Source organism: Typopeltis vanoorti, chromosome 14 (assembly GCF_054136105.1).
Source record: "Typopeltis vanoorti isolate ZY-2024b chromosome 14, IOZ_Tvanoo_1.0, whole genome shotgun sequence".
Classification (NCBI taxonomy): domain Eukaryota; kingdom Metazoa; phylum Arthropoda; class Arachnida; order Uropygi; family Thelyphonidae; genus Typopeltis; species Typopeltis vanoorti.
Window position 1 is genome coordinate 49,828,242 of NC_143562.1, and position 144,179 is coordinate 49,972,420.

Sequence of the window (144,179 nt, forward strand, 5' to 3'; positions counted from 1 at the left end):
CATTCACAAAGCCATGCTACATCCCCGTACAACAGCCCATCCCTGTCAGCCCACTTTTGAATTTTGTCTTTAACTAACTTTGTCGATACTTTGACTACCACTTCTAAGATGCTGATTGGTCTATAATTATCTACATCGGTCTTGGGACCACGTTTATGCAATGGAACGTTTTTTACCTCCTTCCATTCCCTTGGGACTCTACCCGAGGAGACTGACAGTAAACAATCCAGTCCAAAAAACCAGATACCTAGAACATTCTCATAATACACGGCTGATATCCGCCCAAACACATGGCTACACCGTACAACTGTTGGACTTCGCTAAAACATTTGATATGATACCACATGAAATTCTGATATATAAGCTACATCAAACATATATGAACCTGGTGTTGTAGATAAGAGAGTGACTGATGGAGAGATAGCAGACACTAGTTTATGCCGGCGCACGGTCCTCTAGAAGATTTGTGACTAGTAGAGTGCCACAAGGCTCTATACTTTATTTACATCCAGATTCAGTAATATTTTATGTTCTTTAACTTATCGTATCCTTACTTCCATATTAATCCCCCGTTCTGTCTATTATTAAAACATCTTTACCTGGATAATACACTAGTAAAGTGATTACTCAATAATTCAACTTCCCTGCCATCTACATTCTTGAAATTCATTTTAATGTGGTCTTTCCTTCGTTCGGTTTGCCAAATATTGAAAGAACTCTTTCGGATTAACTTTGCCTCGTTCGGGTTAATCTCTTGTCATACTCTCCTATTTTCCCTTCCTTACCACACTGTAACTCTTCTGACTGCTCATGGAAAACTTACATTTAGGAAACTATTTATATATATATATATATATATATATATATATATATGGTTTCCTAAATAAATGTAGATCCTATTACATATACTAATATTCTGTTTGTCAAAGGAATATTACTTATATATATATATATATATATATATATATATTTTTTTTTATGAAAAAAATTGAATGACTAGAACCGAGATTTAATTAAAAAGGTTTTTAATATAAACACACTACTAGTTTCGGCCTGTAACAGCCTTATTCAGGTGACATTATTAAAGAAAAAACCAACAGATATCTGCACAGTCAATCCCATCATTTCCCTCCTCATAAGCTTGGAATAATTTCCACCTTGGGACATAGAGCTCGTTCTCTTCTTGATGATCCAAATGAACTGCTTACAGAAATAAACCATCTGAAAACTTCTTTCGAAGTTAATGGATATTCCAAGAAAATCATTAACAAATTCCTTCTTAATCCTCCTAGACATCACTCAGAAGAAACAAATAGATTCAAAAGCAATATATCTATTCCTTACATAAGTACTGTTTCACATAAATTAGCAAAAGTTCTAAAAAAATACAATATCAGAACCTTGTTCACTCCACTTCCAAAGATCCGTTCCTTAATTAGCCACCCAAAACCTTGTCATCATCAACTCAAATACCCTGGCGTATATAAAATATTATGTGACTACGATATTCCTTATTTCGGGCAGACAGACAAATCTGTCGAAATGCGTATGGAAGAACACATGAGAGACATTACTTACAAGAGACAGCGAGCAAGTGCATTATCAAGTCATATCCTCTTCTCGGCTAATCCTAATGATGATAACCAAAGTCACAAAGTCTGCTGGGAAAAATCTACAAACATCTTCCGTTGCAGTGACGAAATAGAGAGAAAAATTGTGGAATCGAGAGAAATCATCTTCAATCCTGTTCATCTAAATAACAACTTAAGCTACAACCTCCCGGATAGTCATTCAGCTGTAATCATGTACTGGCGTTCACGTGATGCAGCAAGCACGCACTCTCCCAACAATGCAACAAACAAAAGAACAGTATCAAATACAACTACAACGTTTTAATGCTAATTATGTATAAAGACTGTCTATGTTGTTCATAGTCTTTTAATCCTCAATGTTTAGTGTTTTTTCTTTCATAATGTTACCTGAAGAAGGCTGTTACAGGCCGAAACTAGTAGTGTGTTTATATTAAAAACCTTTTTAATTAAATCTCGGTTCTAGTCATTCAATTTTTTTCATAAAACTGTGTATGTTAACCGAGTCAATGATCATTCTGTCATATATATATATATATATATATATATATATATATATATATATATATATATATATATATATATATATATATATATATATATATATATATATATATATATATATATATATATATATATATATATAATATATATATATATAAGTAATATTCCTTTGACAAACAGAATATTAGTATATGTAATAGGATCTACATTTATCCAACTTCTCCATGAGCTTCTCGATTTACTTTGGAGTAATGTTTGTTTGATATGTTGTAGACTACTTTCTCAGGATGAAAACCAGTTAATCAGATCTAGTTATTGCACATGACTTATTTCAAAACATAGAGACTGTTTTTGAAAGTGGTTCAAATTCTACATAAGCTTCATAACTGCAACAAAAATGACACTACATATGTTTTGGAACACATCCATATCTTTGATTCAGTAGAAAGTATAGAAATTATTAAGTGGTTATCTTTATTGTCGAGATTACTTCTCTGAGTGTGTATCATTAAAGTGCCTTTGGTTATGCCAGTTTTAATCGAGGAAATTTCGGTCTGTAAATATTTAATTTAGCTGGTAATTCCGAACAGTTCCAGAATCAGTCTTCTCTACCAGTCTTTTCTTATAGAAAATCAATACGAGTTTTGAATTCTTGTTTGAGAGCTTCCACGTCTGAACGAAATTTCTTTACAACTTTTAGCTTCTGCATGAATGTAGTTTTTAAATCACAGGAAACGGTTCGATACAAAGTTAACCCACTACAGTATATTTCATCATCTTGCTGGACATTATCATCAAAGTATAAGTGATTGTCGCTAAGTTGTGGTGGCTGAGGTCGTCTGTGTCTACCATCATCAAAGGGTGAAAAGGGGCTGATAACGAACAAAAAACGAGGATTTTTTGTACATCTCTACGTTCTCTAACTAGAGATGTACAGATTTCTCTAACTAGAGATCGTATCCAGTTATGGAAAGAATTTAGAGAGTGTTTACGGTTCAACATTTAATTCAGAGAACGTATAATATGAGGCTCAGTATTAGATGTAACGAGATGTGCATACATCCATGAGGATTTTAAGATTCCATCCATTGTATTGCAGTTCTTCTGAACAGCAAAACTCATCTTCGCATGACAATCGAGTATAATCTGGCGAAAGCTTGATTATACTCGATTGTATAATCAAGCATTTTACCTCGGCATCAGCCCATCGTTAAACGATGGACTGATGCCGAGGTAAAATTCTTTTGCTTTTTCAATAAAAGGGAATTAAAATACATTTTAATGTTGTTAATAAATATTTATATCGAAAAAGACAATGTTAAATGTGTTTATTAATAAATGATATGTGAGAAGAGTTTTGCTGATTTATACTCCTTTGAGTGATTGTAGGTTGTGTAGTTACATCCATTTTCTGATATCAGAGGTGTTTCGGTGACTTTCAGCAGATTATTTGATATATTTCTTGTTCATGATCACGTGTTTTGTGAAACGTTAGGTGGTAATTCGACTCGTTTTCTGTACAGCAATGGAGATAAATGGAGGGGGGGAATGAAACGTTTGACGCCAGTATTTTATTCCAGCGTATTAGAAGGATTCTTGTCAATTATGAATGAACAATCGTCCATCTTCTTTAAACAGATGAACTTAAAAATTAAGGACGAGTGGATCGATATCGTTCCTGCAGTGAAATTATTCGGTTTGGATGTTATATGTGACAAATATGCTTTCTATCTGTCCTAAATTCATGTGAGTTTGAATTTGGTCGCCTTTTCTCGTTGCTATAAATGATTATTGGATTTTAACGGCCATTGGGATTCTTGGTTTCTTTACCGGATATTTTCATATTTGCGCATGAATTCGTGACTATCATTCAAGAGAAATTTCTACATTAATCTCCACACTTCTTGACATTAAGAAAGAAGACATTCCAGTGTACATATAAAAAATGTTGAGTTTGTTTAATGCTTTATTTTAGAAATATCATTCCTAAAACAGATAAATATGACACCTGTTCAAGGGAGTTAACCTTATGCAGATCCGGATGTTCATAACTATGTACAGAGAACGTATGGTCGCCATGAAGGTATAAGTAATACAATTTTATGTTCTTCTTCTTCTTGTTATTTCTTCATTAATCGCTGTGTTTATATCATCTGGGAAACCTATTTGTTTGTGTGGCTAAAGCATGTATTTCTTGGTAGATTTGTACAGAATTTCTTCACTACTATCATGATTTAGGTTTCAGAATATTTGATCCCTTTCTGACCCACAAAACATATAAAAACTATCTTCGGAACGTAAGTTTATAAAATAATAGAAATATATTGCTTTTTATTTTATTTCTTCTGCTTAAGAAACATTATTATTATGTTCTATTCATGCTCAGATATTAATGCTCAGTCTAGTGAGAACAGATATGTCAAAACAGAGAAAAGTGTCAAAACTGATATGTCAAAACAGTGAAATAAATCTACTTATGTTAAATTAAAATGGAATCTCAGTTAAACAATCATTTTTATATAAATACTTCAGTCGTACTTCAAAAATATTTTCGTGAAATCAGTTTTGTTGCGTAAAATTTCCAGTTTTCCGTCAAATAAGGCAACTAGCTAGAGGACAAGTTAACCATAAAAAACACTATTATTTTCAAACAGCAATGACTAAAACATATCATTAGTAATATTAATAAACAGAAAAATCATAAGTAGTGATAACAATCCTTACTACTTAGTCATTTATTTATTCTTATGAGTTTTCTCCCCCGTCCCTATTGGGGCGAGTTTATCCCCCTCATGGGTTGTTAAGTATTTATGGCTGTAGATCCGTGTGTGTTCACGGGGCCGGTTTGCCTGCTTGCGGGATGAAAAACCCCAGATAAACTGGGAGAGAAAATCCTGCTGTCCACTCCCAAGACCGGCTAACTTGGCTATGGCTGAGGAAAATCCTTAAGCCCCTCACGTCGGCGACGGGAATCGGACCAGGACACTCCTTTCCTCAGGCATATGGTTGCGAAGCGGAAAGCCACTAGATTAACCACGCGGACACTTAGTCATTAGTACAACAATACGATGATTTGGCGTGCGTGCGTGCGTATGTATGTATATGCTTCAAAGCAAGAGAGATGGAGAGAGAGAAGCTTCGCCTTTCTTTCTAATATCGAACACTTTCTCCTTTATCATGAAGACAGCAAGAAGCCTTTATGGATTTTTTTTTCTGAAGAATTTTATACTTCTCCCAGGCACATAAAGTTTCTTCTCTAACTCTAAGATTTCTTGTTTAGTGTTTTAAGATTTCTTCATCAAGAAAGTGAAATTCATGACAATACGACGACCCATAATGTATTAAACTTATTGGTTTAAAATTAATGAGAAAATAATTTGGTCTTCATTTTGGTAAAGTGGAATTTATTATAGTTATATGTTACAACAATGAAAAGTATTTGAAAATTTTTCGTCTCAAAATCTGAACTATGAAGGTTTATCGGAATCAATTATCTGTTCGTGAGTTGTTTCATATAGATGCACAGATAGTATTATGAATTCGATGAGTTGACGTCACTAATAATTCGCCTAGATATAATATTGGAGGTTTAATGGATTTTTTACAACACTAAGAAAGGATTAAAAAGAATTTAGTACTTCCTATATTTCGTCCTAGTCACTAGGACATCTACGGGGATTACAAAAATAACTAATGCAACATAACACAAATATCATACAATACTAAGCCCAACCACGTGGGTGACACTAAAGTCCTATTTAGGTGGAGAGCCCTCTAAGGGCGGTTGTAGGTGGCCTGGAATATAAAGTAGGATCTCTGGTGATGAGTGTTTCCCAAATTTTCGGAAGTTTAATGCAACCGTATTTATTAAGATTTGGTTGATTTCTAAGACCTGCTGTGCTTCTAAGAATAGTCTCTCTTTCTTGAATTTGCTGTGATGGAGCATGGTGGTTTTCTTCCATGATACTCTGTGGGTGGTGTCCAAGACATGGTCAGCCAAGCCTGAATCACCATAGTTGTGTTTATCCATTAAACCTCCAACATTATGTCTTCACAGCACTTAAGCCTCTATACACGAATTCGCCTAGAATGTGAGCACAAGCGCACTCCCTCTCTCTTTCTCTCTCAAACATATATACACACACATTTAATGCCTTAGTTGATGAGTCACTTCCCGTTGCAATATATATACATTGCAACGTACTAGAAAACAAATTATGCATTTTTTCTTTTCATATTATTATAATTTTCTTCGGCAATATTGTTATAATTATATAATCCATAATAAATGCAATAATAAAACATTGCAATCATTGAAATATAATGATGCATTCATATACATTGTATAGTAATTACATGAATAAAAATTAATTCCTCACCAGGAGGGCTAAACCAGCGCTAAGAGGCAGATATTCTTACGAAATAGATAATCTATAAGAAAAACAGAGAAAAGGTGGATAAAATACAATGAAAACAAGTTACAGACTAGCATTGAAGTGTCTAGTAAAAAATAAGGATTATCGAAAATGATAGGAAATTTGTGAACCGTTTGTTTGATCGATTACAGCCGAAATAGCGAATGACATGGAGGCTATTTAATTACTGGTAATTATGTCTGTCAAAGGAACATGTTTATCTGGCTGGTTGTTCTCATTATTGTAGATGGAAAAAGAAAACAGACTTTCCGATGCAGAACTCTGCCGTAAGTATATGAGAAGTGCTAACTCACCAGTTGAAAATCCCTTACAAAGGTTCTTAGAATCATTAATGGAAATCAAACCTAGATCATTCCAGTCAAAGGGCATTGTCAAAAAAATCTGAACTAAAATGGACGCTTCATTGAATAAGAAGACAAATTTGACAAATCTAAAACAGAGAATATGAGAGAAACGTACGTGTTATTGAAGGGTTATTGTTTTGACACAACTAAGGCCGACACGTGTGCACTATGTCCGTTAAATGAGTGTTTATGCGTAAAGGAAACGTACGGGATAGATACAGAGGAGATTTTTCAAATTGTCTTGAGAAGTAAAAGAAAGAGGTGGGATCCGTGGAAGTTATAAGTGTAAACTCAGGATGTTAGAGAAAGGCAAAAGGTAACGTAATATGTTACTTAAGGAAGGTAAAGCATTTCATCCACTCCTCGGCTTCCATATATATCGAAATATTTCTCATTTGATAATATTTTATAGACCTCTAATGTATCATCCCGCTTTCTCCTATTTATCAGTGTCTGCAGTCCGCATACCAGGAATCTATATTCCATAATTCCAATAGCATCTGTGCACTTTCAAACAGCTACTTGATCTTATCCGAACCTAGCAGAAGAGATCTGCCAAATGTGCCGTTTTCCACGTGCGATATTTTACTAAATTAATGTATGTTAAATAACATCTAAACATTAATTTACATACAAGAGAAATAAACATAAACGTTGAGAGAACATTGTCATGAGAATCAGCTTATTAAAAGTAATATTACTTCTGCAGATTTTTCTAAGAATTTACCGACATACCAAAATCCTACATATTCGTTATTCCAAATATTTGTTTAACGAATTGAATTTACAGACTTTTAATATAATTTCTATCTTGTCTTATCGCTGTAGTTTAACCTTTTAAGGAAGTCTAGCATTCCTACCGGCAAACCTCTTCTGTTGTTGTTGTTGTTGTTGTTGAAGTGATTTATAAGCCGAGTTGATTCAGTATAAACCTCGCCAATGGCAGAGTAGCATTTGCCCCGAGTCATTCCTTCAGGCACAAAATTCAACAGTATGCTCGCAGTCCATCCTTCAGGTACTTAACCTGCAATGACTTCGTTATAGTTATAAGCTAATATAATAAAGTTAATAATAATCTCAAATGAAGCCAACATCTCACTCATTTGGACGAAAATGAGTGAGATATTGACTTCATTTGAGATTTCATCACACCCTTTGACGGTACCTTTTTTCAGTATGCTCTTTGACTAAATATTGTTCATTCGTATCTATGAAAATTCGTTAGAAAATTATTTCCTTAAATGCTTGAACTTTAATGAATAATTAAATACAAGTGTCGTTCTCTTTGGTATAATTCACAAAATATCTCATTCCTATCCGTATTTTCCTTAAACTTAATTTTGCACTGAGATTATAGATTAAAAATGAGACTGGAAGAGATTGTAGGAGATCATCTGCATTTTGTGTTATAGTGATGATATTCTGACATGTATAAATAAAGCAATAAAATTTGATTTCCATAATACGTCATTTCCTGGAAAAAGTATGAACAAGTTTATTTAATAAAAGCCGAAAATGAAGTCTAAGTGACTGAGAAAAAACAGAGAAAAAAGAGTAGGGGATTATTTCTTGTTATTTTAATAATCATCAAGAGTGCCTGTTCCAATTTGAAGAAAACACAGTAGCTCATGTTTGGTATATATAGCAGTTATTCAAGTATGTAACTAAGTCATTCACTATGTTGAAACTAGTCATTTCAGCCAAAAAGATTTGAAAGCAAAAATAAAAAAAAATAAATTAGAACAAAAGTTATAGACAGTTAAGCTGACTCATAGTGGGATAGACCAAGTATAACATCTTCGAGTGAAGTGCGATTTAATCGTTAATAAATGGAAAATATAACAGAAATATATACTCTTTATACATGTGAATTATCATAGTTAAATTAAAAACCACTAGAAACTGTTTAGTTATTATAGGAATCTATGCCTCTGAAGAAGTCAGGAAAACGAAGAATTCTGGACAATTATACAAGGAACTTCAAAATTAAGTGTAATAAAAATGACTTTATATTAGTAGGAGATCTCTATGAGAATTAGAAGTAATCTATTCCCCTAAGGTTTAATTATGTAGGAAACAAACTGTTAATAATAACGGTAAAAAAAAACATTCGACGTTTGCAATTCCAATGATTTTAAAATGACTACGACATTATCCCGAATAAGAAAAAAAAAAGAATAAAAAAAAATCGTCGAGGAGAAAGATCTGTAATTAATTATATAATTATTCATCAGAAACTATTCCACGTGTAAGAGATGAACATGTTTACGAAGAAATGAATTTGTTTTCTAATCAGTATTTAGTAGCCTCTATCTGTACTGTATCTATATTTAAAAAGGCAGATTGATCGGATACGGATAAAACAGAAGAATAATTTCTCTATTAAATACAGGTTACAAATAAATTTTCAATAACATACTTGGAAACTATTCCAGTCTACGCTCAAAAGACAGTGTACATCTTCACGTTTATCATACACGTACTTAGAATATTATTTTAATGTCGGCTGCAGTTGAAATTTATACAGCTTGAGGTCTTAGGTGAGAAGTAGCATCGCGAGGACAATAGCAAATGAAGAGGTAGCTGTTAATGCAACACACATGAATCAGTGTTAATGAGAGTGATAATATCTCATTATTATCAAAGTTACTTCAAAATCGAAGTAACTTCGAATTCGCCATGACTTTGATCAGATACTCTGGCGAGACGAAAGGCACGACACTGCCCTGGTATTACTAGCGTCCACAAGGACGCTAGTAGTGCCAGGGAACCTACCTTACTGTAGATACGGCAAGGACCAGTATTGAAGGCAATCAGCCATGGAAAATACTGAAGCCTTGAAGGCTTGAGCAATATTACGAAAATGTCCGGCACAGATTTTACCTCCAAATAGTTTAAACCTGTAAGTTTTAAACAATGATACATTGCTTATTATTATTATTATTATTACTGCTACTACTACTACAAATCTAGTCGCCGACTGGAGGAATTTTTTTTCTAAGCCTATTCTAGACCGGTTCCCGAGTTAGTTAGTCGCATGGGCGAGCGGTTTTTTTACTCCCCCCAAACTCGGGTTTTTCGCCCTGGAAACTCAAGAAAATCGACCGCAGTACCCACATTATTTCAGACAGTAACATATCCTCTTAGGGTTAGATACCAAGAGATGGCAGCACATGTTTGTCAGCCTCTTGATCGGGAGCTGCATATAATTAGTGATAGACATGGGCCAGCTATCTCTGATTGGCTACCGGTAGAGATTGAGCTGCCTCCTCAGTCTCCAAAAGCTAAATAGGGTATAAAGTCCTCGCCTACTCACTATGAGGGGAATAAAAGGCGTTAGCTGATTTATTATTATTAATCATCATGGGATTTTTATTAAAATCTAAGCATATTAAGCGACACGAAGTACCTTAGGCTCTATCCTACTAAAATTAATAAACAAAATATTTAAAACAGGACAGATACCATGTATGTTAAAGACTGCCATAATCACACTCATATACAAACATGAAAATAGAAAGTTAATCAGCAGGCCCATAGCAACACTACAAATTATCAATCAAATTATGGAGCGAATGGTACTAAAGAAACTCACAACATATACAGAGAACTTTCGTATTATCTCCAAAACACAATACGGTTTTCAGAAAATTAAGGGAACACCATCTGTCTTAGAAAACTTTATGGACATAATTGATACCTCTTTAGACAAAAACAAAATTGTCATGGTAGTCTTTATCGATTTAACTAAAGCATTTAAGACACACATGCGCGTGCGCGCACACACACACACACACACACAAATAAGCACCCATCAAATCTTATTAGAAAAGTTGAGACATGTTGGAATAAACGGCCTCTGCACTGGTGATTTACAAACTACCTACAAAATAGAAAGCATATCACACGTATAGGGTAAAACCGAAACAGAGACCTACCAGTAACCTGTGGAGTGCCACAGGGAGATGTACTCCCCTGAACTCTATTCAACATTTACACGCACGATATTATCAGCTACCTCTCAAAGGTAAGAATATTCCAATACGCAGACGATACAGCTTTAATATCCATCCATAATAACGCAAGCATAGCCCAAACAAATATGCAACATGACATAAATCTGATCATAGACCGGCTCACAAAAAACTTCATACACCTAAACTCAGAAAAGACAAAATTAATAATATTCAGAAATCCACTGACTCGACCAGTTGATAACAAGTATATAACCATCCAATATCCACTTTCCAACATAAAAAACACACAGAACAGCAAAACCACTACAATCACTCAGGTTGAAACAAGACGATACCTTCGAATTTACTTCGATGCAGATATGAACTAGAATAGCAATAGCCACTTGAACCATCTACACAACAAACTGCGAACAATTGCTGGCAAACTACCGGTTAAAAGACATAGTTCCCACACACCTAAAAATATACAATTCAATATGCCAAAATATACTAAGATACGCTATGACAACGTATGCTTTCTGGGGACCCTACAAACTAAAGAGATTAATATCGTTACATTACGAAATGATAAAACTGATCTTTTGGGAACAAAGAGAAAATAACGACCTTATATACACTGCAATCTCAGAACATAAAATACTAATAACAAAACACTTAAGTCACTATGCAGCTTTGATAAAACATTTCTTCGATGCCAACTATAAGACATACATACCGTATAACAAGACCATAGACAACTAATTATATCATAATCACTACGGAAAGGCCACACGAAGCGTGTGCATCTCAGACATGCTAAATAAATAAACTTTTAAATACTAGTACATTGCAAACTACAACAGCCTGAAAAGAGCTTTAAGGACATACTATGAGCAGGAAACACGCAACCTACACACGACTTACAAACTTAATGAAACACAATATTTCAGGCTTTTCAGATGGAAATGAGACCTATAAAACGTCATCCTACTTCACAAGCGACAGAGCAACCAAACAAATAAATAATAATTAACCTGTGTCATTCTCAGATAAGCATAATACATAAGCTTCGAGGATTAAAGCTGAGAAATTACATCTCACCCAAGATCAACGGAAAAAAAAGAGAAAAAAAATTCATATATTACATTTAAGTCCTGCAGTTACATCGCTGAAATACATTATATCAAAATTGTAAATATATATATAACTCATCGTTAAATGTAAAAATGCTGTAAAAAGAGTAATAGTATTCTCCGAAACAAAAATTGCCAACTACTATTAATGCATTATACAGAAAGAAAAAGAAAATATGTTCGAATTTCATTGTTACAAAAAAAAACAAAAAAAAAACAGAAGACTTACTTGTCTGTTTTATCCTTACTTGAGAAAAGGATTAAAACCTAGCATATAAAATTGCTTGGTATCTGTAACATAGCATATATCCAAGGTAAAAAAGTTTTTACATCTTACGCTCATCCTGAGATTTTTATTTAATAAGGTCAAAGCACCTTGAGGCAATTTGTTCAGATAAAATTTATAAGCTCTATATTACTTCAACCTTGGCATTTTTTGGGTCTCGCTCCCACTTACGAGACCTCAATAAAGGTCGAAACCGATCTGTGTAGTGGCTCTTGCCTTTAATGCATAGCATCATACATCTCCGCAAGGGGATGTGCTGTGCATTAGAGGAAAATACAAAGGAAAATGATATCAGAAAAATTTGGCTCAGACTTGAACTACGTTCAGGCGCAAACTTGACTTGCTTATTTGTGAAAAAGGATTAAAACCTAGCTCATATAATTGCTTGGTATTTTTAACAGAAGTAAACCTGTTGTAAATATGCAATCATATGTGTTGTAAATATATAATCACAATATGTAATCATAATTTTAATAATAAAAAAGCATTGGATTTAAAAAAAATTGTAGTCAATGTATGTATGTGTGCAATATATGTATGACATGTAATTTAAATATATCATAACAATATGTAATCATAATTTTAATAAAAAAATATTATTAAAAAAATCAGACCACCATGGAGACAAAGATTTTTCTCATACACACGATTCATCACACCGTGAGTTAAATACATTCGCATTTTCTTCAGACACTACACTCTCAGGCAATGCATTAATTCCAGTTATTCACCAAACTCGGTGCTTAAAAAAAAAACATATCCTTGCTCTCATGCTCACTTCCTCCCTATATAGCTTACAGGAATGATCACTTGTTATTCCTCCTTTTTCCCGCTATACTGTGTAAAACCTCATTCACATTAATATATATAATACCTTGGCATAATCATATTCCGCTCGTTCTTCTCTAATTTACCACTGGATAGGAGGACAACCAAACTGAACCAAATTCAAGGAGGACGAGATGCTGTAGAGGGTTCAGCAACTATTGAATAAGTTGGTTTCTGGTCGCTGAAATGTGGAATATGAAACAGATTGAGAGAATACAAATTGCACAGCCTGCAATTTGGTTAAAAGAAATAGAAAAACTTCTGGTCAAGAAATAGTAGTTTCCATTTCAGAATGTACAATTAGCAATCCGATTGACCAGTTCGAAGGAAAGAACATTTTAAGAAAGTTAGTAAAGGTAACAGTCCGATATAGAAATTTCAGTGATGGATGTATATATAGTCTGCTCTCTCTCTCTCTCTCTCTCTCTCTCTCTCTCTCTCTCTCTCTGTTTCTAGGCATGTGATAGTGAAATATTAACTGAAAAGAATTTAAAAAAAGGAAAGAACCAGGAGGAAGAAATTAATGAAAACAAATATGACAATGTAGGAAACACTGCTCTATCAAGAAACAGTTGCAGACCATTAGACATTCACCAGCAAACTTCAATTTAGGAAGGTTGCAACAAAGAATCTAATATATAAGATTTTAAATAAGTTGACATTGGATTTTATTAGACCATATTGCAGATGATTATACGTCTAATTCGCTACATATGTTAGTGGCTGCTTCTAGGTTAGGAAGAACAAAACATAATACAGTAAAGGGGTAAACGTGAATCATTACATAACTAAAAACAGAACATGTAGAAATGATGGTTGGCAGAAAAGTTAAAGTCTGATGTGTGGAAAATCCAATAAGTGGATAACCATGATTGGATAACAATCATAGTTTCTTTAAAGTTATGAGCATTTGTCCCCCTACTGTACGTACGGCATGGAGCTCTTGTCACAATAAATATTGTGGTGACTGTGGTAGAAGGAGAGAGTTAAGCCTGAGCAGTCTTTTCTGTTCCAATTAACGTCTCCAATATGTTCTCCTTTTTTGTCTTTTTTCCAAACTTCCTGAAATTTGCACTGTATAAGAAAGGCCACATGGACATCGAATATTATAAACTACAGGCCGTTTGTATGAAGGTTTTGGTCATTAGATATTAAAGCTCATCTAGTCCCAATGGGTTTGAGAGTCACTCTTAATCATGGACGGAAGCTGAGGTTCTACAGCGAAGGCAGGAATTTGCTGTGCAGCAGGAGTGCAGATTAATATCTTTATGCCATTTCCATACAATATTCATCGCTTACCTGTAGTTGGAGTAGATATTGTAATTCTTCTTTCATTTTTCCTTCATCTCTTTTAATAGAGATCGTTCTTTTCTTGAGTGTAGGCATAATACCTAATTTTTGTAATGAAAATGGTACAATGAGGAGGAAGATAGATAAAGATGTGTTTGAGTGACTAGGCTTATGGCATACGCTAAGAGAGAGGCCTCCCTTTGTTTTTTTTGTTTTTTTTTTTCGCAATCAAAACATCAGGAAAAGGTAATTTTTTTTTCATTTTCAAGTTCCACTGTGAGTTTAATTTTATAATGGAAAACGGATGAAGGGCGAAAGAAATTTATGAAACTCAGCAACACTATATTTTCGGGTAATAAAAAGTGAATGTTATTATTTTTTTTTCTTTCTAACCTACGAAAAAGAAGTTACTACCAAATGTGGCGAAACTATTCAGTACACTCATGTGTAATATAACGGCCTAATAAAACCAATATGAGTTATTTAATATCACATTGTTTTTTTGTCGAAAACTTTATATATTCATCATAATCTAACATAATGCACAAACTCGAGTTCCAGTTAGACAATCAAGCTAATGCTTTACATCAATGAGATTAAAAAAAAAAAAAATTCAGCTGCCGATTGCTTGTCACGAGAAAACAGTTAGAAACGTTGGCAAGTTCGCTGTTATTCTCGGTTTATTTCCATCTTGAGTCTTCGTAAGACTGACCTGGTAAGTTTCCAGTTTGAACAGAAATATTTTTATTCATGTTGTAATCTATCATTCTGATAATTATTAGCGCAAAGAAATGCTGAAATATGCACAAAAAGGCCAGCAAATTGCGCTTGGTGATCACGTGACTTCCATAAAATGTGTAATGATATTTCTGGATGAAGACTACAGTGCTGATATATACCTCTAGTGTGGATTTATTGCTTTGAAGAATAAGTGAATTTTTCAGAGAAATTCGCCTAAGGCTGACGAGATTACCCTCCCTGAATTTTTTTTTTCGCTGATTTCCTTGATGATATCGGTGAAAGGCGTCTGGTGAAACAAGGGATATGCATGTTGTTTCCATGCAATGGGAAATCTTTACTTTGTCTCATCTTTGATGTAACCCTGTACTTTAATCATTAACAGGAAACTGAATAACCTGAGGTTAGGTAGGCTGATAGAATGAGTAGATAAGGAATGATGTTGAAAGAAATGTTTCATAAGGAAAGAGATGAAAACTTGGAATTCAGGTTGATATAAATGATTGATAGGGCAAGACAGACGTACTAATGAAAGGAAATTTAATAAAGAGAATGATAAGAAGTCACGCTCTATGGTAGATTAGAACATTAAAATTTACGGAGATACGATGAACAGGGAAGTTACAAGGATGAAACTGAATTGACAAATAAGAATGGTGCTCGACTTGTTTTGCCTGGCAGGTAGATGAGACAAAACATACTAAAAGAAAAGACAGGTAAGCGAAATGATTCATAGAAGTAGCAATTAGGATAAGAGTTGATCCGGTGAGAGTTGTGTAAACCTGAAATTAGTTTCCACCCAGTAGCAACATTCTTTGGTATATCGATCAGTCGTCTTCAAGTTGGTTCTGTTGTGTAATAATTGAAGCCCAGTTTCTTAAAACTTGTTTGCTAAATAGCCATTAAATGTGTTTTTATACAACTACCCTGCTTGACAACTTTAAACCGCTTACAACAAACGAAATATATCAAACGCCATCCTTTTTTTTTTTCAAGGACACCGATGCAAGGGTATTTGTGTCGACACGCTATTCCACTTATAAAGCGAAGACGAACAGTGTAATCCAGTATTCTTGCATTAGCCTGTCAGGTCCGGTCATACATTTGTTTCTACGCACCGACAAGATATGCAAAACACATTACCGAAGAACTTTTGCATTCAAAAGAAGAATAATTCAGCATAAAATGATTAAAATCATTCTAGAAACGATTTTTGATAATCTTGCGTCTGAATTATGTGTTGGTCTTCTGTGTGTGGGATTGCTGCTTGTATACCTGATGCATCATCAATGTAACCATGTCTTACGTGATGTACCTGGCCCATTACCTTACGTTCTAATAGGAAACTTGGATATTCTTTATAGGTTTTTCAGAAGCACTAGAAAATTGAATGCTAATATATGTAAGTGTAGCATTTTTCATTTTATACGAAACGTTTTCAATAAGCATAAAAATCATTAAATTAATATATATGTAGTCTTGCATTTTAGTAAAATATAGTTGAGAGAAAATAGTGTTATTAAACGTTACAATTAGGAGGCTAATTGCCTTTTTTATAATAGAAAATAAATAAACGAAATATTAATTTGAATTTACAAAACTTATATGAATATGTAATTATTTATTCATTATACTTGTAATTTTAATTAAGGAAATATCTTCGTCATTAGAGGGTCTTATGATTAGGATCAGAATAAGTGGATTAAATACATGTATATATGTGTATATATTTTAAGACGCAAAAATTTCAATTCTCTACAGCAAGGCATACAGGAAGTAAATGTTGTGCAGTTTGCGATAAGAGTAGAGTAATTTGTTGATGTTCCTCATGAAGGGCTACAGGTTGTAGTCTTTGGGGAATGTTTTGTAGGGGAAGGAAGGCTGTTCCAAACAAATTTAATTATTATTTTGAGTATTAAAAAAACATAAAAGGGGAATTTTTGTTAAATGATTTAGTTTTTCTTATATATAAAAGCTTTAAAAAATTGTTTCGTTTCGTTAATGTTTCGTTTTAAATTTACTTTAAAAATTCTCTATTTAAAAATTCTGTTTACAGATTTTAATTTTTTTATTTCTAAATTTTACTTATTTAAAAAATTATGTTTAAAAGTTCTATTTACACCATCCATAATACCCAACATGAATGTTTTATCATCCGATCCTCTCTCATCCAGCAGATGCGTCCAAATATAATTGCAGCTTCTGTTGTATAATCTTCTGCATTAGATTCTCCTCTAGTTGTATCTTCCGACATAGTTCTTCATTTGTGATTTTCTATACCCATCCTATTTTCTTAGAATCTTCCAGTAACGAGTTCTATGAAATGTAAAAATTATTTTTCTTGATTCCTAATTTATTACCCACGTTTCATATTCATTCAGTACATCAATAAAGATGTATGTCTCTAGTACTATTAATTTCGTTTACAGGCTGATCGCTTTACTTTTCCAGATGTGATCCATGGCCTTAAGATTTGTTCTTCCATTTACAATCCTGATCTTTATTTCTTTTTTAAAGTCCAAGTCATATGTCATTTTACTTCTCAAATATGTGAATTGTTCTATTTCATATATCAATTCCATTCACTTGTATCTGTTGTGTCATTTTCTTCTCACCAAATACCATTGTCTTTGTTTTTATAGAATATTTTTCCAAGTTCATAACAAGTCCAATTACGTTTTGCTTCCATTTCTTTTATCTTGGAAGAATTCTGTTGTTTGTATTATTGATGGTTATTGCAAATGCAAAATAATAATATTTTTTTTATTGATCTCTCAAATATTTACATATTTAAAATAATCGTCTTGAGTAACATTCAATATATTATTTAACAAGGTTCTGCACTAAGTGCTGCATATATACTTTATTTTTTACAATGATGAGATTCCAATAATAATGATGATGATAACATATTTTTTTCTTTTTTTATAAATAATAATCATAGTAATAATTTACAATTATATAATTCACAGTTGCACAACTTAAATAATATTACATGTTACGGTTCACTTTTTTTTTCCTTCGAAGTTTGAGAAAGTGTGATTATACACAGCTACACATATACAATTGAAATATTATATTTTCTATTTCGCACAAACATACTAATTGAGAAAGAAGAGAAAGAATGATTATACATACAAATTTCTGTATTTGCTTATAATGATTTCTGGTAGATGAGTGAGGCAAGTTAATCCCACCTATTTCGAAGCTTGGGGTTAGCTGAGAGTGGGAAGAGAGTGGGATTTAGCCTTCACTCTTTGTGTTGTTGCTACTATTTATGTATGGGATGTAGGCATTGGATGCTAGTGATTTGTGACGTGTATATTAGTGTTAATGGTTTCTTAACTTTGTTGGTATATTTTCCAGAGTTCGTTTTTTAATGTTCTGTAGTTATCTACGTGTTTTAACTTTCTTGGTAGGTTGTTGAGTTGCGTGTGTATCTGATGTGATCTCACAAATGAACCGTATGAGTTGTTGAAGGGTGTGGAGATGTAGAGAGTTGTCGTAGGTCGTGTATTAATAATAATAATACTTGTTATTATTAATTTATTATTACTAATATTAATAAAAATAATAATAATAATGTTCTATTCACTAGAAATTTACCATGTACAACTACTGAAGAAGCCGGAATACGAAGTGAAGTAACTACTACTGCTGGATTTTTCAGTCACTATTTTTAACTTAATGGATGTAGTTGTAAATTAAAATGTTTTTTGCAAAAACATATTCACTTCCATTTACCCTGATATTACTGCTCTTATCTCATTTGTGCTTATTTCATTATTATTTTCACTTGGTGGAAATACTAAGTGTGAATCGCAGAAGTCTTTGGTGGAAAGATTTCTCGGTGCAGATGAAAAATCTTCATTACGATACGATATGTGGGATGGGATTTTTTTTTCATGTTGGGTCTATACACGAGAGGTTAACTAATCATCTTATAGTATGATAGTACCGTGTAAGGGTAGTGTGTTGGTAATTTGGGATTTTGTTATAAGCTGGTCGGAATCAAATGCCAGTGTATGTTTTTGAATTTTTTAAGGGATGGATGATTTTTCAATGTGTGTGAAGCCAGAGTATTTCTACTAAATGGACCTGCGATAATTTGAAAATGTTCATATTTTGAAGTTAGAACAAAGATTCAGTGGTATCAAACCATTAGCACACCCACGTTAATAAATATATGATACGTTTACAAGGTTTCGTAGGTAGGGTTGTAAAATACATCTTAGCGTATATTCAATAATCGTATAAAACTAAACAGAAAAAAATAAGCATATAGTTTAGAGAGAAGTAATATTGCGATAATATTTTGTTTTTTTACCAACATCGCATGCTCTACTTTTTTATCTAGATGCTCTGTTTCAAGTTGTATGCAATCCAAAACTGTGATGAAATTTCTTCAACTTCAGGTTCGAATTCCGTATTTCGAAGATCCACACAATCACCGAATTTAATTTCATTTATACAGTATGAACGCAAAAACCAGTACAATAAAGCATTAACGATAGTACATTACCTGCTCTTAATGATCACCTGTCTTTGAAGAGAGGTTTCGTAACGCATGCGAAGGTTTGAAGGCTGATTATGAGAGAATATCCTTTCTTTCAACTTGTTCCAGACGAAGGTGAACGTGAAGGGTAGGGGAATTCTGTAAACCTCCAAATCAGCCTCCCGGGGAAGTGTTCTGTTGAAATACCTGTGTATGAAATGGAATGTTTTTTGTGTGATACATCTTACGCAATTCTAGGTGAAGGCAACGAACACATTGTCGATGTAGCGTCTGCTATTCAAGGTCACGGTTGCACCACCCCCTTCAATGAAGTAGAGAGCAATTATGCCATGGCCGTTAACTGCATACCGTATACGGTGACCTTCTCGCTTTGAACAAGTTTCTCTTTCACAAATTCAGGTCTAGAACCCAAGAAGCCCGTAGGCTCGTCTGTTTACGTGACCGCTTAAATTGAAATGCCCTTCGTCTGAAAACGGACATTTTGGAGGAAAGACGGATCTTCATAGACATTGGCCAGTACGCGTGCACAGTATTCCCACCGTGCAGCGTAATCCGTTGCTGTTAAATACTGACCCACTTGAATGACGTACGAAAAACACCCAGCTCCTTAATGATTCTCTTTACTAATCACCTCGGTATCCCAAGTTTTCTCACTGTTCGGAGTTGTCCGTGTTTCGGAGACTGTAACACTTGCTCCAGCACAAGCCCGTGATTCTCATTTGTGTTAACAGTTCGTGGTCACTTCGAAATGCCCTTTGCATTGCAGCAGGACACTGCGAGTACGTCGGATCCTCTCGATTAAGGCAATGGTGATATTCTTGCTTGGGGCACGCTTACGAAAACGACGAACAAATTGTTCACAAACATGCGGTAGATTTGTGCCATTTGCTCTACCAACTCCGTATGAATAAAAACAATGCTCAGCAGTAAACGTCTTTTCTTCCAACGTCAACACCATTGCTACAGCTAAATGGCATGGCGTGGACTCTACACGCGGTCTTTTGTTAATGTGAATGCAGTCGAATGACATATAACATAACGCAGGTACTGAAGAAGGTGTCTAATAACAGTACTGCTTTTTTTTGCGTCATACCGTAGAATATATGCATTTATTAATTTGTTGAGCAGTAATATTATTACCCTCAATATTATAGGCAGACGCTAAACAGTCATTGAAAATAACAAAAAGATTATCAATAAATTCTGGCACTGTTGCTTTCTTTTAGGTATCAAACGACATAATGTAAATTTAGAAGTATGTGTCGTAAACCTAGAAATAAAGATAGTACAGTACTGCGCCATTATTTGATAATGCATTTGCAGCAGACCGGATTCTGGAAAAGAAAGGGGTGGGGGGAACACTTTCATTTTGTTTCTTTTATTCATGTTTCCTGAGATTATTGTTAAAACACATAACGAGCAGCACGTGCTAAAATGAAATATCAGAAATTTCAAGGGAATTTCCTTGAAATTCAAGATCTTTCAGGAGAGGAATTCGTCCATGCTTGAATTATTGCAAAGGGCTTTACCGGCTTCCAGGAACAAGAGAAGAATATATAATCTCTTTAAGTATGCCGATGAAGAGATTGAAGTTATTATTTTTTTTAATCTATTTTTTTATTCTCAGAAAAGCTTTGAACATTTACATTGGAACATTTTAGCCGAAACTTTCCCGGATTGCGTACAAGTGATTAGCCTCAGATGTGGAAACAAGTTCTACGAATACATCTTAAAAGAAACTAATGAATCACACACAAAAAAAGTCAAATTTTGTTTAGAGTGCTACGTTGCAGGTAATAATAAAAAGACTGTTCTGAAAAAGATCGCAATTTATTCTTTGACATAAAATATTACATACTTTATTTCATGAAGTTATTCAAATACTTCGGTTTATGAAGAAACGTTATCCCAATACACATACACCAAATTTTCAGGTACCAAGTTCTTAAGAGTTAAAATTGTTTCACATTTCAAATAGGTAAAACAAGTACAAACATTTTGATTTTCACAGTTTAATTACCGATATTGTTTTATCAAACGTTGTACTGTGTAGTATTCATCATTATACTGTTATATCTTTATGTGTGTATTGTTCTAATTCACATTTTCATGTAGATATTATGCAAGAATTCTTGGCTTATTTTCAACTGTATCATAATGAAGACATGATAGTCATGTGGCTCTTTTGGTTTCCATACTTAATTTTATATAAATGGAACACAGCAAAGGTAAGTGTCTAAAATAATAATTACCAGCAGTCAAAGAACCTAATCTGGTTTTATGCGGTGGTACCATTTGGACTGCCATTTGTTTAATAAATCTTTCTTCAATGAATTTTAATTTCCATCTCTCTGTGTTCTTTATATAACATCTTCTTAAACAGTACAAATGTCTTCCTCTTACTCTCTGTATAACTATAGCTTAATTATTTAAAAATGCTCATTTTTTCTTTGGTGATTGCATTTGGCTAAATTGCGAACGATTATCATCCATCGCTAAAGCTGTGGAGCCATGTTTTTATTTGACACCCGTTTGTTCTCTAGCCGGTGTGCCTGTTTTCCGGGATGAAAATTAAAAATTTTTAAGAGTAATTTCTTGTGTGTTAAATAGGATTAGAACGAAGATTGTTTTTAGTAGGTTACTGAGAACAATATTTACTTTCGGGTAGAAACAGATCTGGATTTCACTCCCGTAGGTGTCAAGATTGTCAAGCTTTTATAAAGCTTGAAAACTAAAGATATATTTTTGTTATCATACAAGTGTAAGTTTTTTTTTTCAACACAAAAATTTATTACTTCGCGTTACACACAAATCCATCGGTAAATAATCTTGAAAATAAAGACAGCTCATGGCATCGTCTCTCTCTTTGTGATCTAACAACCACTATATAGCTTGAAGTAATATCCTATTAAATGAAAGGGTTGTGAGTCGATTAGTTGGCGATACGAGCATTTTAATATAAAGAAAACTAGGCAAGACAGCCCAAGATTTTCAATGGTTCGTTTTAAAATAAGAATCAATCATGTTTTCATCTTGATGAAGTTGTTGTTGTTTTTATGTTCCATCGAGTCGTTTTCGACTGTTGGTGATTCTATGAACATACGCTCTCTATGTTTTCTACCTGTCACTAGCCATATCCTTCAGAATTTTCAGGCGCATTCCAGTTTCTTCTTTAACTCCATCCACCCATATAATTCTTAGTCATCCTCTTCTCCTGCTTCCATACACTTTAGTAAGAATCATCATCTTCTCCAGACTGATGTTTGCTCGTATAATATACGAAATATGACAATTTTTGCTTGATGATCAAGCAAATCTTGATGATTGCTCCCTCAAAGCTTGATGCTCAAGCTTTGAGGGAGCATTATGGCTTTATTCTGTCTAACTCTGATTTATTGGTTTGCTTTGCAGTCCATGGTATTCTTAGTGAGCATCTGCAAACCCATAATTCAAATGCATCTATCTTCTTTCTTTTACTCTTTCTCAGGGTCAAACTTTCACATCCATATAGTACCACACGATTACCATTGCTTTCACGACTCTGATTTTTGTTGCGAGGTTGACATCTTTATCTTTAAACACCCTGCTTAAATTTGTCATTGCGATTCCTCCCGAGTAATAATCTTCTTCTAACGTCTTCAGTACAATACCCATCTTTATCAATTCAGGATCCGTTGAGGACAAAATTGTTAACTACTTCCATTTTTCACCATCTACTTCAAAATCTTCAAGTTCACATGTTGCCATAACTTTTATATTTTTGAGGTTAGGTTTAACGTCATATTTAGCACTTTCTTCTTTAACTTTCATAAGAGGTTCCTCCAAACCTTCTTTGCCTTCTGCTACCAAGGTGGTATGATCTGCATACTTCAAAGTATTAATATTTCATCCAACAATTTTAATTCCAACTGAAGACCCCTCCAGCCCTGCCATTCTTAAAACGTGTTCGCTGTACAAGTTAAACAGGCACGGACATAAAATACATCCCTGTCGCACCCCTTTACCTATTGTGAAATACTCAGTTTCTCCAAGATCTGTTCGGACAGAAGCTTCTTGTTCACAATAAAGATTCCTCAGAAAGATAATAAAATGGTCTGGTACTCCCATTTTTTAACACATTCCACAGTTTCACATGATCTACAGAGTCAAAAGCCTTGCTATAGTCAAGGAAACAAAGGTAGACATTCTGTGCTCTTTCTGTTATCCATCTCACATTGGCGATTTGATCTCTTGTTCCTCCTTTTCGAAATCCTGCCTGTTCATCTGGCATTTCTGTCTTCATGAATGGCTCCAGTCTTTTCTGAATGATCTTAAGTAAGACTTTACTTGCATGAGAAATCAGTGCTATAGTTTTGTAATTTTTGCACTCTCTGGCATCGCCTTTCTTCAATAAAGGTATATAAACTGATTTTTTTCATTCCCTAGGCCAAGGTTTCCCAAACTTTTTTTCGTGGCCCGGTTATTTTAATACTCCATCTTAGTGACCCACTAAACCTTTTATGGCCAATAGGTAAAATAAAACAGATTTGAATGTTCATAGAGTTTTCATTTATTATTATTATAATAAAGAAGCATTTACTCTTACAAAAATATAAAGAAATTAAACTAAAGCCAAGTAATTTATTTGAGAAGTGTGATGCTGTTGTTTTGTTAACTAGAAACTTCAGGTTTGGTGGAAAAGATGAAAACTTCATTCTTAAATCCGATTCGCCTCCCATTCGGTTTCTATATTTATTTTTTTTAGAAAAACCAATATTGAAAAACCTCTTTCACACTTATAGGTTGTGACAAAAGGCAGTGGAAATTTTATCGCTTTTTCTTATAAAACTGGGTACTCTTAACGGCAAGACAGCCAAAAATCCATCAGTGGTATTGTGTTGAAGATATGTTTGAGTGCCTATCACGCGAAAGTTCAATTATAGATTCAATATCTGAAAAAAAAAATTGCACTCTTTTAAGTGACCTACGCCATTTTCTTCGATATTATCTGCCATCTCCATGATGGCAGATAATATTGATTCCTGGAACTATTAATTTCTTGGCAACTGTGTGAGGATTAACCAGTTTGAGCAATTAATTTTGATATTTCATAAGAAGCCATTATAAGATTTTCAGACTGAGCTCCCTGAGAAAAATTCGAAGACATAGTCTTCTTGGTAGCTATTATTTCTCTAGTTTTATTTATAAAGAAATCTATTGGCTAATTACTATAGTTCGGATGTTTCAATTCCAAATGTCGCTTCAACTTTGAAGGTCTCATGGACTCCTTTGAAAGTTCCGCACAACAAATAACACATAATGGTTTATCACAGTACCCTTGATAAAACCGAATTGTATGTAATCCACTTCTTCTTCTTTTATGTAAGAGTAGTAGACAACATATCGTGCGGCCGTTTGTTAGTGCTGTTCTCAGAACTCGATTTTTCTTTGGTGCTAATCGAAGAGTTTGTAACCGGCACATTTTTTGTTTGTTGTTTTATTACCCATTTATCCATCGTTAAATGGATAATGGCAGGCGAGATAAGGAAAGAATGAAATAAATTATTTAGAAAAAAATATAATAATTACGGTTGTTCAGCCGAACCTACCAGGCAAAGTACACTTAAGCAGCAAATACAAAAAAATACGCTCTCTCTCGATGCTTAACTCAAACTGAACAGGCAGAGTGAGTACGTGATAGGCGAGTAAAACAAACGCTATACCGCCAAACGATTCGGATGGTGGCGTGGTTGCCGGCGTGTAGCCTCGCCATTAGTTCAGCTACTTTACAGCGAACAAAAAGACTGTGAAATGGCGACGCCGACGCGGACAGAGCTCGTTTTTCGTCTCTATTAATTCAATTATTTATTCATTAGTCCCGATTAACCACTACTTACTTGCATTTTAGAGTTTCGTGAAAAAAAAAAAAAAGGAAACACCTAGGCTTTCGAGAGTTTTTTAGGCGACCCAGCATTTAGCTTTCGTGACCCGGTGCCAGGTATTGACCCACCATTTGGGAAACGCTGCCCTAGGGCTTGTGATCCACATTTGCCGACATACAGCTGTTAAAATTTTAACTGCCTCTTCTCCCATGGCTTTGAGCAGCTCAATCGGTATTCTATCTCCTCCATGTGCTTTCCTACTCGGCAGCTGTTGCAGTGCCTACCTCACTTTACCCTCCAGTGGTACTGGCTCTTGGGTTTAATCCTGCTCTTCAAATTTCTCAGTAATTTTGGAGTCCTTTCTGTAAAGGGATTCTGTATACTCTTTCCATCTTTCTGTGATATCTGCAGCTTCTGTACGTTATCCTTGGTGTTTACTTTTCAATATTGTCACGTAATGTGATCCTAAAAGAGTGTGTCAGGAACGAGAAAGCCGTTGTCTGAGAAGGCTAGTAAGGACAACCAGAGCTTCCTGTGTGCAACGATTGACTGAAACATTTAACGAAGGCTGTTTATGACCCGTCATCTCGCCGAAAACTGCGCTCACGGAATTGAAGGGGATCGGTATTGGTAGTTGCATGCCTATACGTAAAGTAAAAGTTTCTAATTCAGTAGCTGGTATGCGTATCTTTTCACTAAACCTCCAGGAGATTCTCTCTCTCACTCTCCTTTTCAGGCATCTATAGTATAGCCAGTTGTCAATGAGATACTTGGTATTTCGGATAAACACGACGGAACATCCTGATTCATGCTCAATTCATGCATAAACCCCAAACTTCACTGTGAAGGCGTTCGAAACAGAAATCGTGCGAAAGAGGTTAAGTCTTATTCCAACTCAGCTACATAGGCTCTCACTGACCATGTACATTAGAAAAAAACAATACCCGGGGTGAACAATCCAACTTGTTAACGATGGTTAACGATGTCCAGCTTTCGAATAGAAAGGAAGGTTTTATCACAACGTCTTTAGTGGGTTGTATGAAATGTGATACTTTCTTTGTACTCCCAATAGCGGAAGCCAAACAATTACTATAGAACAGAGTTGACAGAGTAGATCTCTTCAAATATTGTATTAATAGTGCATTCCAATAGGAATTTTTTTACAGAAGAACGGACTGGGAATAGATTCTTTCCTTTCTCCTCTATTTAGCAAATCTGTCCATTAAGTGGAGTCCAAAGTCCTTGAATAAAGGAATACGACTTAAACTTTAGCTCAGGAAATATTCATGTTCGGATTCAACTTTGAATTGAAATTCAACGTGAGTAATATGAGCTCAATATGACATGGAATTGCATGTATTTACAAGATCATTCAAATAAGTATAAGCAGCTTTAGTCAAACATATCTTAATAACCACAAATATTACTTTTAATCATTCCCTAGAAACCTAGAACTTTTCTTGTTTACATTGATGAGGACCTTAAGATTTCACATTGTATTGCAGGTTCTGCTGAGCAGTAAAACCCATCTCTCTAAGACATCCGAGTATAATCTGGCGAAAGCTTGGTTAAACGATGGACTGGTGCTGAGGTAAAATGATTTTGCTATATTAATGAAATGGAATTAAAATATATTGAAATATTGTTAAGTTTGTTAGTAATAAATTATGTGAACAAACAAAATTCTGATTTAGTCATAACTTATTTGCATGTTGTGTAGTTGCATCTATTTTCCTGTCAAAGATGTTTTGATGACTATCTAGTAAAAGAGTGTACATATAGACATAATCAAGTTTCAAGAATTCTTAATCACTTATTCAAATCGTTTTCTTTCTAGCACTGGAAACAAATGGAGGAAACGAAGGAAACTTTTGACGCCAGTATTTCATTCGAGCATATTAGAAGGATTCTTGCCAATCATGAATGAACAATCTTCAATCTTCATTAAACAGATGAACTTAAAAATTCAGGAGGAGTGGATCGATATCGTTCCTGTAGTGAAATTATTCAGCTTGGATGTCATATGTGGTAAGTATGCTTTCTGGCTGTTTTGAATCCATATCATTTTGAATTTCATTGCCTCCGTTCTCGCTGTTATAAATGATTAATGGATTGTAATGGTTTTTGTGACGACAACGGTTTCCTTAACTATATTTGCACATGAATACGTGCATGTCATGCAAAACTAATCTCTGCATGGCATCCACATTGTGCATTCAATAATCATGACACACAAGTTTACATTCAATTAATCCTTTGTATAATAATGATTCCGTTTCTTACTGTTTGTATCGAAGATATGATTTACTTAACCTTACTTAAATAGTGCATAATAACTACAGCTAATTGAGCAAACGTCATATCTTTGATTAGACGAGATATCCACAGATACTGAGTGTGTTTTAATTTTTATGTGGTTTTCCCATATAAGTAACAGGATTTGAGTCTAAATCCAGTGACCTCTATTCTATATTTTCTATAGAAACGTTTCATTACACAACAACAACAACAACCAGCATACCTTTAACTCATCAAAATAGTAGCAGTCTATTTCATTCCTTAACGAAAATCTATAATAAGCAGCGTACACAGATGTTTGAGTTGAATTCATCTTTAATATCAAAATACCATGCTAACTACGATGGGGAGATTTGTAGATCTGTGAGATCTGTTATTTTGAAAGCATTTGCGGATTCAAGAGGGGACATTTTTGGTTGTTTATATCTATAAATCAGTAATTATTTTTTCTTTCTCGAAATAGTGTTTGCTGATCTGTTGAAGTCCTTTGGAGTCTGATTATTTTCAATAACTTCAATATATTCTATGAGAGAAAAATTCACCTTTAGACACAAATAGAACATCGGATTCATTGCTGAAAATGTATTTCTGGAAATTTACCAAGTAAAAAATGACTATGAAGGAAGTTAAGGAAGTTTCATCCCTTTTTATTTAAAAAAAGGGTTTGTACGGCGAGTTGACAATATGGTCATCAACTTTGCTATAGCCTAGGGGGGGATATAATAAAGGAAGGGTGTTCAGAATTCTGAAGTTAATCAGTTGCACCAGTGGACATTCCCAGATTACGAAGAAAACATATTAAATTTCATTATACTAATAAACATTATTTTATTTGTAGGTCGCACTGTTATGATCATCAAGAACTTTATGCACTTCCAGATATGCATAACTATATGTAGAGAAGTTATGATTGTAAATTCGAAAGGTATAAGCAAGATGTCAAGTCTTTATAGTTTTTATTAAATATAAAAAGGTAAAATATATAAATTTTTGCTCTCGTTTCTAAACTTATATCCTCTGAGTTTCAAAGCAAAGGTTAAATCTGTCCTCAAGTCGTTGTCTTTATGTCATCTAGGAACGAATATTTATTGTTTTCTGCAGCTAAAGCATGTATCTCTTCGAACTTTCTACATATTACTTAAGTATTTTAATGTTTAATTCCCTTCTGACCCACAAAACATAAAAATATCTTCATAGCTTCAATTTACAAAATAATATGAAATTATTTTTACTTAATATAATTCTCCTCCTCGTTGTCAAACATACTATTCATTATGAATGTGTAATAGACTTAATCTGATGTTTTAAGAATACTTGTTACATAAAGACCTAATACAAGCACGTAAACACAAGAAAGACATTTAATTAACCAAATATTTCGTTCTGGAAATAGCAGACCATCTTCTTCTTTTTACGCGGCTTGTTTAAATGATCTATTGTTAGTATTCCACCTTGTATTTTTTTTTAAACTGTTCTTGTAGTGCAACTGAAGATGGTCTGCTATTTCCAGGCCGAAATATTTGGTTAATTAAATATCTTTCTTGTGTTTAGGTGCTTATATTATTTAGACTTAGTCTATTTGTATTTTGAATTCATAGAATCCGCCATGGGAGTCAAGATCAATGCCCAATATGACGACGACAATACATATGTAAAAGCAGTCAAACGGTAAGTCTACTTGAATTTATATTTAAATTTAATATCAGTTAAACAAAGAAATTTTAAATTTTAGTATGAACCCTTCAATCATATTTATATAAGTGATTATGCCATTTGTAGAAAATTAAAGGTAATGAAAAAAAAAAAAAATATATATATATATATATATGAAGTGGTCTGATAAGTTCTTGGCCTCGATCATACATGGCAACGCTATCGGCAAGATCTTTTTTTTCTAAGTTGGTACATCTGTCTTAAGCATCCATGTGAAATTGCAAATCATTCTATCGAGTAGTTTGTTTTATACAGCTGTCTGAATCGAAAGTGCTGTATTCCTTGAAATGGATAAAATTGAGTTATAAACTTCTCGGTAAAAGAAGGTTTAACGACAAAAACAATTCAATCGAAGTTCATAGAAGTTTTTTGGGCATTCTTCTCCTTCGTTGTCGACAATTAACAAATGGGCTGCCAAGTTTAAATGTGGCCGTAACAGCCTTGAAGATAATCCACGTGAAGGACGTCCAAAAGTGTAACAACACTAGAAAGCATTAATAAAATGCATGATATGATATTGGATGACCGGCGAGTCAAAGTGCCTGAAATTGCTGAGACTATAGGTATTTCAAAAGAATGTGTAGGATATATTTTGCATGAATAACTTCAAATGAAAAAGCTTTGCGCAAGATGGTTGCCGCGCTTGCTCACAGGAGATCAAAAACGAACTCGCATGAAAATCTCTGAACATTGCCTGGAGCGTTTTATCAAGAATAAAACTGATTTTGTACGTCGATTTATTACTACGGATGAGACTTGGATTCTCCAGTGCACACCAGGATCCAAACAGCAGTTAAAACAGTGAACAGAAGCCGGTTGTTCAGCGACAAAGAAGACAAAGTCGGTTCAATCAGCAGGAAAGGTCATGGCATCTTTGTTTTGGGATGCTAAAGGCATTTTGCTTATTAATTATCTTGAAAAGGATAAACCAATAACCGCGGAATATTATTTCGATCTTTTAACCAGACTAGACGAAAACAAATCGTGCGAAAAGAGTGGTTTGCAGAAGAAATAACCATCTTTCGCCTGCCCACAAAGGAGTTTTGTCAGTGGGAAAATTAAGGGATCTGCACTAAAATTTGTTGGAACATCCGTCCCATTCCCAAGATTTGGCTCTCTCTGACTCTATCAAACCCTTCTTCGCTGGTCATCGTTTGTCTTCGAATCAAGAGGTGATTTCAGCTGTAGAAGGGTATTTTGCAGATCTTACTGAGAACCACTACAGGGATGGGATAATGGCGCTGGAGCATCGCTGGAATAAATATATTAGTCTTAATGGAAATTATTGAATGAAACAGAATTATTGAAATGAACTATAATTATTGAAAAATGAAAATAATTTTGAAATTATAAATTTGTTTTTTCAATATATATATCGTATATATCTTATATCATGGTCTTCCAAAAGCTTTGAAATTGATCTGAAGTGCTAATTTGTTCTTTCTCATTCCCTTTTTAACTAGAGTAACGGAGATGTTTCTTTACCGTATCATTAGACCGTGGCTGTGGAACGATTTCATGTTCTTCCATTTATTTTCGTCAGGACGTCACTATAAAAAAGACATCGAAATTCTCAAGAATTTTACCAAGAAAGTCAGTACACGAATGATTATTTATATTTATTTTTACTATTTACATTGACAAAAATCTCTCAATTATCTGAAATTGGGTCGATGACGATGGTATTTGTTTGTTTTTAGAATTTTTATCCCGTGTACAGACTACCACATTTACAAATGTCTTTATTATTTAATTAAATATGCCAGCAATCATCTGCAGTTCGTAATAAAAATTTAAGGAAGAAAATGAATGAAATAGCAAACGATTTGTGTTCAAGTTATGTCACTTAACCACTCAGTAAAATACTTTACCGAGAAGTTAAATATTATATAAGAAAAATACTTTATTTGCTGGGCCCTTTTTTTTTCAGTTAATTCTATAATTTTCACACAAATACTATGAATTCAAAGGGACCAGAAGATGAATTCGATTTGTAAAAAATTCACCCGTAGTGTTTATCCATTCACTTTGATTTAATTTCAGTACAAATCATGTTTTCTGAGAGTGGCTTTTCTCTATTTTTTTACATCTAATAGATTGATTTAAATTTCAAATCCTCTAAATATTCTTTGGATAATCATTGGTAATTATATTTTAAGCATTTAATTATTTGTTAATACGAAGTGCTTTAATCACTGACAGATTCTAAAGGAGAAGAAAGAAGATTTTTTAAAAAACCCAGTTTCAATTGATCATGATAAGGAAGAATATAATGGGATACCAAGAAAGAAACGAGCACTCTTAGAACATCTCTTAGACCAGCACATCCACTATAACACTTTGAGTGAGGAAGACATCATAGAAGAAGTGGACACCTTTATGTATGCGGTAAATTCCCATTACGGTTAGCATCTTAATTTCCGTGTTTTTAATATAAAAAAACACGCTAACCTGTTGATATTTTATAATAGCCATTCTAATCTGAATATTCTAACAGTCCGTTTTTAGCATTTTTTATCGTAGTTTTCATTAATAGAACGCATACTGATTTTATATAAAATGTATTTCCTTTTCTTTCCATAATATTCATTCCATTTGATGTCTGTTTCAAAATCTGTGTTCTTGTACAGGGCCATGACACTACTGCTATGACCATTTGCTGGGCCCTTTATAACATTGGGCTGTATCCTGAAATGCAGGCGAAGATACAACAAGAGTTAGATTTTCTCTTTAGAGATGATATCGACCGTGCGTTAACAATGAATGATCTCAGGGAAATGAAGTATATGGAGTGTGTAATCATGGTAATCGATTATTTTAATAATTTCTTTCTAAGGTGTAGTTTGCTCTTTGTACTCTTGTCAAAATCAATTCATATTAACACAATGCATTGTGTACTTTTTTAAGCTCAATGGTTCACACAAAATCTGTAGGCAAAACGCAAATCAAAAGAGCAATAAAGTATCCTTATTTAATCTTACTATAGATACGTAAGCCTGTTAAAATGGCAAGAAAACTATCATATCGTCTGTATTTCATTACGATTTTCATATTTTAATTTCATTAAGGATGAACGTTTCGGTTAATTAACTTTATATAACTAGACGTACAGTTTATTTAATCAACTTAACTGGCCTTGTAGGCGTAGTGGTTACCGAATCCTCTCCTTAACCAAAATACCGATGCTTCGAATCCTGCCAGGGATATGGCAGTTGGTAACTGTCTGTAGGAGAGGTGATCATAAATTTAATATCAACGAATGAGATAAGACTACCGCCATAACAAACATACAAACAATCCTTAGCCCACTTAGGTATTAATTTACTAAGTTTAGTAAATTAATACCTAAGTGTTTACAACATATACTGGGTTGCTTTCAAGAAAGAAAACGGGTTTAATCAAAATACGAGGTTGGGCTGAAAAGTTCGAATTTCTTCAAAACCTCTGACATCTTCTTATATATCCTAAAAGAAAAAAAAAATTTTCAACAAATTATTACAATTTGATGAAACATGGGGTTAAAGGGTATCAAGATATGATCTTTTTTGTGGTTATATCAGTTGTTTTAATATCGTTTTTGTAATAGGTGTTTATCAGAACTTCTTTCCATATCCTCGCCATCCTCGTAAATAAACTGCAATTTAAAGCAAGTATTGCACCTGTTAGTACACAATTATAATAAATATAATTGCCAGAATTTTCTCTTTAATAAATTTATGCTCAACATATAAATCGGAAAAAACTGTTTTAAAGAACAATCAAAATTATAAAAATAATAATTATAAAAGTTTTAAATTATTATTACTAGTAGTAGTCGTATAATAATAAAAAAACTAGAAAAAGTTTTGAAAACATTCTGGGAAATGATAAAAACTCATCAGTCTAGAAGATGTGCGATTTTAATTATGAGCTTATATTTCAAAATATGAAATAACAAAAAAAAAGGTACACAAAAATAATCAAACTACATTTATATAATTTAAGTACAGCGATATTTTTATTATCAGGAATCACTGCGGTTGTATCCTTCAGTTCCAATAATTGGACGAATTTTTGAAGAAGATGTAGAGATAAGTAAGTAATATTTGAAATAATATTGATTGAAAACCATATTTATTTATTTATTTATTTTAACAGGCAATACATTCAAAAAACGGATTGTTATATTCAGAATTTTGCGCATTTTTAGATGGCCATGTTGTTCCTAAGGGCACTCCTTGCTACATTCCCCTATTTCTCTTCCATCAGGATCGAGAACTATTCCCCAATCCTGAAATGTTTGATCCTGAAAGGTTTTCCCCAGAAAATCGCAGCAAACTCTCAACTTATTCATACATACCCTTCTCAGCTGGTCCTAGAAACTGCGTCGGTAAGTATTAGCAATGTAATTTTCCACGTGCACTTCTAAATCTTCTTCTTCTTCTTCAGAATAAATCTACTTTATAAATTTTCTTCTTCTTCAGAATAAATGTACTTCATTTTCAATCTTTTATTTCAGGGCAAAAATTGGCTATGATGGAAGCAAAAATTGTTATATCTCACATCCTTCGTAGGTTCACCATCCGGTCTCTTGACCCAAAGGACAAGATTCACTTACTCATTGAAGTGGTTTTAAGTCCAGCAGAAAAGCTTCGAATTCAGATGAAACCGCGACAGAAAAATGTGTGCGGTTAGTTCATATGTGACTTTATTGTGTACTAATTTGTACAGGGTGATCAATATTAAAGTATCTCTGTTTAAAAGGCCTTGGTGAGGGCCGTACAATGATCTAAATACAGTGAAATCTTTCATGAATACATTGTGCTTCATGCTGAATCGAAATCTGAGAGAAAACAAAATGTAGTTCCATAATCATCACCAGGTGGCGTTGTATAATATACCGAATTTAGATGTAGTATTCTTCTCTATGTGTGTGTAAGGAAAAAACAAAATTTTTATTCACTTTTATTGTACAGCCCGTAAATGCACAATGAAAGTGAATAAAAATATACTCTTCAATCTGCTGCCCTTCTCGGTATGCCACAAACTGCATCCTTTGCCATTGGGTTTAACGGCAGAACACAACTGGTCGGCACTGATGTTTCGCTCATGCTGCCTTATGCCGTCTTTCAGCGATGACAAGTTATCAAGATGATCCCGATAAACCCTGTCTTTGAGAAATCCCCAGAGCCAGAAGTCAGAGGAGGAATCAGATCAGATGAACCTGTTAGTCATGCAGTGGAAAACACACGGATGTTCACTCTGACGTCCGTGAAATATTATCGAAGACTCTCCTGTTCGGATCAACTGATGCGTGGAGAGGGCCAATCCTGCATCAAAAGGGCAATCCATGCGCAGGGATTCTGTAGCTGTGGCACAACAAAATTGTTTATGATATCGCGATACCTATCGGCATTAACTGAGCAGGTCACAGGACCCGACTCTCGAATGTCCTCATAGAAGATTTCTTCATATGGTAAATGAAGCTGAAACCCGGGCCAGGTTTACAGATTTGCATTCAGTCAAGTAACCTTGAGTGAATGTAAAGAACTTTGTTGGACTGCATGCGGATTTTGTGTAGCCCATACCCAGCGACTGTGGATTTTCACAGCTCTGTTGAGGTGAAAGTGAGACTCATCTCCCCAAAAAATCATCCACTACCACTCAGTGGTCCACTTCACTCGATCAAGGAAAGTTAAAGCGAATGTCAGTCGACTTTCAAAGTCCTGCGGATGCAACTCCTGTGTCAGAGTTCTCTTAAAGGTGTGGAAATACACAATCCACCATAGAATTCTACAGAGAGTTGTGTAGAGCATGTCTTGATACAACCGTGCACTGCAGAAACCAACGCTGGTATTCATCGCGTGCTCTACAATGATGACAGCAGCAACTATATTCACTTGTTGTGAACTGAGTGGTATGCGACCTCTGTCAGGAATAACTCCCAACCATCACTATTCTTGAAAACGACTGATCATTCGTCTCGTATACATGGAAATAGTGAACCTCGTAAACATTTCTTTAGGCGAAGAAATTCGCGGAGTGCTGTAACAGCATTGCAGTTTTTTAGTTAGTACAGCTTCACGAGCAAATCACGTTGTCGCAAGATTAGTGCCATCGGTGTGGTCAGTATTAACAACAAGAATGAAGGAACAAATCCTGTGTCCATCTTTTTAAACCTTTCTGGTACCTGCCGAGTTGCGTGTTGTGCCAATTCGATGTATTTGGTGTTTACATCAAATTTTGGATCCGCATTTTTCTTTTATTTCTTAGATAATGATCCCACATGGCGCGCAATCTATTTCCGTAAAGTTTCGCAGCATTTAGGTATTTGGATGGCCCTCCACAACGCTTTAAACAGGAATACTTTAATTTTGATCTTCCAGCCACACAGGTGTCCAAAAGCGAAGTACGTATTTCCATATAAGTACCTGTATATGGAAACCATTTAGTGACTACAGCCAAATGTGTACATAAATATATTGCCAGCATAAGAATAAATTATATTTCACAAAAAAGTGTTATTAGTGTTATAAATTTATTGAAAGGTTTCAACAGTGATTATTGAAATAGCATTATACGCAGTATTCCCTGTGTATTCAAGGATTCCCCAAATATTTACGAAGTAACTGAAATGAGAATAATAAGACTGCATTTGACGATAATGAATTTGGTGGCAAAATATACAGCGTTACAATAACCAACTTCGCAGCTCGAATCCTCACAGCAATGATCCCTTATTGATCAAATAGCAGAAATACTATTTGATTATCAGCATGTTTTCTTTTTATATTTGTTTAGGACAATATTCTTCTGATCGTGTTCTGACTAAATATCAAAGGGAAGATTAAATTTTTCTGTGTTGAAAAAAAGGCAGATATTCACCAAGATCTTCAGTGTAAGCAAAGCAAAAAAAAAAAAAACAGGTGCTAAAGATTTTGCTTAAAGTCTATATAATATTTTGTATATAATATATTATTTTTTTTTGTAATTTGTGTATATAAATAGGAAACAAGAATTGAAACAACATTAAAATAAGGTGTAAAAATAATAACGATTCCACCTCCTGTTTTTTAATGCCAGACAATGTGTGAATAATAGTTACCTCAATAATTTTGAAGAAGAAATCAAAGTACTTTTCGACCACAAATGCGAGACCCTCGACTGGCAATGTGCCAAGAAGAGTCATTTATATTGAAGCGAGAAAGGAATAAGGCGATGCACGAATTCTTTGTCAACACTCCAAATCACGTATTTCATGTGTAAAAGTTTCCATCTGTTGTACAAGCAAAATAGTTACCACTTTAAAAAGTAGAATTATCATAAAGGAAAAGGTAATTTGCCGACGTATAAAAATAAACACTAATCCCACGAAACGCACTGATTATCATAGTTCCGGAACGTATTCGCCTTCTACTGCCATGATATGACCTTCCTCAGAAAAGTCGAGGGGTCTCGCATCTCTGGTTGCATAGTAGATACTGATCAGAACACTGCATGTTAGGGTAAAGAATATATGGAAATAAAATGTAGAAAATAATCCTTAAAAAAAAAGCCCAACTTTTATGAAAATGAATTCCAAAATATACGAGAAGTATAGTTTGTAGTAGTTTAAAAGGATTGTAAATGTTTCTCTCTGAAGACATCACTCGTATTATTATCTACAATAGTTTGCGTTCTATGCAAGTGTTTTGAGATAGGCGGTTAAACACCCCGGTTTCCAAAGTTGTTCTGTTAACTCAGAAGTCGAGCCTAGTTCGTCAATTCGGCGAATAGAAATGACTAAAATTGAGGGGGGGTCTGTCTTCGGGCATCAACCTTATGAAAAGAAAGATCACAAGGCTCTATAGGCACCAATAATTATTATTCACATAATTGATTCACATTCAAAACAAGATATCTTTCAAACAACAATTTGACTGGTGATACTGAGCAATTCAGATTCTGCCCAAGAATCTAAGAATAGTCTGTTAGGTAGCGTCGTAAAATATGGACTGTTCCAAGTAATGCCATTTTTTTAGATCATATGCGGTCACTTCGTTGATGTTTAATTCTTGTAAATAATTGGATAGTTTTTTTTTTTTTTTCTAATTGCACCAAGTGCGCCGATAATTATTGGGATGTCTTTGGTGTGCTTAAGCCACTGCCGGCCAACTTCGATTGCCAGATGCCGATATGTCGTAATTGTTTCCCAGTTCTTTGTTGTTAATGTTGTTATCACTGGGAAAAGTGATATCATTAATGCAAACCTGTCGATGTTCAACGCTTTTTATGCCAGGTCTATTGTGTTCCCAATGCCGATCAGAATTTTTGTTGTTTCGTTTTCCAATACTGTCTCTATTTTACGCTGCCACCAGTTATCAGAAGTAGGAAAGGCATATTTTTTTGCATACATAACAATGAATTATTTTGGCCACTCGATCATGCCGGTGCTTATAATCAATTTGAGCTATCTTGCTGCAGGCACTGATCAGATGTTCCATAGTCTCATCTTTCTGATCGCATAATCTGCATTTACTGTTATTATTTGCGTTCAAATTTTTTGCTTTCGCTCTTTTAGTTTTTAATGTCTGTACTGAGCTGCTAGAATAAATCCTTCTTTTTATTTTTTAATGCATCAATATTGTTGTCATTGCCACATCATGTTCACGTCAATTTTTTTGCAGCATCTCGAAGAAATTCGCCAAGCAAGGGTTTATTTTTCCACCGCATATATCGGTTATTTTTCTGTTCCTTTTGTAATCGGATTTTTTTCCTGTTACTTTCAGAAGGCCCTCTTTTCTAATTGCTTGTAGCATTTGCCCAGAGCTATTGTCGATGTAACTTTTCAAGTTAATTTCTTCTTCTTCCACAGTCTGTCTCACTTGCGGCAGACTCCGTCTACCTATTCTCCTTAGTAGGTGCAACCAGTCAACATGACTTTGTGGATGTAATGAATAGTGCATAGTCATTAATTTTCTAGTTGTGCAGTCCAATTTGTCCAGGTCTTCTTTTCTCCAATCTATTATGCTAGCTGTGCAACGGATCCCTGGTATAGCCCAAGAGTTAATTGCTGCAATTGTGTTTAATGGATGTCGTTTTGATTTCAGAATATTTCTATCTCTTTTGATGTATTTGCTGTTGTCTGTTGTTTAACTTTCTAGTTGAAAATATCACTGTAATATTCCAAGATATTTATAGTGTTCGTTAGCTGAAATTGCATTTATATGCTTGTACTTCATTTGATCAAATTAAAATTGCTAGTGTCGTTAATTTTTCCTCATTTAATAGATAAAATGATAAAATTGAGCATTTATCTAAACCAAATTTTATTTTGATATCCAGACTGAAAATACGAACTGTGTTCAGTAAAGAGTCTATTTGCCGTGCCAATTTATTGCTGTCATTGTTGTTGTTGTTGCTTTGTCAGCAATTATTGTATTTGATTATGTAAAATTCAGAATAAAAAACAATTTTCTGTACTTTATTTTTTTGTTCTTATTGTTTAAAATCTGTCTTAAAAGGTATAGTGCATTTTTGTAATAAGATTTTATATTGATAGTTGGGCATTTTTGGGATATCCACTCTTTTATATTAAATGCCCAAAGTGTATCTAAGAGCGTTTCTGGATCTATAAATGCATGAGAACTCATCCTAAAACTGCATTATTAACAAATTTTTAAATAAACACATACATTTTTCAACGTTTATCCGGCCAGAGAGAGAGACTTCTTTTATATGCGTACATATCACAGAATAAAACAAAGTATTAGAACAATTCTTCTAAAACTAATTAAAATGCACATGAAGTCCCCTTCATTCCTGGAAACGAGAATGTGCATGCAAAATAACACGTCTGTCCTTGTATCACGCATATGTTCATTTGTGAAAGGTATTTAATTTTTCTTTAATACGTTGTTTGAATTATTAAACTAATGGTACAGATGAAATCTATGTTCAACGCAGCAAATGATTGCGCTAACTGTCCAAACAAAATAATACAGAAGTACATGTTTATAGTGACCACTTCATCCAATTTCAAGATACTTAATAGTTCAAATGTGGGGGGGGGGAATTTAAGAACCATAAGATGGCAAATTCTCGACTTATAAAAATATAAGAAATTGTTATTCTAGATATTTCAAGTAATTAATCGAAAAAGTAGATGAATAAAATTTCTTATTTAGAAAGGTCATCTTTTAAACGACCTAAAACTGCAAGGGAAATATGTGAATACCGCATAGGAAAAAAGTGAAAGAATAAATGAAAGAGTATTACGTGAGTTAGAATAATAAAATCAGATAATCAGGAGGTCACGCAGCATGAGTAAGGCGATCAATAGGAAAAACCGAAAAACGGTAAATAAAATATAAAGTAAATAGTGTACAGGACAGACTACAGCTCACTACTGGTGAGGAAACGAAAACTGGATTCTTAATGTAAATTAGGTATAGTGCATTCGGTTGGGTTTGAGTAGTCGGTTAAATGCGCGTGTTCATGTGACTATTTTGCTAATTTTTGCAGGTGAAAAACTCAAGTGTTGGGAGTAAAAGCGTACCAGTACCGAACGAAACTGGCTTACGCACAAGTCGAAAAGCCTCCTTAAAGAGATTCGTCATGTTATTGACGGAAATTGAATCTAGATATTTCCAGTCAAAGCAGACTCAATTAGAACGGAGGCTCCTTTCAATATGAAGTTACATTCCACTGATCTGAAAACAGGAAATGTGAGAGAAACATACATATTAATGAAGTATTGTTGATTTTGAATTATGACCGAAATGACTAAGGTCATGCGGATATGGTAATATATCTCTTAAATGAGTGTTTGTTAGTGAAGAAAGTTTATTCGATAGATACAGAGCAGACTTTTCAATTCGTCTTAAACAGTGAAAGAAAAAGGAGACATAGCAATGAACATTCTGGAATTCTAAGGAGGTATAGTCGGAACGCAGTGGATGAAATGTGTTAACTAAAGACTGGTAAGGACACTGATGAATTTAAAGAGAAGCGGATATACATTTTATGAAAGGAAGCCTACTCCCTTTCATAAAATGATATTAATCAGATACTTCCACGAAATGCTGGATACAGCATTTCGTGGAAGTATCTGATTAATAATAATAATAATTTTTGAATTAGTAGTTTGTATTATCATACGGAGTATATATGTATATACATGTATGGAGTTTATGGTGCTTTAATTATGTTTGCCATGACCTGATTTCATGGCCAGAATCCCTGTTTTGAGATCAAACACAGCATTTACCACTTCAGACCTCCAATAAGCCGAATGGTGGTATTCCCCCAGGCGATGAAGACCATCTACCACCTAGGATAGTATGCTTCATGGACGAGAATGCTACTGTCCATCGCAAACGAATTGCTCAGCAGTCGTTGAGCGAACATGACAGCGTCTTCCACTATCTTCTCTGGCCACCACAAAGCCTGGATCTGAAGCATGTTGAGAATGTATCGGATATGCTACAATAACGGAACAGGGAAAAATCATCTTCTGTCAATTACGAAACAGTTAAAGGACTGTTTGATGAACAGCTGGTATGTTAGATGCAATCCAACACCTTGAGGAATCTATGCCAAGCCGCATATGTGCTGTAATTCGGTTGAAGGAGGGCCAACACGTTTATTAAATAAAATTTCTAATTCAGTGACCTGCATGTGCACTATTATAGAGATAAACTAGCCTCTGCACAATATGATATAAAACAAACCAGTCTGATTAAAGTGATGCTAGATTGTACACGTCCTAAGCTACTGCCTACGATACCATAAAAATAGTTTCCTGAAAGAAGCTAAAACTTTCAACATTTAGTAAATGATTTAAATCAATACTTCGTAGACTCCATCCTAGAACTCTAGAAAAAGTACCCTCATCACGCCCATATACAAACAAGGAGAAAGAAATTCAATCAGAAACCAAAGTCCCATAGCTGCACCAACATTTATCAAGCAAATTATGCGGCAGTTTCTTAGCAAACCTCCTACATATACAGAAAAATTTGAAAAGAGCAAAGAAACAATAACTCCTGTGGACGATTTCATAGATGTAATAAACCTTGCCTTAGATTAAAAATAAAATTGTAACGATGGTATTTATTATAAGCATTTGGTATACTACAACATGAAACACGTTTCGCAAAGCTAAGACATAGTTGAATACGTAGGCCGCTGTACACGTGGTTTAAAAATTACCCCCAAAACAGGTAACAAATGATTTGTTCAGGATCGTAAAGCTTTACAGTGAATTCTGCTCAGTCTTTTCTCTTCAATATCTTTATCCCATGTATTAATTAGCTACCTCGCAAAAGTATTGTAATATAGTGATATTACAATGGTATCACTATACTGATATAAACACTTTCAAGCGAACACGAAATATCATATTCCCCAAACTGGGACAAGACAAAACCTATGATATCCAGAAATCCACTCAGCTAGCCATTTAACAAAAATAAAAGTATATGACAATTCCATATCCGCGTCCTAAGTAAAACACCCGCCATTACAAAGATTGAAACAGTACAATATATTGGAATATATCTTGATGCAGAGTTGAACTGTAATAGTCACATCTATATTTAAACCAAACCTAGTTCAAAAACAAACCAGACTAAAAGTATACAATACATTAGTCCTACCAGTCTTATTGTATGGAAGTAAAATATGGACAATAAAACAAAAAGACAAACAAAGATATTGTATGGCGTTCCCCCACACTTTGTCCCTCTTCACGTTATGGACGGGTTGACCCCTCTTAATGAGGGATTAGGTATATATATATTTTATGACTATAAATCCGTGTGTTCACTGGGCTGATTTGCCTCTTCTGACGGACTCAAAACCCGAGTTTCCGGGTGAAACAAAACAACAACAACAACAACAACAAAAAAAAAAGACCATGCTACTGTATGAGAGCGGCTAACTCACCTTTCGTCGAAAGAAATCAGATAAAGGTTCCTCACGTCAAAGACGGTCTTTAGTCTTTGACATGAGGAACCTTTGATGTTTGAGAATATTTGCAATATCTGCTTTTTTATTAAATTCAAAGTTATTACTATAAATAAAATAACGAGTGTTTCTGGGTCGATTAATTAGATTTACTAATTACATGGAAAGCTGATCCGAAACCGTTTTTAGGGAGGATGCGAAGTTTGAACGAAATATTCAGAAATGAAATTAAAATCTATTAACATGATGTTTAAAGTTCCAGTCACTGTGTAATTAACATATATTTAAAGAAATGGATAAACATTTCACAAACGTTTTCTAACCAGAGTGATTTTCGTATATAAGTGCACATCAAGAGAAAAAAAAAGTACGGGAACTATTCCGAGACGTGATTAACGTTCACAAAATGTTTGTTTTGATCCCTTAAAATGAGCACCTGCAGTGAAAATTAATCCTCTAGCCTTCAGTCGCTATTTATTAGTTTAAGATAATTATTTTCCTTAATACGTTGTTTGAATTATTCAATAAAGGGGAGAGTTAAAATATTTTATGTCAAACACTGCTAACTGATTATAATAGCAGCTGCCCAAACAAAAAAATATGAAGATCAGTTCTTCACATTAAAGGATACTTAAAAATCCAGTTTTGAAAGTCAAGCCTCTTGCTGATTGCCATAAACTACAGACGTGACCGGTCACGTCCATGGACAAGGTGAATCCAACCATGTAACGGGTTACATGTTTATCACATATGACTCGGTCACATGCTCCCAAGTCAGTGCAATTGTGTCAAGGTGAAATGGCTGTGAGGAGGGAACTGACGGAGTTTGAAAGAAGCGTCGTGATAGCTTGCAACATGGCATCCTATCTATTCGGCAAATAGTTGACTAATTGGACCATCCCAGGTTAATCAGTGGTAGCATACTAAGATGGAAGAGCAGTGAGCCAACTGTAAGTTCTACCCGCAGTAGACGATCCACCACACTTACAGAACATAACTGTAGGGTGCTACGAATGATAATAGGTAAAACCGCTACTCGTAGACGGGCACTTTGAGTGAAGAGTTTCGGGAATCGAGTGCACAAAACAATCCAAACGGAGGCTCACCACACGGGTTTCCATGGTAGGACCGCATTATGCAAGCCCCCACATTAACTGAACCAACAAGCGGTGTCATCTTCAGTGGTACAAAAGATGTGTACAGTGAGACGTGGAAACTTGGAAAGTTGGGTTATCGAGCGACAAATCATGCTATATCCCTCTACAAACAAACCTGTGACTGTCACTTACCACAGTGCGTAATCCCCAACTAAGAAATTCGGAGGTGGAGGTGAGATAGTATGGTTCTGTTTTTCCTAGTTTGGTCTCGGGCCTCTGTTTGTGGCGACATGAACAATGAACGACAAGAGGTATCTGAACATTCTAGACAATTTAATTCTTTCTACTCTGTGGCGTTTCTACGCAACTCTTCATTGTCTCTTTCAGCAATACAATGCACTGTGTCATAAGGTGCCGTTGTAACTGTTTGGTTTGTAGATATGAACGTCACCATATTTGACTAGTCTCCACAGAGCCCTGATCACTTATCTGAAGTGTATTAAACATCTGTGAGATGAAATCAAGCGTCGGATGACTTCAAGGCACTTCTATCCCACAACAGCCTAGACTTCATTACATGCCTACAGGAAGATGGTCCAAAATTCCGATTAAATTTCTATCATACGCTTTGGAAAGTAGGCTTCGACAGATTGCAGTTAATGATTTTAATAAAATATTGGAATCATTAACTGCAATGATTTTAATATTTTATTTCACAAAAGGTTATTGCCTTTAATCAAGAGCATTCATTTTCTTAGATCATTTTTGTTTATTATCATTTAAAATACATTCATTACATTTTTAACTTCTTTTCATTAACTTTAACTTAACTTCTTGTTTTACCATTTCTTTGTTTCACATTGCGCAGCTTTCCTACTTTGGTTTTCATTATCCACTTCCATCTGTTAGTTTTCAACTACTTTTCTCACCTTGGTTTTCCCCTAATGTGTTTCTCTGATATTCTTGGATTCTCTTTTGCCACAAACCTGTTAGGGAATTCGGGAAAAAATATTCAGTTTTTAAGGCAGTAAAATTTTAAATTTATATATATTTAAATTTTAAATATATATATATTTAAATTTTAAATATATATATATTTAAATTTTAAATATATATATATTTAAATTTTAAATATATATATATTTAAATTTTAAATATATATATATATATATATATATATATATATATATATATATATATATATATATATATATATATATATATATATATATATATATATATATATATATATATATATATATATATATATATATATATATATATATATATATATACATATATATATTAGAATATATATTAGATTAGATGTAGATTTTGTCCCTTAGAACATACCATTAATTCAAAGGTTATGCCCATTACTCTATTTACATATCTTTAGCATAATCTCTAACTTTAAGCATGTCTCTAAATAAACTCTGTTGGAGTGATGTGATTAATGGGCTACTTCAGAATAAAAAAAAACCTCGTCACTTGGAGTTTACCCCAAATGATTCCTTTGTGTACAAAATCTCTTGCAGAAACGTTCTACATCTGCTATCTCAGTACATCCTACAGTTTCTGAGATTGCTATGACTTTATTCTTGTTGCATTCCAACATCATAATTCATTTAATATTCATTGTTTATGGGGAGAGTTTTTTTTATTGAATTTTGTTTATTGAAAAAGCCTTAAAAATTAGCTTTTTCGGTTTAGAATTTCGTATCCATGTCTAGCCTTCAATCTCATAACAATGCAGCAATTCCACTTCAAATCACTTCCGAGCTGCTTGTTGGTCTTCAATCAGCAGGTTTCGGACCCAGTTTGGCAATAACTTTCCAGTTTATCGTAATTTCAGTTAGAATTCTGTAAATGGATGCGATTCTATCATGTATTTTGACGGCACCCTACATCAGCAGGTTCCTGAGTAATTCTTGTTCAGTAGCTTCGTTTTGATGTAGATGAATGCCTGTGATCACGTGATATCCGACCTGAGGCAGATTCTTGCTCCAATGTTAGCCGCATAATATTGATATTGCTTGCGGTCCACACTTTGATGGTTTAAAATCCCGTCTTCTTACTAGTAACGCAGGTGTCCGGAACTTTTAAAATCACCATTTTATATAGAAGATTCAAAAACAACATTTGTATAATGGTGAAGATTGAAGAAAACGAAGTATGGTTGAACCTAATACCAGTTCAGACATCTTGGTATGCTTCTGGAATTGGTGGGAAGGAGTCGCTAGAATCATTGAATACGTTCCAAATGCATGGATTCACATTTTAGATAGACTGACAGTAGATAGCAAATATAAGGAGAATCCATTTATATCTATACATATAATTCAGAAAGATGAAATATATTACTTACGTAAAATCTCACAAAAGCTTCTTTGCATTCTGAAGTCAAACGTTCCTGCAAACAAAAAATGCAATTTGAATAATGGAATGCAGCATTCAATTCTTTTATCATCACATTATTAGACAAAAAAAAGCAATGACCTTATATTAAAAGAACTAAAAATAATTTCGGTAGATGAAAAGTAAACTGAATGGTCAAAAGCCGATATCCTGTACAAGAGTTACTAATAATGTGAGCCGCATGATATTCAATGCGGCTCACACTTTTTTCTCTTAGTCGAGAACCTACCTCTTGACCTGTCCAATGACGAAGGCCCTACCAATAGCTTAGCTACCTCTATTTTAAAACCAAAAATATTAACAAAGCAGTGATATCAAAAACAAAATAAATAAATTATAAATAACAATAGATATAGAGAGTTATTAATCAGAAAACCAGTCCATCTATAAGAGATATACACGTTTACAGAGGAAGTGAAATCTTTTCAGAACATTAGCAGAATAATATCAAATAAATATTAAAAAATAAAAAATCCTCAGTAAAGAAAGTTCACAATGTTTCTTGAAATAGATTAATTAATAAAACAGAACTGGAACTAGATATAGAGAGCAGACAAGACATATTCTATGAAATATTATGCAAATTTAATAATGAAGAAAGCGATTCAGCACAAGTCAACTTCGAGAAACAGTGGATAGAATATTATATAGATTTATGATATGATCCAAATTCATTAACAGAAAATAACAATGAAAAAATCTGTATTGTTGTAGAACCGGTTGGTTTGGAACAACTAAAAAGAGCAATAAAAGAATGAAAAATAGGAAATCAACTTAACTAGATGACATAAATAATTAACTTTGGAAATATGGTGGAGAATATTTACGACACATTCTTAAAATTCATAAATAACTGTTTCAGAAAATGTGATTTTCCATCACATAGTCCCGCAGGTAATAATTTTATTACCAACGGGACTTCAAAATATTTCAATCTACTCTCAGAAGAACAGAATGGTTTTAGACGTGGACCACAGCCCCCTAACCATAGCTTTTTCTTATTTAAAACTTTCTCGTATATATTTCCTTCAGAGTGATTTGTTTTCCAGTCGTTTAATTTTATGATATTCTAGTTTAAACTACTCTTCCTATTTACAAAATGCTCTAACATGTAAATTTATGTTTAAAATAAAAACCGAGAAATAAAATTCTCATCAATATTAAATTAAGTATCCTAGACCAGCGTTTCCAAATGGGGGGTCACGACCCTGCACCGGATCACGGAAGCTAAATGCCGGATCACCTAAAAAACTCTCGAAAACCTAGGTGTTTCGTTTTTGGGTTTTCTTTTTTTCACAAAACTGTAAAATACAAGTAAATAGCGTTTAGTCGGGACTAATGAATAAATAATTTAACTAATGACAGTCTTTGTTCGCAGTAAAGTAACTCAACTAACGACGAGGCTCCACGGCGGCAACTGGTTTAGTTTAATTTCTTTATATTTTTGTAAGAGTAAATGCTTCTTTATTATAATAATAATAAATGAAAACTCTATGAACATTCCAATCTGTTTTATTTTACCTAGTGGACATAAAAATTTTAGTGGGTCAGGAAGATGAAGTATTAAAATAATCGTGCTACGGAAAAAAAATTTTGGAAACCTTGTCCTAGTCTAATAACATATTTAAGAATTATGAAATTGAATACTTACCATTGTGCAGATATGTATCTGAAAAAAAAAAAAGAGATAAAGTCAAAGATGTATTTTCTTCAACTCTTAGATATGTTGAATATGTCAAGAAAACGTAACAGATCAAAAAATCAAGAAAACAGAACAAGAATACTTACATTTTCCACACTCTCTTTCTGAAAAAAAAGTAAAAATATAATAATTTGGTGAATTTACATTCTTAGCGAATAAGCAGGTACAAACTTCAATCATAAAATTATCTAAATGGGATTTAAAATTTAATTTTGGATTGTTAGAAAGAGCCATTTTCTTACACGCTAATACCCTATATTCCTGTGTTCTAAACACAATGTGTTTTAAAAAATCCCTTATATAATACAAATTATAACATTTCGTTTTATGATTTATCGAAGTTGTTGAACTCCTCTTTTTCATTACAGAGAGGTTTTTAATTGGAACAACTTGCCACGTTACCCTAGCAAATTTAATATTGATTTAGAGATACGTTCAGCTGTTGAAATAATGCCAACTGAGAATCACTGAGTTAATTAACTAAATAATTGCGATAAGCTGTAAAATATAAATTAACTTTTACAATCAGTTGTCACAGAAACAGGTAACGAAAGTACGTAAAGAATATACCAACGCCAAGGTAATTGCAATATGAAAAATTACCACAAGTATTTTTTTTTCTTTTTTTAATAATTAAAATATTTTTGTGAAAAAAAAAGCAAATTGCTTAAACTCAATAGCTATACAAGTTCGAACAAGGTAGGTGTTAACAAACAGCTATGTCTACGGTGGTATACGAACTCATATTATGTTGATTGGAGAGGGAGTAAGCTATCCGCTCGGCCAATTGGGGCAAAAATAATCAACTCAGCAATTATAATTAATTTAAGATATTATATTTGGACAGTCGTAGATTTGTATTAATTTAAACTTTATTTTGAATGGCCTTTCTGCAGCCAAGAGCTAAGGATGCAAACAATTTTCACATGGCGACATGGGTAATTTAGTTTATGTTTAGATTATTATATAATCTAAACATAAACATAAAAATATATTGAAATAAGCTATATAGTTTCATAATATTAGGCTTTTAACCTCGATATAAACTGTATACCAAAATGATACATTTTATTAAATATCATATCTTATATCGACAAATAGGATCAGCATGGAAAAGTGTTAATGGTTCAAAGGCTGTAACAGAATCTGTCTGTTATCTGGTTGTAGAGTGATCTGACTGTATATATCATAAAATATAACACTTTATTCTATTAGATAGAAACTTATAATAAACTGAGAACACAATTCAATAGGCCACTTGGTGAAAGGACTAGACTTTGCAAAAGGACTTTCTAGAACAGTGCAGTTGTAGGATTCTAAAATTAAGTTGGTTGGAATGAATAATAAGTTAGTGATATAAATAAGAGAGTTTCTGTTTGCCTTTCGACCGTTTAGAAAAATCTCCACCTTTCTCACTTCTCCTAAGGACAAGCTTCCACATCTTAAGCATCCAGGTGTCTACTAGATTCCGTGCTTTTGTGGATTATCTTTTTTCGGACAAACCGGAAGATCTGCCTCTATTCGGCTAGAAGAACACCAATCTTATATTGAATACTTTAAACCTGAAAAGTCTGGACTTGCAGAACATGCCATCTTCACTAGACACAGAGTTCATTGGAGAAAGACAAGAGTTCTTCACAAAAGTCAGTTTCTCATGGAACGCCTTTATAAAGAAACATGTGAAACTCTACTTCATTCTCCTAACTTAAACAGATCCGACGGCTTACGTGTATCACCTTTATGGGAGATAGTACTTTACAGATCAGCTAATCTTAACTAACTTTTTATTGTATTGATTTTTTTTTAATTTATTTTATTTATTTATTTATTTATTTTATTTTTATTTATTTATTTATTTTTTTAGGAAAGTTATTGACCTTTTAAGTTATTTTATACCAGCTACTTAGGTGGCGCTTTTTGAAATTGTCAGTTATTGTTTAATTTGAACTTAATGTACTGAAGATGCCTGTGACACACAGGCGAAAATTATACTATTAAATAATCTTTGTACGTGAGTTTTTTCCGTTATTAATTTTGTATCGATATGTCTACTCACGGTATACCTCTTTTAAAACTTATAGTGTAATAATGGATAGAGAGTAGAAGCTCAAGAGACAAAAAGGTGACATGGAATATGAATTTCATTACAATCAAAGCGTAATCAGAGAATGTGTGGAAATAAGTTTAAATGTAAAAAAACAACCTGTGTGTCTGATGAGTTTGAAAATATAAATTCGTATGATTAGAAGAATGTAGATGTTCACACACACACACACACAAACACACACACACACACACACACACACACACACACACACACACACACACACACACACACACACACACACACACACACACACAAAGTACAGCAGATTAAGTGAAAAAAGTAGTAATTGGAAGGTTTTTGAGACATAAGCACCAGTTTAACGATGAGTAATAAATAAATTGTCCTTACTCGTTTTGCGTTTGTTACGACATAAGTCTTTTCTTCGTCTTTTTTGTTTGCTTCCTGTATTACTTCTGAACAAGTGGGATCTTTCGAACAACATGTAGTGTACACCTTTACGTATTCTTCTTCCATCTGTAATGAAAGTTCAAATAAATGGGTTAAGAATTTGAAAGTGCATTCACAGTATTTGATTGCTACTACTTAGAGAATCATAAACTTCATTACTTTTCTTGTGACATATATCCTCAATAATTCGAATATTCAATAGTTAGAAGACCTACATAAGCTGCATCCAATTCGTCAGCACTAAAAATATTCCTAGCAATAGAATAGGTTTGAAATATGTTTCTTTGCTCTCCTATAACACACTTTCGTATAACTTTTGCTGAAAAAATAAGGCATTTTTTGTTGTAAGTAGAATATTTGGAGAATATTCTATCAGGATATTGAAACAGTTTCTGAATCTTCGGTTATTTTGTTCTTCCGCATGGACGCATATTATTCGACTTCTGGAAATTCCCGGCACTATACAATTTCACTTATGAAGATTTATTTTTAAATATTTTTCTTTAAATTAATTTATATTTCATTTATTTATATTATAAATAAATATATAAAATACGTTTTTATTTATGTAATTTCATAATAATAATTATAATAATAATTATAATAAATAATTATAATAAATATAATAATTTCATAATATATTATGTAACAATTAAACCAAGATCCAGTGATAGAAAAAATTAAAAAATATAAACATAAATGGATAGAACACGTTCAAAGTATGAAAACAGAAAGATTATCAAATCAAGCTTAAAGTACAAGCCATTAGAAAAAGAAAACCAGGACGTCCTCTTAAACGATTCAACGATAACTTCTAAAGCCGGAACATGCCATGCTAGGCCTAAATCCTTGATACGCATGATGATGATGATGATGTTTGAATTATGAATATTATAAAATGTTTGGCTCCAACCAAAGGCCGTAGGTTTGAATCCCGCTGTGATCGTGGATATTTTGTGATTGTGTGTGGACAAATATTATTTGTGGTTGAATGTTTATTTTTCACTTGGTTAGACTATAATAAATTTAGTTTAATCCTTTATCCAAGAGTGAGCAAACTTTGTTTGCTCACTCTTGGATAAAGGATTAAACCGGGCAACTCACAGCAAGGTGGATCAAGCTCTCATCACTCCTTGTTTCAGTATCTTCCATAGTGCAAAACACATCTCCTTGCGGACAGGTATACTGTTATGCATTAAGTTAAGGGCCACTACCCAGCCCGGTTTCGACCTTTATTGAGGTCTCGTCAGTGGGAGCCAGGCCCAGAAGTGGAGATACCAAAGCAGAAGCAATGGAGAGGTCATCTTTACCTATAAGAGTTGCCAAAAAGTGTGCCACCTTATTATTAAATTACTCTGGATTTAGAGAAAGATGCTGAAAGTTTATTTCTAACTAGGTTAGACTATAGTAAATTTAGTTTAATCCTTTATCCCTTCCCTTAGTAGCCCTTTCCTTAATGCATAGCAGTGTACATCTCCGCAAGGAGATGTGCTTTGCATTATGGGAGATACTGAGACAAGGAGTGATGAAAACCTTGATCCACCTTTGCTGCAAGTTTCCCGGTGTTGTACTACCTTACCTTAGTCCTGAAGATATTTTCAGGCGCAAACTTTGTTTGCTCACACTTGGATAAAGGATTAAACTAAATGTATTATATTAGTTGTGGTGGTGGAAAGTAAATGGCATTGGTGTAGATGATGCGGTTCATTGTAGTTGATGGATCTGAGTGATTGAGACGAAGAGTTGTAGAGTGAGTCCTCCTCCCTCGATTACTCCTTCGTAATAATAATAATAATAATAATAATAATAATAATATTTGGAGTATAAAATACATTTATATTCCGACACACTTCATTGGCATGCTATGTTATTATATATTTATGCAATAAATAAAATAGTTTAAAATTTAAACAAAAATATTATAAGAAATTTTTACCCGGGGCAGAGCTGACTACTGCCGGGTGCGGCCCCAGGTGGCGGATCGGGGAACAGCCTTCAGATATGGAGGTTAGCTGGATATAAGCAGAGCAATCTGGCGAATAAGCAGCCATGGATCAACAGCGACTGAGCTATCAGGGCGTGGGGGAGCAGAAGCGGTAACTCTGTCTCACTTAAAACCTCACAAAGCCCAATGACAACTCGGTGACATGGCGAGTAGTGCCGCTATTAAATAAGTACCTACTGGGTTTACCGCCCCTGACATTGGGAAGCAGCATTTTCAGTACTGACACAAGGTTGAAGCCAAATGATGACGGAAAAGCTTGTGATCAGAGATTTGCAGATGGCAATATGATTATATTGTGTACGTCTGTAATACTGCAGAGCAGAAAGCAAATGGAGAAACTACTGCTCTACCTTATCTCCAGAACAACCACCATGGCGAGCAAACCCTTACAATTGGCCCCAAGTTCCCGGCGTCCCTTAAATGGGACAGGGGTGCGAAGAATCTCCGGGCTCAAAATGGTGTCCACTTTTAAAATAGCAACTTGGAATGTCAGAACTCTGTATGAAGCTGGCAAATTAAGAAATGCCACAAGAGAAATGAAGAGGCTGGGCATCCGGATTTTGGGAATTTGCGAGACAAGATGGCCAGGATCTGGAAAGTGTCAACAAGATAATATGACAATGTATTACTCTGGGAATGATGAGAATAAACATCGACATGGTGTAGCTGTAATAGTAGATGAAGAAATCAATAAATCAGTAATAAATTGGATTCCATTTTCTGAAAGGATAATGCTGTTACAACTTAAGGGAAACCCTGTTAACATAAATATCATCCAAGCTTATGCACCCACAGCTGAAAAAAGTGAAGAAGATGTTGAAGAGTTTTATGAACACCTAAAAGAGATTAAAAACCTAACAAAGAAACATGATATAAACATAGTGATGGGTGACTTCAATGCAAAAGTGGGAAGAGGGGGTGATGGAGAAATTGTTGGCGAACATGGCTTAGGCACCAGAAATGACAGAGGAGATCGCCTAGTCCAATTCTGTCAGGAAGAAGATCTAACAATAGCAAATACCTGGTTTAAACTTCCACCCAGAAGACTGTACACTTGGAAATCACCTCAAGATAACCAACAAAATATTGTCAGAAATCAAATTGATTATATACTGATAAATAAAAGATTCCACAGTAGTATAAAGAGTGCAAAGACTTATCCTGGAGCAGATATCTCATCAGACCACAATCCCATAGTTGCAGAAATACGTCTTAGATTAAAATCAGCTAAAAAATCACAAAAGAAGAAAAAGAAAATTGATGTAGAAAAACTGAAAGACCCGAACATAAATAAAAACGCCAAGTCACAGCTTAACCTACGATTACAACAGATTAACATAGAAGAAAATAAAAGTGTGGAATCTCTTTGGAATAGCTTAAAGAATGCCATCGTAACAAGAAGTATTGAAGAAGTAGGTTATGTGAATAATATAAAACAACAGGAATGGATGACAGATGAGATTCTTTCTCTTATTGATACAAGAAGAATGTATAAAAACAAAGACCTAGCCAGGTATACAGAAACACATAACATCATCAAGAAAAAAATAAAAGAAGCCAAGGAAAATTGGATGAAAAATTTATGTACTGAAATTGAACTGCTTCAGAAACAACATGATAATTTCAATCTGTATAAGAAAATCAACGAAATTTCTGGAAAACTGAGGAAAAAGCAAATAGTGTCTCTAAGAGACGAAAATGGAAAAATAGTTCTAGAAGAAGAGAATAAAGCACAGATTTGGATAAAATATGTAACAGAACTTTTCAATGATACTAGACAGAAGCCTAGAAATATAAAAGATAACATTCAAGGACCAGCAATCATGAAATGCGAAATAGAGAATGCTATACAAACAAGTAAAACAGGAAAAGCCAGTGGACCAGATCGTGTGCAAACAGAATTTTTAAAATTAATCGAACCAGATAACATCAAACTTCTTGAAAAACTATTTAATAAAATATATGAAAGTGATGAATTTCCATCAGATTGGCTCAAATCTACATTTATCACTATCTCAAAGAAACCCAAAGCGAATTCCTGTGGTGACTTCAGACTTATTAGTCTAATGAGCCAAACATTAAAAATATTTTTGAAAGTAATTCAGAATCGCATTTATAGAAAAAGTGAAGAAACTCTAAGTGAAACACAATTCGGCTTTCGGAATGGTTTTGGTACTAGAGAGGCCCTTTTCTGTACCCAAATATTGATACAAAAATGCATAGAAAAACAGAAATCTGTCTTTATGTGTTTCATAGATTTTGAAAAAGCATTCGACAAAGTCAGACACACCAACTTAATAGAAATCCTTCGACAAATAAGGCTAGACGAACAAGACATAAGACTAATAACAAATCTGTATTGGAATCAGTCAGCTGCCGTTCAATTAGACAACATTACCACCAGTGATATTAACATCAAAAGAGGAGTGAGACAAGGATGTGTGCTCTCACCACTCCTGTTCAACATATATGCAGAGGTAATCTTTAAAAAAGCATTGGAAGAATGTCCAGAGGGAATCACAATAAATGGAAAAATTGTTAACAACCTACGATATGCAGATGACACCGTGCTAATTGCAGATAACATTATGGATCTCCAAAAACTCGTTGACAGAGTATACATAGAAAGCCAAAGAATGGGAATAAATATAAACATCAACAAGACAAAATACATGATCATCAGCAAACATCCAGTCTCATCAATGAAACTGACACTCAATGGGAAAAATATTGATCAAGTGTCAAGATATAAATATCTTGGTTGCTGGCTTAACGAACGGTGGGATCCAGAAATAGATATAAAGACAAGGATTGAAGTTGCACGGCAGTCCTTCATGAAAATGAGAACACTATTCTGCAATAAAGACCTAAACATGGAAGTCAGATGCCGAATGCTGAAATGCTACGTGTGGTCTATTCTGCTCTATGGAGTTGAAACATGGACATTGAAGGCGACAACCATCAAGAAAATCGAAGCCTTTGAGATGTGGCTATACAGAAGAATGCTAAAGATATCATGGACAGAAAAAATTACCAATGAAGATGTCTTAAAATCCATTGGAAAAGCTAAACATCTTTTACAAATAATCAAGAAACGAAAAACATCATATCTTGGACACATCATGAGAAACAGCAAATACCAACTTCTACAAACTATTTTGGTAGGAAGAATTGATGGCAAAGGAACTAGAGGAAGAAAAAGAATATCATGGTTTGACAACATCAAGACGTGGACAGGAAAGAGCAGTGCACAACTGCTCAGATTAACACAAGAACGCAGTTTGTTCGCCAAGATGGTCGCTGACCTTCGATAGAAGATAGCACAATAAAAAGAAGAAGTTGTGGTGGTGGGAAGTAAATGGCATTGGTGTAGATGATGCGGTTCATTGTAGTTGATGGATCTGAGTGATTGAGACGAAGAGTTGTAGAGTGAGTCCTCCTCCCTCGATTACTCCTTCGTAATAATAATAATAATAATAATAATAATAATAATAATAATATTTGGAGTATAAAATACATTTATATTCCGACACACTTCATTGGCATGCTATGTTATTATATATTTATGCAATAAATAAAATAGTTTAAAATTTAAACAAAAATATTATAGGAAATTTTTGTTGAAACGAGTGTATACAAAGTAAAAATTTAAGTAATAATTTAAAGAGAAAAACACAAAATTGTATAATATTTCTTAATAATGGCGTGTATAAAATATATGAAAATTAACATTAATTATATGTAAGGAAAATAAAATTTTAGGTTGATATGTAATAGCATTATACATTCTGAATGAGAAATTAATTTAATGGAATTTTTTATGTTCAAAATAAGCTTTTCAGAACATTACAGAATTTACAGCTTTATCAATAATTGACTCCTTATTAGGGTTCAAATGACCTTCTTTTGAAACTATCCGTTCACACTCTGTACTACTTGATTTAATTGTCAATAATGCCTTATGTAACATTTCGAAATTAGGCGTACTTTTTCCATTTGTTTCAAATATACTAATTTTTCAAAAGATATATTTCGGTGATTACACGACATTTTTTTATTATTCAGTTATATAAAACGCTGAAATAATAGTTCCCGAAAATCGTAGGCTATACATCTTCAGGGGGTAAATAGTATAACTTAAAGTTTAAACAAGAGAATTAATAAATACAAATCATAACCGTCTGGCTATTCATAAAACTCAAATAACAGAATGCAAATATATTACGTTATTAACGTTGAACAATACTGGACGATGTCACGTGTTCTTGTTCTCGTTCACGCAGTCCGAGCTCAGATTGAGTTAGATTTTTTATTAGAACTGACCAAACTTGATGGAGAATTAAACCTTGATTTTTATTGCATTGGGTTGGGTTTTTTAGAATATTAGCAGCTTCTTTAAATTTTCTTATATAACTGTTGTTTACTATGATCGTCATTTTTTGCCAGAGGTGGATGTAGGAATCTAAAGATTCGTGCATCCACCAAAACCACTTCATCATCCTCTTAAAAAACCAGGAGTCTACAAAATCCATTGCTCTTGCGGGATTTGCTACGTAGGACAGACAGGAAGATCTGGAGAAATACGTATGGCTGAACACCAAAAAGACGTACAATTCAAAAGAGAACAAAAAACGGGTCTTGCTTTCCATACCACTTCCACTGGACACGATGTACTCTGGCAAAAAATGACGATGTCATACATAGAAAACAACAATTATATAAGAAAATTTAAATAAGCTGCTAATATGCTAAAAAACCCAACCCAATGCAATAAAAAATCAAGGTTTAATTCTCCATCAAGTGTGGTCAGCTCTAATAAAAAATCTACCTCAATCTGAGCTCGGACTGTATGAACGAGAACAAGAACACGTAACATCGTCCAGTATTGTTGAACGTCAATAACGTTTTATATCTGCATTGCATTCTGTTATTTGAGTTTTATGAATAGCCAAACGGTTATGATTTGTATTTATTAATTCTCTTGTTTAAACGTTAAGTTATACTATTTACCCCCTGAAGATGTAAATCCTACGATTTACGAAACTTGTTGGGAACTATTATTTCAGCGGTTTATATAACTGAATAATAAAAAAATGTGGTGTAATCACCGAAATATATCTTTTGAACCAATGAGCCACAGAAGTCTAAGCCTCCAAATACTAATATTTGATTCATTATTTTGTAGTTGCAATTTTGTAGAAGTTTGTTAAAATATTATTGTTAAAACTTTAATGATTGTTGTAATAATATTGCATTATTAATAGTTCATTAGACAGACAATATTTCATTTTTGGTGTCTTATATTCATTGTTTTCAATAAAATGTTTGGTATGAGATTGTAAATTCGTGAAATTTCAATTTTCATCTAACGAGAGTAAACCACACAGTTTCATGTTTGAGTGCATCAAATGATTTAGGAAGATTAATAACGAAGAGTATGACAGTTTTTGTTTTTATCTTAAAACAAATAGTAATCAAATGATAAAAAAATATATCTTAAAAGAAATAAGCAGATAATAATAAGAAAAGATAAAAATACTTTTTCACACCTTCTCCGTGATTTTGGCTTCCTTTTTACACTTGTCAACTGTAAAATATAAATACAAACTATTAGTGAAACTAGTGAAAGCTCTTTAAAACACTACAATTATATGAGGTGAAGGGAACATTATACAAAGCGATACGTAGTCTATATTTAAGTTTCCAGTCAGCAGTTAGAATTGATTGAAACACAACATGGTGATGAGATGTAAAATCGGCGGTAATACAACGATGCACATTATCTCAACTCTTATTCATCATGTTTATACATTGCATTATAAAGAAAATGGTATTAAATTTGATATTATAATCGGAGATATCAAACTTAGCTGATTGCTTTATGCAGGTTTTTGTTGTACTCCTAAAGACAGTTAGTTCAAGTATCAAGGATTCTCTAACTAAATTGAATAACAGCTCTAACAATTTGACATCAAATCAGCAATAAGAAGACCAAAACTATGAAAACAGGCAGTAGCATAGAAAACATCAGCTGCATTCTGAATGGAGATCCTATAGAACGAGTAAAATATTTCAACTATTTAGGCACAGATTTTAGTGAAGTTGGCAGGATAAATCTGGAAAGAGACAACAGAATAAGCAAAACAGCACGGTGGGTAGCTATCTGAATATTTATATGTAAAAAAGAGAGAAACACACACAAAAAAAACTAATAGTTTTCACTTATCGATCTGAGGGTTGGGATAGAAATAAAGCACTTAATCAAAGACTTGATATCATGATATTAGAGGTCCCATATCTTATATCTCAGAGATATGATAACTCTCATATCAGTACTGATATGAGAGTTATGAGAAAAATGGAAGTGAGCAGATGGCATCAATGACAGAATCATATTAAAGATAAAATATTAGAAAGGACCTAGATATATTTGAAACGTGTAGCGTTGAGTACTGATTTATGACACACACACACACACACACACACACACACACACACACACACACACACACACACACACACACACACACACACACACACACACACACACACACACACACACACACACACACTCCAATTTATATCACATAAACGTGGTTGTATATGATGACTTCCAGGAATTAGTGTTTTAACAGGCTTTTTAATTATAGTGTGTTCTAGAGGGGATTATTTGGATATGGGATATAGTATCCTGCTATAGCGCTCAGAGAAATGCGCATTTATCATCCAAAACTCAGATGAAATATTGTGGTACTTAAAAATAAAAACAAAAACTAACGACAGCTAAGAGATACTAAAGAATAGATTCTGCGAGAGAGAGAGAGAGAGAGAGAGAGAGAGAGAGAGTTTTCAGACAGACACTATTATAGTCCGAAGACTAATCGAAAAATACGAGATATTCACCAGCAAAAAGATTCCTCAGGTAGTGAAAAATTTCCAAAGTCAGTTAATATTCAAAATTTCGAACTGAAATCAAGTTTCATGAAAGTATAATAATTTCCTAAGGCCTTGGCTAAAAAAAATAAAACGACCGAAATACATCAAAGATGCTTTATATGTATGAATGAATAAAGATTTTTGTATACATATTTTAATAATGAAGGAAAAGATAAGTTGAGTTTAGTCATCAAGAAGAGAAGGAGAAGAAGACGAAGAAGAGCATACTTGAAACTGATACAGATTAATAACAGTTCAGAATATTGTAGAGAAAATAATACTTGAATATTGAAATTGAAAACAAGAAGAAGAATGGAATTAAATCATATGGGAAAATAATCGCGACGATTATTGGGTTGACTCAAAAATAGAATTAAGACTCAATTAATTAAGACCATGAGGTCTCACGTACCATGAATGAATGTAACGCTTCCAGTAATTGTTTGTCTGTTTTGAGAGAAAAATAAACCAGCGTTGAAGGGGGTGGGGAGGGGGCACCTACGATGGTGGTATGGTACCAAAGTTGGTTATAAAGGATTTTGTGTATAATAAAAATATTTCTATCTGTTCGAAATCCGAAAAGCTTTTCAAGAAGTGAATAATAAGAAATAAATAACAACGAATCAATTAAAAGCGAATTAATTAAAATTTAATTTACACGTAATGAAGGCAAAAAAAATACCAACTATAGAAGTATGACCACAGAGTTGTGAATTAATGGAATGGATTCAGTTGGGAAAATATTTAGATTCTATATAAATTAGAAAATAACACTATTTTCTGGGTTTTCGGATAATTTCGACTTCTTTTCCTTTGTTTCACGTATTCTTAACTCCCACCTGTTCCACATGTTTCATTAAAAAAAGATAAGAGACTTTTAATACATTTATAATAATATATCAGCAATCATTTCCTAATTTTAATTATGAATATCATTATTTATTTAAATATAAAATAGTAGAAAAACACTATATTTATCTTATGATTCTTAAATGCTGAGAGAGACATTCGATGATGTTATTCGACATCTCAACGTTCTTCATGACGGTCATTATTTCCATTTTTACTTCTTCCTACAGCAGTATGCGAGAACTTTATTTTGAAGATTAATTCTCTTAAAAACGCAGTGTGCTTCCACTAAATTTTGCGATAATATCAAATTGCTATTAGCAAGTCGATAAATTCTAAACCATTAATTTTTAACTATTTAAATTATTTAATTTTAAACTAAATTTTAACTATTAATCTGATAAGAATTAAAAATCACAAGCCGAGAAATTTCTGACAAATAAAACTTCTATTAATGCTAAGCATCACTTCTATGTATTCAAATTCCCCTTAAAATTCCAGAAATCAAATATACGAGGGTTCCCTGTAAGGTTCTCGGCCAAACAATAAAAAAACGAATTCGTAATTTCAAAAGTATTTTTATTATTCAGCATAATTTCCCTTAAGACTCTATTTATTCCAGCGATGCTCCAGCCCCATTATCCCGTCCCTGTAGTGGTTCTCAGTAAGAGCTGCAAAATACCCCTCTAGAACTGCAATCAGCTCTTGATTCGAAGTAAAACGCTGATCAGTGAGGAAGAGTTTTAGTTTCGGAAAGAGACAGAATTCAGAGGGAGCCAAATCTAGGGAATAGAGTATATGTTCCAACAATTCATAGTGCAGATCCCTTAATTTTCCCATTGTCAAAACACCTTTGTGGGAAGGTGCATTGTCATGATAAAAAATGATTTTTTTCTTCTGTAACTGGGTCTTTACTAACAAATGTTTTCATCTAATCTTGTTAAAAGATCGGAATAATATTCCCGGTTATTCTTTTACCCTTTTTAAGATACTTCATAAGCAAAATTCCTTTAGCATAACAAAACACCGATGTCGTAACCTTTCCTTCTGATGGAAGCGACTTTGTCTTCTTTGGCGCTGAAAAACTGGCTTCTGTCCACTCTTTTGACTGCTGTTTGGATTCTGGTGGATAATTGTGAATCCAAGTCTCATCCTTTGTAATTAGTCGACGCACAAAATTAGTTTTATTCTTGTTAAAATTCTCAAAGCGCTGTTCAGAGATTTTCATGCAAGTGCGTTTTTGATCTGCTTTGAGCAAGCGCGGCCCCCATCTTGCGCAAAGCTTTTTATTTGCAGTTTTTCATGCAAAATATATCCTACACGTTATTTTTCGAATGCCTATAGTCTCAGCAATTTCACGCACTTCGACTTGTCGGACATCCAATACCATATCGTGCACTTGATCAATACTTTCTGATGTTGTTACACTTTTTGGACGTCATTCTCGTGAATCACATTCAAGGCTGGTACGGCCGCGTTTAAACTCGGCAGCCCATTTCATAATTGTCAATAACAAAGGAGAAGAGTGCCGATAAACTTTTATGAACTTCGATTGAATTTCTTTTGGCGATAAATCTTATTTTACAAAGAATTTTATAATTGCACGATACTCAATTTTATCGATTTCAAGGGATACAAAAACAACACATTTGCTTCAGACAGCTGTATAAAATAAACTACTTGATAGAATAACTTGCAATTTCACAGGAATGCTTAAGACATATGTACCATCTTAGAAAAAAACATCTGTCCGATAGTGTTGCTATCTATGGTCGAGGACTAGAACCTTTCAGAGCACCTTCGTATTTGTTAAATAATATCCGATTATAAACAGTTTAATAACTCTTGCTATGTAAAGAACTAAGTATTACTTACTTAGTTCGTCGTGTGCACGTTCATCTTTTCCATTAGTTTTTGGGTGTTCTGCCGATAAAATGTTCGATACGTAGAAAATAAGAATTATTAGGGCAGCTCTCATCTTGACTTGCTTTCAGAAGAAAGAACTGATTGTCCGAATATATATCTGTCTTCTGTTGTGTTATATAATCTGTAATTAAAAAAAAAGCCTTTTCTTGTGATGGCTGCATTTTGTATAACACAAAAAATGGATGCATTCTTTTGAGACAGGATGCAGCAGCTGAGAAAGTAAATTAAAAGAATTGCGATGATTCAACAGCTGCTACGAAGCATATTGCGCAGATATAAAACTATAAGATAGCAGATTTTTTTTCTTCCGTTTTATGATATATAATTGAAAGGAACGATAGCTTACATGTTTTTTATGAATAGTAGATTTTTTTTCTTAATTCTCTGGGAAAACCTTTTTTCCTTTTGATATATGTAGTTGAAAGCAACGATAACTTACGTGATTTTTCTGAAAAGTTCCTGTATGCACTTTTACAAATGTTGCAGTAATATTATAGTTGTTTTCGACTGTAGTTAATTTATGTTTTAGATGTTGTTTTGCTTATACAAAGAATAAGTTGAAAATTGAATTTTTATAGAAATGTTGTTGTTGAATTTTTATAGAAATATCGATATAATATAAATAATATTAAGCCACAAATGAGGCGTTAAGATTTTCCCCAAATTATTGATGCCTATAGACTGAGACTGTGAGTGTGTCATGTAGATGGTAGCAATGGTATAGCGATATTTGCCACTATGGCAGTCTGCACATTCAGATCAATTCAGCTATTGGCTGTCCTATGTCGTAGAAAATGTTCCCAAAATCAAAATATTACGCAGTAGCTAAGAGTTCAGTAAGTTACTTATATAACAAATATATTTATTAGAAACTCTATTCATAGTATTTCGAGCGCATCAATATACCAGAACCTCCCGTCCACATAATGATATATTATTCGATATCGAGGGGATTTCCTCTTATTAAAATTATTATTATTATGTGAAACCTCCAAGGAGTCCGATGACTCATCGAGGGAGGGCACCTACTCTAAAATTCTGTCTATAATAGTCAATCGACCAACTTCAAATACACCAACGCCATCTACCGCCCACCACTTGTATTTCCACAGACAATCACAAACATCCATGCTCACGGCGCGGTTCGAACCTTTTGGCTACATATTTATTACCTTAATATATTTATTAATAAAAGCTTATAGATTGCAGTATATGCTGTTAGATGTTTATTATTTATTTTTTTATATCGATTTCAAGAAATTTAATACCGGGCATACCAACACTGGTAAGAATCTACTCATTAAGGTTATGTATTTTTTTTTGTTGTTTTATTTTTAATCTAAAACTGTAAAATCATAAAAATATTGGTTTTAATTTCAATTAGAAATTAGTACAGGTTACACTCAAATTATTACGAAGACAAACAACAATTAATAATAATAATAATTCAACAATCAATAATAATTATTCATTAATAACAATCTAGAAGAAACTACGGTTGGGGCTGAAGAATAGAATGGAATTTTTACCTTATCAATATAATATAAACAACTTCCTTTGAGTTTTGTTTATCCAAATGCTGCATTGCTGTGTTAATGGGTATTAATTCTGTATGGTATGAGAATTAATACTCATTAACATCATGATATTTAGTCTCCTTTTTTTTCTCCGATTGCAACATTGTTGATATGTTTATTAAAGATTAATGATAATGGATCCAGAATAACTCCAAGGTATTTGGGATTTTCATTAAATTTAAGTAGTTAGTTGTTTAGCCTTATATTTGGTCTACACTTTCTGAGGCGATTATTAATAATAACTACACAAATTTCTGATTTAGGGTTAAGGTTGATTTTTTTTTTTTTTGGTTTTGAGAGTATGTAGATGCGCTTTCAATGGCTTTGTTTAACACGCTCATTGCCAATCACGCGATATCGCGCGACGAGAGTTCTCACCAAACGACCGATCACGCGATGCGAATCATCACCAAACGGCCGATCACGCGTTATCGCGTGGACGTCGCTAACTGAATAAAAAAATAAAAAAAAAATTGGCCACCACACGAAATTCCAATTTTCAGCTTGGCAATGAAAGTGTTAAGTGACCTTCATCTGTTTCTACGTTGTTATGAGTTGGGAATAGGATCAAATCTTTAGCAAACAAGCATATATTTGTTTCTTTATTTATATTATCTTCCGCTCATCATCGTCAACAACGGTATTTTTCGTCTGTAAATTGCGTGTGTTCTGAAGGACGGTTTGTCTCTAAGCGGCATAAAAAACCCGCGTACAGACAAATCGTTGTTTAAGGTATTTTTCCTACTTTTCACAAATTTTGGGAATGCTATTTAGAGGGGAATTTCAAGCAAATATAATAAAAACTTATTTATGTGGAATTCATTTTACGAGTACTTTAATCTGGAAAAAAAAATGTATGAACACTGCTGGCCCAGGCTCCTTTCTGTTTTTCGCTTATGCGTAGGCAGTGCTGACTTTTGTAACCAGATCCGAAGAAATATATTAAGTATTCATTATTCCGGAGTATCCATTGTCTGTGATTGCCTGTGCGAAATTTTCAAAACGTGTTTTAGTGAGAAAGCAACATTTTATTTAAATACAGAATGAACAGCTGTAATGTTCACAAACGATCAAATGAAGAACATCGATGTATATTTGAAAAGCTTGCACGAAATGGAAAGAGATTGTGCTGCGATGTCTGATATATTCGTAGATTTTTTTTAAATTCAGAAATATGTATTCAGCATGTTGTGGAGTACGCTAATAATCCAACTACGAGACGCGAAAATGTTCTTGATCGACGAATAGAAAGGTGCACTTCCATATGTACACAGGAGATAATAACAGAGGCCTAATCTTTGTTTGAATATGTAGAGGTGATAATATTTAAATGAGATTATATTATATGAAACGCTATTGATAATTAGTTAATGTAATGGTAAACATATAGCATATCATTCTAAAATGCCAGATATATGTTTGGCAAGAGATAAAGAATTGTGATCATATGCGTACACGCAAAAAAAAAAAAAAAAAAAAAAAAAAAAAAAAAAAAAAAAAAAATTCTTCCAACTGCGTAAGTTTTATTTCTGCATAAAGCTTTTATAATCTTGTAAATAACTTGTTGGAATCATTTAGATAATAATAATAATACTTCTTCCTATATACTGCAGGATTTATTGTTGATGGTAAATATTATTTCATTGAATTTAGCCGAATCGACTTCAACTGGCTTATTTAAAAACCACCAATCTAATGCTTTTGATCAGTTCATATGATGCTCAGCGTATTTTGTTGACTTTCCTATGAAGTATAATTATTTCAGTCCTTTTTAAAAAAATTATTCGTGAAAATAGAGTACTACTATATTTTGATGAAGTCCATTTGATCGTATATACGTACTTCTTTATTAAGTGAACATAGATAAAAAGTATTTTTTTAACACGCATCAATATAGAATCATTTCTACTATTCTTGGAGAATCAGACTTTCTTAATAAACTGTAAATTGCTTTGCTAATGTATACGGTAAATACCGCTCGTGGATTACACAAATTGTTTTCTAAAATATAGAAGTGTGAATTATATAGTAATTTCTTCTTTTGTTTTTACAAATCATCCGTAAATTATTAACCCAAATTCAAACTGTATGGGAAGTTTTATGGAAGTAAGGATTCAATATTTTTATATATTTAACTTTAGAGAAAAAAATTGTGTCAATATCGTTCTTAATGTGATGTACGATTTAGAATGCTTTTAATACTATGAATTTACAAGAAGTATCCAAACATTTTTCTTAAAAAAATTAGTAAACAATTGATATCCATCTTTCATCATTCCTGAGTTTGAGCGCAATCTCACAGCGTGCTAGAGAAGAGGATCCATTTTTCTTAACTCTTATTCATTTCCCATGTATTTAGCTGTGTCTCAATGCAGGGTTAAAAGAAAAAAGAATCTACGGGGAGGATAATTGACTAGAATCTTGGCCAAGATTCTAGTCAATAATGATTTTTTTCCTTCCAGTTTATCATTACAGAAATTTATGATATTGCAAACACACATGTGTGTGTGCGTGCGTGTGATGAGTTCAAATATATAACGGATACTCAGCATACTGATAAATATTTTTACATTTTTTATTTCTCAACTGAAATGTATTAAGCTTCAAGAGGACCTTTTCTTTCATTTGCTTAATAATAAGGCATGCATTTTTACAATAAGAAAAAATGTTTGTAATAATCATTGTAATTTCATTATACTAATAGAAAACTGTTTGGTCTTCAGTAAAATTGACGTGATTATAATATTATTCTTGCTGGATACAAAAATAAATAAATAAATAAAATTTTCAAAAGTTTAGTATTTCTTAATTGCTTTATTTATGTTTCTTATTGTTGCTACACCACCTTCCTAGTAGGATCTGATGATTTCTGCTGCACGTCTTGCTTTGTGTTTTCTTTGCTTTTTACGTGACTGTTTTGTTCTTCAAATTTTCAGCCGTTTCCTGTTTTTTTTTTTTTTTTCAAATTCTCTATCGAAACATTCCTATTAACAAATATAGAAGAGTGAATTAACATTATAATATATTCAACAAATAAAATAGAGCAAAATGTGTTGAATTTTAAATTAATAGCTGCCGAATTATGAAAACACCACAAATACGATAGACGAAAAAGGTACTAGACGGCAAAATTAATTTACTAAAATTTGAACATAAATTTGATATTTAGTCAAATACGTTTCCTTCTCTTAATTTCATTAAATTGCAAGATAATGTAATGCATTACATTATTTAAAGGAAAGCGAATTTGAATGAGGGTAACCACCATTCTGTGAATATTCTTAACTTATTGGTTATCAAACTACACTGAATTCAAGTATAGTTTGATAATTCTGATATAAACCACGCATAACAGCAATCTCAACAAAGGCTACTAAATTATATTATATAAAATGATATAGTTTCAAGAGAAAAATAGCTAGATATCTTTTAATAATTGAATACATAAATATACGGGGCCCTCCAAACAGCTATACATCAGTCGTCATAACTTGTAAACTGGCAGACCATTATGTCACTACACTATAGTCACATACCGAACTAGACGATTTAACACTCATTGAGACTAGAAAACGATATAACAGCATTATAAACGAAACTGTAGTCTTCTTTAGATTCTGCTGATACTGTATATACTAATCTTAAACTTACATTTAATAAAATATATAACAAAGCATTAACAAAAATAAAAAAATACGCTCCCAAAATAGATGTAATCCACTGATAACAAATAATATATTAACACATATACAAAGAAAAGATGTTCTGTGGAAACAACTTAAGAGGCCACCTAACAATAGGTGACCTCTTAAGTTTTAGAAGCTGAATACAAAAGAAAAGGGAACCTCTTAACAACACAGATTAGAACTGCAAAAAGAAACTATTATAGAAATAAATTCACAAGAGCTCAGAACGACATAAAGGAAACCTGGCACCTGATCAATGAAATTCTGGACAATACATACGTACCTTAGAAACGATAAAACACAACTTTGATTGCGAGCCTTCGAACAGTTGGCAACAATTTAAATGATCACATCGCGAACGCTGTCCAAAAACTGCATGAAATATTCTCTTTTCACACAAAGAAATATTCTCCAATGGGACCACGAGCAACACAGTCAATGTTGTTCCCTACAGTAACAAACGAACTGTCACTTGCAATTCAACAAATAAACCCTAAAAAAGAACCAGGAAAAGACGAAATCAGTCCAAAAGACTACAAAACACACTAGATTAACCTATGTCCAGTTACACTAAAACTATTAAATAAAATCTTCGAATGGGGAACATATCTGAAACACTAAAGACTGCATTAATCACTCACATACCTAAACATGGAAAACAAACATTATTAGTAATTACAGATCATCGCCACATTGCCTGTAATCAACCGAATCACAGAACGCATTTTGTATTGCAAGCTGTAACATACATTGAAAAATTCCGAATCATATCAAAAACACAATATGTCTTTCGAAAAAGCAAAGGAACAGCAACACTGCTGGAAGATTTCGCAGACCTAAGAAATGCTGCATTAGTTAGATAAACATGGAAGAGTATTAATCATTTTTATTGACCTAACGAAAGCGTTTAACACACTAACACAGAAAACCTTGTTGAACAAACTAACCCATATCGGCATTGGAGGTGTCTACTCCAGTAGTTCAAAGTATACATAAAGAACAGAATGCATATCACACAGCAAACAGCGCACAGCAAAGAAGCACGTAATCTGTTGAGTACTAAAAGGAGCTCTTCTATCTCCTATTTTGTTTAATTAACATGATGCACGCACACGCACACACACACAGGATATTAGCCATATTCCTCTAAAAAGTAAAATCTTCCAAATACGCAGACGATAAGGACATAGTATCCATTTACAACGCAAATATTGCTTACATAAATACGTAACACAACATCAACCAAATCCCTAACTGGCTAACTGAAAATGGCATGCATATATATTCTGAATAAAAAAAAAAGCTAATGATATTCAAAAATCTCCAGACCCATAGAAATTAAATAACCTACCAATAGAAATTAAATATCTCACTATCCGACATCCATCCTCATATATACACAAAGTACTGATCATAAAACCACAACCATCACACAGGCGAAAACAGCACGTTATCTCAGACTTCACCTAGATGCCGATCAAAGTTGGAATAGCCATACAAACTACCTACATAACAAACTCAGAATAATAGCAAGCAAACAGCCCACATCTATAGCAGCAAGGAAACAACAAACTGGCACAAAATATTTAAGGTGAAACACTTATGCCACTACACAGTCATGTTAAAACATTACTTCAGTTCATCATACAGAGTAACCAGAACAACATCTGAGATAATCAGACCATAATCAACAACCTGTATAATACATAAGTACAGTATAATAATCCCTATGGAAAAGTCACCCGAAACGTCTACGTAGATACCAGACATGATCAACAAACTGCATTTCGATGAAAGAAACGTAGGTATTTACAGAGAGCTGAAACAGGCGCTATATAGATATTATAGCGATTGAAAATTAGAGAGAAATCACACACACACACACACACAAAAAAAAACCTATAACAAAAACTTATATATATATATATATATATATATATATATATATATATGTGTGTGTGCAACGTTTCCGAGCACATACATATAAACAGTGAAATCTACACCTAGTTCGCGCGATGGATACTGAAACAAAACCGCGAAACATCCATTATCTTCCTCAGATAAGTTGTGCAAAAGCTTCCAGGAAGAAAGCAGAAATACCATCCAAACAAACAAGTATAACAAAATGAATGTACCCAGTAACTTGTATGCTGAATATTTGTAGAGAATTAAAATATCTGTATTAAATACAGAATCTATAAAAAAATATTGAAAGAAAAACACAAAAGGCAAAATGCAGAAAATTATATACATTAATATAAAACAATTCCATTATTATTATTTCCATTGAACTGTGAGTTGTATTACGACATTGTATAGCGAATTGTATGCACATTCATTCGAATCCATATGTGAATAATACGGATAAATATTTAATTAGTTTAAAATGTATAATCATATTTATAAAGAATTAAGTACTATGCATTTTGTATTGAATCTTTGTACTGTTCAGAAAATATGCCTCATGTATATATATGTCAATACTCTGTATGATAATAAGCCTTGTCATTGGCAAAAAAATTACGCTTATTATTGGAACAGTCGCTTTTCGATAACAATCACCGGATGATAACATTATGCAAAGGATATAAAAAGTTGCATCAATAATTTCAAGTTATGGTTATGAGCATTTAATGTTATAAATAACTTTTTAATAAACACCACCATAAAATTTATTTAAACACTTATCCAGTGTTGTCTGTTGTGTCTTTGAATATATAGCAGTTCATGAATAAATTGCTCATAATCATAATGGCTTTCGAAAATTATTGGTGTAAGTTGCAGTACAGGACAAAGTTAATAGAGATGATTGTATCTGGGAATTGGTTGGAGGAGCTTCTAAAATTTGTTCTTCTATACTTGTATTAGGTTCACTTTCTTCTATTAGTTTAAAGTTCTCGTCGGAAGGGAACCAATTTGACATATTTCCGACACTATCATTGTAACCACCACTTCAAGGTTGTTATCAATATCCAACCAATTTTCAAATTCTTCTTTTGACATAACATCTGGGACTTTATCAAAAATTTCATTTCTAATATATTCAAATTCTTTGGAAGGAGTTTGAGTTGTTTTAAAAATCCATCTTTTTAGAATCAGTTTTCAATAGTCTTCTCTGAGACTTGTTTCCATGACATTGTAATCAAACGCAATGTATTTGGTTACAATGTCAAAGCATTTGCATCAGATTGGTCTTTTTATATAATTAAGTTCAGCTATAATTCTCGCACCGACTTACCTGCTATAATAAGTTTAAAACCTGGTATGATGCCTTTTACTAACATGGAAATTGACGAGGTTATCTGAGCAGCATTGGAGGATGGTTTTGAGTTCAGAATTGAGCGTGATGGTTGATATGCTGTAGATTTAACTCACGTTGTGTAGAGTAAGGTTTGTCCCATTAAAGGTGCAGTACAATATGCTGTCATCTGCAAAACTATTCGTTGGGGTGGAGGTCAACTGAAGTAGATCATTATATATGGAAGGAAGAGGGTTGGTGAAGAACAGAACCTTGCACAACTCCTGCATTATTTGGATGGTGAGCGCATAAGGAACCCTCCACCATCACACATAGTGTGCGTCCATACAGAAAGCTGGCAACCCAACTGCAGAAGTCCTGAGACAGTCCACATGAGATGAGTTTGCTTAGTAAGCCTTTGTTCCAGACTCGGTCAAAAGCTTTAGATATATCAAGTGCGACCACTAGAGATTCGCCAAATTTCCCCATGTCATTCGCCCAGAGATTGGTGACATATTTGATTACATCTCCTGGCAGAGATTTCTCGTCCTGCTTAGGAATGGGCTGAATATGTGCCAATTTTTAGGCTGTGGGATAGATACCAGTAGAGTTAGGGAGTATGTACAGGCAGCATAGGATATGAGTCAGATCTGGGGCACAAGCCTTCCCAACTATTAGAGGATTGCTTCAGGGCCAGTAGTTTTTTCGTGTCTAATTTATACAATAGGTTTCTGATCTGTTTCTGGCAAAATGATACAGGGGACATTGTATGTTGCGTAACTGGAATGACTGGGTGGCATTTACAATTGTCAGTTATTTCTGCATTGGAGGCAAAGTGGGAAGCCAGGAGATTAGCTTTTTTGTGGATGATAATGCAATAGAGCCACCTGGGTGTGATAGATTGGGAATAGTATAGGGCTGAAGGTATGACCAATTGATTTGGTGAGAGACCAAAGGTCTCAGCTGCTGTTTGGACAGGAAGGCTGTTTCCTGTTTTTTGCTCTTTCAAACTCTTTTTGGAAGCATTGATAGTTCTTGAAAGTATTTCGAGCTTGGTTATTGAAGGAGAATGGATGTCTTAATTTGAGCCAGTTTGGTATGCTTTATTTATAATTTGTACTGCCTTGGAGAACCAGGAGTTTTTAGTTAGGGGACAACAGTTCAGAGTAGTGTCGCAAATGTGTGTTTCCATGCCAGTAAGGATTATTTTGGTGATACGTTCGGTGCATATGTTTGGAATGGAAGACCAGAAACAATGGTTCAACCATGGTAATGAAGCATAGAAGTCACAGAGGCCGTCCGACTCGGCACTGTTATAATGCCAAACTACTCTTGTGTGGGAGCTGCTCTGTAAGCGTTGTTGCAAGGGGAAGGAGATGAGTACTAGACTGTGGTCAGAATTACCAAAGCAGCGCACTACTTTCACTGTGTATTTGGAAGGGTCATTGGTAATGACCCATCCAAATACACAGTAGACTCCACCCTTGGTTCGAAAGGAGATAAACAGTGTGTAGTTTGGAAAGTTGAGATGGATAGCGCTTCTGCTAAAAAGAGTAGGTGGGGTTTGGTGAACTGATGATGGTAATGGACACTATTAAGGACACGGATGTTAGTGAAGTGATATTCAAGGTTCTGTGGGATATATATTTGACCGCAAGGGTTTCGCAGATTTCCTATGCAGTGCCTGCATGCTAGTAACCATGGTGGCTGCTAATATTATCACTTGATTTTTGCACTAAATTACCTTGTTTGTACACGATGATCCAACTGTTTTCCTCATTTTGACGTTTTTCTTCAAGTGTTCTCCGAAAATGGCGCCCTTGTTATCTCTGACCAAATGTTAAGATGGATTGAGAACGTATGGGCGAATAGGGGGGAGATATCCTTTGACATGTTATATTTCGTCGTTATTAATTTGGATGTGCTTTCACTTTCAAGAGACGTGGAAATTCGTTCCGTCTATTCTTTGGTTCTTGGGTCGAAACGATGGCATCTGACGATATTTCTGGGAAGTAGCATTGTCCTGCTAATTTGCTGATGTCTTCTTTTAGCGATTTACCATTCTCGGTCGGAAAGTTCAAAAGAACGGCGTTGAGTTTCCTGGTTGCGGTCTCGATCGAATCGTGTACCGTTGAGCGATTAGTTCTCGGAGTTCATTAGCAACCAAAGGTGCACTTCCGATGGGGCGCTGACCGTCGACTAGCTCGAGCTTGGTTTCCAACGTTCTGATTTTGGAGATGGTTTCTATCATAGTATTAAGGTGTTTTTCAAGTTTTCGACTCGTTTGCCTAAGTTCAGTAGTTTCTTTACGAAAGGTAGATACATCGAACATAGAAAAGGCTGGATGAGATCGATAATAAGCTTGTACGCTGATTCATCTATTTTCGCGCAGGAAGCATGTAGCCAGATGTAACAGAAATACCACAGCATACCCTTTTTTTCCCGGTAACTTTGGCTTTTCAGCTGCGGCACTTCATATTGTCATTGGGTTTGTGGTCGACAGAAGGCGCTACGCTGAAGAGACTCGAGGTACTCTTTCGTCGTTGGCCTTTATTGGCGCCATCTTTACTTCGTAGGGTAATCATAGTGGGCGCTTTCACGTGACTGTTTTTTATTTATAAGGTAACTGATTTAATGGACAATGGGAACTTATAGGTTGTGCAGAAGTAATCTGCTCCTTAGTACCCTTAATACCCAGATGAAGGATCTTCACGTCACAGAATGTCTTTGGTCTTTCCGAACAGAGCGGTTTGCTATACTGACTGAGCTATGGAGGCTCTACTTTCGTAATAAGGAAATATATTGAAGGTTGATAATTTTTTCAATACGAGTATCTGCTTTTTTAATTCAAGGCTATCACTGTAAATAAAATTATGCACAGCTGGAATTAAATATTCCTGAATCAATTTAAAATCTTTTAACATGTTGATTAAAATTCCAATCTATATATACTATTAATAAATATTTAAAGAAATGGATAAACATTTCTCAGAATTTTCGAACCAAAATGACTTTCTTATACAGGGTGTTCGGGATAAATTTGACATATTTATAATTAATTATATTTTTCCGTAAGTTACATGCATTAACACACACTTCACTTCATTTAAAAGTTTGGACCCTTCTTCATTCATATACAAGATGTCAGAAAGGATGGATAGCTGGAACTCACCTGAATCATGGAAGAGAATAACTTGTATCATGATGATTCGTGCCCGCCATCAAAATAAGGATATTACGACTGCTGCCCAATGCTCCCTGAATACAGTAAAAACAATCAGGCATGAACTAGAGACTTGCAATGGTGACTACGAGGATGTAGCAAGAAGAAAGATCCCTAGCAGACGATCTGATTGCGTTCGTACAGCAGAATTCCTCACAAATCTGCAGGAACAGGTGTCGAAGAACCCTGGCATTGGAATTCGGGCTTTGTTCGTGGAGTTGCTAACTGTAGTCAAGCGCCCTGGATAACAAGGGTAGGTAATGGTAGGCCGTATGTATGGCAGCAGGATTCGGCCCCTTGCCACACCTCTGGGAAAAGTCAAAAATGGTTGTCTGAAAATTTCTACGACTTCACCAGTCCAAATGTTTGGCCTCCAAACTCCCCAGACCTTAACCCCATGGATTATTTTGTATGGGGCGCAGTTGAAAAAGACACCAATCGCACTTCCAGTAATACAAAAGCCCAGTTAATGGATAAAATTAAAACAGTTTTTGCGGCCCTTCCCAGGGAGACTGTAGCATCAGCTTGTTCGAGGTTCCGAAGCAGAATTGAAGCTGTGATCGATGCTAATGGTGGTTATTTTGAGTAAATCTTGTTGATAGTATTGTAATTAACTCTGCCTGTAATGTTTTTTTGTCAATTCATTAAATTTAATAGATACAAAGAAGATTTTCTTTTTCCTTACGAAACTGTCAAATTTATCCCGAACACCCTGTATAAGCGTATATCAAGAAAACAAACAAACAAAATGTTTTATTGGAACTATTCCGAGGAAAAGTTCACAAAACAGTGAAATTATTCCTCTAACCTTGTTTTACTATGTATTAATGTAAGATATTTCTTTTTCTTTAACACTTTGTTTGAATTATTTAATTCATATGATCATATGACGATACGAATTAAAATGAATTTTTGATCATAATTAAGTGATCTCATCTCGTCTCATTTTCCCTTTAACCTCTCTTACCTTGGGATATCGAGGGTTATTAGCATCGCACCTCAATTGTTCACAGGATAAGGTGGTCAACCCTCGCCCCGGTGTATCCTATGTCCTATAGTGTGAAGTTCTCAAGGCCGGTTTTCCTGCTTGCGGGATGAAAATCCTCAGAATAAACTGGGGAAAAAACCCTGCTGTCCACGCCCAAGACTGGCTAATTTGGCTATGGCTGAGGAAGATCCTTCAGCTCCTCACGTCACCGACGGGAATCGAACCTAGGACACTCCTTCCCCAGGCATATGGTTACGAAGCGAAAAGTCACTAGGCTAACTGCGAAGCTTAAATCTTAGCATACTAAGATTAAAGCGCAGGGAGCCAACTGAGCCTCCGCAGCTCAGTCAGTATACACGAAACCCTTTAGTCGAAAGACCTGGGTTCGATTCCTCAGTGACGTGAGGAACCTTTATCTGGTCTCTTTCGACTAAAGGTTAGACCGTCTCATACGGAGGTAGGGTTTTTTCATCCGGAAACTCGGGTTTTTCGTCCCCCAGAACAGGCAAAGAGGCCTATGATCACATATGGATTATAGTCATCAATACCTCTCGAATCCTGATAAAATTGGGGGGGTGTAGAATGCAACGGAAACGAATGAAATGCAAAAACCAGGAGCCAGCTGCAAGTGTTACCTGCACACTTACAGAAGGTAACCGTAGGGTGATAAGTTGATCGACACGATATACGGCCAACACTTCGGCCGGCCAATGACTGGAATACGAATCTGCACAAAAAAAAAAAAAAAATCCAGCCATGGATCACAACATGGGTTTCCATGGTAGAACAGCAACATGCAAGCCCCCACATTACTTGAACCAACAAGCATTGTCGTCTACAGTGGTGTAAAAAGCGCGTGAATTGAGACGTCGAAGCTTGAAAAGTTCTGTTATGGAACGAAGAATCACGTTATACCCTCTACCGAACAGGTTGCATGTGGTAAAGGCCCGATGAATGTCTCTTACCAGAGTGCGTAACAGCAGCTATGAAATTCGGAGTTGGTGGTGTGATAGTATGGTTCTGTTTTTCCTAATTTCATCTCCTACCTCTGTGGCGCGATGAACATTAAAATACGGGAGGTTTCTGAACATTCTCGACAACGCAATGCCTCCTACTCTCTGGCGTTTCTACGGAACTCCTCATTGTCTCTTTCAGCCAGACAACGTACCGTATCAAAAGGCTGACTGTTGTAACTGCACAGCATGTGGATATGAACGCCACCACATTTCACTGCCCTCCACAGTGCCCTGATTTCAAGTCTGTTGAATATCTATTAGATGAAATGGAGTGTAGGGAGACTTTAAAGGACGTCTGCTCCATAACAGTTTCAGGACATCCCTACAAGAATGTAGGAAGAATGGTCCAAAATTCAGATTGATCGCTATCGTATGCTTGTGGAAAGTATGCCCAGTGGGATTACTGCAGACATCTCAGCGAAAGGAGGTCTTAAATCTTATTAAGGTGGGCGCTATGATTGTTTGTTCTTTAACCGATAGTGTCCGTTGACTTCCTTCCAAGCAGTGTATATAAGCAGCAAACTAGATGACGTTAGTTTTACAAGGATTTGCTGCTGAAAACTGTAGAAGTAGTCATTAATTATGATTAGTTTTCGTATTTATTCCAAAATGTTTTTCGGATATCATCTTTCTTGTGTAAAATTTCAAGTCTACCCTCAATAAAAAGCAAAGAACTAGGGAATACGTCGAGTGAAAAAATGCTTCTTTAAAATTAGAATAATCTAAACTTGTTAGTGTTCCAATCAAGAAAAAAATATTATTACTAATGATAATAGATGAATAGTGTGATCATTAGTACTATGTAATGATGATGGGTCGTCTCTTCGTGAGAGAGAGAGAGAAACGGAGAGACAAGATGTCGCCTACATTACATCATGATATCCTCTTGATCATAATGATAATAAAAGACTTTAACGGGTGTTTTTTGTGGAGCATTTTATACATCTACAAATCGAATAAATTCTGGTCTCTGACAGTAAGATTTATTCTTTAATGCAATTTGTGTGTGTGTGTGAGAGAGAGAGAGACTCTGCTTACCTAAGATCAAGCGCTTTCCACTTGATATTGATGATGATAGTAAGAGACTGTAATAGATTTTTTTCTGAAGAATTTTATACATCTTCGAGTCATCTAAGGTCTGTTCTCTAATACTGGGATCTCTTCCTTAATGTTATTATGAATTCTTCCTTAGTGTGAAATAAAATGTCAGTGAGAGAGATACTTTATTAAATACATTTTTTGTTATTATTTTTTTATCATATAACCCTTAATAAATGCAATTTCTCGTCACTGCAGTCATGATAATAAATGCTGCTTGTGGTATCTGTTGTTAATTATTTACAATAACCTTGCAGCGTGTGCATACACATTCCAAAGCGTATGCGTTATATGACAAGGTATATTTTATTAACTTCATTCATTGTAACATTTTATTTCAAAAAAGTCACCTGCTTTAATGAAATGCATTCATTTCCGTAGATCTTGTTTCTTTTGTTATCGCTTAAAATACATTTATGACATTTTTATCTTCTCTATTTTGTATTATCCATTTATCTCTTTCATCTTACGTATTTTTCATAGTTTGGTTTTCATTATCCACTTTCATCTATTAATCTTTCAGATAGTTTTTTTCTGATCTTGTTTTTCACCTTCTTTCTTCATGGATTCTCTTTCGACGCAAACCTGTTAGTAGGAATTTGGGAAAAAAGTATTAAGTTTTTACGGTAGTAAAATTTTAAATTTATTAAATCAGCCATTGATATCTGCAGTTTGTGTATATATATAATGTGTTGTGATATATAGTGTGATGTTTGTTTAATGTTAGGATGCATTTGTTGCTTTTAATGGATAAATTAAGCTACACTGGACAGCAGATCGCATTTAGAAGGACCACCTTCTTATTATTAAACGAATGGTGATCTATTCGACAAAGAGAAATGAATAATTATTAATGAAAACAGAGAATTTGGTTGAGAATTTCTTCTGAAATAACAATTGTATTTATAACATTAGCATTGAATCTCATAAGCATGCAGAAGTTCTACTTCAAAACTCTTTCGAGCTGTTTGTTGGTCTTTACTCAGCAGTTGTGCAACCCACTTGACGATAACATTCCAGTTCATCCAAATTTCAGTGAGAATTCTGTACACAGGTGGGGAAGATGTTAGCTTAATTTGCGATTTCATCATATATTTTGACGGCACTCTATTATTATTATTATTATTATTATTATTGTTGTTGTTGTTGTTGTTGTCATCATCATTACTATTATTATTATTATCTGAAACCTCCAGGGAGCCTATGACTCATTGAGTGAGTCTATAAATCATCCAAACCAGCTCTCATACGTTCCTTTAAAATCGTTCACACTAGATGCACTCACTACCCGTAAAGGCAATCAATCTATTTCGCTCAAAAACTGCACTCTGGGCGAAAAAAACTTAGTTCTGACCCCTCTTTCTTGCTGTAAACAAACGTCACTTCCATGGATGCCTTCGTGTTCTCTCTCTCTCCCATCTTCCATATAACGAAATATTTCATCAGTTGATATCCTATATCACCCATTCAAACGTTTATAAACCTGTATCATATCACCCCTCTTTCACCTGTTAATCAGAGTCTGCAATCCACATACTTCGCAGTCTATCCTCATAATCTAAATCTCAAACTCCAGATATAATTTTCGTAACACTTCTTTGTACTGTTTCCACAGCTTCAGCTCTTTTATGCCTTTGAAGTCCGAGAGACCAAATCTGAGCACAATAATACAGGTGTGGTCTTATCAAAGCCTTATAAAGAGGCAAAATGACTCTGTTATTCTTACATGTCAGGGTTCGCTTCAACATCACAATTATCCTCTGAGATATATTTCCAGTTTTGCTATGTGACCTTTGAACTTCAATTTCCTATCCACCAATACTCCAAGATAACTTGTCTCCTCAGTTTCTTGTAACCCCACCAATATAATATGCCGCTGGAAATCTAATCACGCCAAAGTGCATAACTTGGCACTTACTAACATTAACCTGACAGCCATTTTTGTTCGCCCAGATTTCCAGTCTATTGAAATCATTTCGTAATTGCTGAATATCAGTAGCATCCCTGATTGCCCTGCCTATCTTTGCATCGTCGGAAACCAATTGCATATCTGATGATAGACCCTTCTTGATGTCATTAATGTACAGATTGAACAATAATGGCCCAACGACTGAACCCTGAGGTACACCCTGGTCAAATTAAACCTGGAAGATTCACACCCACTGTATACCACATTTTGATATCTTTCTGTCAACAGTCCCCTGATCCAAGTCAAGAGTTTATATTCCAATCCCATATTCTCCAGTTTATGCAACAGTCTTTCGTGTGATATCCTATCAAACGCCTTAGAAAAATCCAACAACATTGAAGTGTATTCATTCCATTTATCCAACTCTGCCGTAACATTGTTATAAAATATGAACAAATTGCTATAAACAGACCTTCCTTTACTAAAACTCTGCATGGAGCAGAATATATCTTGCTTTTCTACCAATTTCTCAATGCGAGTTCTTACCAATTACACTAAAATCCCCACTATCACACCAGACATTCTAATAGGTCCGTAGTTATTCATCGGTTTTTACAGCATCCTTGTACAATGTAACTATCGTACATTCCTTCCATTTAAGGAATCGATCTGATTCAGATTTTTGTTCCATAATAGTCTTACTTCGCAAACAAGAACGCCAGAAATAGAAAACATATATAACTCCTTTAATCAGTTTGGCTTACAACTGATTTATGGTTATAAATTTCGACTTCTCACTGGAAACGCATGCGTGGTGTCCAGCACTTTTGAATCACCATTTTATATAGGTGATTGGAAACCAACATTGCGATAACGGTGAAAATTGAAGAAGACGAAGTATGGTTGAACCTGATACCCGTTAAGACATCTCGGTTCGCTTCAGAATCTAGTCGAGAGGGGTCGCTAGAATCAATGAATACGTTCTCAAATGCATGGATTCACATTGCAGATAGATTGATAAGTAGAGATCATATGTTAGGATAATATAAGTAATATAATGTTACCATCAGTTCTGTACATATAATAAGTAAAAGTTAGTGTAATTCAGAAACAAGAAATATATTACTTATGAAAAATCTCTCATAAGCCTCTCTGCATTTAGGAGTCAAAGCTTTCTGCAAACAGAAAATGTACTTAGAATAATGGAATGCAGCATTCAATATTTTAACTTCACATTATTAGACCAAAAACGAATGACGATATATTAAAAGGAGTAAAATTAATATCGGTAGATGAAAAAGTAAACCAAATTGGATAGAAGATGTAAACCGAATCACCACCATCCGATATCCTAAACCAATGTTTCTAAATGTGTTTTCCGCATGGTTTTCCATTCGACTCACACTTCTTTTACTCTGGCACCTACCTCTTGGCCTGTCCAGTTACGGAGGCTCTACCAGTATGTTTGTTACCTCTAAATGAAAACCAAAAATGTTGATACAACTGTGAAAACAAAAGCAAAAAATAAATTATAGAGAACAAAAGATATAGACAGTTATTAATCAGAAAAATTGTTCCATCTATAAGAGATATTCACATTTACAGAGGAAGGAAGTTAAATATTTTCAGACAATTACCACAATTATACAATAAAAGCAATTATAAGAAAATAAAAAATAAATTCTTAGTAAAGAACGCTCACCAAGATGCTTGGGATAGATTTATTAATAAAACAGAAAAATATATAGATGGTAGACAAGACATATTCTATAAATATTAAGCAATGAAGGAAAAAGTGGACAGAATATTATAAGGTATGATCCAAATATATTAACAGAAAATAACAATGATAAAACCCATATTGCTGTTTTAAGGATACTTGTGACATAAGACTGAATGATAAATGCACGTAAACACAAGAAAGATATTTAATTAACCAAATATTTCGGTCTTTCAAACTTTATCTCTTCCTGGAGATTATCAAATTCCTTGAAACTGTCTCCAGTTTCAAGGAATTTGATAATCTCCAGGAAGTCTCCAGTCTGTCCAAAACCTATTTTGGACAGACTGGACGTTCTCTTGAAAACAGAATCCAAGAACATCGACCCTCCATTCTTCACAACAAACCTGAAAAGTCTGGATTGGTTCAACACGGGATTGAAACTGATCACAGCATCTTTTGGTCCAGGACTCGCCTCTTACATAGATCCCGTATAGGTTCGAACGTTTGTTCAAGTAAAGCGTGGAGGCCTTACTCCATCGCCCCAACCTGAACCGTAATGACTGTATATCTATATCAAAAATCTGGGAAAGTCTGATCAAGATTACTCATTAATTTTTTTTCAATCATGTCCCTACTTCAAAATGTTCGGTTTCATACTCAGTGATATAACATCACGCAGCGTGTTCTATTTTTAACGATCTATTGTTAATATTCTAGCTTGTATTTTTTAAACCTGTTCTTGTAATACCACTGAAGATGGTCTGCTATTTCCAGACCGAAATATTTGGTTAATTAAATATCTTTCTTGTGTTTACGTGCATTTATTATTCCAAACCCATATTGTTATAGACCAGTTGGATGGGAAGAACTAAAAAATACAATAAAGGAATAAAAAATAGAAAATCAATTTGATTAGATAGCATAAGTAATTAGCTGTTGAAATATAGTGGAGAACATTTACATCACAAATTCTTAAAATTTATAAATAACTGTTGGAAAAAATGTGAGTTTTCATCAGACTGTTAAAAGCTAATGTTAAGACAGATGATTGTAGAAATTACAGGTAAATAACTTTATCACCTACGGTTACACAAAATAAAGTAAAATTTTGAATAAAAGACTTCGAACCATTGTATTCTACTCTCAGAAGAGGGGATGGTTTCAGAAGTTACCGTAGACCGCTAATGTGACATTTTTTATTTAAAAAATGTCACGATTAGCGGTCTACGGTCATGATTTGACATGCATATCTAGTTCAAAGTGAATTGTTTTCCAGATCTTTAATTTTATGATATTGCAGTTTAAATTCATCTTTCAATTTACAAAATACCCTAACAGGTAGATTTACTTTTAAAAATAAAAACACAGAAATAAAATTCTCATCGATATTAAATTAAATATTCTAGACTATAACATATTGAAGAATTATGAAATCGAATACTTACGACTGAGCACATATGTATCTGGAAAAAAACAAAAGAAAAAAAGAAAGTCAAATATATATGTTCTTCAACTCTAAGATATGTTGAATATGCCAAGAAAACGTAATAGACAAAAAAAAACCCAGAAAGAAGAACAATACTTACATTTGTCATGCTCTCTTCCTGAAAAAAAAAGCGCTGATTTCAAATATCAAACCCATTTTTCTCTGTCACGTCAGGTTTTTCCTCTATGGCAATTTCTTTTTGCTAATTTGTAAGTTTTTGTTCGTTTTTAGTAGGCAGTACTATTTAGAGGATCAAAAACATCGATTTTTTAATATTAGTTTCTAAAAGTATGTACTTTTAAAAATCTGTTGCTAACTTTTTATCAAGAAATTCGAAAAATTCCCGAAGATATAGCCTATTATTCAAAGCGGTGCGCAGATCAGAATCGGAGCGCTCACCGCTCTCGCTTGTTAGTAAACGAATAAAAAACGTAAGAACCTGCAACGGCACGTACTGGCGCTTTAAATGCGAGAGAGGCCGATAACCGACCTAATACATTTAGGTGATGAAAAGTAGGCGATGACAATTGCCTAAAACAAATGAACTATATGCGTTATATCGGACAAAGAACGATCGAAATCAGTCAATCGTTAATCGATCGTTATAGTATGAATGAAGGAAAATATGAGATGAGTTTATAAAGAGTTTATAATAAAATATAAAAAGGCAGGGTGCCTCTACTGAATTTCGCGATAATATCAACTTGCTATTAGCCGAAATTTCAATTATTAATCGAATTAGAATTGGGAAGCACAAGCCGAGAAATTTCAGATAAATAAAACTGGAATTAATGTTAAGTTACACTTTATGTATTCAAATTCCTCTTAAAATTCTAGAAGTCAAATATATTTGTTAAATAATATCCGATTTTAAACAGTTTTATGATAACTTTCGCTATGTAAAGGACTAAGTATTACTTAATTAGGTTGTCGAGTTCACGTTAATCTTTTCCATTTTCCAATAATATGTTTAACACGTTGAATATTACAATTTTATTTTTTAATGACTTTGCCCGAGATGGCTGCATTGGTTATGGCACAAAAGAAAGGATGCATTCTTCAGAGACAGGATACAGCAGCTGCGCAAGTAAATTCAAAGAATAGTGATGAATCAACAGGTTCTACGAGGCATATTGTGCAAATGAAAACTATAGGCTAGCAGATTTTTTCTTAATTCTCTGGGAAAAAATTTCCTGTTATAATATGTAGCTGAAAGGAACGATAGCTTACGTAATTTTTCTGAAAAGTACCTGTATGCATTTTTACAAATGTTTCAATAATATTATAGCTGTTTCTGTATTAGGTATTATTTTGCTTATACAAAGAATATTTTAAAACTCGAATTTTATGGGATGTTGTTAACCTCCTATGAGGTCAAGAGTGTGGTCAAGCTGCAGTAAGTGATTCATGCCCATAGTCTGAGATGTAAGTGTGCCATTTAGTTGGCGGCAATGATATGGATTCTCATGAGCTTTGTTAGATAGTGATATTTGTAACTAAGACAGTCAGAACATTCAGATGAATTTAGTGATCGTTGATAATGTGTCGTAAAACGTGTTCCCAAAATCAAAACATTAAGCAGTAGCTAAGAGTTCACTCAGTTACAAACAAATATATTTATTGGTAACTCCATTCATATTATTTAGCATAAAAATACCAGAATTTCCCTTCCACCTAATGATATATTATTAGCTATCTATGGTATTTATTGTCTGTATTTCAATAAAATCTTATAGAATATATGCTGTTAGATGTTGCTTTACTTAAGGTCGTAAATCCATGGGGAGGGGAACGTTTTTAGATCTAGTTCCCAAGAAAAGCAGTTATCCGGCATACAGAGATTGATAAGAATCCACATCGAGGCAAGCTTTTTTTTTTAAAACTGTAAAATCGAAAGATAAATTTGATTTTAATTTCAATTGAATATTACTCCTCGTTACACTAAAATTATTGCGAAGATAAACAACAATTAATTAATTAATAACAATCTGGAAGAAAATACGGTGGCCGATGAGGAACACACTTTGACTTTATTGGCACAATATACTCAACTGGCTCAAAGTAGTTGGCATTCATATATTGTGATTCTAACCGATTTCGTTTTCACAAGTAACTGTATTGTACGTTATAAAAAATAATAATTACGATACTTTATTAGCTAGGTTGCTCTGAGTTAATTATAGTGGTGGAACTAAAGGTATATGAAGAAAAGGTTGCCTGTCTGATATAAGAAAAAAGTTCACTGTTATATGCAAAAAATATTCGTCGAACTTATGGGAATGTTTTAACTTTTGAAACAGTTTCATAGCTTTCTAAGTAAAATAATTGTTGAATATATGTTAATTTGCACAGTTTAGTTTAATAACGTTAAAGTAGTCATCATGATCAGTAGTTTAATGTCGTCATTCGTAAAAAAAAATCATCAGTGGCTCCAGCAGGCACTTAAAGCTCCCACGGCCTTCCAAAGTTCCAAATATCCGTGGATTTCGAAACCATAACTCCAGAATAAGGTGATAAACCCTATATATATTCTTTGTTTAGAAAATAGTTTTCTACTGTCCAGTTTGCCTGATTCCGGTACGAAAAACTCCAGTTTCCAGGGACAAAACTCTTCCACCACCGTATGGGACCGGCTAACTCACCTTTAGTTGAAATGCCCTTACTCGCATTCTAGATGGGATTCGAACCATGTTTCCAACCAAAGAGACTTCGCCTATACCGACTAAGTTACGGAGCATCTATACGTGAAAACAACAGTAGGTATAATCTTCTGTATAATCACGGCATTCTTTAGTACGTCTTTTAATATAATTGAAAATTTGCCAAAGAAGATTTTTTTTCATTCTCCGATTTCTATACCATATTTGTAATTAATTTATTACGTGACATCCCCAGAGAGTCCAAGGATTCGTCGCTAGAGGGCACTCTACTTCACTAAATGCATCTCATCCTCTCCGCTATTACTTAATTCTCTTAACACGACACTACTACCTTCATAGCCATCTACCGCCCATCATCACCAACAACAGTATTTTTTGTCTGGAAATTGCGTGTGTTCTGAAGGTCGATTTGTCTGTACGCGGGATGAAAAACCCAAGTACAGACAAATCGTTGTTTAATCTTTTTTTTTCTACATTTCAAAAATTTTGGGAATGGTATTTAGAGGGATTTTCAAGCAAGTGTAATAAAACCTTCTTCGTGTAGAATTCAATTTAAAAGTACTGTGGACGCTTTCTAAGCAGTGGCAGCATCTGAAAATAAAAAAAATAATAAATACAGCTGGACACAAGCTTCATCCTGTTTTACGCTTATGCTTACGTCGTACACAATTTTTAACAAGTTCCGAAGTATCATTATTCCGTAGTATCCATTGTCAGTGAGTGCGTGTGCTCGTAGACGAAATATGCAAAACGTGTTCATTCCCTCGTTCACGAGCGAGGAAATGAATATATATCTTAATAGGTCTGAACATAACGCAAGCACGAAGGGAAAAATGGTTGTGCTGGGATCTCTGATATAGTCGTAGATATTTTTTTTGTACAAAAAAAAAACGTCCAGAATTATGTATTCAGCATGTTATCGAGTCCATTAAGACTCTAACTCCGAGACGCGAAAGTGTTCCTTATCTACGAACAGAAAGGTGCACTTCCATATGCACACAAGTGATAAAATGATAAAAAAACCATTTAATCTTTGTTTGAATTGCAGAGGAGATAATATATAAATGAGATTGTATTAAATGAAACGCTGTTGAAAAACGCTATGGTAAACATATTCTGAAATGGCATATATGGCAAGTATTGTGTTCATATGTATACACGCAAAAAATATATCCTTCCGACTGCGTACGTTTTATTTAGGCATAAAGTTTTTATAATTTTGAAATCATTCAGATAATATTTCTTCCTATAAATTGCAAGATTTATTGTTGATGCTAAGTATTATTATGTCATTTAGTTTAGTCAAAAGACTTCAACTGGCTTACTCGAAATCACCAATCAAAGAAATGGAATCTCAGTGGATTCCATTTCTTTTCCCATGTAGTATAATTATTCCAGTCTTGTTTTTTTTAAAAAAGGAGGCTACTGAAAATAGAGTACTACAACATTTTAATAAAGCCATATTTATCGCTGAAATGTGTGTCTTTATTTCCTAAATATAGATATAATATATTATGTAAATATGCATCAATGTAGAATGATTTGTATTATTCTTGGAGAATAAGATTTTCTTGATGAACTGTAAATTTGCGAATATACTTATAGAGTTAACATCGCCCATCGATTACACAAAATTTTTCTAACACAGAACTGCGAATTAATTTTTTTATATATGTAAAAATTTCTAATTTGTTCATTTTCTTTAAATTGATTTTTTCCCTTTTTTTTACGCATAATCCCTAAACTTGCAACCCAAATTCAAAATAAGTGATCTATGAAATCTATGAAAAAAAGAAATCTACGGATGTAAGAAATTGATATTTTTATATGGTTAACTTAAGACAAAAACGTTATCGAAATCATTCTTGATGTGATTTACGTTTAAGAATTCTTTTAATACTATGTCATGACAGTAGGTTATAATTTAAAAAAAAAATCGATTGGCAACTAATATCCACCTATCATCATCATCGCTGCAGTTGAGTGCAATCTTACAGCGTGCTAGAGAAGAGGTCCCATTTTTCCTAACTGGTGTTCATTTCCCATGTAATTAAATGTATTTCCAAAGATCGATTTTACTGAGGATTAGGATTAAAACCGCAAGTATATTCGCAGAAGAAAATTCTACATGTCTTGTCAAGGATCGATTAAAAGGTTGCAAAATTCTAGCCAATAATGATTTTCCTCCTAGTTTATCATCACACACGCACGCAAGCACGCTCGCGCGCGCGCGTGTGTGTATGTGTGCACATGCTAGGTTCATTAAAATATATAACAGATAACCAGAATGCTCATAAAGATTTTGAGATTTTTTTATTTCTTAACTGAAATGTATTAGGTTTGACAAACACCTCTTCTTTCATTAGTTTAGTAATAAGGCATAAATTTTTATAATGAGAAGTGCTAGTTATTATTTTTGTAATTTTATTATACCATTTGATCTACAGTAAAATTGATTTTATGATATTGTTATTTATTGGAAACATAAATAAATTTAACATAAATAAACATAAATATAACATTTTCGAAAGTTTAGTATTTCTTAATTGCTTCATTTATGTTTCTTATTGCAGCTACACCAGCTTCCTCTTAGGATATGAATTCTGCTACACGTCTTGCTTTGTGTTTTCTTTAATTTTTACGATTCTGTTTCATTTTTTCGTTCTTCCCGTTTTCAGCCTTTTCCCATTCTCTCTGGAAACATTCCTAGTAACAAACACAGAAGAGTGAATTAACATTATAATTTATTGAATAAACAAAATTCTTCATATTCGTAATGTGGTGAATGTTAAATTTCTTTGAATTGTTGGATACACAAGGTATGAAATTATTTAAAATATGAGAGTTTGAATGAGGGTAACCACCATTGTGTGAATTTGTTTTTCTTATTGATTATCAACCATACTGAATTCAAGTACTGTATAATCTATTGCATTAAAGGGTAAACTAATCACGGATAACAATCACTCATAGCAGCAATTTCAACAATAGACTGATAAATTTCATTGTCTTAAAAATGAAATGGTTCACGAGAACAGTAGCTAAATATCGAAATATATTGTTATATTAGTGTTGCTAACCATCTATGCTCTCATTTTGAACTTTTTATTAAATTTATTAAACTGATTATATTTAAATACAATTTAAATCAAACTTATATTATTACATAAAAAAAACTGAACAGTAATTTAATTATATCTGATAATATAATAAGGTAAGCTTCATATCATAAAAAATATGTGCGTATTCATGTTCATCGATTTTATGATCAACATTTCAAACTGCATAAATGAAATAAATTAAACAGAGTAAAGTATAACCCAAATTACTCACATCAAATTTCTCATGTGCCTCTTTGCATTTAGGGGACACTTTTCCCTGCAAAACGAATGACACTTTTATAAATTCCTGAAAGCCATATAGTTTAGATGAATATTCTGAAATATCTCTTAACAGGAAACAGATGTATTTAGCCACCGTACAGGCTTTGACGTGTATACTTCAAGACGTGTGTGTGTGTGTGTGTGTGTGTGAACGTGTATACGTCCATAAGTACATGGATGCGAAGTGTTCATTGAAGTCAATAGAACTCTTGGATGTTACGAAATAATATGGATACGAAATATGATGTATTTCGGTATAAATTATGATATATTTCACCCGTGTGGCCGTTTCGGTGGTTTTAAAAGCGAATATATCTTACGAAAAAGACGAATATCCCCATAACCAGTACTAATCTAGCTTGTATACTCTCCTTAATAAAAACAGTGGGTTGAGCAATATGTCATATTGCGCAAACCACTCTTTTGCCATGAAAGAGCAATATGCTCTTTCTCTGGTTATATGCAGTCTTCGTATAAGCAGTCTTTGATACCTCATTAACAACAATTTCCCTATTAAGTTTGTATTACTGATATAATGTAATTATTATTCGACCTTTTGCGTAGGTTATTTTGTTTGTGAGTTTCTTCATTTTATATACTAAACGTTATACTGAATAATCATTGAATACATTATTATATATTTAAATATTTAATTTGAATTGAATTAAAGCTAAAGAAAGGATTGCATTATTTTTAAAGTAGCATAATATATTAATGAAATAAACAAAAAAAAAATATTCTTACCATTACGCATTTATTGAACTGAAAAAAAAAGCAAAATGTTTTAGTGAAATTTCAATTCTTCTGAGTTCAATGAAAAAAATTATTCAATTAATATACAATAAATGAAAGAAATGAAACACTATTTAATAAATCCAAAGAGATAATTACGTTGGCCATCTTCTTTATCTGCAAAAAAAAAAAGGAAAATATTTAATTTGTTCATGTTATCGTTTTTCGTATATAAATATTTAAGAAAAACTTTAATTTTGAAATATAAAAAAATATTGATTATTATTGTTATCATTATTATTTTATTATACAGGGAAAAGTTACAATAACACATAAGTTGATGGACGATAATAACCTGAACAAGTAAATGTCGAATAGATTAATGAATAGAAGAAGCATTGAAGAATAAGGTTGAAATTTAAAACAGAGATATTTGAGAATAATTTGTGCTCTAGAAGAAGAAAGAAGAATGCTAGAAGAATAAGAAGAAGAACATTGATGTGCATTATGTTGAATAGCTACCATAGAAGAGAAAAGAGAGGCCAAGATACTTGTAAACCAACAAAACAATGAAGAGAATAGAGAAAAATACAGAGCACTAAAAAATAAAGTTGATAACCTATGCAAAAAAGCCAAAGAAAAATCGTTAGAAAAAAAAGCTAAGAAATGCCAAGAAGTATACCAACAAAACAACCTAAAAATCTTCCATGATACTGTAAGAGAAATTACAAAGGAATTTTCAGCAAAAGCAATAACAATGATAAACAACAAGATGACTGAAACCGGGAATATTGAATATATAAGAAAAATCTGTTCAAACCATTTTAAGACTATCTTCCACCAAGGAAACAAAGCTACAATGCCAAAAATAGAAGAAAATAATGATCACCCAAAAATTTTACAAGAAGAAGTTAGATACGCAATAAAACAGATGAAAAACAATAAAGCACCAGGCATTGATACTATCCCTACTGAACTGTGGTCATATGGAGGCAGCATATCAATAGAATATTTAACAACCCTATTCAATAAAATACTACAAACAGGAGAGATCCCAGATGACTGGAAAACTGGAAAGATCATCCCAATATACAAGAAAGGAGACAAAAGAGACTGCAGAAATTACAGACCCAATTTACTCCCTCACACCTATAAAATATTCATAAGAATTATACAAAATAGATTAAAAAACACCTATGAAGAAATGATATTCATACAATAAGCTGGTTTCCGAGGAAACTATTCAACAATACACCAAATTTTCACATTGCACCAACTAGCAGAGCTCAGCTGGGAAGACCATAAAGAACTATATTGTTGTTTTGTGGACTTTAAACAAGCTTTCGATAACATCAACAGAGAAATCCTTCTTAAAATTCTACTAGAAAAAGCAATAGACAAATATATAATACAGTTTCTGATAAAATATTACTCTAAGACAAATGCAATAATTAAAAAGGACACACTCACAACAGAACCCATAGAGATCCAAAATGGAGTAATGCAAGGATGCCCATTATCCCCATGCCTATTCAACATATATCTAGAAGAAGTTGTAAAGAAAGCAATAGACAATGAGCCTGGAATCAATGTCAACGGTTTAAACATAAATAATATCACATATGCAAATGATCTCATCCTTCTTGCAAGAACCCCAAATGAACTACAAAAGTTGATCAACAAGCTAAACGAAACCTATAAAACATATGACATGACAATAAATATACAAAAGACAAAAGTGATGAAAATAGGGAGGAACAGAACTACCCTCTCAGCCACCCTAAACGGAGAACAAATAGAACAAGTAGACAACTTCATATACCTTGGATCAAAACTAACAGAAACAATAGATGAACTGAAACAATCAAACACAGAATAGCGATAGGATGGACCAACATGGGAAAACTACAGAATATCTGGAAAACAAACAAGATATCTAAATAAGCCAAAATCAAATTATATGAAGCAATAATTATACCAACAGTCATCTATGGAGCAGAAGCGTGGAACAGTTAAAAAAAGAGAGGAGAAAAAACTGCTGTCATTTGAAATGAAATGCTTAAGAAAAATAACTAGAACAAGCTGGATAGAAAAGAAAACAAACATCACAGTCGACAAGAACTTTTGTATAAAAATACAATAATAGAAAAAATTAGAAAACAACAACTGAGATGGTTTGGACACACTGTACGCATGGATGCAGACAGACTTCCTAACATCCTAATCAATACTTTTCCAACTGAAAAAAGAAGACCTGGAAGACCAAGAATTACCTGGCTGAAATTAATAAAGAAAATCTCGGTATGCAGAACATATAAGGAACTTTTTTGAACAGCAAGGAATAGAGAAGACTGGAAGATCCTGCTCAAGAGAGGACTCAACCCGTCTTAGACGGAAGAGAAGAAGAAGAAGAAGAAGAAGATGTTGAATAGTGTAATTCTGATTATTACAAATAATGTATTCAAAACTTCTGGCCTATGCATTGTCATAATATTGTTTTAACCTTATTGTTGTCTCTTAATCAATAATGAGATACAACAATAAGATTAAAACGATATTGTTGTCTCTTAATCTACAGATAATCAGACTTATTATAATGAATGGTATTATCGTGGTGGTTTACCACAGAGAGAAACTAAAGTCTCTGAAAGGAGGACAGCATCAACTCGACAAATTATCCAAATTCTCTCTGAATACATAGCTTACAATGCACGTGTTTCAATGCTACCAAATATGCTACTTACTTATACGATTAGCTAACTCACGGAACTGAACCAAGGTTATTGCAACTGGTTGCAGGTATTTAATCAAAAATGAATTATGTCCGTAGATATTTTCAAACAACGCAACACGTTCGGATCATTTTCATTGGGACTTTGTATTTAGAAAATCACATTTAAAATAATTTGATGATAAAAAAGAACAAAGATTAATGAAACCATCCTCATACCATTTCTTCTTGAGCCTTTTCATCATTCTCATTCACTGGCTTCTGTAGTGTTTTGCAATCATGTCCTTCCTTGCAACATTCATTGTAGCATTTCATATATTCTTGACCAATCTGTAATTGAAATATGTCCATTAGTACACGGACGAGCGTCTGTGTGTGTGTGTGTGTGTGTGTGTGTGTGTGTGTGTGTGTGTGTGTGTGTGTGTGTGTGTGTGTGTGTGTGTGTGTGTGTGTGTGTGTGTGTGTGTGTGTGCGTGTGCGTGCGCGTGCGCGTGCGTGTGCGTGTGCGTGTGCGTGTGTGTGTGTGTGTGTGTGTGTGTGTGTGTGTGTGTGTGTGTGTGTGTGTGTGTGTGTGTGTGTGTGTGTGTGTGTGTGTGTGTGTGTGTGTGACAGAGAGAGAAATACGAACCACATACCGTTGCATTCATTCCGGCTTCTTTATCGCATATACTGGCTACAAAAATACAAATAACAATTAATTTTTTGCGAGGGGTTGCTATGGTGACAACAGAAAAATAACATGAAATCATTAAATAAGCTCTGTGTTTTCATTTCTACAATGCAACCAAGTACTTGACATTATTCTCCGATCATTGAATATCATTTGTAAAAGGAGCAGTCAGATCGGATTAAGCTAAAAATTTAGCTTAATTCAATAATCTGCATAAAACGTTTGGTGTTTTGTTTGGTAAAGTCTTAAAAATATTTACGTTTAGGGATATTGCATCCCATATTGTTTCTTAGCCGAATAAGAAACTCAAAGAGTTTCATGCCGAATATAGAAACTATATAAAGTTCGGCGATTCCAAGCGTAAGAAAATAGCTGGATAGCAGCACCTGACCCATTTGCTCCGATCACTATTCTTGGTATTTACCCATAACGTGAAACCCAGATCCTAGGAGCTGTATTACTGTTCTACATTATGAGAGAAGGTCACTACCCAGACCGGTTTCAACCTTTATTGAGGTCTCATCAGTGAGTAGGGTGATCGGAGCTTGCCCCACCCTCTGTATGAGTTGCCTCAGTTTGCACTACCAAATGGGTGAGATGCTGCAGTATTCATGTATTTGCTTACGCTTGGAATTGCCGAACATTATATAGTTTCTATATTCGGCATGAAACTCTTTGAGTTTCTTATTCGGCTAAGAAACAATATGGGGTGTAATATCCCTTAACTTAAATAAGTTCATGTCGCCGAATTGAAACCTTTGGCTCTTCATATAATTGGTCTTAAAAATATTTAAAAACCCTTTAAATGTTGTGGGGAGTTAAACGAGATTCGAACGCTGATTTCTCGATCCAAAGAGCAGTAGAATTACGGTCTGAGTTACGTAACCTCTCTCGCTAAAGGATATATGCTCAACGCGGTTATGGAGTTTGTTTTTTTTTCATATAAAATATTAATAAATAAGAAAAAATATAAATAACTTTATATTTATATTTATATCTTCTAAGTAAATTTATATCTTCTAAGTAACTTTAGAAGATATAAAGAGCTTTACGTCGATTTTTAGTGTTTTGAAAAGTTCTGTCGAGAAACTATAAACATCTTTTATAAAAACTCAATGAACACGCATTATAAAGAAAAGTTTTCTATAGAAAATATATTCTTATCTATTAATTTTAACTTCCACTAAAAATTTCTTATATGCAACCAACATTTATTATAGACACTCTAGAAATGAGCTCTCCCTTTCGCCTGTAGACATTGAATTTTGCTAGCTAGCGACTAGTTACATCTATATTTTATATTATGCATTTATTGTTGCGTCATCATTTCCGATGAGACATACAATAACAATCAGAAACCAAACGATTCAGAGTATGCGATTAGCAAATAGTTGTGAAAATAAATTATTAAAAGTAATAAATAATATAATACAATATTTATTTAAAATTATAATTTTGATATTTACTAACCATCCAAATACAAATCTGAAAGGAATAGCTATATTTTGTACTTTTATTAATTTTATTGTATTTTTATGAAATTTAGTAGATTATATTTCGATAAATTGCTTAGTCTCTAAATTTCTATAACCCTCTACTATAACATGAAATTATATATAACTGAAAATTTACGGTTTCGTTTAGTGCAATAGTAAACTGAAAGATTACTCACTGATATCGTCAACGTTTATGGAATTACCATCCACTTCAGTGACCTCAGTTGCTGATTCCATTTCCGTACTCTGGACGGGTTTTGTTCCGAGAATGTTCATCAGCAGAATAAGAAAAACCGTTATTATCGTCTTCATTCTGCCAAAGTTTCTGAACGTATGTGCCTTTCAGATAAGAAAAGTGTTTAGATTTGCCTTTTATATCATGGAGTATTTTTTTTTTCTTTTAATTGTATTTGATGAAAAGCCACTAACAAGGTCGGTATATGTCCCTCAATACGAACAATCAAAGCAGCTGTGCAAATAATCCAATAGTATTGCAAGGTTTAAAGAAAAGCATGTTTATACCGTTACAGCTGTGTGAAGATGAAGAAATCTGCAATGGAAACAGTTTGGCGAAAGGAATTATTATTCACTGGAAAACGTACTTCTACGAAACGTATTGTTGAAGTGACATACGGGTACCTTATTACACTAAAACATAGACGATTGTTTCTGGTCAAATAATAATACTTTATTGTTGAAAATGTTTTAATTTTTCAATGAAAACCTCGTGATCTAATGCATTTTAGGTAAAGAGTACATGACCTCTAGTTTTTCATGCTGCAAATAGGCCAACTGCTTACATAGATATAGATATAAAACGTTTCTTTAACTTTTTCGATTCTTTTTCAACTTTTAATGATACGATTGTGTAGCATCACTATGCCATTGTAATTAAATATGAATAAATCGCGAAAATTAAATAAAATTTGAAAGGCGTACAATAAAATGCATCTGAAATTTATGTATTACATTCAGAAATGGTTGAAATTATTACGTTTCTAATGTACTGCATGTTTTTCTATTAGGAAGAAGTTTCAGGACTAGATCATTGCGCCCTCTAACAGTGGGAAAGCAAACATAATCAACAGACATAAAAAATAATTCACAAATATGGCAAAAATTCTGCTAAACTTTGTACAGGTAAGTAACAATAAATAATACATTCTTTGATCATAAAATACACAATGAAATAACATGGGAGAATACCAGAAAGTAAAAATCTGTAATTTATTACCATACACACCACTATTAGCAGACATAAGATATGACGCTGAACGTGTACGTATTTTTAAAAATACAGAAGAGATCAAATAATAAATTAAAATGCAGTTACAGAGAAAAATTAAATTCAGAATAGCATTACTTGAAAAAGAAATTACAAGATACAAGAAATTACAAAATATAGAGGGGGGGGGAGAAAAGGAAAAGAAAACTGAAAAAATAAAAACAAAAAACAAGAACAAGCAAACGAACTTAGAAGGAAAATAGACATCTTCTAAAGATGTCATAAGCAAAAGGAGCATTTGGAGAAGTGAACAATTATCACAAAACTAACTAAAGGAGTGAAACTTTTGTGAAAGAAAGAATTTCCGAATTTCACTGACTTCTACAAGATAAATTATACACATCAATATGTGAAGAATATAAAATGATGCGGAGTGAACAGTGAGATACGGAAAAATAAACAAGAATACTGGAACACTGCTCCATAGAAATATAACATGAATTTCTGCTACACGAAGAATTTGATTAATAATTGAGTTTCAACAGAAAGAAGAAAATGAAGAAAATAACAAATTAATATTTGAGTGGATACATGGACAAATTAAATTAAAAATTATGACTACTGAATATAATAAAGGCAATGTAACAAACGATAATGGTGTTTTTTTGAATAGGACAACTCATTTTAAATTTTTGATTAATTTTACATAATTTTATTATTTTAATTTCAATAATTTTAAATTAGCCTGTGTAGCGCTCAGTGGAAGTAGCGCTTGGTTGCTCGAAGTTAGATTTAAGTTCAAGTCTAGTCGCTGACTGGAGAAACTTTTTTAAGCCTTTCTTCGACCGGTTAGCGAGTTAGTCGATCTCTGGAACGGGCAAACAGGTTTTTCCTCCCGGACACTCTGGTTTTTCTTCCCGTAAACTCAAGAAAATCGACCGTAGTACCCACATTATTGCAGACAGTGACATATTTTGTTAGGGTTAGGTACCAACAGATGGCAGCACTTGTTTGCCAGCCCCTTGATCGGTGGCTGCTGTAATTAGTGATAGACATTGGCCAACTATCTCTGATTGGCTACCGGTGGAGATTGAACTGCCCACTCACTCTCAAAAAGCTAGATAGGGTATAAAGGCCTCGCTCGCCTACTCCCCATAAGGGAATAAAAGGCGTTAGTTGATTTTAACAGTACAACACCATCTGTTAGTACAACAGATGGTGTTGTACCATCTTTAGACTTGAACTTTGTTTCAGGCGCAAACTTAATTGTTTGCGTACTTGGGATTAGGAGCTAAAATAACCAAGCATATAAAATTGCTTGGTTATCCTAATATATATATATATATATATATATATATATATATATATATATATATATATATATATATATATATATATATATATATATATATATATATATATATAGCTCTCCACTCTATTAAAGCAAATAATAGAGAAATGTTTCAAATAGTGTAAATCTCTCATTGCATCAGTTTTATTCATTTAACAAAAACCTTTTGATAACAGGTTAATAACAATATTAATATTCGGTAAAACTATGTTGTGATACTAAAGAAGTAGACCGATATGTTTCTTTTGTAGTATACACTGAGGTGTAGTTCTGGCAAGCATTTTTAGTATAATAATTGTTATAATTATTAATTTTTAATAATTATAACAATTATATTTTATTAATTGTTATTTTTACTACTACTGACGATCGAGAGGAAATACGCGAGGCGTTTTTCTTTTCTCGAAGCTGTTTATCAAAGCGTGGAGCAAGAATATGACGTAAAATGTGACGCTCTGGCATTTCTTAGTATCTGATATGTGAAAGCAAAGAAAGCTGTTGCAATAGCTTGCTAAAGAAAGAAATTACAAGAATCCTGCGTATTTCTTTCTTTTTTTTCATATTTTTCTTCTTCTTTTCTATTTCTTTCATTCAATCTCGCAAATGCTTATGTGCGAGATATAGATTATTAGGTCAGAAACATGATGATGAAGCTTGTCTCTAAAAGAAAGGGCACTGTTTTATCATACAACGAATTGTTTTTTTTTTAATTTTTTTTTCTTTCATTGCCTAAATTACAGTTAAAAATCACTATATTATACTTTTAAACAATACTGTTGATACTGTAGGTTTTAAACAATAATCTACACATTTTCCAAGTAATTTGCCAGTTGCATAAAAATGTGTTCTGCTTTTATATCACGAAAAAAACTTGGAGAAAAGTAAAGGCAAACCAGAAAACATGCGAAAAATGTAAGACTCATAGCCATTATTATTCCTACACCCTTCATTTTTGAAGAACTTTAATACTCCATCCAAAAAATAAAACCGATTTGCATCGAATGTATACGTTTCCTATATGGGATGGTTATTACATATTAAACGAGTGAATTGGAAATTTTGAACCAAAGGTAAGCATGAAGTTTCTGAAGGGGTGTATAATTCTTAAAATATACAATATCGCTTGTTTTTTGATTTATTTTATTTTATTTTTATATATTATAAATATATAACTTTTAGAATGATAATTTATTGATAACAATATATGGTAACAAAGTAAAATATATGGCTTTTTAAAATTACAGAAATTTTCAAAGATAATGCTAAAGTTATATTATATTCTAAATGATTTATTACAAACACTTGCGTCCTTTCATCAAATGAGAAATTAACAGATAATTAGATCGAGCATAAATAAATGTTAAATAGGGTTTTGACGAATAAAGAAAAACGTTAAAAATGTATTTTATTATTTATTGTTTCAATCTCTTATGATCTAAGGAAGTTATGTGTAAATTAAGTGAACGCTAATAATTATATTGTTCCAAGAATTCCCTACCAACCAAAGAAGCTTTTTGTATTTTATATATCATAAATATTCCTTTAATAATTTACATCGATAATCAGTGAAAGTGAATCCCTGGTTAACGAAGTCCTTTTTTTTTTATTTTTCAGAGAGGCGAATCCTGCTCTCTGGGTACTTACAAACGTTTTATACATTGCCGCATATTCGTATACAGACTTTAATCTAAGGCATCGGTTCCCAACCGGTGGTAGGCGTACCCCGGGGGGTACCTGCTGGGCCGTTCAGGGGGAGGGGGGGTACACGAAAAATAATCAGTAATGGCGGAAAAACAAGTAAACAAAATGCAAAAACGTTACTTATGGAATAATAAATGTTAACAATCAATGAACTCCCTTCAAAGAAGAATTCTTCAAAGAAGATAAACTATGAATCAATGAAAAAGAGCAGTTAATAGAACTGTCAACCGATTCTTCTTTAAATTCTGATTTTGAAAGAAAGCATCTTATTACCTTCTGAGTAGATGTCAGAGAGGAATACGAACAGCTCAGTGACTCAAATACCTCTTCCCATTTACTAATATTGAACTAGTTGAGAGAGCTTTTCCTTCTTACCCCTTCATAAAAATTAAGTATATCGGTATACCAGCAACCGATAGAGGATAGAGGATATCGGTTGCCGGATTTGTTTGTTATAAGGAAAGTGTGGAGAGGATAAGGAGATGTCCGTGGAACTTGAGTTTATATTCAGTTAAGATAGAGGTGAGAGCTAAATTATTCTCTCCCAGAGTTTTGAGTGAGACGAACAGTTTGCCTGTTGAAGTGGCGAGTGCATCCAATGTGAATGGGTTTAAGGTTAATAACAATAATATTCGGCGAAACTATGTTGTGATGCTAAAGAAGTAGACCGATATGTTTCTTTTGTATTATACGTTGAGGTGTAGTTCTGGCACGATTTTTTATTATAATAATTGTTATCGAATTTTTACTGCTACTGATGATCAACAGGAAATGCGCGATACGTTTTTCTGTCAACCGTATTTTTTTTAAATTCATTTCTTGCAAAACGTGACGCTCTGGCATTTCTTAGTATCTAATATGTGAAAGCGAAGGAAGCTATTGCAATAAATTTCTAAAGAAAGTTTTTTTTTTTTCATTCCTTACATGAATACTGCGTATTCCTTTTTTTTTCTTCATATTTCTTCATTTTGTTTTCTATTTCTTTCATTCAATCTGGCAACTGCGTATATCCGAAAAATAGATTAGTAGGTAAGAAACATGATGATGAAGCTTTTCTATAAAGTAAAAGGACACTGTTATATCATATAAAGAAGAGTATTTTAAAAAGCGAGCATTTTTTTCTTTCATTGCCTAAATTAGATTTAAAAATCACTATATTATACAGCATTATACTTTTAAACGATACTGTTGAAACTGTAGGCTGTAAACAATAATCTACACATTTTTCAAGTAATTTGATAGTTGCATAAAAATGTGTTCTGTTTTTATATCACGAAAAAAACTTGGAGAAAATTAAGCGAAAACGAGAAAACACGAGAAAAGTGTAACAATCGTAAACATTATTATTTCTATACAGTTCATTTTTGAACAGCTTAAAATTCCATCCAAAAAAAAATATTTTTTTTTGCGATGTGAATTCTGTTCTCTGGGTATTTACAAACTCTTCATACATTGCCAATGTCCGTAAAGAGGCTTTCATCTAAAGTATTAGCTACCTTTCATATTCAACTGGCCTAAATTCCACTTATTCATATAAGTTTATTAAATAGTTCTGTCAAAGACAGAAGTCGATGTCTTTAGTTATCAGTGTTTAAAAGTTTTCTTTAAATCTAATAAATCTAAAAAGAGGTTATGAAATTTCAATTCTTTCATCAACTAATTAGAAGCTTGAAGCGCGAGGTGACAGTCTGCTTATTTGAAAGCAGATAAATAAATTAAATTAGTATTTCTCTCGTTTTCTTTTTCTTTTTTTTTTTTTTTGGCTAGATGGGTGAAGCAAGAATGCTTTTCATTTTGCCCTTTATCTGTAGAAGAAATGTATGAATGAGGTGTTATTGAGCTATAAGCTCTGATCGGCGGGTTAACAGCAATAACCGAGCCTCATTTAAACCTTCATTTTGGCTACAGCACTGCCATTCACTATGCTAAACTCTCAAGTTCTTCATCCAATCAACTTGATTAAGCTTTGTATATAATAAACGATATTTTGTATTTTTATGTTTCAAATAAAAGAGAAATACTCGCATTAAACTTTTCAGAAAAATTGTTATATTTTATATGTTTTAGGCTATCAAATTATACTTTACAAAAACTTTTATTTTATTATCACTCAGGTATTTTGATGGGTTTATAGGGTTATAGAGACTTGCAATGTTTAGATTGCACGTTATATTCTAAATTCTGCATCATGTAGAAATAGCAGATCCTGATTCTAGATAAATTATGTATACTTTCAATTCTCAACATGTTATTGTTTATGATACGAAATTTATTTTCGAAATTGATTAAGTAATAGTTTACTAATTATATATATTTGGTTTTATCCTTTATCCAAGTGTAAGCAAACAAGGTTTGCGCCTGAAGTACTTTCAGGACTGGGGCAACTCGAATTGTGGTAAAGATGGTATAAGTTCTCATCACTTGCCTTATTATATCCTATAATGCAAAGCACATCTCCTTGCAGACATGTATAATGCTATGCATTAAGGGAAGGGTCACTACCCAAACCGGTTTCGACCTTTAATGAGATGCTATTTAAGTAAAGAGCGCTCTAAAAATTAGGCGCTCCCACAGACCACTCCCTACGAGTGATCGAAGGACTGTCCAAGTCATTAGGTCCACTCAGTGACAGGCTAACCCCGTCACCGAGAGGAACATCTCACCGTTGGCTCTACCCAGTGACAGGCTCACCACACCACCAGACAGAGCCACAATCTCAGCGGTGGCTACACTCAGAGACAGGCAAAAACCTATCACAATCAGACCCTCTCATATTAGGAAAGGAAAGTGACCACTTCTGCGCAAAAGCACATTAGTGGGAGCCAGACCCAGAGGTGGTGATACTATGGTGAAAGTAATGGAGAAGTCATATTTACCTATACGAGTTGCCTTAGTATCTCATAACGCAAAGCACTCATAATACTCCCATAATAATAAATAAATCTTCCTTAATACTAAGGCAAGTGATGAGAACTTATACCACCTTTACCACGAGTTGCCCGAGTTCTGAAAGTACTTCAGGCGCAAACTTTGTTTGCTTACACTTGGATAAAGGATAAATCCAAATATATATAATTAGTAGCATAGCCGAGTGAAAAAACGTCGATTAAGTAATAGTTTAGTTTCGTTTTTTCTAAACTAAAAAAATAGAGTCTTGGGTATAGATACATGGAGTAAGTCAAAAGTAAAAACAGCTCATAAACAAAATATATGGAAAAGAAACTGCCAGTATCCTTATAAATGAACACAGCAGATCATTCCAAATAAATAAAAGAGTACGCCAAGAAGACTATTTCACCCTAATTAATCAATGGAGTATTAGAACATGCCGTGAGCGAAGAAGACTGGAGAGGCAGATGGATTAATATTAAAGGGAAAAATCTAGATTATTTACGATTCGCTGATATGTGTTGATAGAAAATAATAAAAGAAAACTGGAAGAAATTCTGAATGACTTAAATATAAAATCAAATAAAGAAAGATTATACATAAACTATGGAAAATAAAACTAAAATAACCACAAATATCGAAATAAACCAGACATCAGAACAAATAACAAGACGACAACAACTGGCAGAACTTTTATGTTAGCAAACAGAAGTATCCATTAAGAAATACAAAGAAGAATTGAGCTCGGCAACTTGGCTTTTGGCAACATGAAAAAACATTCATGTGCAGTAAAATAAAACCAGAAAACAGAGCCTAATTTTTCAACCACTGCATCATCCCAATTATGACATATGGATCACAGACATGACCAGCAACCAAACAAATATGTAAGTCGTGAGAAAAACCGAGCTCATAATGGAGAGAATCATTCTTCACATCATAGTACAAGACAAGGAATGAGGATTTAAGAAAAGAAACAAAAGTGTTGAAAAAGGAGAGATTTTAAGATTAAAATGGAGAAGGGAAAGCATGGATGAAGAGCGACTGATGGACAAACACAATCACTCAGTGGTTGTGTTTGTCCATCAAGAAAAGAAACAAAAGTGTTGAAAAAGGAGAGATTTTAAGATTAAAATGGAGAAGGGAAAGCATGGATGAAGAGCGATTGATGGACAAACACAATCACTCAGTGGAATCAATATGAAGGAAGATGAATGCCTCAGTGACCACAAAGAAGATAGAAAGATGTTCAAGTAGAGATGGATGTAGAATGCAGGAATCATTAAATTTTCAATAGAGAAAAATGGAGACAAATTGGAGAGGCCTAAAACCAAGAACAAAACGGTTATTGAAAAATTTATTTTTCAATAAATATATATATATATATATATAAACCTGAGTTTCCGGGTGAAACCCCCCCAATATATATATATATAACCTGAGTTTCCGGAGTTCACCCGGAAACTCAGGTTTTTCGTCCGCTGAACAGGAAAACCAGCCCCGTGAATACATGCATCTACAGTCATAGAACACACCTGGAGGCATAGGGCTACCACCTCTTGAAACGGTTTGGAAGGGCTAAGGAAAATGAAGAAGAAAGGAAACGAAAATGGCAGTCATGTTTACTTAGATATGAGTGACTAAACAAATTACATAGAAGAATGAGCTGTATGTACGAACGATAGTGCATATTTCCCCTTGGTGGTGCTCATGATCCCTTTTGCCAGGAGACTATTGATCCAGAAGATTCCAACATTCTAAAACCTCACCCTAAATCAGAAAAATAGGAAATATCGAATTCAAAGTCCATTGATTACAAGGGTCCTCCCTATCTGAGAGGGGTAAAAATGTCTCTTCATTCATGATGATATCTTGTTTTTCTTTTCTTATTTCTTTGCTGACTTTCTAAATACCTCTGAGAAACAGTGGATAGTTCTTGTCACTACTATGCCTGCACGCTGTTTTCATAGAGGAGTTAGAACCTTGACCACATTTTGGATATCTGAGAGAAGATTTTTCTCTTAAATTTATTACACCTGAATTTAAATATTTCGTGCCCCCCTTTCGGCTCAGACTTTCATCAAATAGCAGTCTGACTATATATAAATTTACAAATTATGATATATACAAATAATTATATTCACATGGAGTGTATAATATAATAATTTCAAATTATTACATTATTCACTTCATGTGAATAGATATGCAGTGTTTTTTTTTAAAAGGTCCAACGTCAAAATTTTATTTGTAATATATTTATTTAAATACGATTTAAATAAAATATAATAAATAAAATGACTCAAACTGCAAATATAAGAACGTAAAAAAATTTAATTTTTGTTCATAACGTGTCAAGTCTTGTATTAGTAATACACCGGAGTGAGGGTGAGCAGGAAGAACACGAGATATACTGTCAATTCAAAAGTGACAAACCAAATTTGAAGTGTCCATTTAAATTTTCCATTTTCTATTTTACTTAAACTTGTTTTATCTTCTTATATCTTAGCTGATAACAACTTCATTTTGAAGGTTAGCATTTGTATCTTAAAAATCATAAAATAAATTTTTTAAATGAGTAACTTGAATCTGAGTTATATTAGCATAACTAATATTTTTACATTTTTATTCCCTGTTGTTCAGCAAAATACCTTCATGACAATAGAAATGCGAATCTAAATGCCATCGATGATTTGTTACGCATATGCACGCATTATGCTGGTTCAGAGTAAATCAATCATTTTGGATTTAATTACGTTGTTTATTGATTCATTCGTTTAACGTTTGTTATAATGGGATGTGTTTTTATGTCTACTACATTGTCACGAGTGAAAATCTACTTAAAAGTTTTATGTATTGTTTATTGGTTTAATATTTCAATCTTCTGAGTACACGAATATTCAGCTACTGCAAGAAAATTCTTTTTTTTTTTTTTTCAGAATTCGGAACAAACGTGTAACTTCTAGAGTAGAGTCATGTCTGAGTAAACTTTTATATGTTTTACTGATTTTCTGTCACGCGAATTGCTAGCACGGACTTCGGTGGAATGCTTATCTAGGAAATGGACTTGGCATATAAGGCAGCTGTAATAGCAAGAGGTAAAAGTCATCAGATAACCCCTCACCTGATGTAGCAACATAGATGTCGTAATTTTTTCATAATTGTTTCATAATTCCTTTCATGCAAAAAAAAAAACACGGATGTCTTTGCTGTAGAGAAAAATAACTACATTCATATCCTCCGTGAAACTATATCTACAGCTTTATTGTTACGTCACATCCGATATTGTGTGTGCTAGACGAAGATCATTCATGGCACAAACGAAACACTTTACGCCAACGTTTGTCATTATTAAATTATAGAACATTCAAAAAATTAGAATTTTACTTTTAAAACGATATGCCCATTGTTGCCACTTGTGCCATCATTGTAAGAGACGCTGCCTCGTCAACACCTACAATCTGCTTCTTTCTCATATGCTACTACTACTAATAATAATAATAATAATCAGACTCAGATTAGAATAGATACTCTTATCTTATAAGTGAAAATATAGCTATTTTATTTTAGAAACGGTTTATGCTTTAGCATTTTCTTCGACTACTAGCAATGAGACACGTTTGGTGACGTGAAAAATGTTTAAAATCAAAACCAAGCCATTTTCTTAAGCTATTTTATATTATTATTGTTGGCGAGCCACAAAACTCTGAGTGTAAACTAATTAAAGCAGTATAGATTTAAATCATGATGCAAAGTATTCATACGTTTAAAGCTAAATGAATGAATGATTCAGATTAAAACCCCTTTCTCTCCGGTAAGAGAAGTAGATATTTCTTTGATAAAATAAAATTTCTTCCTTGTCCCTTTTTTTTTTCTTTGCAAGTTTTACCATTTTTATTTACTTCGTGTTATTAGGATTTAATACTTAACTCTGTGAATGACTATAGCAAGAGTTAATTAAGCAGTATTAGTCTTTCATCACAAGGATGAAACCGCCCACCATTTTTTTTTTTTTGAATAAAATGATGAAACTAATTATTTAAAAAAAAAAATTTGATAGTTAACAATAATAATAAAACTAATATTAATGCATTCAGCTTTGTTTCTCAACTATTTTTCTGTAATTAAAAATTCATTGTTGAGTTTATTTATTTAATATAGGTGGGTAGCTTTTTCAGACGATACATGAGGTTTGTAAAATATACACTGGCTTTTTTTTTTGTTTTTGTTTTATGCCTACAAGGAAAGTACGATAAATAATTTGGCCATATTAATTTGTGACATGTATTCGTTTGCAAAATAAATAAATAAATAAAGAAAACAAAGAGTCGAGAAATGCCACCTTGTCTTCTGGTTGGTTGCCTTATTTAGTATAATCTAAGCAATAAATACGGACTGGTTGTCCAAGTGGTTAGCATACCCGCGATCTAACAGGTTTCCGGTTTGAATCTTGCCTTGGGCATGGATGGTTGTGATTGTCTTGAGGTGTGAGATCACCTCATCCCTATTGGAGGCCTGAGGCGACATGAAAAAGTTCACGTTTAGTCTCAGTGCAATATTTCCCGACTATGTAAAAAATAAATATAAAAAATATATAAAATTGATAAAATTGGGGAAAAATCTTTAGCCTCCTACAGTAAAAATGTACTATCGGTTTTTAAATAACTTTTAGTGGGTAGAAATAATATAAAAAAAGAAATATACGCTTATAATCAGATTTACTATTATTATTAAAACTTTAAATAAATAACAGAATCCCGATTTTTTTTAAAAAAAATGCCGTTTCAGGTAATCAGTCCAGTGTCAAGTAAAATCATAAAAACATAAATGAATAAACACATGAATATAATTGAACACAGCGGAAGAATAAAATGTTACTTCTGATTAATTATCAAGCGAAAAAAAATGAAACCACAACATAGATTTACACTAGAAACAGAGATTCTCAGCTTATTGATTATGGAGGATAAACATTTTTCTCCTAACATAATTTTAATATTCATTTTATACAAAAAAGAAAATAGTTTATGAACAATATTCTAAATGAAAAAAAAATAGATTTAAGACATAATCTTCATACAAAGTAAAATCTAATTTTTTATTTACTTATTTATTTTAATAACGAGTAGCAATATTAACGAAATCATATAGGGTGGCTATAAATTAATTTTCTCTCTTTAGAGGTATCTGTAGCTAAAACTAATCCACGAAATGATACCACATATTACATTAAGACTTTCGAAGGCATGGGGAGATGAATTCCGCGAAAAAAAGGTGTAGTACCAAAATTCGCCGATAGGGGAAATTTTGGCTCTGGAGGAGCCAAAAGCAGTCAAGTATTTGCAGTAAACGCAGGCAAAAAGGATTATTCAAATTTTACAGTGCGTTCGTGAGAGCAGCGCCACCATTTCCACTTAAAAGGGATTGGGAACGTTCAGGCAGTTATTCGAATGACTGACGAATTGTGTTCAATATGTACCCTACCCTGCCTCAGCATGCTTTACTTGTTAAGTTGTTTTACCTTAAACAGTGCAATGCCGTAGCGGCCCTTCGGGAATTTAGAAGGCTTCATAACCTGCATACAGGTCCTATGTCAGCTGTAGCACTGAGAGCTGTCATTAAGAAGTTTGAAGAAACTGAATCACTAGGAGTTAGACCTGGCAGTGGATGGAAAGCAGTGCAAGAAGGGACAGTAACAGACGTTGCTATTGCGGTATTCGACGACACAGGGACCAGTACTGGTCCAAGCGCTCATGCCATACCTCTCAAACCTGACATGACTTATGGTACAGTCTAGAAAATCTTAACGAAAATGCTTCACTTCTATCCGTATAAATTCAGTCGTATGCAAGCACTAACTACCACAGATTATGATAAGGGCATGACCTTAGTGATAACGTTTCTTGCCCGAATGGAGGTCGGCAATGACTGGCCTTGGAGAATATTGTGGGGTAATGAGGCTCATTTGTATCTGAATGGGTCGGTCAATACTCACAACTGCAGAATTTGGGCATTTGAACATCCCCAAGCGATCCAGCAAGTACCACTGCATTCTCCAAAAGTAACCGTGTGTTGTGGCTTCACAGCAGATTTCATAATAGGACCATACTTTTTTTTTGTGCGTATTATCCTGACAGGTCCTATAACCTGCTGGATTACTGGAGAGATTTATCGACGAATGCTGGAAAATTTTGTCATTCTTGCATTGCGGCAAAGACAATGTTTGGACACCATAATTTTTATGCAGGATGGAGCACGGCCACACATTGAACGTATGTTCAGTGCAGCGCCTTTTACGCCACCATTTCAGTACTGTAATTAGAGGGTTATCAGTCAGTTCTTTCCGACGGCATGGCCACCTTGCTCCCCGGATATACACAACGGATTTCAAATCTTGAAAGAGAACATAAAACGGGATGTTATGAACATCCAATGTGACTCCTTACGCTCAGCTGTAGATCATGTTGCACACCGGATGCAATTTGTAGTACACAAAGAAAGTCAGCACATTGAAAATCGTGTATGTGGTCCAGGGTATTCTGATTCTGATGAATAAAACATTATTTTCGGCGAGTTCAATCGCTACATTAATTTCTGTGTCTCTCTCAACTTGTTGTTTTAGTTTAATTATTATTATTCTTATTCTCATTGTAACGTGCCATACATCGAGCTGGAAACAGTGACGTGGCTGTCGCTTACAAACTCGAAATGTTATTATTCCATTATATCTGCCTTTAATGTAATTATCCACTTGCTTTCGGCTCCACCAGCGTCAAAATTTCTCCTATCGGTGACTTTTGGTACTATTTTTTTTTCACGGAAATCATCTCCCATGCCTTCAAACGTCTCAATATGAAATTTGGTTTCATTCCGTTTATTGGTTTTAGCTACAGATGCCTCCAAAGAGGGAAAGTCATTTTATGGTTGTAAGGATTTTTGTCACCAAGACTTGCGAATTCTCTTTAAACTGTGTACTGGTGGCGAGGAGGCACAGCAGTCGTAACAACGGAAGCAGACGACGCTTAGGACTTTTTTTTTAGCAAAGTTTCTGCCGTGTGGTATCCATTTTTTTTTAAAATGTGCCCGAAGTGAGAAAACAAGTACAACATTAGTGTTTGAAAGCAAACATAATTTTCTAGTTAGATCATATACTACAGTATAATAGGTCATCAGAGTTAATTTCAGTGAGCATTCATTCTGCGTAATGATCGAGACTTTCACCAGCTTTACCATTCATCACGAGTCCAAGTTTTACTGGCACAGTCGACAGGATCTACAAGGTGAGAGGAATTCGTTATGTAAATGCATGCTCCCATGTTTTAGAGTTCTATTTTGATTATTTGGTTGAAAGTCTGTTTTAATACAAATGAAAAAAATGGCGTTCGGAGTTTGTTCCATCCTGGAACAGTAGTATAATAGTTTGAATAAAAGAAAAACACACCAGTGTTCAAGCTATATTTTCATCCCAGATAAATCAGAATAGTTGTTTTTTTTTTTTTCATTTTAAATTTATTTTGTTATGTTCTGCATTTACCGATTTGTCCTGTTTTGCATGTTTGTTTCATCTTGGAACAGTCAGTACTCGTGATTTCTCGCCAGAGAGAGAACATGACAGTGTTATCATAGTTCATTTTTGCATACTGTTTTGATAGTTCTGTTTTATATATATATATATATATATATATATATATATATATATATATATATATATATATTTGTGTATTTGAAAGTGTAGTAAATTGTGTAGTTGAAGTTTTTTTTTATCTGATAATATTGTAAGATTTATCTATGTTTACAAATGATATGTTGAATTTAGTTATGAGTCCCATAATCACCAAATACATACATCTCTTTCTGGGCATTAAAAATTGCAATTGATTCTTTTTTAAGGGTGATTTTTTTTTAATCGGTAAAGAGAGTTATTGTTAAGCACCATGGCTTATTTAACCAAAGGTAGAAAGGAAGATTTACGTAAATTGGCTGAAGATTGGGAGAGAAGCCAACTGTTGAAATGAAAGTGATAGATCATAAAATGATTATTATGGGAAGTAAATTTTATGAAGAAGAATTTGTTAAAGGGATGTTGGAGACGATTGTTAGTACCAGACTCGAGGAAGAACTGATGAAGAAAGAAGAATTAGAAGCTCAACGGCGGAAGGAAGAACTAGAAGCCCAATGCTGGAAAGATGAATTGGGAGCCCAACAGAAAAGAGAACAAATGGAGTTCGAGTTGAAGAAACTGGAAATTGAAGTGCGTGTTCAACCAACCTCAACTCCAGTATCCAGTGACAATAAACCATATTGTCTTGAACTAATTAAGATAATGCCTAGGTTTATATTACAAGAGGATGACATTGTGATATACCTATCCCTGTTTGAAAGACAAGCTAAGAGAACCAAAATAGATGTTAAAGACTGGATATCATGTCTCTTGACTTTGTTACCATTTGAGATTGTCCAATTAATTGGTAGAGAGTCAGAAGAAAATTGCGAAGATTATGAATACATTAAAACAATTCTACTAAAGAGATTTAGACTGAATCCTGAAAATTTCAGAAAAAAGTGTTTGTGATGCACCAAAAGGTTGCTGAAAAATCTTGGAGGGATTTCTGTTATGAAATAACTAATTATTTCGAAGAGTGGATTGATGGCCTTGATATCAAGGATTTTGAAGGGTTAAAAGATCTAATTATTACGGATCAACTGAAGAAGAAAGTACCACATGAAGTGAGAGAACATCTCTTAGACGACTGGGCAAAATTCGTTTCTCCAACCAAGTTAGCTGACAGATTGGACGAATACGACAGTGTTCGTAGTACATCAAGGAAGCCATTGGAGCTATTCCGAAGGACAAGGTTACTGAAAAGTTTAGACCTTATATTCCACGTGCTGAGCGAAAATTCAAGAATAAGTTATTATCTCCCTCTCAAAGTCCACCGAGATGGTACCAGCCTTGGCGAATTGATGATTCATACAAGCCTCACTACAAACCAACTTGTTTTACTTGTAGAAAGGAAGTTCATATCACTAAGTTGTGTATGAAAAATAGTCAGCCAAAAGGTACTCCTGCTACAGCACACAGTAACCTAGTTCAAATGTCTACCACTGGGGATGACAATAAATCAGGTGTGTTGACTGCCAAAATTTCCATTCCAGTATCCAAATCAGTGGACATTGGTCGAAACGTAGATGATTTGAAGGTCGTCAAAATCAAATGCGGAAGTAGGGTTTTAAATGGAATAATAGATACGGGAACGCAAATATCGGTAGTGCGTGAAGATTTAGTGGCAGATACGCCCCATGATGGAGAAAGTAAGATAGAAATATCTTCTGCTTTTGGAGAAAATGAAATAACACCCTTGAGAATTTTTAAAATGATAATTGATGATAATTTACATGGTAATGTTCCAGTCAAATGTGCCGTCTCAAGAAGACTGGTTACCTATCTGCTACTGAGCTCCTCTGCCTATGAAATACTGGTCGAAAGCGTCGAGCTACATGAGAGTAGTCATCTTTGGGAGACACCAGTTCTGAAATCAAAAGATTTAAGTGATAAATGGTCAGATGCCAAAGTTGACGGACACTCCATCAAAGTTACAGAGAACTGTTCCCCTAAGAGACTCAAACCCTATAGGGAGCCAATCACTCTACAAAAGGAAGCAGATCGACAAGTCAAAGAACTGTTAGATATGGGTCTCATTGAGCCAAGTGTCAGTGAATGGGCTCATCCCGTGGTTTGTGTGGCTAAGAAAAATGGAAGTGTCAGACTATGCATTGACTTTAGATTGCTAAATAGTTTTACTATTCCAGATGCTTATCCAATGAAAATAGCTAGATATTTAATATAATTAACGGCTATTTTAGCCTGTTTTTGTTTAGGAGTGTCCGTTATATTTAATTCATTGGCTAACATAACTCAAAAGGGGTATATATATATATATATATATATATATATATATATATATTTTAGGGCATTATGGGCGAGTATAGAAGGCAATTATGGCAGAATAAAAAATGTGGAACAATTATGTACATACCTTGTTTTTGGTTTAAAGATGCCTTCTAAAACCAAGCTCTTGCTAGAGATTTATTATTTGAGGTAGGACAAGCAAGATTTATCACTGTCGTTGACCTCACCAAGGGATATTGGCAAATCCCTATGGAAAAGGAAGCAAAGCCCTTCACTGCATTCGTGACACATTCTGGTCACTATCAATGGAACGTCTTACCGTTTGGAATGAAGAACGCTGGAAGTACATTCCAGAAATCATTGGATAAATCACTAGCTCCTCATAAGGCATACTGCCGATTTTATATCGACGATTTGGCTATATTTTCTAAAACATGGTCTGAACATCTCACTCATATAGATGAAATCTTCAAAACATTAAGAGAGGTGGGTTTGACAGTAAACCTAGAAAAATACGAATTCGAGAAAAATCAAGTGAAGTTCCTAGGTCATTTGATTGGATCCGGTCAACATTCCCCGGACCTAGAGAAGGTCGAGGTTATAAAAGGTTTAGCGACACCAGCGACAAAGAAGGAAGTAAGAAGTCTACTTGGGCTGGCTAGCTACTACCGTGAGTACATACCACGATTCTCCCAAATTGTATTACCACTGACAAATCTAACTAAGAAAAGTGTCCCAAACAATATTCCTTGGACTACTGATGCTGATGAAGCTTTTATGAAACTCAAAGAAGAGCTTATAAAAATGCCTTTGCATAATCCAGATTTCGATAAGCCGTTCAAGTTGTATACGGATGCATCAGCAACAGCAATTGGCGCATGCTTAGCTCAAAACAACGAACAAGGAAAAGAATTGCCCATTGCTTTCTTCAGTAAGAAACTAAATTCCTGTCAAATGAAATGGTCAACCATTGAAAGGGAAGCTTTTTGCGTCTTGGAGGCGTTGAAAAAGTTTGACACATGGGTATTTGGTGCTGAAATACAGGTAATTTCAGATCATAACCCTCTGACCTATCTAACTAAAAGTGCCCCTCATGGTGCCAAGTTGTCCCGATGGACTTTAGCCCTACAACGTTATAATATGACCGTTACATATAGAAAGGGTAGTCGTCATGGTAACTCCGATGCCCTTTCCAGATTAAAAAATGATATAATTAATTAATGTCATTGGCTTGTTTCTTAATAATGATTATATATTTTCTTGATGTTTAGTTAATGATGATTATATAGTTTTTTTTTTTTGTTTTCTTTGTTTGTGGGAGCTGCATCGCACCATAAAGCTCTCACCTCATTTCTTGTATTTTAGAGTCAATTACTCGCCTGAGTTTTCTTTTAGATGCAACATCGACACTCCTGTGACCGATGTGCTTCCCCCAAAGGGAGTTGTAAGAATTTTTGTCACGAAGACTTGCGAATTCTCTTTAAGGTGTGTACTGGTGGCGAAGAGGCGCGGCAGTCGTAACAACGGAAGCAGACGACTCTTAGGACTTTTTTTTAGCAAAGTTTCCTCCGTGTGGTATCCATTTTTTTTTTAAATGTGCCCGAAGTGAGAGAACAAGTACAACATTAGTGTTTGAAAGCAAATATAATTTTCTAGTTAGATCATATACTACAGTATAATAGGTCATCGGCATTACAAAAAAGAGCTGTGAGTTAATTTCAGCGAGCATTCATTCTGCGTAATGATCAAGACTTTCACCAGCTTTACCATTCATCACGAGTCCGAGTTTTACTATGGCCATCCTGAATGTTTAATTATGTCCTGTTGCAGAATGATAAATGAATGAAGGAGAAGCTCGTTTCGGAACACGGCTGAGGTAGTTTCGTGTTTTAGAAAACATGCGGACATTTGAAATCCTTTTAAAGCACGGGATGTATGTTGTTCGTCATTGTGGAAAATATAAATACAAACTGTGTATGACATAATTAGAGAAACATTACAAACATCAGGAGAATAATTGTGCTATCATCATTTTTTACTAGATTTACAGCATTCTAAACAGTAGTATAAAAAATTATGGCTTTCATCAATGGTCTGAAGTCTCCCTTCAAAGCCAGATATTTTTTCTTTTAAACAGAAACAGCGCATATAATTTATTGTTATGCCATTATATCTTGTAAAGAGAAAATTCCCTCTTAATCTAGAAAATACAGACTGATTTTATGATAGCCCTTTTTATTTACTCTATTTTATTTTATTTGTTTAAATTACGGTTAAGTTTTCTAAGTGTTCACTTATATATTTTGATGGGCGAAAGGATTTATACAAGATGGATGGCCTGCATTTGAATGGATTTGGTGTGCGGAGACTGGAAAAAGTGTTGCTGAATGAAGTGAAAATGGATGTGCAGAACCAGGGAAACTAGAACTACCAAGGGGGGGGGGGAGTGGATATGCGGACATCAGTGGGACAGTTGAGTGTAAGAATGTATATAATGTACCAGAGCCATTACTAAGGACAAAAAACGGGAATGGGATATTTAGAATAACGCATCGAGATAGGGGTGGTACAAAGGGATCACTGCATTTCATGTATACTAATGCCAAGGAGTATTAGGAACAAAAAGGAAGAATTTTTGGCCTTGATTGGCTCTTACTTTCCACAGGTTATTGGCATTAGTGAAACGTGGCTGACGGAAGATGATATAGTTAGAGGGATAGAATGTGTAGGATATAGTGTGTTTAGGAGGGACAGAGAGAATAAAATGAGGGGAGGGGTGTTATTGATGATAGCTGATGAACTGCAGCCAAGGAGAATTGAAATTGTATCGCAGGATAGTGAAAAGAGCTCATTTGAGGCTGTTTGGTGTGAGAGTGAGACTGGCAGAATAAAATATACAGTTAGGTGCTGCTACAGACCAGGTGATGGAATAGATGGTAGAGATAGTATGCATAAACACATTGATGAAATGAGTGGAAGGAGGGTAATTATTATGGGGGGTTTCAACTATGGTAACATTGATTGGAAGGAGGAGAGGACAAGTGAGGAAAGAAATGGATTTTATTCAATTATTAAGGGATAACTATCTGAGGTAGCATGTAATTGAAAATACTAGGGGTATGAGAGTGCTTGACCTGGTAATAGCATCTCAGAATTTGACTGTAATGAATATGACCATGTTGCCACCTATTGGTGAAAGTGATCATAAGGTCTTGACCTGGGAGGTGGCTAAAGGTGTGGAATTTTCGATTAAGACAGGATATATGTGGAATTACCGGGCTGGTAAGTATGACAAGCTTAGGAAATTGCTTGGATCAGTGCCATAGCATGTACAACTGTAAGGACTGGATGTAGATAGAGCATGGGAAGTGGTCAAGGAGCATTTACAGGAGGTTATGGCTGATTGTATACCTAGGGTCCGAATAATAAAACAAGTAGGGGTTAAATGGATGAATAACACCATTAAGCTTGAGCTGCAAAAAAAGAAACAACTGTGGAGGGAATTTAAAGAAAGGGCTAACCTGCAGGCACACGAACGGTATAAAGTGCAGGCCAGAAGGGTAACGAGTGTGGTAAAAAAAAGCAATAGCGGATTATGAAAGGAAACGAGCTATATAAGCTAAAGAGAATCCCAGACAGTTCTTTCAATATGCTGCAAGCAAGAAAAAACTGAAAGGTGGTGACATTGAAAAAATTATGGAACCATTAGTTTATACGGGAATTGTGATGAATGAAGTGGAGGGGAATAGTCTATTACAGAACCTTAATGTGAATACATCTGTGGGATTGGATGGTATACCGGCACGGGTCTTGCATGAAGCGGCTAATGAATTATCAGTGCCCTTGACCATGTTGTTTAATCTGAGTCTCAGGTCTGGCTTAGTCCCGAAGGCGTGGAAAGAGGGGAAAATAGTTTCACTGCATAAAGGAGGATCCAAGACTATGGTTGCAAATTACCGACCGATCAGCATATCAGTAGTCGTTGTCAAGGTCTTGGAGAAAGTATTCAAGTGAAAAATACAGGAATGGATTGATGAAAATGAAATACTGTACGGGAGACAGCATGGCTTTGTGAAGGGTAGATCATGCCTCAGTAACTAGCTCAAGTTTTATAACAAAGTGACGGCTGAACTGGATAAGGGTAATGGGTTTACAGTGATACTGCTGGACCTGCCTAAGGCCTTTACAGGATACCACATGGAATTCTAATCCGTAATCTACAACGTATGGGAATGGATGTTGGGTTGGTGAGATGGATAGGTGGGTGGTTGATGGAGAGATATCAAAGAGTAGTTTATTCAGGAGTACAGTCCAAAAGACTGCCTGTGACTAGTAGTGTGCTGCAGGGTTCTGTTCTTGGACCACTGCTGTTTAATTTGTTCATTAACGATATAGGGAAGGATCTAAGAGGAACAGTTCATTTGTTCGCTGATGATACAAAGTTGTGTAGGGCGATAGTGAATGCAGAAGATGTTAAAATCTTGCAGGATGACTTGGATAGATTGGAGTTCTGGACTAAGGAGAATGGATGTCAATTTAATGTGACAAAATGTAAGGTTATGCATTTTGGGGTGAAAAGATTAGCAGCAGTATACCACATTGGTGGAACTGTACTCCAGGAGATTGATGAGGCCAGGGACTTGGGAGTGTTGGTGGATAGGGAGATGAAGTTTAGGGGGCACATTGCAAAAGTAGCTAAATCAGCTCATCAACTCACTTGGTTGTTGAAAAATACCTTGAAGAGCAGAGACAAGCAAGTTATTGTACCTCTGTACCGAGGCTTGATAAGACCTCATCTCAACTAATGGGCCCAGATTGGTCACCTAGGTTCCTTCTTGATGGGGAGGACGTGGAAAGGATCCGGAGGTGAGTGACTAAGATGATAGAGGGTCTATGGAATGAATCATATGAGAACAGGTTGAAGATTTGTGGGTTGCAGAAATTAGTTGATAGGCGGAAAAGGGGAGATATGGTTGAGACATTCAAATTGCTAAAGGATTTCTATAGGATTAATTCAGAGGATATTTTTGAAATCAGGACTGGTGGTGGGAGAACTAAGGGACACTTATGGAAGCTAGGCAAGAGTGTGGTTAGCAGGGGTGTTAGAGCTGGGTTCGTTTCTTTTAGAGTGGTAAATGAGTGGAATAAGCTGCCAGAGTCTGTTGTGGGTGCTATGACGGTGAGCGAGTTCAAGGCAAGGTATGATAGATACTGTGAGAATGTCGTATAGTTGTGTGGACATGATGTTTAGGGCCTCCCTAGATAAGCCTAAGGACTCCTTGGAGTCGCCCGTAATAATAATAATATTATTATAACCTGGTTTTACTCCATTTCCCAAGTAAGAAAACAGATAAGTAAGTCAAGTTTGCGCCTGCAAGTATTGCAAGTCTAGGTGACGCCACGCGTAGTGCAAGTCAAGGCAACTCGTGGTAAAGGTGGATAAGCTCCGATCACTATTCTTAATATTTATTTACCCTTAATGCAAAGCACATCTCCTGGAGGAGATGTATGATGCTATGTATTAAAGGCAAGGGGCCACTACCCAGACCGGTTTCGAACTTTATTGAAGTCTCATCAGTGGAAAGCCAGGCCAGAAATACCAAGATTGTAGTAATACAGAGCTTATAAGTATTTTACCAGAACAAGTTACCATAAAGTGTTTTAACCTTATTAAATAAAAATCTCTGGATGAGAGATAGATGTAGAAAGCATTTTACCTTGGGTATAATAAATGTTAAAGATACCAAGCTATTTTAAGCCTGGGTTTCTGCATTTCCAAGTAAGCAAACAGAACAAGTAAGTCTTTGTGCGTGCAAGTATTGCAAGTCAAGGTGACCCCACACGTAGGTTTAATATATAAATATATATATATATTTTTTTTTTATGAAAAAAAAATTGAATGACTAGGACCGAGATTAGTCATTCAGTTTTTTTTTCATAAAACTATGTATGTTAACCGAGTAAATGATCATTTTGACATATATATATATATATATATATATATATATATATATATATATATATATATATATATATATATATATATATATATATATATATATATATATATATATATTAAAAGGAAATATTCCTTATTTTAGACAGACTAATAAATCTATTGAACTACGTATAGAGGAACATAAGAGAGACATCTCCTATAAAAGATCACATGCAACTGCGTTATCCAGTCATGTTCTTTTCTCAAGCAATCCTCATGATGATCTTCAAAGTCACTCAGTTTGCTGGGATAGATCCGAAAACATTTTTCGCTGCAAAATTAATAAAGGAAGAAACTCACGTACAAAGATTATTTAATAGTATAATTTTCGCCTGTGTGTCACAGGCATCTTCAGTAGATTAAGCTGAAATTAGGCAATAACTGACAATTCCAAAAAGCGCCACCTAAGTAGCTGGTGTAAGATAACTAAAAATGTCAATAAATTTCCTAAACAAAAATCAATACAATAAAAAGTTAGGAAAGATTGGCTGATTTGTAAAGTACTATTTCCCATAAAGGGGATAGACGTAAGCCGTCGGATCTCTTTAAGTTAGGAGAATAAAGTCTCCTTTCGTCATGGACATTGAATTTCTGCTTGCCAATATTATAGCTGATATAAATACAATGCACACCATGGCATTTTGTTTTCATATTACTATGCCATAATCTTAGTATTATACGATCAAGGTGCTGAAGCTAGGGAGCTTGGAATTTCATTAAATAGGAAGTTGAAGTTCAAGAATCATATAACAAAAATTGCGAATAGAAGAGACAATTATAATACCGAAACGAACATTGACATGCAAGGGTGAGGTAGTATGTTGCCTTCTTTACAACATCTTGCTACGACCTCATCTGGGACTATCGTGCAGATATCGGATTTCCGAGGTAATCAGCATTCATTGAAGAATCGGCAACGTGGCACCAGCTTTTGGTTACTAACCCTAATACAATATTTATATCAACTTGATTTTTTTACAAGATGGATACCTTAATGCAGAACACTTTATTCATATTTCATATTAAACATCACAAATATTCAGACAATTTTTCTGTACGAAAGACAACATTTAGATTTTATGCAAGTGTACTTGCATCTTTCAACATAGACAACAGTAGCCATTCCATCAAGAAAAAAATATAAGATGAGTAGAATTAAAGTACTTTTTAAGGAAACAACAAAGTTCGTTTAGATTTAACACTGCTATTATGGAAGAGTTAAAGACTGAGAAGAAAGAAATGTTTTTATCTATTTATTAAACTTTATTATGACCAGTCAACATTTTCGTATTTATTAATAATTTTCGTAAATATAAATGAAGGGATTATTCCAGAGGAACATCAGATCATCTGGAATAACGATACGGAAGAGAAGTTGCTCTGCTGTGATTTCAGTTATCTGTCAGGGCGATTGACTGTTGCAGAATATTGCAATATACCAAGCATCTTTGAATGCATTCAAAGTACAGATGTGAGATGGCAGATAAATGATCGAGTAATATAAATAAGGAATCTAGCAAACCAAACCACTTTTCAATGACTATATGATTACTGTTATTATTTTTCTTCTTTTTCATCTGTTTTTTTTTCTGATTCCTACTAGACAAAAATCCAAAACTAAACTAATCAACTAATAACCAAAACTAGACTAAAACTGCATTCTGTCTTGAGCTATTCTGTGTCACGCGCTCTGACTGTCTTTCATCGTCTAACTTTTCTTTGATATTTCAATAGCTCTCGCTCGATCTCTGCGATATGATTCCAATGTCATCTCCGTAAATGTTTGAGTTACTTCTTGCAACACGAGCTTCGCATAGAAAAAAATTGCAGCGTAGGTCGCGTGTATCTGAGAGATACATTCATTACTATTATATGCTAAAATGCAATAAAACTTAAAAAAAATACACTGCAAATATCATACATGATGGTTTATTCATTTTCAGATACAATCTAGAAATGATTGAACAAATAAACAAAGAAAAAAAAACAACAACAGCTAAACCAATACTATACTGACATCGGTGTTTGCGGTATATCTCAGATACAATTTATTATCAAATATCACTTTCACTTTCGCATTCAACTCTATCATTCTCATCATTGGACTCGAGTAACAAAATCGCTGAATCTCTTCAACATCTGATGAAATACTATACTGACATAGGAGGTCGCGGTATCTCTCAGATACAATTTACTATGAACTATCACACACCTTTACATAACACGTGTAAAACCAAAACTGACGGCATAAACATTGTGGAATATCACTCGTAATATATGCATGCACAGCTACTCATGACCTCCCAGCCATACATTGGATATATGTAAGAATATTTATATTAAATAATTTGTTTGTATCTGTCAGATCAGCCGCGACTTCCACTGGGTTAATGGCTGTTGAAATGACTTTTCCATCCTAGTCTGAGCTCTAAACCAAGTATTGTGTATTATATTTCAATGGTAATATCAATCAGCTTTTCATTTCCCCTGGAAAGTCCTGACCAGTATTGATTTTTATTTTTAGTTAAAGTCAACATTTTTAGTTAACTTTCATATATCACGATCGGAAATACACAACGTACAAAGTTGGGATGTGTCATTTGAGTTAATCGCGTTGTTTTCCAAACGCTATCCAACCAAAGTAGAACGGAAAAAGGAATTTTAAAAAAGGGAAAAAATAACGAGAAAAAAAAGAAAGAAAAAACCCGAAATAGTTCGGTCTAATAAAAATAATCGACTGAAATTAAAACAGGTCAAATAAATTAAAATATAATGAATAAAATAGAATTCCACATTGATCTGAGATCTATTGATGTAAGACTAATTTGCGGAATGATTATTAAGTTTTGTTTTCTTAGTTATTAAATAAAATTGGAAAACAGAAGTAATACTCTAATGAAATGGTTCTGCTATCAAGTTATACTCTGTAAAACAAATTCATAACCTGATCTACAGCAAGTTCATTTTTATAACGCAGATTACTTCTCAAATGCTATATTTCCACTGTCATTTAGAAGTCTGTTATTCAGTGAGATGCATACATTCATATATAAGAAGTTTCGAATTTTTAAAGACAGATTGAATGATAAGATTTATGTTGAAAAATAAAAACTCTTCTAAGTATTAGCCTATATACACTACGTATTACAAAGTAACAGTATCTAGTAATTTCTGAAATTAGGATTTGTCAAAATTGGGAAACAATATTTCACAGAGTCATGATAATTGTACTTTGTTTATTTATTTGACTATCTAACCAGTCAATATTCCACTATTCAAATGCACACACACACACTATATATAATTAGTTGATAATGTTATGTTTCTGTATTAAGGGATATTATGTTCCTGCATTTAAAAATCATCGTATTCATTCAGTCATTTATCATTATTTCATGTAGTTTAATGTTCAACTAAAGTGGTACATGCTTTACTTATTTTAAGATTATTTTAACATCTATCACATGATGAATTATTTAAAAAAAGGATTTATACGACATATATGCATTTTAAAGTTTTAAATTCACAAGAAAAGCATCTTATTCATACACATAATAGAAATAATCAATATAATAATTCTTTTAAAATGTTATCAGTCCTGCTTGCTTCACTTCGTTCATTTTAATGTTCTTGTGCTTTCATTTTAGACCATTCCCTCACGAGACAATCCTGTTAAAATTAAAAAAGAAAATCATGAAATGCTATGGGAAAATTATGAATACTGTTGATTTAAAATTAAACCACTAGCCAATTTGAAAACTCTGAATGAGAATAACATTTGATTAGCTTTTTTATATTTTATATATAAAACATTTATAGCAAAAGAAGAAAGAAAATTTTATATCTTCCTTTGGGTGTCCAAAATCTTTATATCTATTGAACACATGAGCATAAAAAGGACACTAAGTCATTATTAAACCTACAATTATTAAAATTAAAAATGTGAGAAATAATATTTCAGTTTATCATTAATTCAATAACACCAGCCATATCTACTGAATCATTCCTAACTCAAGGTTTTAATTTGGTGCAATGTGTTTTCTCATTTCTTGATGAAGCGTAGAATTTCGAAAATCATTTAGAATACATTAATACATTCATATATTCCTAATTTCTCTTTTGTTTAATATTATTTGATGCGTAAGAAATTATTGATATTTTGGTGAGCGATAACGATGTTAATATTAACCAACATAAATAAAGTTTATAATATTTATATTATATGTTTTATATTTTATAATTTTAAATTTATATTTTCCCTTTATGGGAATTCATATACATTTAACTTAACAAACACGTTACTTAGTCAAAATATAGCGGTCAGGTCATGTATGTCAGCCATATTAGTAATGGGACTAACACCGTTTAATATTGTTCCGCATAGCAACCAATTCTTCAAAATAACTGAAATTAAATTATAAAAGGATAATTATCACTTATAATTTACTGTTGTTAAGGACCCATTTACTTACCCAATATGTTTTAGCTGAATGTTTTTCCTCTTCAGTAGGCAATTTGTCCTGAAAAATAAGTTGATACAAAACAATATTAGCTAGTTCTTAAAGTTCTTAAAAGAACTGGGCGATGGACTGAGTCCTTGACTCTTTATCCCGTCATCTGAATGAAGAAAATCTGTGTGGATGGAGTGTTGTTGAGCTAAAGAGCTCTAGTCATGGCTGGGTAACGGCAATAGCCGAGCCTCAGTTAAAACTTCATTGGCTACAGCATTACCATTTGTTACTCTGGAAGTCCTAAAAACGACTATGTACCTTATCTTTCCCCACATTTTCATTATTTATTAAGAACATATTTAAATTTATTTATACTTGTTCGTTATTATTTTTCATTTACTGAGCATATCAGGTTTTAATTTAAAAAACAAAAGGTCACAATGACGTACATTATTGATACATATGTATTTTATATTCTAATATAGAAATAAAATTAACAGAAGCTACGAAACGTTAGCAGAACCCTTATGAGAATAACATTTACCGTTGCAGTAGCCTTTGATTGGTATGATATTTAGCGAGTTTTGCCAAGTTTCTACATATTCCGATGAAAATCGACAGTAAAACAATGTCAGACAAGTGAAACCTAATGTAAGTACTAATAAAAGATTAACACATAGGCTTCTAGAGAAAACTTGTTTGTCCAGGAGCTCAGGTAATGCAAACCAAGGCCGTTAAGTTGCTTCAAATTATATCCTCGCTGTTACATTTCAAAACGTTTCTTAATTTTTTTTATACTTGTTAAAAATTATGGCCAGATCCGTAATATCCTCCGTTATAATGTATTTATCTTATTTTATTTCATTTCTGTCATTAAATATTTGAGTTGTACAGTTGATGCATAAGCTGTGCTAATTTGTCTTTATCTAATTTGTAGTCAGTAACGGAAATTGGCGGCATGGTTGGTCGAGTGGTCCCCAGCCAAAAGGCCGAGGGTTCGAATCCGCTAAGGATGTGTGTGATCGTCTTTCATCTTCATACATTCATTTATCCAGGTATATATACACTTTCCCAAGATGTACCGGGTGTCATCACCAATGGAGAAATAGACCCAACCCTCCCGCAATGAGAAAGGCCTTCATCCTGTAGTAGGTAGAAAAGACAGGCTGATCATCATCTGGAAATTATAAGAAAAATTAATTCTCTTCGTAGTGATGCGTAAGTTAACTAAAAATTTAAGGCTCTCCAGTGGCCTGAACAGATAAAAAAAGCAAGAATGTCTAACAATTTAATAAAAAAATAAAATACGGTTTTTATTTCATCACATCGATTTGTAATTTTTATGCATAGTTATTTCTAACGTTTCTATTGGACAACACTAATCTACTCAATTTATATACTCATTTTCTCTTAATGATAAAATACATAAGAAAAAGGTATGCTTACCTGTGCACATTCTTCCCGCTGCAAAAAAATAAATAAAAATATTCATATTTTTCTTTTTATAATTTAAATTCAAAAACGTTTAATATAGTGAAAAATATTCAATGCAATAGAAGCAGCATTACTAGTGATTACTTATAATCTAAAAAAGTAACAAAACATTTACTAACAATTTCGTTAGTTTTAAGCAATTTATAAATATAAATTTAACAATCGATATGAGTTAATTCCTGTTTTAATTATTATTTATTATTTTCATTTATTTCTATGTTATTTTTATATGCTACGGCATTGCTCCTATTTTAAGTAAGCATCATCATTAGAATATTAACGAGTATCACAAATCTGCAATTAGATGTATGAACAGGAAGTACAGAATAATAAATAGACGTGAAGTGATATCTTTAGAACTTAAACTGAAAACTAAACAATTACCTAATATCCAAATTATTCACACACACCACCTAAATATTAAACACTACAAAACACTAGAAAGATAGACACTAGAGCTATTTTATACTATTACTGCTTCTACTACTACTACTACTACTACTACTAATAATAATAATAATAATAATAATAAGGGTTAATTATTATTTTAAAATATTTACATGAAAACCCAATAGTACTGAATACGTGTATATTTTATTTACGATAAAGAATACTCGTAATAATACATAAAAATAATGCTTACAATTATCTTATGATATTTAAAATTATCTTAAGACTTTAAAGTCCACACCTTTTAGAAAAGCTCATTCCCTTTATGTTATTTATCTATACGATTTTGCAACATATGCTATTTATAGACAAGTTTTTGCAACACATGCTATTATGCTTATTTTCTTCTTCCTTTTAAATATCATGTTAACTTTGTTTGCATCACAAACCTTAAAATATGTTTCCATATTTTAAGATTTTAGTTGTGTGTACCACGACATCACTGTTCTTCTTTAGCTGTTAAATTATTTGAGGCTGTGTGACATGTGGTCGAGTACAATTTCTGTTTGATGAACTGGTTTTCTATTGGCGTAATAGAAGAGCACGTGCCAAATGTCTTGAAGAGTAGAAAGAGAGATATTGATTCACTAAAATTGGCCGTAAACACAGAAACCCAGCAGATATGTAATACGTTGGGTTTCTGTTTTTGCAAGCAATTTTAGTGAATTAATAATTCTCAATATTTCTGCTAGTGATTACATGTGTTATTATGTGATAAGCTCGTGTATGTATTAAACACTATTGAAATAATTCTTTCATTTAATTTGTTTAGTCCTGACAGCTGACTGTTAGCAGTGTTTTGGTTAGCATTGTGGTGCAAAATCACCTTATTTTGCGCCCACCATGCCTTTTTCAAGAAGTTTGTACAAAAGGGTATATATTTGGCTTAGTTAAGGGACGTATGTGTGAGAAGTGGTAGGTATTGAGCATGTATTGTGAATGGGAATGTTTACTTGTAAGAGTTGCTGTAATCGCAGTAACGTGTAGCGTAGATGTGCAATTTCAGCATTGTTGATAACACTCGGTCTGGTTAGCTGAACAGATTGCGCTTCCGCTTCCAACCAACAGATTGTGGATCCAAATTCGACTATGAGCATAGGTCTTTGTGATTATCTATAGACATGAGCAGAATTTTGATCACCGAGTGTGAGACGTCCACTCTGCTCACTGGAGGCTTGAAGAAGTTTCATCTTTAATCTCTAGAGAACGATTTTGTGAATAATCAACTTTATCCATTCAAAATACCAAATTCACTAAAGGTTTATGAAGGTAGATTACCTTCACATAAAAATGCTGCAGCTAAAAATATTTTAGAAGATAGAAACTGAGTTTTGCTATCGGCTTTGTGTATAATGCAGTTTCAGAGCAAATCCAATTTTCATATCAGTTGTTTCGATAACTTGTTGCAAGATTTAGTTGGCGATAACTAGTAAAGATGTGGCACTTGTAAAGAAATTTTAATTAAACGCAAATGTATAAAAATTATGTAACAAGTTTGTGTGATAAATTGTTGCACTTGAAGAAGTGAAATTCATTCTTGCTCTTCTTTTATGGTATTTTAATTTTAGTTTCATTTTGTTAATGCCATAATAACATTTCAACGAATAAAACCAAATGATCGTGATGATATTGTATTTTTCTATAAATTAATTCCTGCCTGTATAAATAAAAAACCAGTAAACTAACCTTCCTTATAAGTTCTAGTATTTCTTCAATGCTGCGATCAGACTTTTTTATTCCTTCCATATGTTCACGATACTTTCTTAAGTCTTCGTTTTCTCCATAACAGTCCTCTTTTGCTTTCATGTAATCGCTAAATATCTATAATGAAAATAATAAAACAGTGACTTCAAAAAAAAAAAAAACTACAAATACGAAAATAATGTTTAAACACTTTCAAAAGTTGATGTTCATGTGTCCGTCCATGCATTCTCAAAATATTGTTCACAATGCCTGACTTTAAGACGCATGTTCGAACTCTCTCTAGGATATCCAGAAGGTAATAAGATATTCAGAAGGACTTCTGCTTTGAGAGTATTGGAGCTTTTTCTCGCATAAAGCAGGTGAAACAGAGAATTCTCACAGCAGAGAAATACGAATACCGACATAATTGTGTAAGGAATTTTCTTAGTCGAAGTACTATTCATCCTAATCTACATTGATAAAGGCTGAGAACTCTTCAGAATTATTTCTGAAGGGAGGAGTACACATTACTCAGAGTATTTCCAATGATATTAATCGGAAACTATAGCATTCTATTATGGATATCATTTTGCAAAACTCCAATCCATCACTAAGAGTATTTCTATTGCAACTGTTACAAGTACAAATGCATTGAGTTTATTTTCTTCTTAATATCGTGGTATTAAGAAGAAAATATTCTTTTGATTGATTGCATAGACCAGGGGAAGCCAAGCTTTTACGTTTCATGCGCCAATTTTTTCACGTACGAGTTCGGATACGTCATACAACTGTTGTACCCTTCAAAACTCTCTGTTAAAAGTTAATACAGATATATTTAATATAGACATGATATATGCTTTAATATAAAAACAAGTTAAACATTACTTACCTTAATGAGACATTTGAGACTGTTTTGATTTCATCAAGATTTTAATGTTTGGAGTTCTAATTAGTTACTGAAATCAGCAGAGAATTCTTCAAATTTGAATCAGCCAATCACGACCTCATTTTGTACGACGTACAGATGTGAAAACGTTTATTCACATCTGTACGTCGTTTTCCGAAACGACAGATATAACTCTGGGCAAATTTTCGTAATTCTGGAAAATGCTCCCACAGTAATAATCGCAAGAAATTAATCATGTCAGAAGCATTTGGGACTGATGAGAGAAGCTCATCAAATTTCATGTTCAATGAGGAATTTGTTTTGAATTCAATAATTGCATTTTATCTTACTAGGCATCTTCATAATTTTTGTTCACTAAGTGAAAATGGGTTTAAAATTGAAGTATGCAGTTCATGCAACAAAATCAGTAAAACGATTTTCAACTGACTCTTGAAATAACCTGATTTGTTCGTTATATGTTATAAAAGTTCCATTATCATCAGCATATTCGCTCTGCTCAAACTGGCTCAAATCCTCATTTTCTAACTGACAGGTAATCCGTTTTATATTCGTGTCGAACGCATTGATATCATTTACTAAGCTAGGAAATAATTTATTCTTATCCTGCAGTTTCAAATTTACATTATTGATACGGCTGGAAACATTAACTAAAATATTAAATCAAACAGACAATTGTTATCACATAAAAGTGATCTTTCCTCAGGAAGCTCATTTTTCACTTCTAGAAAATTATGACAATATTTTTCAATATCCAAAGCCTACTCAGAACCTGTCCTATAGAAAGCCAGCGCACCTTACAATAAAGAACGAGATCGCCATATTCCCAAAGTAGCATCTAACAATATTCTCTGAAGTGTTTAATCCTCTTGATCAAATTTAATTCACATATTTCACAACAGATGACATAACATGCTTCAAATTTAACGTTTTTACAAGCAGTCACTCTTGATGTATAATGCATTCATATTTTAGTAAAGGACAACAGAAAAAGTGTTCAATATATAATTGATGGCGCTCCCTCACTACAAACAATGATGAGATTACTAGAATCTACTTGCAGATTTTCTTCGCATGATTCACTTTCGCAAATATCTCTGAACCTGTTGTTTTTCCATGAAGAGTTTCAAGACCTATAAGTTCTTCAAAAAGGTTACATTTATCATCAGTTTCTCTTATAAAAATGAATGCTTTTATCTCCTACATCACATATGTCAGGAGATACGTTTAAAGCTAAAGAGGAGAACGTACAAGCAGGAAGAAAGTCTTTCAGTTGCTCAGATACATCTTGAGAGAGTTCGGTGCGTCTTATAACTGTTTACTTTCACAGATCAATTTCGTTTGCTTTCTTTTCGATATTTTTATCACCAAGAAATCTTGAAAATATTTGGAAACAAGACTTAACAATTTTTTCCCCATCAGAGAAAGATTTCGGTTTTTCGGCCAAAGTTAAAGCTATTTCGTAGGACTCTTCTGTCGTCCCCAAACTTTCATGACTTCTTTTAACAAACAAATTTCGTCTTCTTTTCATTTCTTCCTTTTTCTTGATTACATATCCTCTGAGAAACTCAGGCCCAAGCACCAGCTTCAGTTTTTCTTCTATTTCAGTCTGATGTTGTGCTTTACAGTGTCCATTAAGATCATGTCTTTTATTATGTGAGAAAGTGTTTTTACAAAAAATACACAACGGTTTTCCTGACGGATTCGCTATAAATAAGAACTCATTTTCCAGCTGTTCATTGAATTCACGTTTACCATTTCCTTTGTTTTTCGTTTGCTTAATTTCGTTTTTACTGTAATGGGTAACTTAATGTAAAAACAACGAAAGCCACGTTCCGTAGCGCATATTTATCAATTGTATACTCACTGACATAAACCTATGATGCACCGCTGTTGCTAACACTTGGCACCTCAGGATAAAGCAAGCGAATGTGCAAAATATGAGCAGGAAACAATAAAATCGCTAAAAATAATGACTAAGTTTTAGCTTTTGTTTTCTAAAATCGTTTTTGGTTAATGCGTTTTGCATAAATAGGCATAAATTTTTATTATAATCAATGGGATCCAATGCACCACTTCTGATCATCCAGTGCGCCACTTTTGGCGCATGCGTCATAGGCTGGCGTAGACTATGATTCAACTTCGTACAATTTTCCAAGCAAAAAAAAAAAAAGTGAATACGTTTCGCTTTAATGAAACGCTTTCAATTTTTGTTGAATGATTATATTCTAAAAGTAAGCGAGCGCGTGTTGAGTTTGTTATACCTGTCCATGAGGAGCAGTTTACTAATAGGGATCGCATTTTGTTCGCTAGCATGAAATATTCTGTGCGTTGCATTGTTGTTATTGGGATTCGCCTCTACTTAGGCATGTTGTGGATGTAAAAAAGACAGTGGGCGAAGTCACCTTATTCCTCTCGTTGCATCATGTACTTGCATCCCTTTGATTTCTGAAGATTAACGTGACGCTTTCGAAATGCAAGGCAACCAGGCTTGTTATTTCGTTTCTGAAATAAAGAAAACTGTCTTGTGCGGTGCTATTTCCCTATATAATATTCTTGTTCCTTCTAGGGAAAATCTTTAATTTGAAATAGGGAAAGAATTTGGAAAGTTATTCTTACCTGACTGTTCATTTTGGATTCTTCCAGGCAAGTTTCATTCATTTTAATGACTGTAGAAAAACAAAAGACGAAATTAATAATAATAATAATAACAAAGTAATTTTAGTAAATGCTGCCACATTCAGGAATGAGTTATCAACATAATCATATCCTATACCGCACCATCAGTATATTACTTTTGTACAATAAAAGGAAGGCAACTTAAACTCCAAAAAAACTAATTCAGTTAAGTAATAAAAACAACCACATTATGGAACTTATGAGAAGTAGCCATGACCTGCTATGATTTAGAACCTAAATTCGATCGTCATAGGCATGGCAAAGAAATATTGCAAGTATAAGATATTAAGGAACAAATGGTTTGCATGAGTGTCCGATAAATTTCTATGTCCATGACAACAATCAATAATAAGGGAACTGAAGAAATCGTTATTCTGCATCACAAAACGCATAGGTGTGCATTTCCCAATCGTGAAGAATAAAAATAGTCATCGAAATGGACTACTGGTTGTTGAAATGTCCTCCATACAGATCTGATTCTTTTGTCCCTGTGACGTTTCTGTTCTTCCTCCTTGAAAGAACCACGTAATTTATAGGCAGGCTTCAGTTTGTTGTTTTATTAGCAAAATTACGGATTTTTAGCACGATTTCGATGAGCGAGATCACAAATTCATCAATAGCAATTAGCAATCGAATTATAAGTGTAGACTATTTATTTGTGCATCTTTTATACATGTTGATTATCGTTCCTAAAAGAATGTCCTGTTGTTTACGAAGCAAACTAAAGTTCGAATTATTCCCGGTTGTTTGGTCGGGACCGGCTGCAGTTATTGATGAAACAGCTATCGCTATGAACCTGTAATATTTCGATGAACCCTACATTTTACGTGCTGATTACTGTGTTTTTTGTAGAACAACAAAAAAAATCTAAATATCAAAAAGAAATTCTTCCAGGCATATGAGAATCCATGTAAAGTTAACTGACGGTCATTAAAAATAGAATGTTCATCTCATCCTTGATTCTACATGTTTTCCAATAAAGAGCACGTGCTGATCATACTCCTCTATCTCTAATCCCATGTCAGTGTAGTTCTTTCGACAGTTACTGTTTGGTATTACAGTCCCAAGGAAACACATTCGGCCTTAGAAATACTCCGTTGAAATCCATAAAGTCAGAAAAAGAACTTTCTTTTTATTTGGCCTTTGATAGAAAAATAAGTTAATATTGAAGAAATATAATTTTGAAGAAAAAAAAACTTTTTTTTCTTCAAAATTACCAAAACAAGATCAAATTACTATAATGTTTTGAGCACAAAATTATACCTTCTTAAATATAATGTGTTATATATATATTTGACTGCATGAAAAATAAAAGAGCAATTTCCTCATTTATTTAAAAATTTTCCTCTTCTATAGTTAATCAGACCAAGGTTTTCAATTATTAAGAAAATATTAAATATCACTTCTAACAACCATGTTTTACGTTTACACCGAAATAAAATTCTAGATTAACTTTACTCACATTTCTCACTTATTTTGCTGTCTTTAGTTTCATCAGTATGAGCACTCCATACGAAAGAAAATGTTAAAAAGAAACAAATAATGGACCTGACAGTTGTCTTCTCACCCAACATAACTACAGTCGAAATCGTATGTTAAATGATTACGCATTCGGGAGAACCCGTATTTATACAACTGGATTGCGGTACCGGCTTGCAAAATAGCTCTCGTAATACTTTTGTTCAAACTACCTGACGCGGACACAACGTAACAATAAACGAATTTTCTACGCTAAAGAATTTCTACAAAATCCTCGAGATCAATTATATTGCTATGGAAATAACATAGTGAAGGATTTTTTTTTTTTTTACATCTAGCAGAACTACACGCGTATATTGTTGATTTCTATTACATCATGCGATAACACTTTCTGTCCTGTTGGTTCCACGATGCCATGCGTACATCACGTGTATGATTGTTCAGTCTTCACGTCGAGTTTCAACGACATTTACTTTTGTGATAATTTGAATGATAACCATGACCTGAAACACGTCATCTGAATAAAGAATTAAAAGGAAGTAATTATTTACGGTAAAAAATTGTAAGTTGTAAATATCACGTCACTTGTATTGTTACTAGAGACATGAATTCCAAACACAAAAGTACAAAATATAAATAAATAAATAAATAAAATAAAATACCAGATGAAAAGGAAATGGACTCTCAATCAGTTGCATAAACCTACAATAGATAACATTTCCCCAGCAGTTTTGGGGTTTCTCCTCAATACAGATAAATCGGTCAAAGAACGCACGCATTTAATAACAACAGCATTAGTTCGTGAAAAATAGAATTACACAGATTATGGCTGAATTATATACTTAAAACAGATTAAGCAGTGTCGACAATGCTCTCCATCGATGAATGCACGGAGGTGTCACCATTTGAATCGTCCGCAGTATGTTGGGTTGCATATACACGTTTATTATTTCTTAAAAACTTATAGTTGCTAGGTTCTTTTGGGGTGCAGGTTATTGGGTGAATGGCTGGTATAAAAATATCGAAAATGTCATAGCTGGGCACTAAAATTCATATCAATCACAATCAAAATTCTTCTCGAAAAAAAAACTACTGAAATTACAGGAAAGGTCCGTGAATTGTGTGCATTCTACTAAGATATCCCCCCCCCCGAAATACCATGGGTTTATTATGAATACTAATATTTAGCTGCTTTGATTAGCAGCAAAAAGCTGCAAATTATAAAGCTACACACAAACGATTTATTGCATTCCGAAGGAACAGAGTCTCCAGTCAGAACAAAACACACACAATTCAAAAACCTTAATAACACTCTGGCTTTATAGGTGTGTCTTGCTTCGGTAGTAATTCCAAAAAAAAAAAAAAAACCTGCTGCCGAATACTCTGAAATACTCTGAAATACTCCGAATACTCTGCCGAATACCAAATACTCTGAAAGAAATCTTCTCTCAAAGAAAATGAAATAGAAACATCGATGCAAACGAATCTAATTCCTCGTTTATTTTTCTTTTTATTTATTTATTTTATCCAATGAAATAAATCTTTGCCTCTTTCACTGTGGAATGATACTTACACAACAAAGATAACAAAAATTGAATGAGAGGCAACAGGAAATACATTCACAAAAATTCTGGAAGCTTATATCACACGTGGTATTCACAGCATTACTCTTATGCCTAACTGAACGACCTTGCTAGCTAAAATAAGAAATTCATTACGAAATTCATACAAAGCTATTTTATTTCTCTTCGTAACTTCACAGATTACCTTGAGTGACATGAACAACTAGAAATTACGCATTGCATATTATGGGTATTTCATCATCATCGCGCTATTATATGAAAGGGAAATGAATTTGCAATCAAGAAGCTGAAAAGATCTTAAAGTATTATTTGTAGTATATGATTATTCATAGTATATATTCAGAAGTATTGCTTTGAAAACAAAGTGCCTTATTTGATCTAGCGCAGTTGTTGCCAAACTGTGGTCTGTATGAGATTAATTTCTGTGAATATTTAAATTTTTTTTTTTAAATTAAATTTTTGTTCAAAAATGATTTTTTAACGTTATGATCAGCGTTGTTATGTACTCCACAGCTGTACAGACCGAAAATTCATTGCGGAACCTCGATGTACGTTCAGTGCGCCACTGATCAGCCACATACTGCGCGCTTCTTATATATACAGTATATATATATATATATATATATATATATATATTCAACGTGGAAACGTTGAAGTCCGTGCGTTCAAAACTGTTCTCTCGTTGGCTTCATTGTTGGGCGTATGCGTGCGTGTAGCATCTCGCGAACGCCAGTATTTGATCGTTCGCGAGATGCTACACGCAGGACCGGCGGAAGCGGGCATGCAGAGCTTTCGGTGCATGCTGACGCCGCTACGAAGGGGGCGCCGCCACCGGGGAACAGTTCATAAGTTCATTTTTAAGAAACAAAATTTTTATCATAAAACAAAAAATTCTTAGAATGATCAATATTAAAATAAATAAGGCCGGATACACAGAATAAAAAATTTAAAAACTTGTATATTGCTGCCTTTTTGATCAGCCGGCTGTTTACAATTTTGCAGCGAGAGCAGGCTAAACTTGCCTGCAGAATGGTGTGTCTACTGCAGTCTATCTAAAGTGAAACAGTGAACGGTTTTTATGCGCAGAAACGAATTTTCGTACAAAATATTTGTTCCTAGTTAGCCAGTCATATGGTACGCATCTCAGTAGGCTACTGACAGCAGCGCAGTGCGGACTATTATTTCGTCTCTGTGTCGTGTTGTGTAATAATTTCTTGTGGGTATAAAATAGAAATGGAATCAAAAATTTAAAAAAAAGTTATCCGGTGTACAAAATCGTAAGCGTCATGCTGCGAAAGAAGCAGTTATTAAGAAACAAACTGGGGCTCTTAATAAATTTGTTAAAATATTAAAATATTCTGATGCAGATTGTAACCAACTCGATACATCAGAAATCAGAGTTGAAGAACCGTGCATATCATCCAGTTTGCATGAAAGTACTATTGCAACTATTTAAATTATACATTTTTGGTCGTTTTATAATAGAAATACAATTTTATTAATACAGACCAGTATTTTACAATAAAAACATTTCATCATATGGCAAGACAGCTTAGATAACCTAAAATCGTTTGTGGATAAAATCAACTCAATACATAGCAAGATAAAATTCACTCTGGAAGTAGAAAACAACAACCAACTGCATTTTTTAGATATCTTGATAAAAAAACAACCTAACAGTGTCAAATTATCCATTTATAGAAAGCCCACAGATACTGGAAGATATCTTCACTATACTTCAAACCATCACAAGTCACACAAACTGAGTATTACCCACATGTTGAAACATAAAGCCAAAAAGTTTATATCAGAAGAGGAGGATACACAGAATGAACTCTCACTAATAGCCAACACATTATCACAAAATGGATATCCTCAAAACATCATCAAAAAATATCTATACAATGACAACCCCAGACAAGAAGAATCCCACCGTCAGCACATTTCTACTGTAGTGATACCTTTCATCAAGTCAATTTCTTATCAAATAGCAAGAATACTAAGAGCCCACAACATCAGAGTGGTCTTGAAACCAACCACCAACATCAGACAAATTTTAGGATCTCCAAAAGATAAAGTTCCGTTCTACAAATATCCAGGAGTATATTACATTCCCTGCTCCTGTGGTCTTGCCTACATCGGACAAACTTCACGAAGTTTAGAAATTAGACAAAAAGAACATGTTGGTGATGTAAACCACAACAGAAGCATCTCTTCCGGCTTAGCACATCATTTCTGCACGTCTAACCACACGATAGATTGGCAAAACAGCTCCATGCCATATCTCGATGACGACTACAAGCATCGTGTATTTAAGGAAGCCACAATAGTACTAATAACCGGCGGAAACCTCAACAGAAATCAGGGTGCAATTTTAAACAGTTCGTGGAAAAACTTGATCCTCTCTCTCAATCAATCTGAACTACAGCTAGCCAGTAATCACATTACAAGTCTACAACAAACACGCATGCGTGATAATGAAAAAGAACAATAAGTCATCTCTGTCACCCGAAACGTGTAACCATAGATACTAGTTTGGTTTACAACGTTTTTTATGTTCCTTTTAATTTGCATTTATTAACTTTCATATCTCCGTAATGCCTTGAAAAAGCCAGACAGTTTGCTGGCGAAACTGGTAGGTTTGAATAAATGTTTTTATTGTAAAATACTGGTCTGTATTAATAAAATTGTATTTCTACTATTGCAACTATTGAACAAGATAACAAGACGCATGATTTAACTGAAAAACAGTTAGGAGAAGAATCAGTTGTAGCTGACCACGCAACTAACACATTGTTAGTCTCTGTAAATTTAGAAGATACAGGTGAATGGGGAATTGATGAAATTGATGAAAAATTACGAGTTGGTTTAATTGAAATGGGGCCTGTTCAAAATAAAAATATAATATATCCCAGAGATACATATGGTCGTAAATTTGCCGACACGTATTATAATAGAAAAATGGAAAACGGGGAGCTCGTGCCAAGAACATGGCTCATTTATTCCAAAACTTTAAATTCTGTTTTTTGCGTTTGTTGCAAACTTTTCGCACCTACTGAATCAAGTAGTCTTGTAGAAGGATATAACGATTGGAGAAATGTAAGTACAACTTTGCATAGACATGAGACTAGTTTAACTCACATGAAAAATTTCTTAAAATGGAAGGAACTTGATAAAAATTTAATAATCAAAACTACTATTGATTGCCAGAATAAAAGCATGTATGAAATGGAACGTGTGTTTTAGAACGCTTGATTGAAATTATAAAATTCCTTGGTAGCCAAAATTTAGCTTTCCGTGGATCATCTGATAAATTATACGAAAGGAATAACGGCATTTTTTTTAAATTAGTCGAACTGTTTGCGAAGTTTGATCCCGTTATGGAAAATCATGTTGAAAGGGCCCTACATCGAAATAATAGAATACACTATTTGAGTAAAGACAGACAAAATGAAATATTGGAAACTTTAAGTAACGCAATCAGGGATATAAGTGTATTATCAATTCGAAAATCTAAATATTATTCCATAATTTTAGACTGCACACCTGATGCAAGTAAAACAGAACAAATGACCATTATTATTCGCTTTGTTTCCTGTGACAATGGAATTGTCAAGATCAGGAAAAACGTTTTAGGTTTTGTAGATATATCCGATTCCACAGGACGTGGTTTATGTGCAACAATAATGGAACAACTGGAAAAATGGAACATTCCCATTGAAGACATGCGAGGTCAAGGGTATGAGAATGCGGCAAATATGAAAGGGAAAAAATATGGGCTCCAAAATTTCCTTTTGAAAAAAAATCCTCCAGGTTTCGTGCCATGTGCTGCTAATACTCTAAATTTAATCATTAACGATGCAGCCAAAGTGAATGCAGATACAATTAGTTTCTTTGCAATTATTCAAGAAATATACAATTTCTTTTCATTCTCTTACAAACGCTGGGCAATCCTTTTAAAGTTCGTAAAAATTTAAAATTGAAACAGCTATCAAAAACGCTACGAGAAAGTAAAATTAATGCAATCCGCCCTCTACGATATCAGTTAGGAAAAATTTACGATGCACTTTTTGAAATTTTAAATAATGAAAATTTTAATAAAGAAACTCAGCATGAAGCACAAATATTATGTGCTAAAATAAAGGACTACAAATTTATTTGCTCTCTTATAACTTGGCATGATTTACTTAACAGAATAAACCTGTGAGTAAAATGCTTCAAGGCAAAAATATGAACATTACACTTGCTTTAGAATCTATGGAAAACTTAAAAATATTCTATTCTTACAAGAGTATCGATCAGATACAAATTTTAAAGAAGTTCTAAAAACGGCAAAAGAACTGAGTGAAGAGGTGGATGGAGAATAAGAATTTAAAACTGGTACGGAAGTTTGACGACGAAAGAAGACATGACAATTGGACTACTAGCATCATGACGAAACGCCACAATCACCAGAAGATAAATTTAGAGTGAATGTGTTTTATATACTTCTAGACGTTGCGATGTGTTCGTTAATAGAACGTTTTGAACAACTAAAATCATATTATGATAATTTCAATTTCTTGTATAGATTACTACAAATTAATAACGAAGATTTACAAAAAGATTGTGACGATTTAGAGATTCTCTTGAAAGACGGCGACAATAAAGATGTAAATGCTATAGACCTATATGACGAGTTATGTGCCTTCCGGGATATTTTTCGGAAGGATAATTTAAATATTCAAAACACTTTCGATATTCTTAATTTTATTGTGTCCAATAATTTATCTTTCCCTAACTTTTCAATTGCTTTAAGAATACTATTAACTTTACCTGTTAGTGTAGCGAGCGGTGAACGTTCCTTTTACAAGTTGAAATTGATTAAAACCTACTTAAGAACAAGTATGTCACAAAAAAGGCTTGGTAGTTTGGCGTTATTAGCTATTGAAAATGATGTATGTGCGGAATTAGACGTTAAGACCATTATTTCTAATTTTGTGAATATGAAATCAAAAACCCTAAAATTTTAATTTAAAAAATTTCAAGTATATTTATGTAATTTAATTTATTTTCAGTTATTCTGTAAAGATGTCATTTTTTGAATACTTATATTAATATTAATAAAATGTTCTAATTATTATTTCTGAATTCTTTTCTTATTTTCTCATCTATCTTGAGTTTCTTTTATTTTACTAAAATATAGTTCCACTTATAAAAATTATTAAAAAAATTTTTACAAGTTACTAAGAATTTACTATATTGTAAAATGAAAGAATTTTTAAACTTTAGTTCAAATAAATTTTAACTTAAATTAAAATTCATTTTCATTTTGTTAGCGATTCGGGTCGGTGAGAAGGCTATATATAATCCCTGTATCATTATATTCAACGATTAAAGTGAAGTGGCTTTGTCAAAATTTGCTTTAACTTTTAAGAATTTTTTGAATATTCAGGTTTTTAACGATTATCCTGCCTAGTCAACACCCTCGGTTCATTACATTTAGCGAACCAACGTGTGGCTGTTCTGTCAAAATTTATTTAAGAAATTTCAAATAATTTAAATTTTTATTATCGTAAAAGAACCACACACGCCCGGATCGTTACAGGGGCGCTTAGATAGAATTCAATGCGGGCGCCAAAGACCCTAGCGCCGGTTCTGGCTACACGAAAGCATACCCCCAATTAGAAAGCAAGATAATAGAATCAGAAGAAATCGTTCTCAGCCCTCTACATCTCAACAACAACCTAAGTTACAACCTTTCAAACTGTCATTGTGTTACGATCAAATTCAAATACTGGCGTTCCGAGATGCTACACGCATGCATACGCCCAACAGTGAAGCCAACGAGAGAACAGTTTTGAATGCGCAGACTTTAATGTTTCCACGTTGAATATATATATATATATATATATATAACAAAAAAAAACTTATAGGAAGATTTTGAACAGAATGTAGAAAGAATATAGGAACAACATAGAAAACAAATATCATAAACGGAGTAAAAGATTTTGTAGACCGCTTAAAAACCTTAGAAAGAATTTATTTAAGTTAAAGGGATATTACATCCCATATTGTTTCTTAGCCGAATAAGAAACTCAAAGAGTTTCATGCCGAATATAGAAACTATATAAAGTTCTGCGATTCCAAGCGTAAGCAAACACCTGGATACTGCAGCAACTGACCCTTTAGGTAGTGAAAGCTGAGACAACTCATATCAAAGGTGAAGTAAGCTTCGATCACAAACTTCGATAAGAAACAATATGGGATGTAATATCTCTTTAATTTAAATAAGTTATGTCGCCAATTGAAGCCTTTGGCTCTTCATATAATTAGAAATTTATTAAGACACCTCTTGGCAATTCTCATAGAAGAGATGTAAGTTCTGTTCGCTACAAACTTGGTATTATTGATATCAATATCCTTGGAGGGTAATGGATGGCAATGCTGTAGCCAGTGAAGCTCTAACTGAGGCTCGGCTATTGCTGTTACCCTCCTGCCATGATCAGAGCTTTAATAGCTCAATAACACCTTATCCCTACAGTGTCCTCTACAGATAACGAGGAAGATGAAAAGCATTCTTGCTTCGCCCCTTTAAGCCAGTCCTTATAAGGATAAGGACTTGGTATTATTAACATGTTATTAACATACGGCAACTTGGATTTCAAGCATGTCTATAAAATCCACCTCCATGTCAGACATGCACTGAAAGTCACCGATACCTGCAACAACATACCTTCAAACACCTCACCAGCTGAAATCTATAAAGTTCTAAAGAAGTTGAAGAATAAAAAATCCCCTGGCCCAGATGGCATATCAAATAGAATAATTAAACTGCTGCCCCGAAGAACTTTCGTATATCTCACCACCATAATCAACGTCATGTTCCGATTTAACTATTTCCCCAGCTATTGGAAAGTCTCAGATGTGGTCCCAATGCATAAACCAGGTAAAGATCCACACCTGCCTGAAAGCTATCGACCCATCAGCCTAATCTCAAACTTAGGCAAAATTGCCGAAAAAATCATCCTCTCTAAACTCCAAGCCTCAGTAAATGAGTTAAATATCATTCCTAAGGAACAATTTGGCTTTAGACAACATCACAGTACTACTCAACAAATTCATAGGATAATTGAGTACATCACCACCTGTTACAATTGACACCAGCACACTGGAGCAGTCTTCCTTGATATAGCGAAAGCTTTTGACAAGATATGTCACTTTGGATTACTACACAAACTCATTTCAGCAGGCATACCATCAAGTATCGTCCACCTAATTAAATCTTACCTCCAGGATAGACACATACAAGTCAAAATAAATGGTACAGTTTCAAGTCAGCGACGGATCTCTGCGGTAGTTCCCCAAAGTTCCCTACTGGCACCGATCTTATTCTCTATATATATGGCAGACATCCCTCACAACCCAATGTCATCCATCTTAGCACTTTATGCGGATGACACAGCAGTACTTGAAGATCTCTACGACCACACATCTTGTCACTAAAAAACTGCGAGAAATCCTGCTACAACTAGAACAATGGTTCTCTAAATGGAAATTACAAGTGAATCCCCAAAAGAGTGTAGAGATACTTTTCACCAGAAGAATGGCAACTCCCATGGGGGACCTTTATCTATTCAACACCAAAATCCCCTGGCAAACAGAAACAAAATATCTTGGAGTAATTCTAGACAAAAGATTAATGTTCAACCCACACATCAAAGCCTTATGCGCGAAAGTATCTAAAACCATCGCACAACTTTACCCTCTAATAAATAGAAAAAGCAAACTAAATACCAGAATCAAAGTGCTCCTTTACCTACTGGCGATCCGCCCCATGGTGACATATGCATCTCCAGCCTGGAGCCACACATCCAACATCAACATCCTCAGGCTACCGAGAGTGCAAAATAGGTGTTTGCGCATGATATTGGATGCACTGTGGTTTGTTAGGAACGTCCAACTGCATAGAGATACAAATATCCCTTACATCTACTCCTTCCTACAAACTACAGCAGAAAATTTCTTCCCAAAGATCTCTACACACCCCAACGATCTAGTTAAACAGGCAGCAAACTATGAAGAAACTGACCTCTTCAAATACAAGAGGTCAAAAGTCATCCCAAGTACTTGCAACAATGACTAATCTCCGCCCCCCCCCGCCCAGGGTGAGCTCTCAGCTCATAAATCTTTCCTTCAATTCATCCTCCCTATCAGACAACGGGGAATAAAAACATCTTGCTTCACCCTTCTGGTCAATGATGTTATGTTGGTATTATTAACTAGGTCTACCTACTCACTGATAAGAGGTGGACGCTAGATAGATAGATATAGATATATGAGAGGCTCTGCTTGGGATTGGTTTTCGCCTGTCTCTGAGTAGGGCCACTGCTGAGATTATGGCTCTGGTTGGTGGTGGGATGAGCCTGCCACTGGGTAGAGCCAACGCTGAGAAGTTCTTCTCGGTGACAGAGTGAGTCTGTCACTGAGTGGAACAACGCTGAGTTGGACGGTCTTTCGGCCACTATTGAGTGGTCTAGGGATCGTCCTAATTTTTAGAGAGGTCTTTACTTAAATACACCTCAAAAAAGGCTGAAACCGGTGGGGAGGGCTATTATGAGTTCGCTCTCTTAGGGTTTTTGCCTCAAGGGAGCAATTTGAGTCTCCGGGGAAAGCGTTTTTCGGCACGGCCCGGTGAGGGACTTTGTCGGTGAATGCTTTTCTTCGAAATATGAGCGGTTCTGCTCGGTGGTGGTGGTGGTGGTGGTGGGTGGAAGGCCATCACTGAGTGGAGCCAACGCTGAAATGGACGGTCTTTTGCCCACAATTGAGTGGCCTAGGGATCGTCCGAATTTCTAGAGACGGCTTTATTTATTCATAAGGTTGAAACCGGTCTCTGTAGTGACCTTCTCTCATAATGTAGAACAATAATACAGCTCCTAGGAGTTAAGTTCACATTATGGGTAAATATAAAGAATAGTGATCGGAGCTTGCTCCACCTTTGATATGAGTTGCCTCAGCTTGCACTACCTAAAGGGTCAGTTGCTGCAGTATCCAGGTATTTGCTTACGCTTGGAATCGCAGAACTTTATATAATTTCTATATTCGGCATGAAACTCTTTGAGTTTCTTATTCGGCTAAGAAACAATGTGGGATGTAATATCCCTTAACTTAAACAAGTTATGTCGCCGAATTGAAGCCTTTGGCCCTTCATATAACTTAGAAAGAATATTTCAAAAGTTCAATAATCATAATGGTGATATGAAAACTTAAGAGAAGTTATTTTGTGTATTCTGAGAAATACTTCGAAAATATATTATATGATGTAATCGATGTTATAACAGGCAAAGAAGTTATTTATATAGAATCACTTTCTCTTGTGTATTATCAAATCTTGCAGTAGAAACTGCTAACAGAAACATGAAAGCACAAATGGAATCCTGAAAGACAGAATTGCATTCTATCTCAAATGATATCTATAATAATATGAGTAATAAATAATTTTTTAATAAACTTAGTTTTCAAAGTTGAAATATTTTTGGAGAGGAAAATTTCGGCTTCATATATGCCATTCTTAATTTCTCAAGCGCACTTTATCATTTTTATTATGTAGAGATAAGCATAAAAATGTGATCATTATGTATGACAGTTACACAATTGGATCAAATTATTTTCATCTGCTTAATGTATTATGTCACCACCAGATGGCGTCTATGTTGTATCTGCTTTTATTTGCAATAATTCCTGCTTTTAGTACACAGATATTATTGCGAGAATAATTTATTAAGCCATGTAAAATCCTGGAATGTCAGGGCAACAATTTTTTTTCAGTGGACTCCTCTTTCTTTCAGAAATTATTACAGGGCCATTTTAATTTAATGTTATTTTCACTTAGAGATGATATCTGCAATATTGTTGAGCACAGATTTTATGTCATTTGAATCAAGGTTACTTGAAATATAAGTTAAGGGTTTCATGTTTATAAGCAAGAATTTGTGAACGACACACGTACAGATTAATGTATATATGCTAGGCCTATTTCTTACGTCGAAGCTCAATTACTCAACAAATAGCAATGATCTAATCATATAATTAAGTAGAGATAAGAGATCATTCTTCACAGAAATAACATACCAAAAACCACATTGTAAAAAACTAAACCTTCTATGGCATATTGCCAAGTCATGAATCTATTATTAGATTCATGACTTGGCACTGCAGAGTAACATTACACAGTTGCTTCAATTTACACGATAACAAACGGAAACGAGTGATAATATTTATTCCAAAGCCACGTATTTCTACCTGAAAATTACAGGCCGTCATCCATTACAATACGTTCGTCAGTGTGTAGTATAGACACTTTCTTGTGATTCGTGCATGCAATACAGCAACGTATTTGAGTTTTTGCGTGCATAATCATGTAATATTTATGTACGCACCCAAGCGCGCACAGTTGGTTTTGCTCATTAATAGACCGAAAGAGATACAGGGGAAAATGTCATCCTGGAGAGAGATTTTTTACGCTTTTCTCTTTGGGTTCTAACTTCAAATTATGGTGTGGCAACCAAGAAAGTTTTGGAGGAAGGGGAATAAATAGGGGGTATTAACACTTCCGCAGCATATAATTTGGGAAATATTGAAGAGCATGACTTGCTAATAGTAGTGTAATTACCTGTAATCTTATTTTCATCCTAGTTTTACTTGGTACTTAAGACTAAGTTAAGACTTCTCTATTGCAAATAATTCTGCTGCTCTGCAGCTATCTGAACCAGTCGTTATTCGTCTCTCTCTATCGTTTTTTTATCATTTTCTATCAATTGATTTCACTCCTTCCAGAATCTCTCCCCTGTCCATGATCTATACTTCTCCAGTTCATTTCTGTCTGCGTCATTTTATTTCACTCAGATCTGCCATCCAGAAATCAACAGCATTAAAGGAACAATAACCAAATTAATGACATTTTATTATTCCTGATTACTGTTCTATTTACTTTCCTATTAGATAACCGAATTAATTTTAAATTAGAGATGAGTACCGCTTCAGTGCAAGTGTGAATCCAAAAAGTCTTTTCCAGCCTCCTACAGAATATAAAAACAAAAATTACACACCGATAAAAAGAACTAAATCGGGTGATATTCAAATTTTTAAAAAATTCAACATTAGTTTTAAGTTTTATTATATTTTTAATTATTGTTGAAACAAGTTAAAGTTTGGGAATTTATATTATATTTTTCTGATGCCTTTTACTGCAGTGGCCACTAATAGGTCGGTCATACTCAACGAAGTGTCGAGATACCTTGTCGCATGGGTATCGGCAGAAACTTTTCCAGGGGCGGGGAAAAGCTTGGAGTCAAATAATTACATCAATAAATTTTTATTTAATTATTTAATTTTTGGTTTTTTTACCACAAGTAGATCCCATGGGGGATAATAGCATCGTTCCCCGCCCCTCTGCGGACGCCCATTTTTGCTCAAATGAATAATATTGTATTCCCTAAAATTACAAAACTTACTTATACTGTGGAAAACATGGCAATGGTATATCGAGAATTTATGATCTTGTATAAAATATTTTAAACTATGACGAGACAGAGACAACGAGAGAGAGAGAACATAAACGATAAATCACAATTGATCACAAGTTAATATTTTTGCACAATGGGTATTAAAAAGATTTTTTTAATGAAAGCTTTAAAAAATTAGAGAAAATTGGATCTGCATTACTGACCCATAAGCTAGATCTCCAAACTTTTTAGACTGCGTCTAAGTTCGATTACTTAAATATGATTCATTCGCATAGATCCACTAAAACATCACAGAAAAGTAAAGAAAGGAGATACGTTAAATCATACAGGGACGATTTTGAAGAATACTTTAACAACATCAATGAAAATCATAAAGAATACATTGATAAACTTATAACAAATTTTAAAGATGGAAGTGAGAATATCATCGAAGATTCAATTACTTCTTCATCTGAATCTCATTTCTATAACATGACTGACTGAAGAGCTGGAGGAACTCGTCCGCTAGGATATCACGCACATTAATTGAACAAATTCTAGTATATACAAATTCTAGCATGGATGTTGAATGATAGATGACAGAGTGAAATAAAACTGATGATTTCCTTCAGGAGACGGATGCCAACTAGAGCATGCAATGACAAACACTTCAAATTTTGTTTATGCTTTTTATCTTTACAAAGTACAGCACAAGGATACGTATATATCTATATGCTGTTCATTGATCGGTTTTCATACTATATACACTGCTTGAAAAGAAGTCAACGGACACCATAGCGTGAGGAATAAATTGCAAATAGAGCCCATCTTAATAAGATGTAAGGCTGCGATGACTGCAGCAATCTTACGGGATATACTTTCCACAAGCATACGAAAGTGATCAACGAGAATTTTAGACCATTCTTCCTGTATGCATGCAATGAGGCCGTCGACGGTTGTGTGGTGGTGGCGTCACTTGACCTCAGCCGAAGCTTTATTAAATACCAGGTATTAACAGTCGGGTTGAAATCAGAGTTCTGCGGAGGCCAGTCAAGTGTGTTGACGTTCATGTTCACAAACCATGCAGTTTCAGCAGCAGCAGCAGCCTTATGACATGTTGCACTGTCTTCCTGAAAGACAATAGTCAGTTTCTTATAATCACAAAGTAAGAACCATTACATTATCTAGAATGTTCAGATAACTCTTGGAGTTCAGTATTCGTTGTACCACAAACAGAGGTCCAAGGACTCTGTAATATATTCAAAACATATATGAAAGAAATAATAAGTGTTTAAAATAGAAGTTTTACTTTAATTTATAATAGAGATAAACATTATCTAATAATTGAATATAGGAAATTAAAAAAATAGAAGTATAATAAATGGTCATGAAATTATTCTCATAATTTTTTTTTTA

At 33.9% G+C, this 144,179-nt stretch overlaps 2 protein-coding genes across 2 annotated transcripts; one reads left to right on the plus strand and one right to left on the minus strand.

Annotated features, from left to right (window-relative positions):
* The first annotated feature begins 16,404 nt into the window (after positions 1–16,404).
* On the plus strand, positions 16,405–34,166 carry LOC150099449 (cytochrome P450 4V2-like). The gene is made up of 11 exons (XM_090404362.1): positions 16,405–16,506; positions 21,736–21,848; positions 26,987–27,072; positions 27,319–27,509; positions 29,378–29,447; positions 29,559–29,568; positions 31,695–31,880; positions 32,123–32,296; positions 33,500–33,566; positions 33,682–33,861; positions 33,991–34,166. Exons 2-11 carry the CDS (start codon positions 21,741–21,743, stop codon positions 34,164–34,166), a joined length of 1,248 nt encoding a protein of 415 aa, XP_090260488.1. The 5' UTR covers positions 16,405–16,506; positions 21,736–21,740.
* A 7,210-nt stretch (positions 34,167–41,376) lies between these two features.
* On the minus strand, positions 41,377–93,729 carry LOC150099450 (uncharacterized). The gene is made up of 6 exons (XM_090404363.1): positions 93,660–93,729; positions 91,953–91,990; positions 91,537–91,647; positions 80,029–80,105; positions 47,586–47,603; positions 41,377–41,452 (listed from the first exon to the last, which is right to left on the minus strand). Exons 1-6 carry the CDS (start codon positions 93,718–93,720, stop codon positions 41,377–41,379), a joined length of 381 nt encoding a protein of 126 aa, XP_090260489.1. The 5' UTR covers positions 93,721–93,729.
* Positions 93,730–144,179: the final 50,450 nt, after the last annotated feature.

Excerpts from the sequence above, each read along its gene's own strand:
- LOC150099449 (XM_090404362.1), top strand. The coding sequence starts at position 21,741 with ATGCAAGAATTCTTGGCTTATTTTCAACTGTATCATAATGAAGACATG. Across the intron at positions 21,849-26,986 it reads ATAAATGGAACACAGCAAAG|GTTCTGCTGAGCAGTAAAAC; the intron begins GTAAGTGTCTAA and ends ATTGTATTGCAG. Across the intron at positions 27,510-29,377 it reads CAGCTTGGATGTCATATGTG|AATCCGCCATGGGAGTCAAG; the intron begins GTAAGTATGCTT and ends TTGAATTCATAG.
- LOC150099450 (XM_090404363.1), bottom strand. The coding sequence starts at position 93,720 with ATGGAATCAGCAACTGAGGTCACTGAAGTGGATGGTAATTCCATAAAC. Across the intron at positions 91,648-91,952 it reads AAGCCGGAATGAATGCAACG|ATTGGTCAAGAATATATGAA; the intron begins GTATGTGGTTCG and ends TTTCAATTACAG. Across the intron at positions 80,106-91,536 it reads AAAAGGCTCAAGAAGAAATG|TTGTATCAACATTTTTGGTT; the intron begins GTATGAGGATGG and ends TTGTTTTCACAG.